The sequence below is a fragment of the Myotis daubentonii genome, chromosome X (assembly GCF_963259705.1).
Source record: "Myotis daubentonii chromosome X, mMyoDau2.1, whole genome shotgun sequence".
Lineage (NCBI taxonomy): Eukaryota > Metazoa > Chordata > Mammalia > Chiroptera > Vespertilionidae > Myotis > Myotis daubentonii.
In genome coordinates, this window is record NC_081861.1 from 10,508,344 (window position 1) to 10,637,736 (window position 129,393).

At 45.9% G+C, this 129,393-nt stretch overlaps 2 protein-coding genes, 1 long non-coding RNA gene and 2 pseudogenes across 7 annotated transcripts; 4 read left to right on the forward strand and 1 right to left on the reverse strand.

Annotated features, from left to right (window-relative positions):
- Window positions 1-21,854: 21,854 nt before the first annotated feature.
- LOC132224770 (reticulon-3-like) lies at window positions 21,855-22,626 on the reverse strand (annotated as a pseudogene).
- Window positions 22,627-23,146: 520 nt separating this feature from the next.
- Window positions 23,147-25,571, forward strand: LOC132224771 (ferritin heavy chain-like; annotated as a pseudogene).
- Window positions 25,572-27,862: 2,291 nt separating this feature from the next.
- Window positions 27,863-94,985, forward strand: MECP2 (methyl-CpG binding protein 2). Of its 2 annotated transcripts, none has more exons than XM_059678940.1 (3): window positions 27,863-28,033; window positions 83,105-83,449; window positions 85,067-94,985. In XM_059678940.1, exons 1-3 carry the CDS (start codon window positions 27,864-27,866, stop codon window positions 86,151-86,153), a joined length of 1,602 nt encoding a protein of 533 aa, XP_059534923.1. In that variant the 5' UTR covers window position 27,863; the 3' UTR covers window positions 86,154-94,985. The 2 variants fall into 2 exon arrangements, with proteins under 2 accessions (XP_059534923.1, XP_059534924.1); XM_059678941.1 differs by lacking the exon at window positions 27,863-28,033 and having other exon boundaries at window positions 83,368-83,449; window positions 85,067-85,121; window positions 85,231-94,985.
- LOC132223918 (uncharacterized) lies at window positions 28,088-62,693 on the forward strand. Its single transcript, XR_009450556.1, has 3 exons — window positions 28,088-28,657; window positions 32,755-32,878; window positions 56,847-62,693. It is a non-coding gene; the product is annotated as an uncharacterized LOC132223918 (long non-coding RNA).
- Window positions 94,986-98,758: 3,773 nt separating the features above from the next.
- On the forward strand, window positions 98,759-108,737 carry IRAK1 (interleukin 1 receptor associated kinase 1). Of its 4 annotated transcripts, none has more exons than XM_059680162.1 (14): window positions 98,760-99,047; window positions 99,149-99,316; window positions 99,423-99,554; window positions 99,670-99,773; window positions 99,944-100,132; window positions 100,338-100,402; window positions 100,571-100,685; window positions 101,582-101,667; window positions 102,137-102,344; window positions 103,210-103,275; window positions 104,895-105,131; window positions 106,221-106,632; window positions 107,126-107,269; window positions 107,663-108,737. In XM_059680162.1, exons 1-14 carry the CDS (start codon window positions 98,912-98,914, stop codon window positions 107,722-107,724), a joined length of 2,124 nt encoding a protein of 707 aa, XP_059536145.1. In that variant the 5' UTR covers window positions 98,760-98,911; the 3' UTR covers window positions 107,725-108,737. The 4 variants fall into 4 exon arrangements, with proteins under 4 accessions (XP_059536146.1, XP_059536145.1, XP_059536144.1 ...); XM_059680161.1 differs by having other exon boundaries at window positions 98,762-99,047; window positions 99,947-100,132; window positions 101,549-101,667; XM_059680160.1 differs by having other exon boundaries at window positions 98,764-99,047; window positions 101,549-101,667.
- Window positions 108,738-129,393: the final 20,656 nt, after the last annotated feature.

The window sequence follows — 129,393 nt, forward strand, 5'->3', positions numbered from 1 at the left end:
TTGTGCTGAGAGCGCATGTGTTAGCTCTCACATAAAAATATAAGCAATTTAAAATTCATCCTCAGAAGTTAGGCAATTATCAAACCATATTTTAATTTGTTTAATTGAAGTGAAATTCATGTAATGTAAAATTAACCATCTGAAAGTGTACAATTCAATTTAGCGGAGCTTAGTGCATTCACAATGTTGTACAATTATCACTACTATCTATTCCAGAACATTTTCATTATTCTAAACAGAAACCCTGTACCATTAGCAGTCGCTTGCCATTCCCTGCTCCCTCCAGTCCCCGGCAAGCCCTAATGTGCTGTCTGTCTATGGATTGGCCTGTTCTGGACATTTCATATAAATGGAATAATACACTATGTGACCTTTGGTGCCTGTGTTCTTTCACTTACTGGTAGCATCATGTTCCTGAGATTCATCCACAATGCAGCATGGATCAGTGTTTCATACCTTTTTACCCAAACACATTTAAATTAATGACACTTGGAAAAATTGATAGGGTAGCTTTTAAAATCTCATTGAGTTGTTTGAATAAAAGGCACATTCTGATCATGCCTCATTATTTTGGATTCGTACCCTCCCCCCCCCCTTATTCACATGCTCCCTGCAATGGATCATCCAAGCCAGGCAAAGGGGCAAACCGAGCAGCCATCTACCAAGGATGGTGGCGTGGAGAAGACCCTTGCCAGCATTGCTATTAATTTGAGGACTGATCTTAGGAGAAGGCCAGTATCAAAGAGAGTTGTGAGAGGAAAACGGTCAGTTGCTTGATAAGAGCACAGGTGTCCTGCACCCAGAAATGCCCATGGCCTTGACAGTGAAACCAGAGTCACAATATTTGATAGGAGAAAGTAACATGATAACCAGTAGGAATTTTAGCTCCTCCAGTAAGGAAGAACCTTGGCTGCTTGCTTTGTTTGCCTGCTTATCCTATATAATAAAAGCATACTATGCAAATTGTCCCCTCTACCGGGAGTTCGTCCTTCCAGGAGTTTGACCAGGGGTGGGGCCGGCTAGGGGAAGAGAGGGAGGCCCGGCCAGCATTGGCAGCAGCGGCAGGTGGCTAGGGGGAGGGAGGGAGTACCCGGCTGGCAGCCACTAGGGAACCTACCAGTGCACGAACTTCGTGCACTGGGCCTCTAGTTTTCTTATAATTGGCCTCATTTGTGAAATAATCATGCCTAGTGTGGGGCAGCAGAAAAGCAACTCTGTTGACATATTTTGAGCTGCCAGTTCCTACTAGGGTGAAAAAGAACTCCTGCCCTCTGGGTAGAATACCTGTGCTGAAAAGATATTGATTACTTAAAGACCCTTTTTCTTCTGAGTGCCCAGGCCTCTCTACTGTATTATACATAAGATTTTAAAACATTTATTGACTTAGTACGCCTTTATATGCGTTATGCAAATTTACATTTATATACAGTCACAGTAAAAGATGTTCAGATGGCAATATTATTTAAAGCTCTAAGACTTTTAGCTCCTAAGGTTTTAAAATATAATTAAAACAATCAGGCAGAGCACAAAACAATGTTATACTACAGTGATTTTCAGAATTCAATTAGAATGTTATGAGGGGCAATTGTGTTTATACACAGACAAGAATATATAAGTAAAAAGTAACTATGTGCTTCTACATTCTCTGTCTTTATGAATTGTAATTACTTTGGAAATTGTTCAGATAGAGCTTACTTGCTCATTACCTCAATTTATTAGTCATCCAAGGTCTCAAAATCAATGGATTAGGAAATCTTAGAAATCATAGTAGGTTGACATTTAAGAACAGTATGATTATAGCTGATGAATGAAAATGACTCACTTTACAAAATGGAGTAGCTTTGTAGGACTACATAATTATTGCTCTTGTTGGAAATTTAAAAGGATCCATTTTTAAAATAAAGACATTCGTTATTTTAACTCAATTTAATTTAACTCATGTGCTTACATTTGCATAGCCATAGACATTTAATGTAAGAAATAATGTTTCTGATCTATACACTAAGTATCACGAGTTGAAAATTTTCCATTTGATAAAGTTTTTTGTAAGAACTTAATAATAGCCCTAGCCGGTTTGGCTCAGTGGGTTCTGGTTTCGATTCCAGTCAAGGGCACATACCTTGGTTTCGGGCTTCTCCCTGGCCCGGGCCCTGGTCAGGGCTCATGCAGGAGGCAACCAATTGATGTGTTTCTCTCACATCAATGTTTCCCTCTTTCTTCCACCTTTTCTTAAAAAAAAAAATCAATGGGAAAATATCCTTGGGTGAGGATTAACAAGAAAAAGGAAGAAAGAAAGAAAGAAAGAAAGAAAGAAAGAAAGAAAGAAAGAAAGAAAGAAAGAAAGAGAAATCTCAAATCTTGCAAAAACCCAAATGTAGCATTTGCATGTTATTTTATACTGAGATAAAATTGGGAAGAAGAAAGAGCTATTTTTTTAAAGGAACAAAACAATGTAATTGTTCAAGGCTTTACCTTGCAATGAAATGTTGAAGGAACTTGGAGTTGTAGGTTATTTTCTTGGCTTTATTTTATTAAGGCCACAACTTGATAAGAGGGGTCCAAAAACTTTTATCACACACACAAAAAATGAGTTGTGTGCGTCATTGGGCGATGAATACAATGACCAGGGCGTTTGCAGCCCAAGGCCATGCAGTTCTCAGTTTAGAATCCTGTAACTGGCGGGCACTTGAGGACTCTCCCAACTGCTGGCGCTGGATCCTTGGTCCATGGAGGCTCATGGGGCAGAGTGAACCTCAGGGGTCAGGGACTTCCTCTCTGCTTTTCCATTCCCATTAGGCTCACAGGCCAGTTCCCTATGTCTCTCCTATATTGCTAAGGCCCTTGAAATATTGGTAAGAGTGTTTAATACAGAAGAGGTCCCTGATGCTTCTTTAAAACTGTTAATATTTGGCTTGATAGCAAAGTGTCTTTTTTGTTGTTGTTAATTCTCACCCAAGGATATTTTTTCCCATTGATTTTTAGAGACAATGAAAGGGAGGGGGAGAGATAGAGAGAAACATCGATGTGAGAGACACACATCGATTGGTTGCCTTCCTGCATGCGCCCTCATGGGCCAGGAATCAAGCTTGCAACTGAGGTACATGCCCCCAACCGGAATTGAACCTGGGACCCTTCAGTCAGAGGGCCAGCGCTCTATCCACTGAGCCAACCCAGCTAGGGCCAAAGTGCCTTTCTTTATTCCATATCCTATAACTTAGCAACCATAACATCACGGCAATTAAAGAAAAAAAATACAGTTTTTCATTTTCTCCTCATCCAAACACTTTTTTTTAGAGAGAAAGAGAGTATGAAGGAAATAGGACTACTGTTTAGGCTTTTACTAATAGCCTAACTGGTTTTATATGGTTACTTACATATATTTTATTTTTACTTATTAGAGCAGCAGTTTTCAACCAGTGTACTGCAAGAATTTTTAAAGCATGCAATACAGCCCTAGCCAGTTTGGCTCAGTGGATAGAGTGTCAGCCCACAAACTGAAAGGTCCCAGGTTTGATTCTGGTCAAGGGCACGTAACTTGGTTGCAGGCTCAATCCTTCCGACTGGTGGAGGCAACCAATCAATGTGTCCCTCTCACATCAATGTTTCTCTCTCTGCATCTCTCCCCCTCCCTTCCATTCTCTCTGGAAACAATGGAAAAGTATCCTCGGGTTAACAACAAAAACAAACCCAAACAATCCCCATGCAATACCTGTCTTTTATCAGGGGCACTGACCTCTTTCCCCTTAGATCAGCGGTTCTCAACCTGTGGGTCGCGACCCCTTTGGGGGTTGAACGACCCTTTCAGAGGGGTAGCCTAAGACCATCGGAAAACACATATATAATTCCATACTGTTTTTGTGGTTAATCACTATGCTTTAATTATGTTCAATTTGTAACAATGAAAATACATCCTCCATATCAGATATTTACATTGCAATTCATAACAGTAGCAAAATTACAGTTATGAAGTAGCAACGAAAATAATGTTATGGTTGGGGGTCACCACAACATGAGGAACTGTATTCAAGGGTCGCGGCATTAGGAAGGTTGAGAACCACTGCCTTAGATTGTCAAATAAAGAAATGACAACAGTCAACACAACAATAGCCATTTGGTGTGAATGAATCAAAATTATATCTATTTTTTGTCGGATCAGCAAAAAATATATTTTGGTGTGCCATAGAATTTTAGTGTGTGCCATTAGATGCAAATCACTGTATTAGAGTGTAATAACCAAAAATTTGATGACTTTGATGATTTTTTTCTTTTCCTTTTTGAGCATTTAGAAATTACCTGTGTGCACAGATGATATTGTCCCCATAAGATTATTTTTTAAATTTTATTTAATCTCAAAACAGCTATACCAAAAGGCAGATCCACATAGTATGGGACCTGAAGTTTACACAATTTGCATTGTTCTTTAAGAAAAAAAAAAAGATTAGTTCCAAAAGTGTATGTTGATGTAGAAGGAGAAAATAAATCACAACAAATCGCAAATTTTAAAAAGCTGACAAATACCACAAAAATAACAAAAGCCAACAAAGCACTATTGTTATTATCTTTTCCATTTGACATACTTGTATTATCTTTTTCTTCCAACATTTTGGCTGCGGGCTCTTTGATCACATCTTCATATGACAATGATTTTTAAACATAATTTGTATAGAGAGAAGAGAAGGATAAAGCAGTTTTTCTTTCAGCGTGCCTGGTTGAAATGTATTATTGTTGATGCTTTGAACCAGTATCTTTCTGTTTCACAAGTCCTTATCAGAAAAGCCACCTTGGGAACTTCCTCTACAGTTTCTTTCTTTAAAAAAAAAAAATTATTGATTTCAGAGAGGAAGGGAGAGGGAGAGAGAGATAGCGACATCAATGATGAGAGAGAATCGTTGATTAGCCGCCTCATTCACGCCCCACATTGGGGATCGAGCCCGCAACCCGGGCATGCGCCCTGACTGGGAACTGAACCGTGACATCCTGGTTCATAGGTGGATGCTCAACCACTGAGCTATGCTGGCGGGGGCCCTGTGCAGTTTCTTGCTCAGACCCTGCTCCTTGCTCTGGCACCAGCCCTTTGGGTGTGGCCTGGGGTGTGGGGGCCCAGAGGGCCCATTTCCCACCTTGTGGCCACTGGGTTGCTGTCATTCAGCCTGGCCAGGCTCTTGCTGTCCTGGCTCTCACCACCCCAGTTCTATCCAGATGACCTTGGAGCCTGGTTGCAGCCTCCCCTACCTACCTGCCCTTGACAGAGCAGGTACCCTGCACCTCCCTCTCCTCAAGGTCAAAGAGAAATCAGGCTACTTGAGGAGGCCCGCCAGCCCTGGGACCAGCCCGGACCAGGGGGAAAGCCCCTGAGATGGGAGGGGACTGTGGTGAGGGCTTCGCTGAGGAAACCTGCCTGGGCTCTGACCCAGCCTGTGGTTTCTTCTGTTTCAGAACCCTGAGGGATGAGCGGTGTGAGCTTAAACATTGTTTAGTGCAGTGGTTCTCAACCTGTGGGTCGCGACCCCTTTGGGGGTTGAACGACCCTTTCACAGGGTCTCCTAAGACCATCGGAAAACACATATATAATTACATATTGTTTTTGTGATTAATCACTATGTTTTAATTATGTTCAATTTGTAACAATGAAATTGGGGGTCGCCACAACATGAGGAACTGTATTAAAGGGTCGCGGCATCAGGAAGGTTGAGAACCACTGGTTTAGTGTCTTCCTCCTGGGAGTCTTTGGAACCAATGGAAGTAGGCATTCCATCAGCTCTGAGAGCCTCAGCATGTTGTTTGCTCATTTGTTCCGGAAATGCGCAAAGATGCTCTTCACAGGAAACTCCTCCCACTGATATGCATACAAAGGAAAGAGCCTTACCCTCACCCAGCAGATGATTCTTTTCTAAGTGGCCTGCAAGCTGGAAACTGTCAAGGAGACCTCCTGTGAGGACAGAAGTCCTCTCCACCACTGTGACAGTGCCCAAACTGAGGGTCTTCATTGGGTATGGAGTTTTAGGGTCTCCCTGGGCGTGAGTTTTTTTTTATACATTTTTAAAATTTCACATTTGTCACCGAAACGGTTTGGCTCAGTGGATAGAGCGTCGGCCTGCGGACTGAGGGGTCCCAGGTTCGATTCCGGTCAAGGGCACGTACCTGGGTTGCGGGCACATCCCCAGTGGGGGATGTGCAGGAGGCAGCTGATCGATGTTTGTCTCTCATCGATGTTTCTGACTCTCTATCCCTCTCCCTTCCTCTCTGTAAAAAATCAATAATATATATATATATAAAATTTCATATTTGTCATTTTCCTTTTTTAAAATATATGTTTATTGATTTCAGAGAGAAAGGGAAAGGGAGAGAGAGAGAGAAACATCAATGATGAGAGAGAATCATTGGTCAGCTGTCTCCTGCACGCCCCCCACTGGGCATCAAGCCCCTACCATGATCTTCTGGTTCATAGGTTGATGCTCAATCATTGAGCCACGCCAGCCCGGCTCCCTGGGCGTGTTTTTTTTTTTTTTAATATAGATTTTTTTACAGAGAGGAAGAGAGAGAGACAGAGAGTCAGAAACATCGATGAGAGAAACATCGATCAGCTGCCTACTGCACATCCCCCACTGGGGAAGTGCCCACAACCCAGGCACATGCCCTTGACCGGAATCGAACCCGGGACCTTTCAGTCCACAGGCCAACGCTCTCTCCACTGAGCCAAACAGGTTTCGGCCTGGGTGTGTTTTGATAAGCTTGGGAACTCCTGGGTGTGGATTGACAGGTGTGAGGGCTGCTCCTGTTTCCCGCAACACCACAGAATAGCAGTAATTCGTTGGAGTACACAGAGGGGGAGCTGGGGCCCCCAGATTCTCCTGCCTTTGCCCGCTTGTGTATTTTCCTGGGATTCCTCTGGCTCTTCAGAGGGGAAGAAAGAAAGAAAAAGCAGACAGACCAGCCTTGAGGAGCTCAGGTAGAGGTCGGCCTCATGAGCTGGCCAGACTCCACTTACTCAGACCCTCCACAGCTGTGCTGCAAATGTCACAGGTACCTTGGTGCCCCCAGGAACCAAACTCCTCCCCGGGAAGCTGGTCTCACGGGGTGGTTCTCTTGCAAACCTGTCCCATCTCTACAGCTACTTGCATGTACTTTCCTTAGTGGACACAGGCACCATGTCCTGGTCCCCTTAGGTGGTAACTGACTTCAAGGAGCAGAACTCACAGGCATAGACCACAGAAAACAGGCAGAACCAATTCTGCAACGAGAGCTAGAAGCTACGTGTAAACAGACCCCCTGGGCCCACAGGGAGGGCTACTGGGCTGGAGCTGGCCCTTGGACACAGTTACTCTGGCCTCAGGCTAGAAGCACAGAGAGGACCACCAGTGGTGTCACTTCAATCTGGGAGACAGGACACCTTACCCAGGCTCTGCTTTCTCACCCAGAAGACAAACGTGCCAAAGGATCTGGTCAGTGTCCTGGAACACAGTCCTGGTTCACGGAAACAAGACTTTCCGTCTCAAACCATGAAAGACAAGAGGAACTAACCAAGATGGACCGGGGAACCAGAAACTCAAGTGGCCATGAGACTTAAACAAGAGACCAGAAACCAGCTCATTTGCTGCAATCAACGTTCAGCCCTCCTGGGAAGCAAGGCCTGAGACTGAAGGGCCCTAACAATGCATGCTGGGACTTCCTGAGGGCCAAGGCTCTGCTCCCACGGCAGCCATCTATCCTGAAGTGAGGGACTCACGGAGGAAACTTCTAAACCAAGCATGTCAAACTCATGGCTCCCAGGCCTCACACGGCCCACAATGAATATTTGTGCGGCCCAGCCAATATAAAGGTATGTAAGAAACGTTTTAATAAAAATTTCATAGCTTAATTTTTACAATATCCTTTATACATAATTATTAATAACGAACTACAATGTTCACTAATGACTGATTACTATAATCCTGTTGCATTCATTTCCCTTACGCGCCTTATGCGCAGGCGCACCATTTCTCTCTACTGATACCGGCAGCGAATATTTTAGCATCTGATTGCCACGTCATTAGTCTTGGACTGACTTGCTTGGTGTGCACAACAGGAAATATTTTGCTTCCGGAGAACAAGAAAAATAGGTTTATTTGCCTGACGCTTATTAAATTGGGCAGTTATTCAGTGTCTGGTAAGTTAGTTCAAGAAAAAATGTTAATTTTTATTAAAATATTCTATTATTTTATGTCAACAATGACTCATTTATTTCAGTCCCCTGTACTCAGCGTGTCTCTACCGAAATAAACCCACGTTTCTATGAAAATGGAAGCTCTTGTTGTCTTGCGGCCCACATACACTTCAACCTTGTTTATTTGGCCCATGTTAGCCTTTGAGTTTGACATGCTTGCTCTAAACTGTGAAAGCAACCGTCTCAGCCAGAGAGATGAGGAACACATGTCCAACTGCAGCGAGGCAGCCAGCAGAAGGCTGGGGTCAAGTGCAGCTCTCGGGGAGAGCTGCAGAGAAACAGGTGCGAAGCAGGTTAGTGTGCCAAGGACTGAAAACCTGCCATGTCTTTAGGAATTGTGTGGGCTAAACCTGGGTCATGTTGACCCAGATATATTTCCAAGAAATGCCAGATACGGGAATCTTAATGAGAAATAATGAGAAATGTGATTATGAGCTTCAGTCAGAAACAGAGTGCACTGTCTTGTAGTACCGCCCCCGCCATGAAGTGGGTGTTTAAGGAGGACCACTCGCTGGAACACAGATGCGTGGAATCCCCGAAGATCTGAGCGAAATATCCCAACCGGGTTCCAGTGAGCATGGAAAAAGTCTCCGGCTCTCCGGCTGCTGACATTGACAAACGGAAGTATCTGGTTCCATCGGACATCACTGTGGAACATCAGGAAAAGGATCCAGCTTCCTTCTGAAAAGGCAATCTTCCTGTTTGTGGATCACAGTCCCACAGTCCAGCCTAACTATGGGACTCAGAGATAAAATAAAGAATTCCAATTTAATAAGAAAAAGGCCAACAACTCCATTAAAAAATAGGAAGAGGCTTGAATGGCAGTTCACAAAAGCAGAACTTTTTATAAACATGAATCCACAAGATACCACTGCACAGCCACTAGATTGGCAAGAATTAAAAGTCCCAGCTCTGATAATACCAAGTGTTGGCCAGGATGTGAAGTGACAGCAATGCTCAGAATGTCAGATCACAAGCTGGCAGGGAGGGAGCCGAGGGTGCAGAGGCTGGAGCTGGGAAAAATTGGGAGCTTTATTTTCTGGAGGGCAAAACAAGGGGTCAGTGAACTGTGAGACACCACTGAGGGCAGTGAAGTTCTACCTGGAACAGGGTGATCCTGTGAATGTCTGCAGCCTGTATGCTCAAATCCCTTCCTTAGCCCCCTGATCTAGGCCCCCAGCCTGAGTGTCAGAAGTGCCTCCTCTGGGAGACTGTGCCTCCAGTTGCTTTCCCAGAACTGAAGGGCAGGAGCTGCCAAACTGAAAAGGACCACCAAATGCCTAGGATATGGGTGCAACAAAACAGACCCTCTCCAGGGTACAGCCTGCTGATACTTTAGAGCAGTGATGGCGAACCTTTTGAGCTCGACGTGTCAGCATTTTGAAAAACCCTAACTTAACTCTGGTGCCGTGTCACATATAGAAATTTTTTGGTATTTGCAACCATAGTAAAACAAACACTTATATTTTTGATATTTATTTTATATATTTAAATGCCATTTAACAAAGAAAAATCAACCAAAAACATGAGTTTGCATGTCACCTCTGACACGCGTGTCATAGGTTCGCCATCACTGCTTTACAGCAAGCATGTCAAACTCAAAGGCTAACACAGGCCAAATAAATAAGGTTTAAGTTTAGGTGGACCACAAAAAACAAATGCTTCAACTTTCATTGTAATGTAGGTTTATTTCGATAGAGACACGTGGAATACAAAGGGCTGAAATAAATGAGTCATTGTTGACATAAAATAATAGAACATTTTAATAAAAATTAATATTTTCCTTGAACATTAACTTACCAGACACTGAATAACTGCACAAATTAATAAGCGTAATGCAAATAAACCTATTTTTCTTGTCCTCCAAAAATGAAATATTTCCTGTTGCACACACCAAGCAAGTCAGTCCAAGACTAATGGCCATCGGCTGCTAAAATATTCGCTGCTAGTATTAGTGGAGAGAAATGGTGTGCCTGTGCGAAAGGCACATAAGGGAAATGAATGCAACACATGATTATAGTACTCAGTCATTAGCGAACTTTGTAGTTCGTTATTAATAACTAGAGGCCCAGTGCATGAAATTCATGCACAGGTAGGGTTCCTAGCAGCTGCCAGCTGCCAGCCCGGGCCTCCCTTTATTTTGTGCCGTCCCCTGGTGTTCAGCACACATCATAGCGAGCCCGGTCAGTTGGACTCCTGCTTGAGGGGACACTTTGCATATTAGGCTTTTATATATATAGATTATGTATAACAGGATATTGTAAAAATTAAGTTATGAAATTTTTATTAAATGATTCTTACATACCGTTATATTGGCTGGCCTGCAAAAATATTCATTGTGGGCCGCATGCAGCCCACAGGCCACAAGTTTGGCATGCTTGCTTTAGAACACTGAGACAAAGGGAAGATTCAACAAGCTTCCAGATAGAGGAGCCAGAGTTCTGTGTAAAGAGTCAGGAGTCAGCCCACCCAGCACAGTAGTTGAGCATTGACCTATGAACCAGGAGGTGACAGTTCAAATCCTGGTCAGGGCACATGCCCAGGTTGTAGGCTTGATCCCCACTGTGGAGCGTGCAGGAAGTAGGCAATCAATGATTTTCTCTCATCATTGATATTTCTATTTCTCTCTCCCTTCTTCTCTGAAATAAATAAAAATTTTAAAAAAATTAAAAAGAGAATAGTCAAGAGTCAGAAAGGTCAACCCTGGAATAAGAAGTTAATGCAGCAATTCCTTCTAGTTGCTGGAGGGAAAAAATTTCCAACCTAGAATTCTATAAGTAGCCAAATTATCACTGATATCCAAAGGCAGAATGGAGAATTTCTCAGACATGCAAGTTCTCAAAAAATTTCTCTCCCTTATATACTTTCTCTGGAAGAGGCTGGAAAATATGTCCCCCTCCCCTGAACTGTGAGGTAAACATGATAGAGGGACACAAGGGCCACAGGGACACAAACTCCAACAGAGGACAGAGGGGAAGGACCCACCCAAAAGGTCCCAGGCTTGGGGGCAGCCAGTCTGGATTGGAAAAGTGTGACGCAAAAGACAGACACATGCGGTCCCTGGTCCCCATCCCAGCCCTGCCAGATATCCCACTGGGGAGCCCTGTTTCCCAGCAGTCTTGTGACCTTGTGACCTTGCCCACTGGCTTCCCCAGAATGGAACTTCCTGAGGCCAGACCATTACCCAGAAAGTCTGTCTAAGCTTCTCTTGTCTAGAGAGCCTGGACCCTACAGTCATGAGGTTGCTCTCTCCTTACCTACCACTCAGGTTTTATGTTTATCATTTTTCTCATGCATCTCTATGAATTGGGCCTTCCCTGTTACCCTGTTTAAACTTGCAACCCTCCTACTGACCATCATTCTAGACTTGATCTAGAACAGTGAAGAAATCTGACAGACACCATTTCCTTATTGACACTGTTAACAAAGGCAATAGAGGTGCAAGTGTCTTTGGGGAATTTATCCATTAGATCAACTGACATCTGAGTGCTGACAATAAGCCAAGCACCTTTTAAACACCGGATAGAGCAGAAAACAAGGTGCAGCCCTGCCCTCGTGGCGCTCACCTCTCAGCAGAGGAGGCAAAAGCTAACATGCACCTAGAATCTGCAACATGAGAGAGAGGTGCACTGAAGGGAGGCAGAGCCAAGTTGTAGAGTGGCACAGAGCAGCAGCGTCAGCTGCTATTTTAGGTGTGTGAATAGGAAGGGCTTCACTGAGCCTGGGACACTTTAGCAATTGATCAATTCCAATTCCCTTTGCAGTGTAATCTATGATCACTTTTTGTAAATATCTCATTGGAACTAAAAACAACAACAACACATGTAGCCCAGCCAAGTAGCTCAGTGGTTGAGCATCGACCTATTATGAACCAGGAGGTCACAGTTCAATTCACAGTCAGGGCACATGCCCAGGTTGCAGGCTCAATCCCCTGTGTGGGACATGCAGGAGGCAGCGGATCAATGATTCTCTCTCACCATTGATGTTTCAATCTCTGCCTCCCCCTCCCCCTCCCCCTCTCCCTCTCCCTCTCCCTCTCCCTCTCCCTCTCCCTCTCCCTCTCCCTCTCCCTCTCCCTCTCCCTCTCCCTCTCCCTCTCCCTCTCCCTCCCCCTCTCCCTCTCTCTCTCCCTCTCCCTCTTCCTCTCCCTCTCCCTCTTCCTCTCCCTTCCTCTCTGAAATCAATAAAAATATATTTAAATAAAACAAAACACATGTATTCTCTGTAGTACACACAGTTTGATACTTAGAAAACCAATGTCATGGATTACCATTTTAGCCAACTGTATTTTTACGTTTTTTCTATATTATGATGTTTAACATCCTAAAAATATCTTCCTGGCTGGAGTGTGAACTGTGTCCGGCACGGCCAGGGGTGAACCTGAGGAGGGGCGGTGAAGGATTAAAGAAGACAGTCAAGAAAATACAGTTGAGGCCAGGTGGGATCACTGTGACTGGATGAGGACACAGTGACCCAGCCTGTAAGCCAAAGCTTTATTTTATAGTCAGATCACACAAAGCAAAACAAGGGAAGTGGTCAACATGTTTACAATGTTCTTGGGAGTTTCAAATCTGTCAGTACTCAAGCCTTGTTTTGGCAGCACTTGCTGCACCTCCCACAGCCCATTAGCTACCTAGGAACAAGGGAGGACTATAAAATTTAGCTTAATTGTGCTAGGAGGGCTCTGCCCTCCAAGCTGGGACTTGTATGTGGCTCTGCCACAGGTCAGTCTGAGGCTTGACCCTATAGCCGCTCCCTACAGAGCGAGATTAGCTAATTCTCCAAGATAGCAAATAGCAAAGGGGAAGCTCAGGAGCATGCCTTTGATATGCAAACTGACCAATGCAGTGCATATCTCCTCTAAGGGCCTCAGTCCAGGAGGCAATATTCTTCCACTTTAATCATCCCACTGCCAGGTGCCATGCCACCAGAGACATGCTTATAGCCCAAAGCCTGTCGAGACCATTCAAACCAGCCAATCCTAAACTGTTCTGTCGTGCATGTCTTTCCCATGGAAACTCCAATAAAGGTTCTGGCCTGAACGTTCTCCTTGTTCCTCACCTCCTGACCCCCCGGAGCTACCCTGCGTGGCCCTGCATGATATGCCTCCGGTCTCTAGGAGCCGTGAGCGTAATAAACTTTCCTTTCCCAAGCCTGTGCTCTGTCTCCTCTTGCGCCTGCCCCTTCTCTTTGTTTTGTCCCAAGAAAAAGACTGCTGAATTTCTGCCCATTTCTTCTTCACATATTTCTAGCACATTGCACTTTCTCTGCTTCAGTGAAACACTGCTCAGTTCATAAAGATTCATTACAGCTGGCCATCGTGGCTCGGTGGTTGAGCATCGACCCATGAGCCAGGAGGTCACAGTTTGATTCCTGGTCAGGGCACATGCCTGGGTGGTGGGCTCGATCCCCAGTGGGAGGCCTGCAGGATGCAGCCAATCAGTGATTCTCTCATCACTGATGTTTCTCTCTCCCCTCCCTTTCCGTCCCTCTCTGAAATCAATTTTTAAAAAAAAGAGAAAAAAAGATTTATTACAGTGACTTTTATTGTCAAGTGCTCTCTTTATCGACATAAAATGATACTTTGGGGGTGCCATTTACTATTCTTCTTTGGCAGACACTACTATTGCTTTTTCCATGGACTCAGGAAGGAGACTGCTGGGAGCACATCTAAGGGACAAACCGGTGAGCCTCGGCTTCGGGTGGCGGGCCCACAGGGTATAAGTAGGCTGCGGGCTGTCTTCAGTGACAGGTTCAGGTGGAATCATCCCATTTTGGAAATGAGTAATTCTCTGAAAGGAAACATTCTGAAACCTGTGCCAAAATGCTTGATGACAAAGTGGAGTAAACCCAGACACACGGAGCAACAACGTTCTGAAGCGTGGACGGTCAGCGTTAAGTCTATGAACATAGAGAACTGTAAGGAAGCCAAGCATCCGTGGAGCGTTTCCAAAAGGGAATGGAAATTCCGGGACTGTGAGGATACGGAAACAATAATTCACACAATGAAATCAGGGATGGAGGGAGAAGAGGGGGGAGAGAGTTCAAGCGGGATGATTTCCGGATCTTTGAATAAAAATTGTTCTTATCAATAGGTATTGTCTAATGCTGATCCATCAGGTAATAAAGTTTTAAATATATTAGTTAAAGGTTTCAATTAAACCACTAGAAGATATAAAAATAATTCTATAAACAGCAGTTTGGAGGAGCAGAGGACAGGGAAGGAGGGGAGGGGGCAAGAAGAATAAGCCGGCTGATTTCCTAGTCTTTTCAAAAAAATATTTTTTTTATTGATTTCAGAGAGGAAGGGAAAGAGAGATAGAAACATCAACGATGAGAGAGAGTCATTGATCAGCTGCCTCCCTGCACACCCCACACTGGGGATCGAGCCTGCAACCTGAGCATGTGCCCTGACCAGAATCAAACCGTGATCTCCGGGTTCATAGGTGGACGCTCAACCACCAAGCCACGCCAACTGGGCTTTCCTAGTCCTTTAAAGTAGAGAGTTCACCAATGGGCCTGCCCCAGGCCTGTTTTCCCTCAGATCCATTGCTCACCTTTCCCTCACCCTGCAGCGTGAGGCCTTCTACCTGCCTTCCCAGGCTCCTGGCTCAGCTGGTTGCAGGCTGAGATTGACAGTGAGAGGCAGGTACAAGAGAGAGAGAATGAAGGAGAGGAACAGCCGGGGTATTGCCTCTCTCCCTCCCTGCCCCAGGGACAGCAGCTGCAGCTCCCACTGAGAGGCCTTCATGATTCTAGGTCTCCCCCCTGTGTCCCTCCAGCCTATGGGTGGCAGCAACTTCCTGCTTATGGTCCCCAAGCTGCCCCACCACCCCCCATCAACCTCCCAATAGTCCTAGGTGCCCCTTTCCTGGCATTCAATGCCCTAAATTGAAGTGTTTTCTGTTTTCCTGGGAGGACCCTAATGGATAAAAGAGCTAATCTGAGACCACAATAAGGAACATCCCATGCTGGGCATAATGGCAGAGGCGAGTGATGAATGAACCACTGACCATATATTAAGCCGGAAAGGGTCCTCAAGAAATTTCAAAAAATAGAAAAGAAAATATTACAGAATGCATTCTTGGATCAGAATGTTAATAACAAAAAATCGAAAAGAAAAGGAAAGCCTACCTTTAGAATTTAGAATGCCTTTTAAAAAATATTTGGTAAGAAAAAGTCAAAGATACCCTAGCCGGTTTGGCTCAGTGGATAGAGCATCAGCCTGCGGACCAAAGGGTCCCGGGTTCAATTCCGGTCAAGGGCATGTACCTTGGTTGCAGACTCCTCCCTGGCTCGCCCGGACCCTGGTCAGGGCTCCTGCAGGAGGCAACCAATCAATGTGTTTCTCTCACATCGATGTTTCTCTCTGTCTTTCCCTCTCTCTTCCACTCTCCCTAAAAATCAATGGAAAAATATCCTCGGGCGAGGATGAACAAAAACAAACAAAAAATAAATAAATAAAGGTGATTAACTTTTTTTTTTTTAAAAAAAAGAAAAAGTCAAAGTAAAATTCAGAACATCTGAAAAACAGGAAGGATGAGGACAGAAAGTAACTAGTTGGAACACCGAGAAACCAGAGAAGTAATAAATCAACCCTAAAACTAGTTATTTAAGAACCCCAAAACAAGATAAGAAGATAAAACGATAGCCAACCTAAGGAAGGGGGGAAATAACACAAAATTAAAATCCCAACCTGGGAAATAACAAATACAGATGAAGTCTGTAATCTCCAAGACCTCGTAGAAGTGGCCTTAAGCCTCCTCCCTCCACCGGGGTCACAAGCAACTTGTGATCAACAGAAAAAGTAGTTATGGCAGGGGAACCCTTAACCACTGAGAAAGTTCTCATAAAGAGACCCCTGATGCCTGATTAAGCTACTGCCACTGTTTCAAATGTCACCTTCAGACCCAACCCAGTCCAGGAGGAGCAGAAGGGCTGCAGCTTCCCAGAAGCCCCTGGAGGATTTGCCTGAACTTCTCATTGGCCAGAACTAGGTCACCAGTCACCACAGTTCACCACAGAAGGATTTCTTCCTAAATTGCACAAGAAAACAGCGGGAGCCAAAACATAACCAGGGCTCTACCACCAAGGCAGAAGGGGGATCTACCCGGACTGTATCTGGACCTCAAGACTCTACTCTGTTTCCTTGACCATTTGTCTCTTTCGGAACCAAAGCTGCACTATTTTCATCGATGTTATTTCAGAATGTCTTTGGATATCTGGTAAGGCAAGTCTTCCCTTGAGTCAACATATTCTTTTTTTTTATGTTTTGTGTTAATCCTCACCCGAGGATATTTTTCCATTAATTTTTAGAGAGAGGAGAAGGGAAGGAGAGAAACACAGAGAGAGAAACATCGATGTGAGAGAGACACATCAATTGGTTGCCTCCCGCATGCGCCCTGACCAGGGCCAGGATGGAGCGTGCAGTCGAGGTATTTGCCCTTGTCCAGAATCGAACCTGGGACCCTTCAGTCTGTGGGCATTTTCACTCTGATGAACCTTAGAATCATATTGTCAAATTCCATGACACTCAGGGAGAAAATGGATATCATTTATTAAACCCCTTCAAACTCCAATATGCCTTTGTTCCCCCTGTCTCCACTTTCCCACCTCTCCCTTGATGATTATCTTTTTATCTTTATCAGGACGGGATGTAAATGTTAATCCTGACAATGTAAAAGTAAAGTGTACCTGCCGAAACCGGTTTGGCTCAGTGGATAGAGCGTCAGCCTGCGGACTGGAAGGTCCCAGGTTCGATTCCGGTCAAGGGCATGTACCTGGGTTGCGGGCACATCCCCAGTAGGGGGTGTGCAGAAGGCAGCTGATCGGTGTTTCTCTCTCATCGATGTTTCTGACTCTCTGTCTCTCTCCCTTCCTCTCTGTAAAAAATCAATAAAATATATTAAAAAAAAAAAAAAGTAAAGTGTACCTGATACCAAGTTGTCAAAAATACGTTACTATTGAAAGCTAATGGAACAAGAGGTTTGAGTGTGTTATTCAAACTTACAAAGAACTAAAGATAGTATGAATATCCAATATGGTGTGTAAGGAGTTCCCAAGACCACCCTCAGGAACACCCAGGCCTGCTGAGTTAAGCCTTTACTTAACAGGGATCCTCAAACTTTTTAAACAGGGGGCCAGTTCACTGTCCCTCAGACCGTTGGAGGGCCGGACTATAGTTTAAAAAAAAACTATGAACAAATTCCTATGCACACTGCACATATCTTATTTTGAAGTAAAAAAACAAAACGGGAACAAATACAATTTTTGTATTTGCATGTGGCCCACGGGCCGTAGTTTGAGGACCCCTGCTTTACTACATATAAGGGCAAGAGGACTGTGTCCCATCTGTAACAAAACATGTCCCTCTATGTTTTGTGCATAGGTTGACTCTAAAAGTTGAAAACCAAAGACAAAAATTAACATTATGATGTTCATGTAAATATTTTGTAATGCCAGATCAAGAAGAGGTGTGTTGGGATTACATTTTCTTTTTATAAGTCTAATTTGAAAAGAGATTTTTCTTAGCATTAAGGTCCAATGGATTATCTTTTACACATCATCAGTTTGTAAAATTATGATATATTTTACTTTGCTTTTTACTTTGATTATAACTTTCTTGTCCAGTTCTTTTTCCTCTGCTGTTTCTAATTGTCCTCCTTATTTTCTTATACTGATTGCCATCATATTAAATTTTCTTCAAACTCACAATCACACCATTTAATATGTTTAATTCACATACACTCAGACTTTAAAAAAAAAATTCTTGGAGTCTTCTCTCCTAGAACCTGCCATTCTGGACTGATTGCCAATCAAGCCTGATTGCCAATCAGGCCTTCTGCCCAGTTGGCATTCCTGTTATTTCCTGTCACTGCTCTCCTGGATTAGATCCACTATGTTGTGGATCCCATATCTTTCTTTTTCTTGGCTTACACCCTTATTTTGCTGGAGAACATCCTCAAGTAGCTTCCTAAGAAAGTATATTTGAGAGGTAAATTTTCTTAGTTCTTGCATATCTAAAAATATTTTCATTCCATTATCACACTCGATGGGTATTTTGGCTGGTGTAAAATTCTAAATTGCAAGCCATTTTCTCTTAGAAGTTTGAAAGCATTGTTATATTATCTCTTTTTAATTGTTACTGCACTATCTTTTATCATCCAGTGTTGTTATGAAGTCTGATGCTATTTATTCTGATTCCTATTCCCTTTTCTGGGTTTAATCTCAAGAACTCTTGTTAGTTGCATTCTGGACTTCTTAGACCACTCTTCAAAGTCCTAATTTTTTTTCTGATACTAGTATTTTTTATCTATATTGTTTAGTTCTGTTTTCTAGGAGACTTCTTCAGTTTTATCTTTCAATATTTCTATTGAAATTTGAATTTCAATAGTCACATTTAATATCCAATAATTCCACTCCTTTTACATAATATTCTGTTCTTGTCTTGTGAATGCAATATTTTCTTAGTTCTCGGAATAAGCTAAGTAAATTAAAATGTGTTTTCCCATATGTTCCCTGCATTTTTTGGGATTTCTCCAAGTTCATTTCCCCCCTCTAGTTTATATTTGATTATTTTCAATGTTGAGGGCCTTATTCAAATTTCTGATCATCCTTAGTGGTTGGTTTATCTTATATAATAAAAGGCTAATATGAAAATTGTCCCCTCAACTGGGAGTTTGGCTGGGAGTTCAACTGGGAGTTTGACCAGGGGTGGGGGCGGCCAGCCAACCACCCGAGGCCCCTCCCCATGACAGGCCTGCTCAGTGGGCCCTGATCAGGGTCGGCCGGCTGGACCCTGCCTGTGCACGAATTCGTGCACTGGGCCTCTAGTATTTAATAAAGAAGGACTGGGTAACTATTGTGAATTTAATCTGCTTTAGGACAAATACACCTGTTTTCCTGCTTTGACTCTTCTTTGTAGGGTAGGGAGCTGAGGAACAGAGTGCACATCCCACAGATACTACAATGAGGAGAAAATTGTCCAGGGGTTGCCAACATCCATGCTGGAAGCCCTAGCTCTCTACGGACATGTCATTCAATTTCTTTAGAGAATTGTCAGGTATTTTCACTGCAGGCCTGCACCAGCTGCCAGCTCAGCTGTCTGTTGGAGGAGAGGAGGTTCCAACTGGTACAGTCATTCTGTATTGGAGTCTTCAATCAATCCCCAAATGTTCAGTCCCACTTAATTCTATTTCCTTCCACCATATGCACGCTGATTCTGAGCCTACTCTCTGGTTTATATCTGGCAAATAGGCTCCCACCTTCTCTGTAGTTCCCTTGTCAAATATTCTAGGCTGGATTTTTCCTGCCTATTTCATTCATCAACTAATTCCCATCTGTTTTCCAAAAACATTGTTGAAATGTATCCATTAAGGATAACCTCCCATCCTCATCATGTTCTCTTCACTTTGTTGGGTTTATTTCTTTCTATTCCTCAATACTTTCCTTGTAGTGAGCTTCTAAGGGTAAAGAAGGAAAACCCTTTGTGTATGTCTGTGTGCAAGCATGATATATCAGAATCAATTCATTTCTCATCTATCTTTTTATTTCTAATAAATGTATTTAAGGCTATTACTTTTCCTAGATTACCTCTTTGGCCACATAGCATAGATTTGAATATGTAGGGCTCTCACTGTCAGTCATTTCTGAAGAGTTTATAATTTAAGTTTTTGTTTCCTCTTTAACCAAAGGGTTATTTTGAAGCTTGTTTTATTTTTCAAATATATTTTTATTGATTTCAGAGAGGAAGGGGGGAGGGAGAGAGAGAAAAACATCAATGATGAGAGGGAATCATGGATTGGCTGCCTCCTGCAAGCCCCACACTGGGAATCAAGCCCACAATCCGGACATGTGCCCTGACCAGGAACCGAACCTTGACCTCCTGGTTCATAGGTCGATGCTCAACCGCTTAGCCACACAGGCTGGGCTTGAAGCCTGTTTTAAAACTTCCAGATAGAGAATGGGTTTTTTGCTTGTTTTGTTTTACTTTTGCCCATTCTTTTGTTCCTAAGTTTTAATTTTATTGTATTGTTGCCAGAGACTGAACTCCAGGATTTCTACATTTTGGAGAGTACCGAGATTGTTTTCATGTTTGTTTGTTTGTGCCCACATGCAGATTTTTTTCCTCTAACAAGTTTACATCAGTGTATAGCAGTTACAGACACTTATTTCATAATAAGAAACAACCATACGTGAGGCGAGGTGGATAGGGAAGAGGGAGGAAAGAACAATCAGGAATGAGTTTTCAAACTAAAGCCCAGAACTGGTCTCCAAAATGACACCGACACCACCTTCCCCAGACACGACTTTCCTTTCCTGAGGGTGAGTGGGAGAGGGAGCAATGGTTACAGCAATGCTTCTGATTACTCCTTCTCTAGTCCCACTTTCTGTTTCCATTCTTGGCTATCAGATGGCATTCTGGGGATCAGAAATTATTACTATCACCTATAAGTTATTCAGAGAATTGAGAGTTAATCAATAAGCAAAAAAGAGGAATATGAGGAGTAGCTGCGCACATTGTGGGGCAGGAAGATGGAATCAAGGACTGCTAAACAATACAAACCATGGGAAGGAATCCCACTGAGATAATTTCTTCATAAGTTAACCATTATTTCTTAACTTAAAAATAAGAGCAGCGTAGCCAGTGTGGCTCAGTTGGTTAGAGCATCATCCTGTGCACCAAAGGGTCACAGGTTTGATTCCGGGTCAGGGCACATACTCAGCTTTCAGTCAATCCCCAGTCTGGGTGTGTATGGGAGACAATAGATTGATATTTCTCTCTTTCTCCCTCTCCCTTCCTCTTTAAAATAAATTTTTTAAAAAATTTAAATGAGGACAAAGTTATGATGGGAAGGTATGTAAGACTTGTCCTTGAAAAAAATTTTAAAATTTATTTTTACTAGTGGCCCAATGCACGGATTCGTGCACATTGAAAGGAAATTAATTGGAAGAAATATTTAAATATCGCTATTTGCCCTTTGTAATAGAACTGTCAGAGATGAAAGAAAACTAGTAAAATGTACATGAAAATAATATATAACTTGATTAATAAACAAATAATAACAACATGATATAACAACAAATATTTTCCATGAAATTTTTACTGTCAGAATCTTTGTTTATCATTAATTTTTAAACATATGCTGGGTATTCTGGAAAATTTATATCATGTGAACAAACTTTGCCTTTGCTACAACATCGAGTAAATTTTCCATCAGATGGTTTTTCATTGGAGAAATTTAGGGATAGGCAAAATTGACATCTAACAGTCATTCTACCACAACTGTGTTTGGTAATTGCATCCTCATTTACTTCATTTTTGCTATGAAGGCAGTTCCTACCAGTATTGGTAGTACTTGTCAATGATTGTTCTTCAGACATACGCTGTCAACGATGATGTCACTTTCTTTCAGCTTCAGAGGTACGTTGTACCAATAGCTGGTCTTCAGATATATTCTGTCAATGATGCCGCTTTCTTTTGGCTTCAGAATGTCAACAAAAACAACCAAATTATGATCGACAGTGACAGATCAAAACACACACATGTGATTGGTGCCAGTGAGAGCTCTATATGTATCACACATGCCCAAGTCAACTTAGCCTTATATATATATAGACTAGACTTACTTTATTAGACCTGCTTTCTGATTTAAAGTACAGGTAACAACATTATGACTATTAAATGACGTTTTAGTAACTGTGGCATTTCTGGTTTCCATGTAACTTATTCTGCAAAACTAACAATTCCAGGTAGTTTTGCTTGGATTTTTTCAATAGTCGACTTGGTCTCACCATGAGCGATGCCAACATAGTGATCAGTCTGGGTCTTGTACTTCTCACAGACAATCGAAACATGAAAATGAGCAGTTCAGCAAGAATCAGAAGGGTGATTTCATTGAAAATGGCACCAACAAAGGTTATCAGTCACATTAAGATAGCCAGCTTTAAAGAGTCAACCAGATCTTCTACCAGAAAGAAAAAAGAATGAGTTTCAGGGCCCTGTTGATGTGCACCCACATAATTATGGAAACCTTTGAATGGATGGCCTTCTTCTGAATTCTGTACAGCTTGGATGGCAAACTTGTAGACCCTGAAGCTGATGGTGACAGAGAGAAGAGTCAGGATGCAGTAAGAAATCACACTGATGACACTGAAAGCTGTCAGGGAAGGCAGCATGACCAGCATGGTGCCAAAGGCAAACCTTCACATCTCGCCAGAAAATCAGATCGTGCACTCGATAATGCCATATTGAGACAGATGTAACATCAGTGTTTGCTGGTCACTTCCTGACAGGGTGGATTTCAGTGGATCTCTGTTGATAGTCCTATGGCCTTGGCCAGCATTAAACACCAAAACCAACTGAAGTGTGGCTGGTAAGGGTTTGAAGCTGGTGAAACCAAGGGTTCAGTCCCAGGGCACATCTCAAGGCTAGGCTTCAGGTAGGACCTGAGATTTAAAATATATATATATATATATTGATTGATTTTAGAGAGAGGAAGAGATAGGGATAGAGAGATAGAAACATCAATGTTGAGAGAGAATCATTGATCGGCTGCTTCCTGCATGCCCCACACTGGGACTGAGTCCACAACCCAGGCAAATGCCCTGATCGGAAATTGAACCCTGACTTGGTTCATAGGTCAATGCTCAACCACTGACTACACCAACTGGGCAAAAAAATGTATATTTTCTATCAGTTCAAGGAATTTTTAGACAGATGGAGTAGAAATTTGCACTCTATCTGCCATATCCATAAAACCCTTGTGGTTGTTGGTTTTCTGACAATTGCTATCTCTATGACATTTTCCTGGATTTTATCTTCTATAGTCCCATTTTTAAGGAGAGCCATTTTTTAAAATGTTATAGTCCCATTTTTTTAAATAACCCATTTTTTATTCTACTAGCAAATGCTTTAAACTCTATTTATTTTCCTACTTTTCGATGGAAAGGGTGAAATTGTATCATTTAACTCTTATTTATTCAAACTAAAGATTTTTTAGCAAGACTCTCTTCATTGGTTTTCTCTTTCAAAAATGTCTTGACTTCTAGTCTTGTATACTTACTCTTCTGGGTTTAGCATTAACTTGTTACAGTCTATAAAAACTCCTGAATTTTTACTCAGGCAAAGAATTTTCAGATTAATTTATGAAGAATTGACATCTTTATTATTGTAGACTCTTCCCTTAGTAGTTTCTTTTCTTTTTTCCAGGTTTTCTTTTGTGTTTTCAGTAAAGTTTTAGAGTTTTTTAATAGACAATTTAGCTTTTTTTATTAAGTTTATTCCCAACTGTTTTATAATTTTTGTAATTAGAGTGAGTTGAATCTTTCCTCCTCCATTTCTTTTTCCAGCTTTTAATTACTAGCTGAATTTCCATCTCTGCATTCTAAAAACCAGAAAATCAACTTGGGGTTAATGGGTCTTTCTCTTCATGGTGAAACTCCAAGGATGAAAGTTAAAAGAGAGTGGGAGGAAAAGCACATATGTTTTATTTTACATGAATGATGTTGTACTGTAGATCTTGTTCTGTTTCTTGCTTTCTTTCCACTTGATACCATTAAATATGATGTTTGCTCTAAGTCTTTTTATAGATACCTTTGATTAGATTAGGGAAGTTCCACTCTATTCATAGTTCTCTAAGTTGTTGTTGTTGGTTCTTTGTGTGTGTGTGTTTTTTTAAACCTCGCCCAAGAATATTTTTCCATTGATTTTTAGAGAGAGTGGAAGAAAGAGGGAGAGAGAAATATCGATGTGAGAGAAATACATTGATTGGTTACCTCCTGCATGCTCCCCAACTAGGGCCTGCCTGGGCCAGGGAGGAGCCTGCAACCGAGGTACATGCCCTTGACTGGAATCGAACCTGGGACCTTTCAGTTCCCAGGCTGATGTTCTATCCACTGAGCCACGCTGGCTAGCACTTGTTGGTTTTTTTAATCATAAGTAGGTGTTGAATTTTACCAGGTCCATTTTCTGCATTGATTGGAATAATCACGTAATTTGTTCCCCTTAAATCTCTTAACTTTGATTTTCTAATTTTAAACCATCCTTGCATTCTTAGGGTAAAACTCAACTTGGTTATGACATACCATTATATATTGCTGGATTTAATTTTCTAGGTTTTTTACCCCTATTTCCACATCTTGTGTCATACTTTCATTAGCTCATTATAATAGTTATATTGGTCTCATGAAAATTTCAAGAGACTTCTTTCTTTCCTATGATTGGAATTGCCCACTCATTAAAGATTTGTAGAACTCATCTGCAAAGCTCTCTGAGCTTGTTCTTTTTGGGAAGTAGATTTTAAAAATATATAGTCAATTTTTTTTTTGTGGTTATAGAGGGTCTATCCAGGTTTTCTGTTTCTAGAATCAGTTTTGGTAAGCTGTGCCTTTTCTAGAAATCTATACCTTGTGCTTATGTTTTCCAATTTACTGACATACAGTTGTGCATAATAGCCATTAAAAATGTATCTGGACAATCATTGCGGAGAGTCGCCGTGGTTTCCTGCTTCAACAGTGCTTGGGCAGAACCCAGAGCACCCAGAGCTTGATCCATCCCAGCCAGCTGCCAAAATCCAGCCTTCTGCCACCTCCTCAGAGTGCCTGCCCTCTGCCACCGCTCTAGCGCGGTGCAGCAGAGTCTCCATGAAGACTGGGTCCACCTCGCAGGTGCGCCAGAACTACCACCAGAACTCGGAGGCCACCGTCAACTGCCAGATCCACCAGGAGCTCTGTGCTTCCTATGTCTACCTGTCCATGTCTTACTACTTTGACCATGACGATGTGGCTTTGAAGAACTTTTGCTGAACATATTTTCTTCACCATCTCATGAGGAGAGGGAATGTGCTGAGAAATTGATGAAGCTGCAGAACCAATGAGGCCGGGATATCAAAAAACCAGACCATGATGACTGGGAGAATGGGCTGAATGCAATGGAGTGTGCATTGCACTTGGAAAAAAAGCATGAGTCAGTCACTACTGGACTTGTGCAAACTGGCCACTGACAAAAATGACGCTCATTTGGCATGAGTGGGGGGGGGGCATGGGGGGATAAGGACACATATGTAATACCTTAATCAATAAAGAAATTTTTAAAAAATGGCCCTCATTTGTGTGACTTCATTAAGACTCACTACCTGAATGAACAGGTGAAATCCGTCAAAGAATTGGGTGACCACATAACCAACTTGAGCAGGTTGAGGGCCCCTGAAACTGGCATGCCAGAGTTTCTCTTTGATAAGCACACCCTGGGAGACAGTGATGAGAGCTAAGCCGTAGGCTGGCTTCTCATAGCCACAGGGGTGACTTCCCTGGTCACCAAAGTAGTACATGCGTGTCATAGTTACCTTTATCTTTTCTATAACTTGTACCAAATCATCCATTCACGTCTTTCATTGGTACCATTCCTACAAATACTAGTAATTTGGTACCCCCCCAAAAAACATATCTGTGTTATCAATCATCTATTGTATAACCTATTGTATCTGTAGGCTATGTCTCTTTTTCATTTCTAATATACATAATTGACTTCTCTCTTCTCTCCTCATATCTAGGTTTTTAAAGGGTTGGCTTTTCTTTTTCAGCTTTTCAAAGATTCAACTTTTGATATTCTCAATTCTATCACTTGTTTCTGCTTCATCAATTTCTGCTCATCCTATTTTTCTCCTACTTTTTCTAGGTTTACTATGCTTTTTCTTTTATAGCTTCTCGAGTTGGGTGTTCAGTTTGTTGACTTGTTGACTGCTTGTTGACCCAACCACCTACTCAACATCTCCACTTGCACACTGTGGTGAAAGGCATACCTTTACTCAATTGCTCAGGCCAAAAACTCAGGAATCATCCTTGTTTTTTCTCTTTCTTTATACCCTACAGCCAATCTTTTCTGCTCGATTTTAAAAATATACCTTGACTCTCACAGCTTCTCAGAACCTCCACTGCTACCATCCTAATTAAAGCCACCATCACCTTTCCTAGTCTGTTGTCAGAACCCCTGACTGGGCTCTTGCTCCTACTGTTGTCCTAGCACAGGTAATTCTCCATGCTGCACTTATGACATAGATCTGATAATGTCAGCTCCAAGTTCAAAATTCCCCAGGGGTTTCTCATCTCAGAATAAGTTCCCAGTTCCCATTGTTGCTCCAGCTTCTTCTCCAATTGCACACCCCACCCCTCTCTAGCCACATAAGCTTCCTTGTTAGCCCCCAACATGCCAGACATAATCTTTCCTCGGGACATTTGAATTTGACTGAAATGTTGTCTCCCCAGATATCCATATGGGAGAATTAAATGAGGGCAAAAGCCTGTGGATATCTATAATATTTTTATATATATTTTTATTGATTTCAGAGAGGAAGGGAGAGGGAGCAAGAGATAGAAACATTAATGATGAGAGAAAATCATTGATCAGCTGCCTCATGCACACCCCCTACTGGGGATCGAGCCTGCAGTCCTTGACCGGAATAGAACCTGGGACCCTTAAGTCTGCAGGCCAACGCTCTATCCACTGAGCCAAACCAGCTATGGCTGGATATCTAAATAACATCCCCTGCACCCTTGTTTTATCTATCTCAAAGCCCTTATCACTATGTGACATTATAGTATACACTTATTTGTATGTTTAGTATGAATCTTCCATATAATGTTAGTTTCCTGTCTTGTTCAGTACTGTGCATCCAGAGCCTGGAACAGTGCCTGGCTGTTTAATAAATGAATGGGTTGAAGCCAACTCAGAATCAGAGGGTTCCTCATTAATCATAGAACTAGCACAAGGAGCATTGGATGAGTTGGGTGTTGGCTGGAATCAGAGTAAGGTCGCTTTGACAAGCAGTCTTATCCCGAACACCCCATTGGTTAAAACTTTTCTCATACTCCTAAATATTTTTACAAAACAGAATTGCTGGATCTTAGCTCCCAAATCACCTCTTCTGGGAAGTCTTCCCTTTCTGCTCCAGGCAGAGCTTAGTCTGTTCTCCTGCGATCCCACTGTCCCTTCTTCACACCTCCACCAAACCATCTGATCCAACAATGACAAGTGTCATGCAGCTTGGCATGTACCCTCTTCCCCCATGAGAGTGTTTCACCAAGGCCAAGGCTGTGATTTGTTGTCAGCTTATTCCCTGCCTCAATGAGAATGTGATTCATGGCAGGCTCAGATGAAAGAATGCAATGTGCCTATTAAATCAAGATCCCTTGGCTGGAACATCAGGGTCCAGGGCAGGCAACTTTGCTGCTTCTATTGAAGGTAATGGTATTTAGGAAAAGTGGATGCAATGGAACATTTATTGCAGCGTACTTGGTGCATTTGTGGACAGCATGTCAATAGCCAGGGAGGGCCGCGCAACCAGGAGTCTGGAGCCTAGGCCCTCAATTGCCCCAGCATCCGCAGGGGCCCATTAATCCTTAATATTCAAATTCCGCCCACTAAACCAGCCCCTTCGTGCCGAAGCCACCTCTTTTCACCAAATGATGGCCAATGGCAGCCAATAGGCAGCTGGACAGGGTACCCGCCCCCTTTTCCCTGGTCAGAATGGACACAAACTCCCGCCAATTGGTTGCGTCGCCGCTGAGGCTCCGCCCCACCCCGGCCATCGCACCCAATTGCGGGCGGGCTCGCTGTGGGGGCCGAGGGGCGGGACGCAGGCGCGCAGGTGCAGCTGCGCGCATGCCGGCCGGGAGGGCGGGGCGCGACGTCGGCCGTGCGGGGTCCCGGCGTCGGAGGCGCGCGCTCCCTCCTCTCGGAGAGAGGGCTGTGGTAAAAGCCGTCCGGAAAATGGCCGCCGCCGCCGCTGCCGCGCCAAGCGGAGGAGGAGGAGGAGGCGAGGAGGAGAGACTGTGAGTGGGACCGCCGCAGCCGCGGGCGTGGACCCTTGCCGAGGGGCGGGGGGTAGGGGCGGGACGTGGCGCGGGAGGGGCCCGCGGGGTCGGCGACACGGCTGGCGGATGGCGTCCCTCCTCTCTACCCTCCCCCTCCCGCCGCCGCCGGTGACGGCTCCCCCCCGGCCCGTCACCCACACTCGCGGGTGTCCGTCCTCGACGCGGCCTCCCAGGGCCGCCTTCGCTTGGCGTCCCGCTTCCTCCCGCCGTCGGTGCGCATCCCGGCCCCGAGCCCCTTGGGCGCCTCTTTCGCCAGAGCTTCACTTGTCCGGGCTGCGTGTGCGTCGTGCCCTTCTAGGGGCTTCGGGCCCGCGGCGCCGTCGCGCGCCCGCGGCCCCGGCCTCTCCCTTCCTCGCGCTCTCCCCTCTCCCTTCCTCGCGCGCCCCCTCTCCCGTTACTTGCCCCCCCCACCGGCGCGCGTGCGCAGTCCGTCTCCTGTCGAGAGAGTGCGCCACAAGGGCTCCTGCGCTCTCACCCCCATCTCCAGGCTTTGCCTCCCCCTCCTTCTCGCCCATTCCATGAATTTCTGCCCCCGTTGCGAGCGAGTCGTCCACCATCTCCTTTCCTATCTGGCAGGAACAAGTAGGTGCGAATTATTGTCAACCCACAAATGGAACTGGATATTGTGCTCCTGGTCCCACAACTCATCCTAAAGAGGCTGTTCTAGTTCCCATCAGGAGCCGTGGGTAGGGGATTGCGTGTCCGGCAGCACCTGAGGCTCTTCTGTGGAAGCGCGCCCCCGGGGTCTTTGGGGATGCTGTGGCCTCAGAATATGAGTGCCCTTCCATCCTCCCCCCTTCGCCGGCGATCTTCGAGTTACATAAGTGGAATGGGACATAGTCTGTAACGGGCTCCCATAGTCTTGGATCGCGAAGATCACCAATACCAGATGGGGCAAGTTCATCTCATCGCTGTGGTTCCTGTCACTTGTCCCTGAAAGTTTATTTTCTTTCTAGTGTGGTTATGACTGAATCACCCAAACTGAAACTCAGGTGACTTTTACGTGGCGTGGCAATGTGTCTGTGGCTTTGCACTGAAGACTTAAGAGGTCATTGTGAAGAGTCTTAAAAGAGTGCTCTTACAGAGGAGACCGTGTATGACATTGCTAAGTATGGACCCGAGAGGGGGAAGCTTGCTCTTGAATATCTCTGTGGCAGTCGCTTCTGTTGTGTGTTCGGTGTGGATTGGTCCCAGCAGAAATGGGCTCCACCACAACATTGATATTCCTGACTCATGGTCAGGCAGATGTGTGCTTCTGGTTATTTTTCCAGGAACAGGAATGGGCTTTGCAGAGCTATTCACATGTTGTGTCTGCTGTGTTCACACGTTGTGTCTGCTGTGTGGGATCACTATCCTAAATAATGAGATGATAGGATCAAATTAAGGGGGTGGTTGGTGATCGTGGATCCAAACCGTGTGTGTTGCTAAGTGGCTTAGACTTTTTAGAACTCTCACAAGTTGTAGGCGTAGTAGAAAAACGAAGCATAGTCGGACCTTGGTAGTAAAATTTGCTGTTAATAGGTGAATTTATTACTCTAGAGGGGAAATTTGGGTTTTGTGGCTGGACTTTTCAACTGGATCTCAGTGACTACAGTTAATAACAGGATTGAGCTGATCTCTTGGGTCTTTTGAAATATGCTGGATCCTTATGAAAAATGCAGGGTCTGGATTTTTAGGTCTTCGGGGAATTTCCCTCTGGGATTCAGGGAAATGGGATTTTTTAGGACTTCTACTTAAAATCCTAGTCAGGAAGCCTAGGAAACACTTCCTTTTAAAGGGCACGTCAATCTAGTACAAGTACAGTTGATTAAGTAAGTCGCCACAGAGCACCCATTTGTAGCATGTTAGCTAGGTGGCTGATCACTGAGGTGCATACTGTCCGTGCACACAGACAGACAAGCCTCACTTGACAAAGATTCCAAAGTATGCACTTCTAAACCTGAGATGTGATAGGACAAGGGCTCTGCTTTGTTTTGCCATCATTGGCAATGTGTTTGCCTCCTCAGATGCGCTCCAGCTAGTTGTTTGTTATGCCCCCAGCCCTTTAAACAGCACAGGCAGCATCCAGAATATAGTTTCTCTGCGAAGTTCCTGGTGGCATCTGAAGTCGGCATGTCCTAACAGCTTGACGGCTTACTTGCTAGTACTGGCTTATCACACTGTCCTATTTCTTGTTGTTACAAATTTGCCTGGAATGCTTTAAACCTAGAGTACTTTGATGCACCTGACAGAGCATGATGCAGTCAAACCCTACTGTTTTTGTGTTGGTGGGGTTAAAATACAATTTTTGCATTCTATTTGCAGTTTCTAACCAGAGTCATTGTTTCCCTGTCTGCCCTGCCTCTGAGTGGCTGAATCTAGTGGGGCGGGGAGGCAAGCTGTGGTGTTTGACAAAACTGGCTAGATGACTGCAGCATTAAGTTGCCCCCACCCAAGTATTCCTTCCCCCACATAGAGATGGAGTGAGAAGCTCGCCTCTTTAACTTAGAATAAAGAAGAGCAGAGGTAAAATTTTTAGTCCCGGTCTCAAGGCCGGTTTCCACCGCTAATGTACCTGCCTGGGACTATTTGCATGATAAATGTTGTGTCCTGAAACTAGTAATCTTTTATAAAAGTGAATATCAGTGGAAATGTTTAAATGGCTAAGAGCAGTTTGCTGGCAGGTTGCCTGAGTATCTGTAAGGAGGGGAGAATCACAGAAGATATTTGACGTTTGTAGTAACTAGTGTTTTAAACGAACGGGGGTAAAGAACAGTCCTAGAATGGAGGCAAGTTTCAGGGAGTTTGGCAGGACACTTCCTTGTATTCACTGCCCTCTGTTATGGTGACATGAGACCAGCCTCCTATGGCCGACAGGCACAATCTTTTTTCTTGGGTAGAGCATTATTGCCGCTCCAATGGAAGGACCTTGTCCTCGATGCTTCCGTACCAGCCCTGTTCAGGCAAACTGCCATTGTCACCACTGTGCTTCTACCTTGTTTTGGTTACGACAGACGTAAATGGGTTCCTCTTATTTGAGCTCACTCACACAAAGGTTGTGCTTCTCTGCCTTTACCTGCTCTCTTCTGCCTTTCTCTTGCAAGGAACCTTTACCTATTGAAAACTTGACTTTCATGCCAGTGCTTAAAAACTTGGTTCCACCACTTTGATGGTAGGTATGGTGTGTAGGGGACCTGACCGGAAATGGGAATTTGGGGGTGGGCAGGGCATCCCCACTCAAAGGGCGAAGTGACTATTCTGTTAGAGAATAAAGCCTTGGCCTTTATAGCTTTTTCAAGGCACACTTGTGTTGGGTCTGCTGGCATATGGATGTGTTCTCACTGTAGCTGTTTTGCTGTTACTGCAGAAGTCTGGACTCTCGGGAGCAAGCCTGAGGAAGCGGTCACTTGTCTTCCTTGCCTAAGAGCTGGGAGTGTTATATATATGGACCTGCAAATCACTGCTTTATTGGGTTTTCACCTAACTGCTCTCATCTGCTGGCTCTTTTATTTCCCCCATGAAATCTTCGGTTAATTAAAGATCTTAAACTTTCAAAGCTGGAAGGAACCTAGTCCAGCTCCCTCCGTGTATAAGTAGAAAAACAATTGTGGCTGTGAGAAATTGTGGCTTTTCCAGGGCCTCCAAGCCAGGATACCAGTTTGATTTTTATTATATAGCTAACTGAGTAATACTGTTACTTCGACTTTGGGGATTTCAGAGCATTCTATGACTCGACTGTTTAAGAGAATTGTAAGGCCTCACTGCACCTCAGTAGATAATTTTAGGAACCATCCTGGTAGTTACAGACCAGCCGTAAGTAAAAGACTTGGTTTGTGTTGCCCTTCCTCTGCGTTTGATTACACAGGTAATTGTGTGAATAGTCTCTCTAAGCTGTACACACTAGGCTTTTTTTTAGCGTAAAGATAAAAGTGCTACTTTTGGGCCAGCGAGATATCCAAGATTAGCTAATATGGGCCAGTTTAGGTTTTAACAAGGAAATGATGGTTATCTTAATGATAAAAATGTGATGACAAAAGTCCTTTTTTGAACATGTATTCAAGAGCAAAAGAGAAACTGTCAAACTAATAACTCAGCTTGTTGAACATTGCAATTTACTGATCCGAGAGGCTTTTAAAAAGTGATTGCTCTGAGTCAGACTTGTGTATTTTGGAGGTTGGCTTTGGATCCCCCAGGGCACTTGGTTTCCATTGATGCTGCTTTTTTCTCTTAGGGTGACAGCCCCATTTACATGATGTTACAGCAACTTGTTGCAGCTTCAGTTGCTTGAAAACGAAGGGAGACTTTGCCTCTGGGTTTCATGTGTTCTTTTGAGGATGAGATATTAATGTTGCGTGTTCTCTTGAACATGCATTCTATCCCTGAGTGTTTCTGTATGACATGGTATAAGAAATACTTACCAGAGATCATCACTAATGATATGCTTTATAGTGTCAAAGTGTCCTTCAGAAGTGACAAGACCTGTGGTAGTGTCGATTCTAACGCATGAATCTTTCCTTTATTTTAGCACCGTGTTTTATGTGCCAGTAATTTGCAGTTTATCCTTTGTTTCTAGCTAGGTAAGCTGGGAAATAGCATAGTACTTTGTCTATATGTTTATCTTCAAAATGTCACAAATAGCCCTGGGAAAAAGGTCGTGCAGCACAATGGGGGCTTTCAACTTACGATTTTCTTTGTTTTAGGCTCCATAAAAATACAGACTCACCAGTTCCTGCTTTGATGTGACATGTGACTCCCCAGAATACATCTTGCTTCTGTAGACCAGCTCCAACAGGATTCCATGGTAGCTGGAATGTTAGGGCTCAGGTAAGTAACCTTCCTTTTTTTTTTTTTAGTATATGTCCTGGTTTGGCCATCTGTTTTTAAAAAAATAATGAAAACAAGGAAAAAAATAAGATATACTACTCTTGGACAGTATAAAAGTACCCCAAAGACAAAAGACATAACTGTGCCAAACTGTGCCATATAATAAAAAAAAGTCACTTCCCTGAGCCCTGAAAGGTCAGTTTGGGTAGGGTTACTTGGTAGCCACAGCGTGATCTGGGGGCGGGCGTCAGATTAGAGCCGGAACTGGTGATCTGCAACTTCAGTTCACCTTGAGGCAGGTCAGCTGAGCTGAGAGCGCTTTGACTGAGCTTTTCACCTGCCGCTGCTGCTGTTGCCCAGTGGTCTTCAGCATGGTGCTTTGTTTGCTTTGGTTTTGGGTAAATGACTTCTGGTCAACATTAGTGAGCAGTGGTAATGTATTTTCAGATACAGGAACTGGTGTATGGTCCCCTGGAAGGATAGCCTCCTGAAAGCTGTCACAGAACAGTAGAGCCTATGGCTCATGGCATGTACTTGCCACATTCCTTCCATGGGAACTAAAGAGAACACTCAGACACATGTCTGGCTCTTGAGACTCTAGAGCAGAATGAATGCTTTTTGAAAAGCTGGGGATCCAAGCTGTTGGAGGTCTGACTCGGGTGCTCTGTCAGCCACACTTTTGGCTACTTTGGTGCCCTTGTGTGGACTTAAGTTTTGTAAAAATAAGTGGTTCCTTAATTTCTCAATTGTCAGGCTCAGTATCTCAAGCTTTTTAAAAATCCGTGGCCACTCCACATTTGATGTTTTGACACCTGTATTTTAAACATTCCAGGTGGTAAGGCAAAACATTCTAATTGATTTTTTCCATTTCTTTTCTTAAGAAAAAAATGTGAGTTTACACATATGCTACCACTGTGATTCCAGCTGAGACTCCCAAGTAGCACTTTGTTGTGTCTCTAGTGGTTTCTGACATCTCAGTCTAAAGCTGTGTGGACATCTTAGCCTGTTTAGAGACTATGTGAGGGGCACTGTTTGGGCAGAGGAGAATAGAAGGTGTGGAAGGGAAGGGAAGAGCATCACACTGCTGCCAAGTCCCAAATTTGGTTTTGACTCCTGATCCTATGACTCAAATTGTCATTCCCCTTTGCTGTGGGGTATGCCTTGGGCCATGCTGACAGGACATTCTTTGTACTCCATGTATTTACGCTGGTGGGAGTTGTGTGGCTGGCGCTTTGTGCATTGTCTCGGAAATTGTGTGGACTAAATGTAATATGGGCGGTAAATGGGTTTCTTCTGGATTTTATAAAACATGCAGTGATGACTCTACGATTTCTTCTAAAAAGTATAGAAAGGAAGAGATCTTTTAAAAAATATCTCTTATTACTTATGAATGGGAAAGACAGCGATTTGAGTGAGCATCAAGGAACTTTGAAGGGAATACTCAAAGGACAGAACCTGTCTTTAGTAGATGAGCGCTTGTATCTTACTAATTTTCTTCTTTTTAAAGAAGCTATAAAAAGAATACATACTTTTATGGATACATACATTTTAAAGTATATCAAGTAAAAAATGAAAGCTTTCTGTTACTCTTTGTGCCTGCTACCCAGAGTAACCATGTTAATAGCTTAACGTAGATCCTTCTGAATCTTCTTCTCAGGCTATACAAATATGCACCTTTTGTGTTTTAACAAAATGAGGTTAGTATTATACATATTTAGTATTGTACATATTTATCTCTCTGCCTCATTTTTGTTAAATAGCACTATAGTCTGATACTAACTTTCTGTCATGCATTGTCCCCCTATTGGCTTTCCCAGTGGTTCCCTATTAAAGATACTACTGGATTCAACTTACTCATATGTCAGTCTTTTTTTTAAAATATATTTTACTGATTTTTTTACAGAGAGGAAGAGAGAGGAATAGAGAGTTAGAAACATCGATAAGAGAGAAACATAGATCAGCTGCCTCCTGCACACCCCCTACTGGGGATGTGCCCGCAACCAAGGTACATGCCCTTGACCGGAATCAAACCTGGGACCTTGAGTCCGCAGGCCGATGCTCTATCCACTGAGCCAAACTGGTCAGGGCTGTCAATCTTTTTGAAGAACAACTGCTTAGACTTGAACTTGCTGGTCGGTACCACCACATTATCTTCCTAAATGGCTATTCCAGTTCCCATGACAGTCTGGGAAAGTGCCACTTCCCCATACCTTCCCAGGATTGGCTAGCCATCATTTAAATTTTTGCTCTTTGGGTTATTAACTGAGGCTGAACCTCAGTAATCATTGGTCATTTGTATTTGGTCTTTGTGAATTGCCTGTTCGTGTTCTGCACTCGTTCTTCCATTGAGATATTTTTAAGTCAATTTGTAGAAACTCTCAATGTATTAAGGATATTAATTCTCTTCCATCATGCAGATATTTTTTCCTGCTTTATCATATATCTTTTGATTCTGCTTGTCTTTTTGATATATAAGATTTCTGTTATGATTTCTCCTTTTACTTTATACTTAGAAATCCTTTCGTACTATTGAACACATCAATATTCATCTATATTATCTTTCTTCATAAAAAACTTGAGCCCTGGCCAGTGTAACTCTGTTGATTGTGTATCTACCCATGCACCAAAAGGTTGCCGGTTTGATTCTCAGTCAGGGGACATGTCTGGGTTGCAGGTTTGGTCCCCTGATACCCCCCCCCCCCCGCCATTTCCCTTCCTCTTTCTCTAGCATCAATAAAAACATTTTCTTGATTTTTAAAAAAGCTTGATATGCTGTATTCACACATGCATATTTGATCTGTACAAAAGGATCTTATAGGTAAGTTGTCCTATGTTTTTTGTATGGTTTTTAAAAATAACAATTTGTATTTAACTTTAGGATAGGATGAGGTATAGAGCCCACTTAGCCAGTTATGTCATAGTTATTTGGTGAACCAGTAATATAGTCTTCACCTTTATCATGTGCTGACTTCAAGTGAACAAAGTATCTCTTACTTTTTTCTTTCTGAATTTTTTCTTTGTGAGGCTTGGTGGCAAGCCTGTCAGCGGATAATCATTTATTCATTCACCCAACAAATATTTGAGCCCCTGCTTTGAGCCAGGGGTGGTACTGGATCCTGCAAGTGCTGCCTTCTTGACTGGCTGCAGCGCTCATTCTGGAAGATTCAAGAAAATAGTGGATCTTCACAAAAGTAGGTTTTAGATCATCTAGGAGGAAATTCAGAGGCTGTGCTTGTGTGTGTGTGTATGATTCTGACATGTAAGTTTTAGCCTTAAGGTAGACTGCAACATAAAGCATAGTTTGTTTTATAACTCATGTAATTGCAGGCTGATTTTTGTCTTGAATTATGATGAGGGCTTTTTGCTGTTGAAACAGTTCTATATTCAGCGAGCTTGATTGTTATGATAGAATAAAAGTTACGTACTGATAAAAATGGTAATTTTCTTCTATGATGATTTTGAAGCTTTCCTGTAGAGGCTGATAAATATAAAGACAGCCTTTTGGTGAATATAATCTTAGGAGAACAAGTGTAATTTTTTACAACTTGCATTATTTAAATCTAATAAATACCCACAAAACCGAAGTGAAATCCTGATTTGTATTGAAAATATTTTTTATTTAAAAAGGGTATAACCCTAACCGGTTTGGCTCAGTGGATAGAGCGTCGGGCTGCGGACTGAAGGGTCCCAGGTTCAATTCCAGTCAAGGGCATGTTACCTTGGCTGTGGGCACATCCCCAGTAGGGGGTGTGCAGGAGGCAGCTGATTGATGTTTCTCGCTCATCGATGTTTCTAACTCTCTATCCCTCTTCCTTACTCTCTGTAAAAAATCAGTGAAATATATTTTAATAAATAAATAAAAAGGGTATATAAATGATGAAGGAAAAGGCTTCTTATATAAGGCTGGGTTTTTTTAAAATGATTTTTGAATAGTTGAGTATATAGTACAGAATGAAAAACGTGGTATTAAAGGTTATATGATAAAAGATCTTGCTGCCCTAGCTGGTTTGGCTTAGTGGCTAGAGCGTCGGTCTATGGACTGAAAGGTCCCAGGTTCGATTCCGGTCAAGGGCACATGCCTGGGTCGCGGGCTTGATCCCCAGTAGGGGGCATGCAGGAGGCAGCCAATCAATGATTCTCTCTCATCATTGATGTTTCCATCTGTTTCTCCCTTCCTCTCTGAAATCAATAAAAAAATATTTTTTTAAAAAAGAGATAAACACCAACACCATTAAAAAAAAAAAAAAAAAAAAGATCTCCTTGCCATCCTGTTCCCGGATATCCATTTCTATCCCTGGAGGCAGCCATCATTACCAGTTCTATTTGTGTGTGTGTGTGTGTGTGTGTGTGTGTGTGTGTGTGTGTGTGTGATTTTTAAATTGTGGTATAATACATAATATCAAATTTACCATTTTATATATTTTAAGTGTACAATTTGGTGACCTTAAGTACATTCTCATTGTGCAGCCATCACCAATATGCATCTCCAGAACCCTTTTCATCTTGCAAAAGTGAAACTGTCCCCATTAAACCATTAGTCCCCATTCCTCCCTCCTCCCCCTGCTCCTGGCAATCACCCTTATACTTTCTGTCTCTATGAAATTGGATACCTCATATTATTATATATATTATACTAGAGGCCTGGTGCACGAAATTCATGCACGGGTAGGGTCCCTAGGCCTGACCAGCAGTCAGGGCCACTGGGGCCTAACGACTGCCAGCCGGGGCCTTCCTTCGTTCCGCACTGCCCCCTGGTGGTCAGCACATGTCATAGTAAGCGATAGAACTCCTGGTCAAACTCCTGTGGGGACACTTTGCATATTAGCCTTTTATATATATAGACAGGTATGCGTTTATGTATATATTTTGGGTGTGTGTGTTTACACTATAAATACTGGGCACATTTGCAATTGCTTTTTTTAGTTAAAGTATCTTGGAGATTGTTTGGTATCAGTTCCTATACACACATATCATTCTCTTCTTTTTTTTTTTTTTTAAATCCTCACCCAAGGATGTTTTTTCCATTGATTTTTAGAGAGAATGGAAGGGAGGGAGGGGAAGAGAGAGAAAGAGAGAGAAACCAGAAGAGAAAGAAACATTGACGTGAGAGAGAGATATTGATTGGTTACCTCTTGTACTCGGCCTCTAAATTTCCTCCTAGATTATCTAAAACCTACTTTTGTGAAGATCCACTATTTTCTTGAATCTTCCAGAATGAGCACTGCAGAATGAGAACCTGCAACCTGTGACCCTTCAGTGTGTGGTCTGATGCTCCAACCACTGAGCACACTGGCCAGGGCTCGTATCATTCTTTTTAAAAGGGTTGGTTTAGTAGTCCATTATATGGATGCACTGTAATTTAACTAGTTTTCTATTGGTGGATATTTTTGTTTCCAGTGTTTTTAACTTCATTGATGCTGTAGTGAATAGTCTTATACATATATCATATTGCTTATAGCAAGTATATGTATAGGAGAAATTCCTAGAGATGGGACTTGCTGGATCAAAGGTATATGCACTTTAAACTTTGATAGATATTGCTAAATCAAGGGTAGCCTTTTAATTCCTTAGTTTTAAAGAGAAGACTACATATGAGTAAATATACATGCAAATTTATGACTGCAAGGCCATTTGTAGAGATTAGAGAGTTGTTAATTAGTCTAGGACAGTGGTTCTCAACCTTCCTAATGCCGCGGCCCTTTAATATAGTTCCTCATGTTGTGGTGATCCCCAATTTCATTGTTACAAATTGAACGTAATTAAAGCATAGTGATTAATCACAAAAACAATATGTAATTATATATGTGTTTTCCAATGGTCTTAGGCGACCCCTGTGAAAGGGTCGTTCGACCCCCAAAGGGGTCGTGACCCACAGGTTGAGAACCGCTGGTCTAGGAAGACAGTTTATAACAGCACTAGAAAGTAAAGTCAGAAGCTTCCATTTCATCAGATGTGAGCAGAACCTGTGAGGCAGGACCCTTTAGTTGGCAAGAGGAACTTCAGCCAGTTCTCATTTGTGAATCTTGAAGAAAATGGAACATTTTAATTTTGGTACTGTTCTAAGTTGCAGTGGCTCCTTGGGACTCAAGGTTGAAAAGTCTTCATGGCTGCTGGACCAGATTGCTGTTGCTTCATTTCTCTTTCACTATTGTACTCTTTATATTGCAATACTTTATTCATTTTCCCTATACTAATTGAGCATATATTAGATGTCAGTTACTGTCCTAGATGCTACAGACTGCCTCTAACCCTTAGTAATCTTTTTAAAAAATAAACATATTTTTATTGATTTCAGAGAGGAAAGAGAGAGGAGGAGAGAGAGAGAAACATCAATGATGAGAGAGAATCATTGATTGGCTGCCTCCTGCATGCCCCACACTGGGGATTGAGCCCACAACCCAAACATGTTCCCTGACCAGGAATCGAACTGTGACCTCCTGGTTCATAGGTCAACGCTCAACCACTGAGCCACACGGTCAGGACAACCCTTAGTAATCTTAATGGTCTAAAGAAGCGGTTCTCAACCTGTGGGTCGCGACCCCTTTGGCGGTCAAACGACCCTTTCACAGGGGTCGCCTAAGACCATCCTGCATATCAGATATTTACATTACGATTCATAACAGTAGTAACATTACAGTTACGAAGTAGCAACGAAAATAATTTTATGGTTGGGTCACAACATAAGGAACTGTATTTAAAGGGCCAGAAGGTTGAGAACCACTGGGGAAGATCCAGACAGACAAACGGGCCACTGCTGTGCAAGGGGCTAAATGCTACAATGGAGAAGTACTGGCCACTGAGGAAGCATATAAATTTAAGAGGGGTCCCATCTAGACATGGGAGTGGGGTGAGGGAAGTTACTTCTTTGAAAAGTGACCCCGAAGACATTAGCTTAGTTCCGGGTGGAGAAGAGACCAGTATATATGGAGGCTTGGGCCAGAGAGAACTTTTTGGCTGGGTCTGAGGAGTTTGGAGTGTGGAGGTGAATGAGACAGGCAGAGCAAGTCAAGCTGTGGGTTGGGAGTGGTTCTGTTTGCAGTGTGCTGGTAGGAAATCAGACAGCCTTACAACTGTGCTGAATAGTCTCAGCTTTCCTTCCAAGCTGCATCATACTTGAAGATGTTCCCAAGCCTCAGAAGGTAATGTGAGGCCCTCTGGCCATCCATCATGTCCCCTTTCCACCCCTCAGTGCTCTGGAGGCCATCTGCCCTGAACTGACATCCCACCCACCCATCAGGCCCTGAGGGTTCCCTTCATGGAACTTTCCATCTCTCCACTTCTCCCCCCCGGAGACCCTGGAAGACTCTTGAAAAGAAGGCTTTCCCTTCTTCGACACACTTTATTTTCTGACCTTCAATACTGAGAGGGCAAGAGCTTGTATGATGTGTGAGTCAACTATGGTACCAAACTCACGCTTAGTTCTGCTGTTGTTGTTTTTTGAATTTATTTTTTTCCAAGACTTTCATTGTGAAGGAAGCAGTGTGTAAACAAGCTTGCCCCTGGCTTGTCAGGGACCAGGTCCACCCTGACAAGCCATTGTGGATGGCCCACTGTAGTCCCTGTGAGCAGGGACTAAGGAGATGTGATCGGAGCCCGTCCGTGTGCCTGCCTTTGAAGTCCTGCTATCCTGCTATCCTGCAGGACTTCAAAGTGGTAGCTACTCGGGTACTTTTCACTCGGATTTTAGATATATTAACAGTTTGTCCAATTTACATCAGCCTCCTTTTATGAAACTCAAATGTGACGACAACTGCAAAATCCCAGCCTGTGGTTACACTTGCTGCCCTGCCTCCCCAAGGTAGCCTGTTCCCCAAAGATGATGGGGATAGTCTCCACGCTCCGTGAAAGCTTTATGCTGTTACACATAACCAATATATAACATTCGGAAGTGTTTTTGCAAATTTACAGGGTGGCACTATAGATGTAACATTTTGCAAGTTATTCTTTTCACTAATACTTAGCTTTTGAGCCTGGTCCATGTTGCTCTATGCACACATTCATTTAGTGTGTCTCCTTGTGCTGTAGAAACATCTTTATAGCAGAAGTCCCACCGGAGCCCTGAATGGGATTGTAGAGAAATGAGGATTGACATCTGGTTTATGTTTACGTCCTTTGGTCCTGTTAACCGAGAAGATATTTTTATTTCTGTGTTTGTTAAAGCTTTCCTCAAAAAAGGCATCCATTTTCTAGACTTATTAATAGGACAGTATAAAGGTTTTATTTTTAGATTTGAAAGAAAGCAAAGCCCGCTTCTAAGATATGCACATTTCTCTTTGTTTTCATCTCCTTTGCAACACTGCACATTACTGCTAAAATATGAACTTGAGCATTTTTAAGCATGAACTGATTTTGTATGTGTGAGTTATTTTTGAAAATATTTAAAGCATTTTGGTTTTTCTGAGACTTCTAGTGGTAGTTAAGTTTTTGTTTTGTTTTTAAATACATTTTTATTGATTTTTAGAGAGAGAGGAGGGAGAGAAAGAAACATCAATGTGAGAGGGAAACATCAATTGGTTGCCTTCTGCATGCACCCTGACCAGGGATTGAGCCCGCAACCTGGCCACGTGCCCTAACCAGGAATTTAACCAGCAACCTGTCGGTGCATGGGACAATGCTCAACCAACTGAGTCACACCAGCCAGGTCAAGTTTTGACATTACTTTAACAGGTTGTATTTTAAATTTATGCGTATTTACTAACTTGTTTTTTAAATATAAATTTTTGTGTGTTTCTGGTTTTCGTGTTTTTTGTAAACAACAGAAGGTATTAGTCCATATTAAGTACTAATTTGCTCTAATATTTTCAGCTGTTTTGGGAATTGCACTTGGCAAAAAAAATAGACATACGTCTGCAGTTGTGACAGTTTGTCTTTTTGTTCCTTTTAACTCTAAATAATTCTAGTGAATTTTTTTCTAGATTTGTAAGAACATGAGAATGATTAAAGTCCTCAATACCTAAGTGGTTAGGGAAGGTTGAAAGTCTTTTTTCAGTGGTATCACCCTGTTAAAAAAAACGTTAATGTAGCTTGTAAGCAACTGTATAAAATTTCTTAGTCACTCTTCCGGGTTAAGACAAAGCAAGCAAGCAGAATATGGTATTTATTTTTTTAATTACACAAGTAAAACATTGTAAAAAAAAAAAAAAGAAGAAGAAGATGCATATGGACATTACTCTGGAAATTCCATGCAGAGAAAACTGCTGTTACTATTTGGTGTGTATCTTTCTAGACCAAGGGCTCTGAGAATTCAGGGGTTCTGTGACCTTGAATGGGAAAAACATTCCATCTTTATTTTCACCAACCTCTCATTGAAAATTCAGATTTCCTTCAGTGGTGACTGTAGGCAACAGATACGGTAGTGTTAGGAGTACCTGTGACTTTGTCACCAATAGAGATCAAAGATGCTATCGTATTATGGTTGCAGATGTTTTGAAATATCATTTGTGCTCATCACTCCTTCAAACTTTGGGTAGTTGTTTGATCCACCTCTAGATCTGGATATTTAATGGTTTACTAAAGAAGCCCATATTACTCTAGCTCCAATTCTCAAATATGTTGTTAACAAATTTTTCTGCATTTTATTTTATGCATTTCAAAACATTCTTGCCCTAGCCAGTTTGGCTCAGTGGATAGAGCATCGGCCTGCAGACTGAAGGATCCTGGATTCAGTTCCAGTCAAGGGCGCATACCCAGGTTGCGGGCTTGATCCCCAGTAGTGGGTGTGCAGGAGGCAGCCAATCAATGGTTCTCTCTCATCATGGATGTTTCTCTCTCCCTCTCCTTTCCTCTCTGAAATCAATAAAAATATATTTAAAAAAAATAATAGATTCTTCAGGAGGGGATTCCAGAGGGCCAACAGGATCATGGCAGAAAAAAGATTAAGAATGCCTATTGTGGCCGGCTGGTGTAGCTTAGTGGTTGAGTGTTGACCTATGAACCAGGATATCACAGTTTGATTCCCGGTCAGGGCACATGCCCACGTTGCGGGCTCGATCCACAGTGGGGGCATGCAGGAGGCAGCCGATTGATGTTTCTATCTCTATCCCTGTCCCTTCCTCTCTAAAATCAATAAAAAATACATTCTTAAAAAAAACACCTTTTGTGTACATTATACCATGCAACTACAAATAGAAGAACAGCCAGTACTGAGTAGTCAGTATGTGGGGGATAAAGAGACCAAGGAAATCCCTAAAGCACAGGTGTAATAAAGGGAGATAAGATGGCCTTTAAAGCTTAGTTCCAATTATTGTATCAAACATTTTTATGAACATGTTTTTTTTACAGATACTATGTAAAATGTAATGCAACTAAAACTGCTTAAGAATTCTTAGTATGCATATTGTTTTAGATAAATGGGATTATATAGTATGTGCAGTTGTAACTTGCCTTCTTTCCTCGATGATATGTTGTATCTGTCCATGTCAGTAAAAATAGGCTTGTATCATCACTTTTCCCTAAAAGGAAAATAACTTAGTTGTATTTTCTAATTACAAAAGTAATACCTGATGAAAAAAAAATTTTAGAAAATGTAGGAAGAGGAACATTAAGAATTGCTCATAAATCTGCTATCTACAGATAGATAATATCTGGATAATGTCTTTCTTTACACCATCATTTTTAATGACCACTTGACATTTCATTGATAGTTATGCCTTGACTTAATTAGAGGCATTTCCATTGTGTCTGTATTTTCATTGCTCTGAATGACAGGTACAGTTGTGTGCTGATGATTTCACTCTGCCTGCATCTCTAACCTCCCTCTTAAGCCCCCATTGGATGGCCTCTTCAGTATTTCCACTTGAGTTGCTCATAGACATCTCAAACTTAACAAGTCCCAAACAGAACTCTTGCTCCCCCCCCCCCATTTAAATCTACTTCACCTCCTGTCTTTTCTGTCTCAGTAAACAACATCAATATCCACCCAGTTACCAATAAAAAGTTCTAGTAGTTGTCCTTGATTCTGCTCTTTCCTTCACCTTCCTCTAATTCACCAGCAAGTCCTGTGGGGCTTTACATTCAAAAGGTACTCCAGAACCATCTCTACTTCTAAGACCTCCATCCAAGCCACAGGTCACCTCTCAGATGGATGCAGCAGGACTTTGGGTGATATATTGAACAGCTTCCTCACCTACACACGTTTCATAAGATTATTTGTTAAAATGAAACTCAATTCTAAATGATGGGATTATTCCACATTTAGTAACTTTTTCATCTGGCCAATTACAGCTCAGTTTGAGTACTGAGTTCCTTGCCGCTCCATGCCAAAGGATCTGCAGTTTATCAGGCTGTCATCAGCCATTCGTTCCATGACAGAGTCAGGTGTGTATGGTACCCCAGGCACTGAGATTAGTGGTACCTTTCCTCATGGAGCCTAAGTTTGGCAGGAGAGACAGACTTTAAATATTTCACAAGTAATTATGTCATTACAGTGGGTTAAGTACTTTGAAGGAAAAGTACACGGTGCTCACTGTGATCATGTGTAATGGAGGAACAGCCCAGCCTTGGGAGGGATAAGGAGGCAATGCCAAAGCTGGAAATCAAGGGGGGACAGAAGTGTTGGGCAGGGTGCAGAGTGGATGAGGGCTTTTTTCCAAAGGAGAAATGCATGTGTGAAACACCCTCTCCCCTCAAGCCTGGCAGGAGCTTGGCCATCAGAGGCTCTTAAGCCCAGTGTGGCTGGAGCAGAGCAGGATTTTAGGGGGGTGGAGGGGCGGTGACAGATGCAAGCAGAAAGGTTGACAGGCTTGGTGCAGGATTTTTTATGTTAATGTCAGAGTAGTAGGAAACTATTGAGGGTTAGGTTTGGATTTTGAGTTTCTATCAAAATATTACAGCCACTCAATAACAACATAACCTCTCTCAAAAAGAGGTTATGGTGAAAATAACAGTCTACCCCTTCCCATTCCTGTTCCATGACCCAGAGATGACAGCTTTTAACCATTTTCTACTTCTAGTTTCTTTGATGGTTATCTTTAAAACTAAATTATATGCTTATACATTTTTCTTCATTTGCCAACTTTGGGGGATTATATTAGCTCCCTGAAGTGAAAGAAGATGACCGCCCTGACCAGTTTTGTTCAGTGGTTAAAGCATCAGCCCGCAGACTGAAGGGTTGCGGATCCGATTCTGGTCAAGGGCACATTCCTTGGTTGCAGGCTAAATCCCCAACCCCAGTCGGAGTGAATTTGAGAGGCAGCCAATAGATGTGTCTCTCTCACATCGATGTTTCTCTCTTTCTCTTCCTCCCTTCCTCCCTTCCACTTTCTCTAAAAATCGGTGGGGGGAAAAATATCCTCTGGTGAGGATTAATGAAAGAGGATGACTTAGCTTACATCACCTCCCATGTTGAGATTCATAATCACATTTTCTCTTTAACTTTAAACAGTAGTTCCTGTTCCATCTATTTTAGTCCATATGGCACTTCCCTCTGTATAAGATGAGGATATTAATTACCCGATTTTCCTTCTACATGTCCCCCCACTTCTACCTCCTAAAAGCTATACTTGATCAGTTCCATTCTTACAATTGTTAAGTTTATGCCCTGCCCTGCAACCACATCCAGTGGTCATAGGTTAATTCTAAAATTGAAAGCAAGTCAACATCATTGACATTATTACACATATGTAACTACTGTTCACCATAAGGCTTAGTAATGAATGTGAAGATTACATTTCTTTATAGGTCTAGATAGAATTACAATCTCCCTTTCTTAGACTCTACCACCTGCTTAAAATTCTTGCTTTATATTTGGACCTTGGCTTTCTTGTACAGTTCTTTGTTTTTCCCACTGCTTCTGATTGTTTTTCACTTTCGTTTACTACTATTTCCTGATCTCGTAAAAATCCTCTCAGCCATGCTATTTCTTGCCTGCGGTTCTGCATTGCTCACCATTAAAGGCCTTCCTCTCAGAGCTCTCTATTGGCCTGCAGTCTGGACAAGTACTTGCTTTGTAAGGTTGTACACACTGCCACCTGGATCTTCCCTTCTCTGAGCTCTGGGGTTTGAACTACTGTTTTGCAAAATCCATCTCTTTTACTTGGTTTACGTCTTGTTTTCTGGAATACATCTTTAAATAACTTGCTAAGAGAGGGTGCATGGGTAGTAAACTGAAATGGACACTGTTGCTTACCCATATCCAGTTTCTATAAAACCCTGATATTACTCACCTTTCTACATTATTCCCAACTCCAGCAAGGATCCTGAAGTCATTCCACACATTGCATTCCCTTGGCAAGGAACTATTATTGATTAAGGCTGGACCTGAGATCTCAGTTGGTCCACTCAGACTGAAGGGAGGGGCTTCAGTGGCATGTTCAGAGGAGACTTATTTCCCTCACTGTATGTAAACAAGGAAGGTGCTGCTGGCAACTCTGTAACCTCAGACTGAGGGACCATGCCTGGGGACAGCACTTCCTCACCAAGGATGATGGAGTAGAGAGACAGGAGGGACCTGGGGCCTGCCCCAGCTCTGGGCTTCCAGTTATGTGAAAGAATACACTTTTGAATTTTGTAAGCTATTTTGAATTTGCTTTTCTCTTACTTGCGCCCAAAAGCATTATAACAGACATGTCTTCTGAGTAACTGCATGTCTAAAATGCCTTTCTTTTGCTCTTCTACTTGATTAGCTAAGAATAGGATTCCAAAGTTAAAAGTTATTTTCCATTCTGGACCTGGAAAGTATTATGCTAAGCGAAATAAGCCAGTCAGAGAAAGACAAGTATCACATGATCTCATTCATATGTGGAATCTAATGAACAAAATAGATCCAGAGACATCGAAGCATGGAACAAACAGGCTGTCGAATCTCAGAAGGAAGACCGGAATGGGTGGGCAGGAGGGAAGAAATCAACCAAAGAACTTGTATATGCATAACCCTTGGACACAGACAGTGGGGTGGTGAAGGCCTGGGGGTGGGGGGGAGATGGGTTAGAAGGGGTCAATGGGGGAAAAAGGGGGACATATATAATACTTTCAACCATAAAGATTTTTTAAATAAATAAAGACAATATTAGAAAATTTTAAAAAAGTTGTTTTCCCTCCTAATTTTGAAGACATTGCTACCATTGTCTTCTAGCATGCAGAGTCACTAATGAAACAAACTAGTTGTGGTTCTTTTGTAGGTGGTTTTCTTTACTCTCTTCCCTGTAGAATACTTTTGTCTATTGTCAAGTCTTTTTAAAAATATGTTAGCTTCCATTCTTTTATTTTCTTTCTTATGGAGACTCCTGTTCGCTTAATTTTGGACTTCTTACATTGGTCCTCTGTCTTGATCTTCCCTCATATTTTGCATTTATTAATTTTTGCTCTGGATTTTCTAATATCTCCTAGACTTTATTTTCTACCTTTCCTGTTAAATTCTTTATTTCAGCCCAATCTTTTTTTTTTCTAACTTATTGCGAAGCCTGTGTGTCCACTGCATAGAATCAATTGTTGACATTTTGACATATTTGCTTGGTTTGCATTGCTATGTGTATTTTTATATCCTTTTGCTGACCATTTGAAAGGAATTCGCAGACAGCATGGCATTTCATCCCTGAGTACTTCAGCAAACATCTGAAAATCAGGACATTTTCCAATATAAGCATAATGTCTCAAGCAGATCTCGGAAAATTAACAGTAATTCTCTAATGTTATCAGACAGCCATTCCAAATTGTAATTTACCCCAAGTGTCTTTTATAGCTGTGGTGTGTTTTTTGTGGGGGTTTTTTTGGGGGGGGGGTGCAGACAGGCAGTAACCAATTAAGATTTATACCTTGCATTTGCATATGCTTCTTTTGTCTCTTCTAACAAGAACAGCCTCCCTACCTCCAGTCCACCTGTGACATTGACTTTATGAAGTACCAGCCCAGTTGTCTTACAGAAGGCCCACATTTTAGATGTGTTTCTTTTCCTGATTATTCCTTACATTAATTGTAAATGAGAGGTTATATCTGCGGGTTTGTTTAGGTAAACATTTGGGGTAAGAATATTTTGTATTAGCATCAGACTGATTGGTTCTCCTGTGGTTCTTGATGCAACATTTTACCACTTGGTTGAAGAAGGAGGTTACTGCCAAATCTCTCCATTGCAGATATACAGTTTTCCTATTGTAATTGATAAGTAATCTGTGGTGTGATGCTTTGGCACCGTATGAAGATCCTGTTGCCCAACAGCCATTCACCTAATGATTTTAGCATTCATTGATGATCCTTGCCTGCAGCTGTTATTACATTGGTGTTACAAAATGATGGGTTTTCTAATTCTGTCATCTCTTCTACTTCTAATATTGGCATTCAGTAAAGAACTTTCCTTCATTAGGTAAGGAGGAACTATTTTTCCTTCTAAAAAGGCAGTATAAATGCTAAATCTTTGCCTTTAATTACTAAATTAATTACCAAATTCTAGACTAAGGAGTTGGTATAATGAGCACCTCAAATGGTAGCAAAATATTTGCTGTTGGCCCTAACCAGTTTGGCTCAGTGGGTAGAGCATCGGCCCACAGACTGAAGGGTCCTGGGTTCAATTCCGGTCAAGGGGAATCTTTTCTTGCCTCTTCCTAGTTTCTGGTGGTTTGCTAACAATCTTGTTGTTTCTTGACTTGCGGCTTCATCATTCTAGTATCTGCCTTCCTCATCATGTGGCATTCTCTGTGTGTGTCTGTTTTCACATAGCTGTCTTCTTTTAAGGATACCAGTCGTATTGGAATATGGGCCTGCCCTACTCCAGGATAAACTCATCTTAGTTAATTGCATCTGCAAGGACCTCATTTCCCAATAAGGTCACATTTATAGGTACTGGGATTAGGACGTATCTTTTTTGAGGAAGACAGAATTTAATACACAACACTATTTCATAACATACATAAAAATGAATTTAAGCCTTGGCGTGGCTCAGTTGTTTGGGTGTCGTTCCATGCATGGGAAGATTGCCAGTTTGATTCCCAGTCAGGGCACATGCCCAGATTGCTGGCTCAATCCCCGGTAGGGGTACATGCAGAAGGCAACTGAACGATGTTTTTTTCTCTCTCTCTCCCTTCCTCTCTCTCTAAAAATAAATAAAAACATATAAAAAAGAAAACGAAAAGTCACTGAGAAAATAGTTGAGACAAGCCATATCTGACAAAGGACTTGTATCAGAATATATAAAGAACTCCTACAACTCAATAGTAAAAAGACAACCTATTTTTAAAAGGTGAAAAGATTTTAATAGATACTTCACAAATTATGGCCTCTGAATTATGACCAATATACTCATGAGGAAGTGTTCAACATTAGTCATCAAAGAAATACAAATTAAAGCACAATGAAATAATAGTACACACCCACCACAATGGCCAAAACTGACAACATCAAATCACCAAATGTAGTTGGGGATGTGAGGTAGGGCTGACTAGGAAGTGGTACCAGGGAACTTAATGTGGCTATGGTGACATCTATCTTGATATTAGGGTTTAGCTTATACAGGTGCATGCAGTTGACAGAACTCATCAAATTATACACTTAAGATTTGTCATTTTAGTGGATGTAAATTTTACCTGAAAAAAGGACATGAATTTTCAACTCTAATTAATGATATGCATGCAGTAGTGTAAGTACTGGTGTATGAACTTTGAAATGCATCAAGAATAAGACGAATTGCCCTGACCGGTTTGGCTCAGTGGATAGAGTGTCGGCCTGCAGACTGAAGGGTCCCAGGTTCGATTCCGGTCAAGGGCATGTACCTTGGTTGCTGGCGCATCCCCAGTAGGGAGTGTGCAGGAAGCAGCTGAATGGATGTTTCTCTCTCATCGATGTTCCTAACTCTCTATCCCTCTCCTTCTCCCTTCCTCTATGTAAAAAAACCAATAAAATATACTTTAAAAAAAAAGAATAAGAAGAATTAATGGATGGATGAATGATGTCAACAACGGTAGAATCTAGGTGATGAGTATGTGGGTGTTCTTATACAGTTTGTTCAATTATTCTGTATGTTTGAATTTTTCTTTACAATATGTTGGGGGAAAGTCACTTGGAATAATCCTTTTCTGTGTGGTTATGTTATTGATTTGATATATAGTTAGATTTATTTGTTATTTTGTGGTTTGCTTTTTATCCCTATTTTGGGGCTACATAAAGTATTTAATGGTTCAGAAATCATGCCTAATGTAATACAAGGAATTGCTACTAATTGATCTTTGTTTGTGGAATAACAGAAAGTTATGATTATAGTAGTGATTCTTTATATTAGTGGAGTAACAAAAAGTTACGATTGTAGTAGTGTTTATTTATATTAATACCCTATACACACATTTTATGTACATGTAAACGTGTATGGTTTTTGTAATTATCTTTTGTTATACTTGTCCTGATTATATTTATTGAAATGTAATTTGATGTCTAGTATAATAGGCTTGAATTAAAAAAACACACACACAACACCAAGCCAAAATAGAAAGTCACATTTCCGTCTCTATCCCCTTGATCCTATTTCCCTCACTCCTTTATAGGTGACTATTTTTATTGGTTTCTTGCTCATCCTTCTATGGTTTCCTCTTGCAAAGATAAGCCAGTAATTCCATTTCTCCTTTCTTACACACAAAGTTAGCATGCTAGATATACTGTTTTGCATCTTGTGTTGTTGTTGATTGTTTTAATATATTATTGATTTCAACAAGGAAGGGAGAGAGAGGTAGAAATATCAATGATGAGAGATAATCATTGATTGGCTGCCTCCTGCACTCCCCCCTGTCCCCCCACTTCCCCACCGGGGATTGAGCCCGAAACCTAGGCATGTGCCCTGACCAGGAATCAAACCTTGACTTCCTGGTTCATAGGTCGATGGTCAACCATTGAGCCACGTGGTCAGGCTTACATCTTGTTTTCAGTTTATTCTCACTTCGTCTGTCCTGAAGGTCACTCCATATCAGCATAGATAAACTCCTTATTATGGCAGTGTAGAACTTTCCCTTCTTCATTTTTTTTTATTCCTGCTGCATAGACTCTATTGTATAGATCAACCATACTTTAGTCAAGCAGCTCCCTAAGGATGGACATTTCCGTCCCTTTCAGTCTTTTCCTATTGTAAACAGTGCCACACTGTTTCTTTGTATTTGTAACTAACCCGTTTTTAATCTCTGAATTCTTTTATCATCTGTCTGTTTCTTTCTTGTTCTGGACGTTTTTGTTCTGGTTTTATGGCTGTATTATCTTCTAGAATTTCTACTCTATGGACAGAGTTTTTCTTCCATGTTGCTGGGTCTCTTCCCCTGATTTTGAAGAGCCATTTGGGTTGGAGACAAGAGGCCTGGTTATCTGGCACACTGCTCCTGCTCTGATGGAGTTGCCCATTTTCTGCAGAGTCCCTCCCCAGAGCGGAGGTTTGGAGTAGGAGTTATGTGAGGAACAGGACAGAGCAGGTTGACCATCAGACTTGGCTTTGCGGGGAATAAGACAGGGGTCAGCCCTCAGAGATTAGAAAGAGGTGGACTTCACCTGGGCTGCTTGCTCCCAGCCACACCAGGAGTCTTGGGAGGAAGGGAAAGTTCCAGCCATTGATTGAGAAAAGACCCTTTGGTTTGTTGCCCGTGGGAGGAAGTGGCACCTTACCACTCAGAGTGTGCTCCATTGACTAGCCCCAGTACCATCAGCTTCACCTGGGAGCTTGCTGGAAGTGCCCATCCCAAACCTACTGTGTCAGAATATGATGGTCAGCAACGCTCACCAGGTGACTAGTATCACATGAGAGAGTTTGAGGGGCACTGCTTGCCCCTAGTCTGCTCTGATCTAAGAACCTCTTTGGTGTTCTCATCTCCTTTGTAGCTCCTGTGTAGTACATTCTGCTCTATTCTGTTAGTCAACATGTTCCTCTTACGTCCAGCATCTAGAAATTTGTGAAATACATCTCATCTGTTCACAAGTCCCCTCCTACTGTCATCTCTGTGGAATATTTCTTCCTCTTTATACATTTGTGTACTTTGTTTCTTTGAGGTTTGAAGAGTTAGGTCATAAATGGGTAAGTGGGAAGTGAAGAAATGGAGACTGGTTATAGACAACTCTTTTTGAAAAGTTTTGCTGTAATGAGGACCAGAAAAATGGGGGTGGGGTCAAAGGTGATGTGGGGTTGCAGAGGGTCTTTTTCAGATGAGTGGCTATGAGAGCGTGTTTGCACAAGGAGGAAAAAAGGAAGAGGAGACACAGGGCCCTATGAAGTTGCAGAGTAGAGTCCATGCATGAAGAGTGACCACCTGAGGGCGGGCTTGGGGTAGGCACTTCCTCTTTGGTAAAAGCAAGAGCACATGGATCCTTTGTTAAAGCTCAGGAGTCTAGTGAGAATCAGAGCTCAAGTAGAAGCTGGTGAGTTTATGTGACAGCTGCAAAAGGGACAGCAGCATATTCTTGCACAGTGCTGGATGCCAGATGTCCAAAATCCAGGTGTCACAGGGCCCACTCACTCCTGAGGCTCTAGCAAAGAATCCTTCCTTGCCACTTTAGCAGCTGGCAGCTGCCTGGCAATCCTAGACATTCCTGGCTTGTGGTTACATCACCCCAATCTCTGCTTACATCTTCAGTTGGCCTTCTCTTGTGTGTCTTCTCACCCTAAGTTTAAATGGTCTCATTTTGTAATTCTTCACTTAATTGCATCTGCAAAGACCCCTTTTTCAAATAAAGTTGCATTCATAGATCTGATGGTTAAGCAATATACGTACCTTGTTGGGGCTACCATTGAATCCACTATAGAAGCCCGTCCATCTCCAGGATAAAAGGGCCCAGGGAAGGCCAGGATCCCCACCGAATGGTTGTTTTCAGTGGAATCCGAGCTATAAGTTGATGAGCAGTGGCAATTCAGTCCTATTCTGTGTGGCATGACCACAGTAGTTCAGCTAAAGGAGTTCACAGTAGACTTAATGAGATGCTCATCTTGTCCTAAGTAGTCTGGTTGTCACAATCTGGCAGCGATAATAGGACAACTCTCATTATTCACTGGAAAATTTGTGTAGTTAAAATGAAGTGTTCCCTTACTTGGCTGTTAAAAAAAAAAAAAAAGGAAGAAGGAAATCTTACCTTTTGTGACAGACAGTCTGGATGGACCTGAGATTATTTTGCTAAGTGAAATAAGCCAGTCAGAGAAAAACAAGTATGGTATCATCTCACTTATATGTGGAATCTAATGAACAAAATAGAAATAAAGGCATGGATGCATGGAATAGACTGGCAGCTGTCGGGGTGGGGGGCAGGGGGTTGAGGCTGGATGAAAGAAGGTGAAGGGATTTAGCAAGAAAACATATATGTAAAACACAGACAGTGTGGTGATAGCCAGAGGGGAAAGGGGGGGTGGGCAAAGGGGATAAATGGGGACGGAAAGAGACTTTGCTTGGGGCGAAGGATGCAGTGTGCAGATGATGTTTTGTTGAGTTGTACACTTGAAATCTGTATGGTTTTGTCATCCCAATAAATTCAATTTAATTTTAAAAAGTAAATAGAATATAGCGCTAGCTGTTTGGCTCAGTGGATAGAGCGTCAGCCTATGGACTGAAGGGTCCCAGGTTCGATTCTGATCAAGGGCACATGCCCACATTGTGGGCTCGGTCCCCAGTAGGGGGCGTGCAGGAGGCAGCTGATCAGTGATTCTCTCTCATCATTGATGTTTCTATCTCTCTCTCCTTCTCCCTTCCTCCCTGAACTCAATAAAAATATATTTTAAGAAAATCAAAATAAAATATAAACAAAATAAAGGAAGAAAAACATTAAGTATTCCCTTAAATCCATTCTGTACTTCTGTACCTTGTTCTGTGACTCAACATGGAAATGAAATATTTTTATAAGTTAAAGTACTTACAACTGTGTATTCAGGACAACTTTTTAAAGATGCACATGGCCCTAGCTGGTTTGACTCAGTGGATAGAGCGTCGGCCTGCGGACTGAAGGGTCCCAGGTTCAGTTCCGGTCAAGGGCATGTACCTGGGTTGCGGGCACATCCCCAGTAGGAGATGTGCAGGAGGCAGCTGATTGATGTTTCTCTCTCATCGATGTTTCTAACTTCTATCTCTCTTCCTTCCTCTCTGTAAAAAATCAATAAAATATATTTTAAAAAAAAAAAAGATGCACATGTTCTGAAGAATAGCCACATCTTGCCTGGCCGATGTGGCTCATTGGTTGAGCCTCAATCTATGAACCAGAACGTCACGGTTCGATTCCCGATCAGGGCACATGACCAGGTTGTGGGCTCAATTACTGGTGTGGGGTGTGCAGGAGGCAGCCGATCGGTGATTCTCTCTCATCATTGATGTTTCTCTCTCTCACTGATGTTTCTTTCTCTCTCCCTCCCTCACCCCTTCCTCTCTGAGATCAATAAAAATATTGGTGTGTGTTTTTTTTCCCCCAAAGAATAGCCACATCTTATTCATTATTTCTCAAAGTCAAACAACTTTTACAGTGGCTGGTGCTGGTGCCAGAAAATTTAGCCCTAGTCATTGTTATCATCTGCAAAATAAGAGTTCTCCTATGTGTTCAGCTCACAGCCTCTATACCCAACTCCATAATCCTTTGCCTTCAGTGGCACTCAAACACCATTGATGGTTCTATCTTCTCTCTGGTCCTTGCTCCCCTCGTACCCTCATCTCTTTCCCAGGCAGTCCTAATGCTTCCTGGCATACCACCTCCAAGCCTCACCACTTTCTTGCTTTGTCATATTCAACCAGCGAAGCCCCACCCCTGCTGAAATTCAGTCATCCATCTGCCCCATACCTGTTCTGCTATACAGCTGAATGTGGTCCCCTGACTGTTCTCATTTCAAGTTCACATCTACTTCAGGAGAACTTCACACTGCCCAGCCATCATACTACAATTTCCCAATCTCTCCTTGCTTCTACCACCCTCCTCATCAGCTGTCACACCATCTTGCAGCTGATAATCTCATTTCTTAGTTCCCAAAGAGGCAGGGAAGCAATCTGAAGAGAACATCTGTAGGCCCTGTATCTCCTTACTAGCATCTGCCCCATTCCTTCTCCCCAGCGCTCTCCTGGGCCCTTACTCCTGCTCCTGTTCTGAGCCATCTCTCCAGCCCTCTCTTGCATTAGAGATTTCTCCCTCAAAGTTGGGTCCTTCCTATCCCCCTAAAAGCCTGCTGTTATCTCTCCCACCTTGACAGAAGCTTCTCTTGGCCCCACCACCCTTCCAGCTTCTCTGCCTCCCTCTTCCAGCAAGACTCCACTACGTCTCTCCATATGCTCTCTTGAGCCCTCTCTACTCAGTCCTTTGCTGATACGAATGATGACGTTTGTGTTGTTAAACCTGGAGGCCAGTTTTCACTTTTTCTCTTCCCCAACCTATCAGTATCAGTGATCCCAGTATCCATATGAGTCTGTCCCTTTGCACCAGTGTGCATCTTCTCAGTGGGGCCTACCCAGAATGCCCTATTTTCCCCCCCAAACCACAGTTTTGGTCCCTTTCTAACAAAATAGGTGACTAATCATGTTTATCTTAACTGTGTCGTCCCTGCTGGGGCAGAACTCTATAGGGCAGGATTGTTCACTGTATTCACAGAGGTACCTAGAATGGAGTCTGGATCTTCCTCAGTGCCCCACATGGTGTTGGAGGGCCTCAGGTTCAGACTTCTCCACCCTAACATCCAAGGTGATCATATCCAGCCCCATGTCTCTCTATTCCATCTGCAAACCACTGGCTACCAAATTTGTCTCCATGCTGACCAGGTCCACCTGTGCTCCCAGTGCTGACTTAACATCTCTGCTCAGCTTCTAACGGGCTCCTCCAACTGAGCAGAGATGTCAAACCTGAGCTCCCAAACCCCCACACCTTCTCCTTCCCTGGTCTTCCACTTCCCATTAAACAGCAACTCCATCTTCCTACTCCTTAGGCCAGAAACCTGCTGCTGGTTACCCAGAATGCTTTTCAGTCACACCACATCCATTTATCCAGAAACCTTGTTCATTCTCCCTAAAAGGTGTCCCCCCATCTCCATTGGTCGCATCCTGGTCCAAGCACCCAGTGTGCCTCTGCCCTTACTCCCTGTGTCTCTGTTCAGTCCTGCAATATTTGGGCTAGAACGTGATTCTCTTCTCTTCAGGACCCTCCAGTTGGCTCCCCTGTTGCTCAGAGTCAAAGCCAAAATCCTTAGAGTGGTCTACAAGGCTCATTGTAGTCACCCCTCCTCCTACTCTCCTGTCACCCACTGAGGTCTCCCTGGCCTTCTTGCTTTTCCCTGGAACCTCCAGGTACACCCTTGCCTCAAGGTCTTGGCCTCAGGGTCCTTCCCTCTGTTGGGGACATTCTTGCCCCAGGCAGGGCCCTTTTGGGTCTCCTTCAAGTCTGCTCAAGTGTGGCCCTCCCTGAAGATTGATGTCTGCTTCTACCCTACCACTTCCCCCTGCCTGGCCTAGCACTTCTCATCATCTGCTATATGCTGTTTTATTCATTGGTTTTATTTGTGTTCCCTTCCTCCCTCCCTTTCCTTCTCTCCCTTCCACGAGAATCTAAGCCCCTTGAAGGAAGAGATTTTTTTCACCTCTTGTCTGCTGTATCTCCAGCACCTAAAATTGGCATGGTGGATGAATGGATGGATGGATGAGTGAATTCTGAAGTGGGACCTTGTCCTAAGATTTTATCTTATGCTAAGAGGGGCAGAGTAGACTGCATCCTGCTCTGCTATTGACCCATTAGCTTCTGTGTGGCCAAAAGGAACAATATTGTTTGTGGGTTAATCAAACCTGCAGTCTGGAGTCAGAAGGTACACATAAGGGGCAGATATGTGGGGTTAGAGTTACTTTTGGGGGATTTGCGTTTATCAAAAAACATGGAATAAATTGATGAGAGTCTAAATAGCACCGACACAGTTTGCCCCACATTTTAAACATACATCCTTTATGAGTGTACAATTTAATAGCATGATTTCCCAATGAAGCTTTGAAAAACAGGAGAAATGAATTTAAAGGCTGTCAGGGGCCTTTCCAATCTGTGGCTTGGTATTTGTGTAACAACATTTGTGTTTTGCCAACAGATGTGTTGCTTGAAGTACCCATGAGAGTGGTCTTTGTAGTTTTCCGCCTGACTGGACGAAACCTCAGGAACTGATTCCTGAGAAGAGGCTGACACTGCCCACTCCAGCTCCCAGGCCTGACTCTGCCCTTGGGCCCTTAGTGACCCCTACAGACATCTGGTGCAACCCCTGTAGCCAGAAAGGACAATGGTTTTCTCACATGTTGCTCTTTCCCTAGTGGGTTATGAGCTTCTGGAACAGAGACCCCATGCAACTTCTGAGGGCCTTCCCCTGCCATAGTATGGCATCTGGCATGAGTGGCTGATGGAGTTTCTCCTGGGACCAGTAAGGGGCAGGGTTTCTGGCTCACGACATGACTTTCCCACACACCTCCACTATCTGGACCTGGTTCTTCCAGGTTCACTCAGCAGGCTTGAGCCACTTGTCTCCCTGCTTGGCAGATGTAGTTAGGAAGAGCAAAATGCTCTGGCCAGTTAAGTGAACTTTCTGAGTCTCAGCAGTTCAAACAGTGTTTTGTTTTGTTCTGGTCAGGTTATGACACCCATACTATGAAGGAAAGGAAAGCAATCTGGTATTGTAGGAGGTGGTGTGTTGTGTTGTTAATTGTTTTATTTTTAAGTTTTACATATTTTTGCAGTGAGGCAAGTTTTCTTTGAATAAATAATGCTGGGAGCTTATCACATAGAAGGCATTTGTGTTGTCCTCAGTACATTCTGAATTATATAGGTTTATTTTTGTCTCTTGTATTCACTTATAAACAACTCAAAGGCTGCATTTTTAGCCAACAGAAATAGGAAGAAAGAATTTCAGAATTTATTTTGTCATTTTTCAGTAGCTTGAGTTATAGTGATTGTGATAACTTAGTGAAAAAAACTGTGTAGTGAGTAAAGCTTACATATGGTTTATCATGAACATTTTGTTGTGCCTTTTTTTTTTTTTTTTTTTTGCTTCTAAGCACCTTGATACTTTTTGTGTGTTAAAGGACTCATGCAGGTTTATTCTGGGGATGCAAGGCTGGTACAATATTCACAAATCAATAAATGTGAGACATCACATAAAAAAATGAAGGATAGCCCTAACCGGTTTGGCACAGTGGATAGAGTGTCGGCCTACAGACTGAAGGGTCCCAGGTTTGATTCCGGTCAAGGGCCTGTACCTTGGCTTCGGGCACATCCCCAGTAGTGAGTGAGTGTACAGAAGGCAGCTGATCGATGTTTCTCGCTCATCAATGTTTCTACCTCTCCCTTCCTCTCTAAAAAATTCAATAAAATATTTTTTTAAAAAAAGATAAAATCACATGATCCTATCAATAGACACAGAAAAAGCATTTGATAAAAATCCAGCACCCATTTTTGATGAAAACTCTCAGCAGAGTTGAAATAGTGGGATATACCTCAACATAAAAAAGGCCATATTGCCCAGCCAGTGTGGCTCAGTGGTTGAGTGTCAACCTAAGAACCAAGATGTCACGGTTTGGTTCTCGGTCAGGGCACATGCCCAGGTTGTGGGCTCAATCCCCAGTGTGGGGTATGCAGGAGACAGCCAATATGGTTCTCTCTCATCATTGATGTTTCTATCTCTCCCTCTATCTCTGAAATCAATAAAAATATACTTTCTTAAAAAGGCCATTTAGAAAGATTAACAATCTTGTTGCCCAGACAATGGAGTCTCATCCCAGCCTCCTACTTCCCCATGCCTGTAGTCCCTGCTTCCCCATGTAATCCTTGTCCTACCCTATATAAGCAGCTGGCTTATGGGGGGCTGCAGAGCAGATTTTTGTGGATGACCTGCTGCTCTCCCATACTGCCAGCAGTATTGGAATAAACGTGCATATATGATTTTTTAAAAAGGCCATTTATGGCAAACCTATAGCCAACATCATAATCAGTGGGCAAAAACTAAAAATGTTTCCCTTAAGAACAGAAATAAGACAGGGATGTCCTCTTTCACCACTCTTATTCAGCATAGTTCTGGAAGTCCTAGACACAGCAATCAGACAAGAAGAAAAAATAAAAGGCATCCAATTGGAAAGGAGGAAGTAAAACTGTCATTATTCACAGATAACATGATATTGTACATAAAAACCCCTAAAGACTCCACCAAAAAACTACTAGACTTAATAAATGAATTCGGGAAAGTAGCAGGATACAAAATTAACATCTAGAAAGCGATGGCATGTTTATACAACAATAATAAACTCTCAGAAAGAGAAATTTAAAAAAAAAAAAACAGTTCCACTTACCATTACAACAAAAATAAGATACCTAGGAATAAACTTAGCCAAGGAGGTAAAAGACCTATAGAGTATTAGGCTAAGTGAAATAAGCCAGTCAGAGAAAGACAACTATCATGTGATCTCACTTATATGTGGAATCTAATGAACACAGTAAACTGATGAGCAAAATACGTCGAGATGCATGGATGCATGGAACAGACTGACAGATCTCAGAGGAGCAGGGAGCGGGGATGGAAAGAGATTAACCAAAGAGCTTATATGTATAATAGAGGCCCGGTGCACGAATTTGTGCACCAGTAGGGTCCCTCGGCCTGGCCTGCGGGATCAGGCCAAAACCGGCTCCCTGACATCCCCCAAGGGGTCCAAGATTGCAAGAGGGTGCAGGCCAGGCCGAGGGACCCCACCGGTGCACAATCAGGGCCGGGGAGGAATGCAGGAGATTGGCCAGCCAGGGAGGGACTGCGGTAGGGCTCCAGGGCGTGTCTGGCCCATCTCACTCAGTCCTGATCAGCGGGACCCCAGCACCAAACTAACCTACCAGTCGGAGTGTCTGCCCCCTGATGTTCAGTGCACGTCATAGCAACTGGTTGACTGCCCCCTAGCGGTCAGTGCACATCATAGCTAGTGGTTGAGTGGCCGTAGCATATCATTAGTATATTATGCTTTGATTGGTTGAACGGACAACTGACAACTGGATACTTAGCATATTAGGCTTTTATTATATAGGATATGCATAGTCTATGGACACAGACAATAATGTGGTGAAGGCCTGGGGTAAGGCGGGGACTGGGTGGGGGGGGGGAGGCAAAGGAAGGGGATATGGGGGACATCTGTAATTCTGTCAACAATTTTTTTACAATTTTGGAAAAGAAACCCACATTGTGTGGATCTTAGGTTAGAGACAGGTGGACCCTGGCTTCTACTTAAGAAAGCCTAAATATGGGACTGGAGACTTGTGGTGTCCTCTTCTCTCATGTGCCCTGAAGTCTGGAGGCAGGCTGTCCATGGCCACTGCAGTGGTTCTGTCAGTATCTGGGATCCAGAACCCTTCAGTCTTTCTCCATCACCCTGAGCAAGAGACTTCCATTTTCAAGGTTGCCTATAGTTACAAGATGGCACTTGCAGCTCTAGCCATTGCATCCTCCTCTCCAGCTAGAAAGAAGGAGAGCATGGGGAATGGGCAATAGGGACTTGCCAGCTTACCCTACAGACCATTCAATCATTTCCATTTCCATTTCCACATCTATCTTTTTTTAGCTGAGGAACAAATAGTGCCTATAACAAAGCAATCATTTATTTCTCTCTAATGGTTCTGGATGCAAGATGGGGTTCAGATCTGTTCGCTAGCCTATGGTTCTTGAACCCAGGAAGGGAAAGCAACTTCCAGGGACAGTTTCTTCTTACTGGTATGCATCAGAAAGCAAGCAGTGGTGGCTAATGTCCAGAGATGATCTGGTGATGCCCAGGATGGGTTTCCCAACCAGATAGTCCCTTTAGTGCACCTTGGCTGTGTTTTCAGTTGTGTGGCTGCTTTCTCAGCTTAGTTTTCAGTTATGAAAACACTTTTCTGGGCTTAGTCTTCTCTCCAGCTCCAAATCTGCACACACACACACAAAACAAACAAAACAAAACTCATTTGTAATTGCAGTTAGCTAGAGTTGGTTTCTGTTGCTTGCAACCCAGGTCCTTGATGTATGGGCAAGGAAAAAAACATGCTTTCAAATTTTTATCTCAGGATAGAAGAGGAGCATAGGCTTTTTGAGCCATGTTGCCCTCAGGATTAAATCTCAGCTTTTATACCTACTAGTTGTCAAGTGCTTTTTCTGTCCTTGAGCCTGTATTGCCTTTGGTTAACTACTTTAATGTTGTTGAGCATTCAGTGAGACTGTATGTAAAGCAGTGATTGTGAAAGTATTGGGAAAATGTCCTGGTCTGAGCTTTTGGATTGGCTCTATATCATTTGAATAATGGGCTAGTAATTTAGCAGTACTGATAACAGCTAAAATGGCCCTCTGGAAAGGGGGTAAAGAAGGGTGGGAAGTGCCGCTGGTGCCCATTGAATGAGGCTTTCCAACAGACCCTGATCTCCAATCAAAGCACAGTGCTTGGCAAACAGAGGCTGTTCTGTGAATGAATGAATGCATGCTTGGGTGTAATTCCATGGGATTTGGGCGAGTTTGAAGTGTTTGGATTGGGGAAAACAATTCAGCTGCATATCACCATTCAACGACTCATCTTAGTCTTAATTAAGTGCTTCTAACCCAGCAGTTGGGACAGTTATCTTAGGCTATTCAACAATCACTTATTGTGAGTATATTTGTGCAGATTTTTAAATTTCCTTTTTAGTCTAAACATGAATGCAACAGTGTTTATTACTGACTTACCATTAGTCACCACTAATGAACAAGAAATTCATAAAAGAAGAGATACAGGTGGCTAATGAAGATGTAGGAAAAGAGTTCTGCCTCAGTGATAATCAAAGAGACACAAATGAAAACAAAGATGATGCCATTATCACCTACCAAATTTGTAAAGATTAAAAAGACAGAAAGAAAAGACCTAGTGCCAGCTAATACTGGGATCTGCTCCTGCTGTACAGCTTGCTCCCCACCTACTGAGCCAGCCTGCACATGCAACCAGGTGAGGCCTTTCCTTGTCTACGGGCACATATGGATCCACTGTTGAGCAGGTGACTCACCACACAGTTCACAACTCGGGAAGTGCAAACTCTAGAGTAATGATTGGTCTGTGAGTGTCCCTGCTACCACCCAAGCCCCTCTTTAGGGTACAGCTGCTTCCAGGATCCTTTGTATGTTTTTGACATGTTCTGTGCACGTGCATGTACACACACTTGGAAACCTATTTTTATTTTCCCTGCACTGCTCGGGTCAGGTATATTTTTGTCCATTTTGTCTATGTTACTAAATTCATTAGCATGAAGTTGTATCTCTTTTTTGCAAACCTCTGTAATATCTGTATTTATGTCTCCTTTTTCATTCTAGAATTCTTTGCATGCACCTTCTCCCTTTTTTCCTTGTCTTAGTAGAACTTTGTCAGTTTTATTATCTTTTAAGAGTGAACTTTTGGGCATTATTGTCCTGTATTACTCTATATCTGCTTTCTAGTTTGTTAAATTCTACTTTTATCTGTATTATATCTTCTACTTTCTTGGGGTGTGTTCTCTGGTTTTTACTTCTTTCTTTAAAAATATTTTTTTATTGATTTCAGAGAGGAAGGGAGAGAGAGGGATAGAAACGTCAGCACTGACAGAGTCATTAATCGGCTGTCTCTTGCATTCCCCACACTTGGGACTGAGCCCCCACCCTGGAGCTGTGCCCTGACCGGGAATTGAAACATGACCTCCTGGTTCATAGGTCAATGCAACCACTGAGCCACACCGGCCGGGCCTTTTTCTTCTCAAATTGTAAACTTAGCTCATTAATTTCCAGCCTTCTTTTCAAATATAAGCATTTAAAGCTGACCCTCAAACCATTTCAGCTGCATCCAGCAAGTTTTCTTATGTGTAGTACTACCACTTTAAGTCAGCTTAAAGGGTTTTTATAATTTCCTTTATGATTCTCTCTTTGAACCACAAATTATTTAAAAATGTATTTTTTTAAAATATATTTTATTGATTTTTTACAGAGAGGAAGGGAGAGAGATAGAGTGTTAGAAACATCGATGAGAGAGAAACATCGATCAGCCGCCTCCTGCACATCTCCTACTGGGGATGTGGCCGCAACCCAGGTACATGCCCTTGACCGGAATCGAACCTGGGACCTTTCAGTCCGCAGGCCAACGCTCTATCCACTGAGCCAAACCCGTTTCGGCTAAAAATGTATTTTTTAAATTTCTAAGCACATGGCTTTGTGGTCTTTTCCTAGTTCCTGTTTTAAAAACTCAAGTTCTAGCTAAACTGCACTGTAGTCTGAGGACTTGGTATGTGTGACACCAGCCCTCGCAACTTGTTGACAAGTGCGTGACTGCTTGAATAGATCATACAGCTGCCAGGCAGGGATGTAGAAGCCTGCAGCTCATCACCTCGCCTTGTCCATCCTCTCTTCTGTTATTTTTGTCTGCTTGATTTGCCCATGGCTGGGGAACATTTGTCAGAGTCTCCTGGCATGTTGATGGTCACATCAGTTTCTCCGTGGGCTTTGTTAATTTTGCCTTTATTATTTATTTTAAGGCCTTTTAGGAGCTATATTATTTTCCTGGTAAATTGAACTTTTGGCATTATGAAGTAACCCTCTTTATAATTAACAGTGCTTTTGCTTTGAATTTTACTTTGTTGGATAATAATAGCACTGCACTACCTGTGTTTTTGGTCAGCACTGCCTCTTTTCATTTTCCTCCCTTTTGTATCTTTATGCGTTAGATGTAACTCTTGAAAAGTGATAAATAGCTAGATTTTTTTTAAAATCATTCTGTCTTTCATCCCCTGACATGTATTTAATTACTGATGCATTTATATTTGTTTATACCACTTCATTTTGTGCATTCCAGTTTTTCTACATTTTCTTTTCTTTCTTTCTTGCCTCCTCTTAGATGGGTTTTTTAAAATTGTGGTAAGATACACATAACATAAAATTTACCTTCTTAACCATTTAAGTATACAGTTTAGCATTAAATAAATTCAAATTGTTATACTATCATCTTTTGGATTAAATTTTTAATTGGTATCACATAGTATATGTAGTGCCATACCCTGCAGTTATATTTTTCATTTAATAATAGAACATTGTTAGGGACTAAAGTGTTTATGTTCCCCTCAAATTCACAAGTTGATACCCAAACTCCCAATGGGATAATATTTGGAGACGGGACCTTTGGAAGGTAATTAAAGCAATATGAGGTTATGAGGGTGGAACTAATCATGGAATTAGTGTCCTTATAAGAAGAGACAACACAGAGCTCGCTTGCTGTCTGTTAATGTGCCATGAGTACACAGTGAGAAGGCAGGTGTCTGCAAGCCAGTAAAGAGGGTCCACCAAACATCAAATCTGCCGGCACCTTTCTCTTGGACTTCCTGCCTTAGAACTGTGAGAAATAAATTTATAGTGTTTAATCCACTCAGTCTGTGACATTTAGTTACGGCAGCCCAAGCAGACTAATATATCCATGTTATGAAAAACAGTAAACATCCTTTTAAATGTACCTTAAATTCCATTGCAAATTTAGCGTATCTTCTATCTTGGCCTTCTGTTGGCTCCCTACCCCTTACCTCTGGATGCCCTGCATCTTCTCTGTGCCAAACTTTCCAGTTTATATTCATGATCTCCATCTCCCCGTTGGTCAGCCCCTAGGATCGCTTCTCTACTCTGTCCTTCCACGTGCAGTGTGGTTCTGGACGAGCTGCTGTTTGCCTGCCTGATCAGGATCCACTCATGGAATCCACACCAGCTCAAGAGGCAGACTCATCCTTACACAAACTCCGCAGGTGAGAACTTAACCAGACTCAAGCATTTACCTTAGTGCCTTTCCTTGGCATGTGAAAATGTTGATTTCCTTCTTGCAGCTCTTCACTGGCTAAAAGGGGAGTTAAACCAGGTCATACTCTTTGGCCCTCATCTCTTTGTCCCCTCCCCTGCACTGGGCTCTGTGTCCTGCATTGAGGCTCCTGTGGACTTCTCTCCAAGCAGTCCCAGATGACGGTGAAGTTACTATTGCTGTGTGTGCCCCCTGCTCGGCTGAAGCCACTGAGAGCAGTGACTGCCTCTGCTTGTCCACTACAGCTTCCCCTTGTTACCTCTAGTAACAGTAAAATGGCCTTTATTACACTTCTTATTCAAGTGAATAACATTTGTAGGTATGCGGTACTGTGGGAAGAAGGCAGCAGCAAGGAGTAAATCCATCTAGATCTAGAGGTGGCACGTTAAATACTAGAACCAAAAACTGAGCTCAACGAGGCTCAAGTGTCCTGGAATTTTTGTCCCACCGTATAACAGTTTCAGGCACATCTACACAGTGGTTCCCGGAGCATGGCTCAGTTTGATGGTTGATCCTGAGAGTACAGAGAAGTAAAGGTTGAAGCACATCTGTGGAAAATAACCTTATGTTGAACAAGGTATTAACAAGTGAATGTCTCTGTTGGCCCCAGGTACCTCTGATCTTACATAAGATAGTCCGTGGACCCTAGAGGTGTTGTCAGATGTCTAAAGTTAGCTCCACCCGGGCGCTGTCCCATGCGCCTCCCCTTCCTGGGCAGCTACTCTGTCAGGAGCCTTCTGTTGCCCACCTGACAGTCCCCAGGTGAATCTTGGGGTTTCAGCTGACATCCCATTAGGTGGCGACAGAGAGCACTAAAATGAAGTATGAAGGAAATAGAACTTGTTTTGCTTCATGTCAGAAAAAAGGCTTATGGGGTGTATGTACAGTTTAGTCAGATTTTACCGTGCAAGGTAAAATTTGAAGGTTTTTGTCCTTTTTTCTCCCTCCCGTTCTCAACTCACTGCTTGCCTTACCACATCCCTGCCTCTCCCTATATAAGGTGGTTAGATCAGAAGACCTATCAGCCAAACCCCATGTCCTTTGCTCTGTGTCACACTTGATAGCCGCACCAGTCATGCACGCTGAGAACCCCAGTCTCCTGACCTGCCCATCACTGCCCACATCCTAGGAGCCAGACAGCCCTGCCCTATGTTTCTTTATTTCTCCAACTTCTCTTTTCATCCCTCCTCCACTCACCTGGTTCAAGCCCTCATCTCTCTCTAGGACTCCTACAATAACTTGCTAACTCTCCTACACATTTCTGTCTTCCATGCAGTCCCTGGAGTCAAATATCACTCCCTTGCTTTAAACCTGAGAGTGGCATCCATGTCTTCAAATGGTGTTGAGGCCCCTAATGTGACCCATGCCTCTTTCTGGCTCCTGTTGCCTCCCCTTTTCTCATAGGTGTACCCCTCAGCCACACAGAACTGCTCTCTATCTGTGTTTTCCCAGCTGCATTTCCTCCTCCTATTTATTCTTGAAGACTCAGCTCAGGTATCTCTTCCTGCAGAAAGCCCTTCCCAAGCTCCCAGGCCCCATCCGGGTTAGATCCCTCCTCTCTTGCTCCCACTTCATACCAAGCGAGCAGCCTATTAACTGTCATGGCCCATGTACCCCAGGCAGGAGGAGAAGCTGTGTCTTCCACGTTCATGATACATGCTGTCAAGAAAGCATGCTGAGCCCTGGCTGGGTGGCTCAATTGGTTGGAGCATGGTCTGTGTATCCCACTGGTCATGGGTTTGATTCTCGGTCAGGGCACATACCTAGGTTGCGGGTTCAATTCCTGGTCTCAGAGGCAACTGCTCAATGTTTCTCACATCAATGTGTCTCTATCTCTCTCCCTCCTCTTCTCTCCTCCCCCTTCCTCCCTCTCTAAAATCAACCATATTTTTAAAAAAGCATGCTGAGCCTGGCTGGCATGGCTCAATGGTTGAGCATCGACCTATGAACTAGGAGGTCACGGTTCGATTCCTGGTCAGGGTACATGCCCGGGTTGCGGGGTCAGTCCCTAGTAGGGGACATGCAAGAGGCAACCTATAAATGATTCTCTCTCATCATTGATGTTTCTATCGCTTTCTCCCTCTCACTTTCTCTCTGAAATCAAATATATATATATATTTTTTTTTTTAAAGCATGCTGAGATGTTCATTCCACTCAGCTTTCCAAGCCCACACACTCTCTGTCATAGGCTTGCTCACCGCCCCAAACAGTCCCCTCCATTGAGGATTCAGTGCCAGACCCACAGTCTTTGTCTCTCTGACCCAGTCCTTTCCATCCCACAGGTGACTTAAGTGTGCGCATAGATGGCCCTCATAACACCTGGCTCCCCATCTCTTTGACCATCTCTGCTCCTGTGACCTCAGCCACCCACTGCACTGTCACAGCCTGGACTTTGTCATCACTGGAAACTGTTCCACCCACGGAGCTGTAATAGCTCTGCTAGTGACAAAGACTTCCTGTGCTCCTAGCTCTCAGGTTCTGTGTTCCTTGGGACTCTGTCAGTTTTCACTCCTCTCATGAATCATGCCCATCACCCTACAAACATGTTTTAGAATTTCATATCTTCACTGAGCGCTGCCTCCTCCGCTCCTGCCCTGTTCTCTGTTCCCCCATTGGCCATGCTCTTCAAGAGTTGGCTACTCACCATCCCATCGCCTCACCTCCCACTCTTGCTCAGCCCCACTCCACAGAGGCTTTCTTCCCCACATTCCACAGAACAGTCTTAGCCCCCAGTGGATGTCCACATTGCTGTGGCCATTGGCAAGTCCTCCTTTTGACATGGTTATTCCCTCCCAGAAACCTTGTGTCTCTTCCGGGACCTCACCTTGTACAGCATCAATGGCATAGTCGATTGTATTTTCCTTGGCCACCTTATCTCACATCTGAGCCCCATTCTGTGTTTGAAGGAATCATCTTACCTTATGAGTTGGATGGGAGGCCAAGTGACCTCTGACTGTAGTCTCTTCCTAGGTTTCCTTTCAGCTGGGGCAGCTATCAGCAAACTACAACCCAAAACCAAATCTGGCCCACTACCTGTTTTTATAAAACAAAATTTATTGCAGTCCCGCCCCACCCCTTACTTTAAGCATTGCCTGTGCTTTCTCCCCACTGCACCACAATTTGAGTGGTTGTGACAAGGACCGTGTGACCTGCAAGGCACCAGATAGCAAAACAGAAAATATTTGCTCTCTGGTCCTTTACCCAAAAAAACAGCCTCAGTCTGGCCAGTGTAGCCCAGTGGTTGAGCATCTACCCATGACCCAGGATGTCACGGTTTAATCCTCAGTCATGGCACATGCCCAGGTTGCAGGCTCCATCCCCAGTAGGGGGTGTGCAAGAGGGAGCCAGTCCATGATTCTCTCTCATCATTGATGTTTCTATCTCTCTATCACTCTCCCTTCCTCTCTGAAATCAGTAAAAACATTTAAAAGATTTTTTATAAAAAAGACCTGAGCCCTACAGGAGGGTATGGGCATGTGCCCAGGCTCTACCACTCAGACCTACCTGCCTGGGGAAAGAAGGGTGGGCAGCAAGAGAAGTCCTTGCTCAGTGTCAGGGCTGCAGGAAGGACCCCAGTGGCCTGTGGCCAGTGCTGCCCCTGCAGGATGGCAGAGGCAGTGCTGGCTGCCCTGTGCCAGCCTGGCAGCAGGATTTGGAATATTGTTCCCAGCCAACTTAGCTCAAAACTTGTTCCTCCAACACTAGGGATTCCCTGGCCACCCAGTAAGCCTTTTTCCCCAATTTGTTGTTATGGTAAAATACATATAACATAAAATTTACCATTTTTAAGTGTACAGTTTCGTAGTATTAAGTACATTCATATTGTGCAAACATCACCACCTTCTATCTTCCAATAGCCTTTTAATCAAGTCCTTGTCTTTAAATCAGCTAGAGTTGATCTCCATTGCTTGCCGCCAATAATCTGGACAGATATGATTTTTTACAGAGAGGAAGGGAGAAGAATAGAGAGTTCGAAACATCGATGAGAGAGAAACATCAATGAACTGCCTCTTGCACACCCCCTATTGGGGATGTGCCCGCAACCAAGGTACATGCCTTTGACGGAATCGAACCTGGGACCTTTCAGTCCGCAGGCCGACGCTCTATCCACTGAGCCAAACCGGTTAGGGCTCATTTTTTTAAAAATTTTTTTTATATATTTCAGAGAGGAAAGGAGAGGGAGAAAGAGATAGAAACATCAATGATGAAAGAAAATCATTGATCGGCTGCCTCCTGCATGCCCCCTACTGGGGATCGAGCCCACAACCCAAGCATATGCCCTGACCATGAATTGAACTGTGACCTCCTGGTTCATAGATCGACACTGAACCACTGAGCCACGCCAGCTGGGCTCATTTTGAGTGCATTTTCTCTGCCTTGATCAGGTTGCTCCATCCCCTCGCTCTTGCTTTTCTTGGAAAATGCCAGATTGTACCTGGGGTTAGGGCCTTGGCTCTTGCTGCTCCTTATGCCTAGGCCCCTCTTTATATGACCTTCTCCCTCATCCCTCACTTCCTTCAGATCTGGTTTCAGATTCACTTCAGGGAGGCCTCACTCAGGCATTAGGCCCCTGCCCATCTCTCAGACCTCACCTCTGACCGTGTGTGTGTGTGTGTGTGTGTGTGTGTGTGTGTGTGTGTGTGTGTGTTCCTTACCACTGCACTGAACTATCTTGGAACTTCGTAGATGTTACATACTTCTGGTCTTCTGATGTCCCCCCCCCCCCCCCGGGAAGTCATTTGCTTTTTCCCTCAGGGTGCCTGAAGAATTCTTTTTTTATCCTTCAAGTTGAGGAAGTTGACCAGAGTGTCACTGTTGAGTGTTCTTTATCACATTTTCATGGGAACACGATGTGTTCTTTCGAGCTGCATATGCAGCTGGTCTTCGTTTCAGGTCAGTTCTCTTATAAAATATCTTTGATGGTATCTTTTCTGTTTTGGAGGTCTCCTACCACGGGGATACAAGTTATCCTTCTGTTAGATTGGCTTTGCCTTTTTTCCAAGCTATTAGCTTGGCTCTAATTGCTTTTTATTTTTTCATCTGCATTCACTATTTGTTTGATTTGATTTTCAGTTATGTATATTCCATTTTATGCTCTTTTAAAATGTATTTATGAGTTCCATAATGAAGGGATTTGGTCTGCAGTTTGTTTCTCTAGGTTGGGAATTTGCCCTTTCACCTTACTGTTTTATCATCTCATCTTTGAACTTCTATTGAGAACATGTTCTTATAAAGTGGTGGGGGCTTTCCTTCTCTTCCCTGTGGAGGACTTTGCCTTTCCTGAGCCATCTCCTTCCCTGTCTCCTTTTTTTCCCTTCTGGCCATAATATGTTTGCAGAGTTACCATGTCATGTCCTGTCATCTGGGCTCAGGCTTGGATGGCTCCATGCAGTCATTCTGTTTGCTTTGGTACAGAGGGGAAATTCTTGGCCCTCTCTTCCCAGACTCTTGGCATCGGCTCTCAGTGCTTCTCCCCCCTGGGCTATGATGAGCTCTTTATCCTGTGGTGAGAGAGAAGCTGCACACTGCGGGTGCTATAGTGAGGGATAGTCTTTGGCAGTATCTAGCTTCTTCTCTCTGTCCTAAGAATTGTGCTAAATGTCTTACACAAAGGCTCACTCCAGCTGCCTAAAGGACATGTATGCCATTCCTGTAGGGGTGCGGAATGGGGACACCTCAGGCTCCAGGTGGTTCCCTGAGTCCATGTGTACCCAAGAGCAGTTGCTTCCCCCAGAGCCAGCCTGGCTCACAGGCACTTGACCCATTTGTCCCGCACCTCCCAGTTAGGAGCTGCAGTAGTTCCTAGGCCAAAAAGGAAAAAGTTACTGATTCCCACCCAGTTGCTTCTTTCCAGCTTTTGTTGGCTTAGAGGTCTCGGGGTGTTGTTGACTCCCTAGCATGGCTTCTGGGGATGAGGCAAGGACAGGAGCTCAGGCTTGTTGCTGCTTTGTCCTCTGGAATCCTTTTCTAGGCTGCTGGGTTTTGAAATGTACTGAGTTCGATTTTATACCCCTTCCTATGTGTGATGAATTCTTCCCTTCACAGTCCTCCTCCCCACCTTTGTTTTATTTCTTATTTTATTAGGGACTAGAGGCCCAGTGCATGAAATTTGTGCACGGGAAGGGGGGTTCCCCTCAGCCCAGCCTGCACCCTCTCCAATCCGGGACCCCTCGGGGGATGTCTGACTGCCGGGATTGGGCCTAACCCGGCAGTCAGACATCCCTTTCACAATCTGAGACCACTGGCTCCTAATCGCTCACCTGCCTGCCTGCCTGCCTGATCACCCCTAACTGCCCCCACTGCTGGCCTGGTCACCCCCAACTGCCCCCCTGCTGCCCTGGTCGCTCCTAACTGCCCCCCCCCCCCGCGCCAGCCTGGTCGCCCCATGCAGCCTGCTGTTCGGTCGTTTGGTCGGCCCTCACTGCCCCCCCTGCCAGCCTGGTCACCCCACGCAGCCTGCTGCTCAGTCATTTGGTCGGCCCTCACTAACCCCCCTGCTGGCCTGATTGCCCCACACAGCCTGTTTAGTCCATTTGGTTGTTTCGGTTGTGGTAGTCGCTTAGGCTTTTATATAGAGAGAGATTAGGAGAGCAATTCTGTGGGAAGTTGTAACCTGTCATTTGATTCTAAGTCTCTGATCATGTGAAATCAGGTTTGTTGTGTGGTGTTGGATGCACTGACCATAAGAAGCAATTCACAGCCCCATACCCCCATATTTTCTTTGGCCGTTCATAGATACTTATTCTAGGTAAATGTCATGTTCCAAAGGGAATTCCATTGGGATCTTGACTGGAAGGACAATCTTCCTGTTGTATTTTCTATCCAATTAGTGTTTGTACACAGACAAGTAACTGATATGTTTATATTTGTCTTGTCACAAGCGTGTTACTACTTTTTTAGCCAGTCCCCAGAGTTGTTTATGGGACAGAGACCTAGTCCCTGCTATTTGCCTGCTGCTTCCTAGTGGCTTAGAACCCCTGTTGTCAGAAGCTGGGTTGGGGGTAGAATGGATCCCCAGGATGCTACTGTGGAGGTTGCTGAGACAAGTGGAATCCATATCTGTGTATCTCTTTCTGGGTGTTCCAGCAGTGCAGAGTCACTGGAGCGCCACAACCCTTCTCTGCCCCTCCCCTGCTCTCAGCAGTGCCCAGGGGAACCCCTCAGCCTGTCACCATCCTTTCCATGTATGGCACTATCGGGCTCCAGGCCCTTCATTTGCCACCAGCAAATTGCGCTTCAGCCAGCCTGGCTCCAAGGTCCTGTTGTTCTGACCTTGAAGATTTCCTAGGGCTCTGTTAGGAGTCTTATTCCTAGACCTCCCTAGCGGGTCCTCCTGCCCCCCAATGTTTTAGTGTGGTAGAACTGTGAGAGCAGAACTTCTCTAACATTGACTCCTACCGCATCACATCTTACAGCAGTTTCTCAAAAAGTGCCTCAGTCATTGGTGGCACCCTTCCTGTTTGCCAACACTGATAGAGAGATTTTCCCTGTTTTCTATTTTGTTGATCATTTCAATGGGCTCAGATATCATCATCAGAAAACAAAAGCTTGCCAAGCATGCAGATGTGGGGTGACCTATGCTAGTAAAAGGCACAATAATGAAAACAAGGCCATTCACTTCAAATTAGTTATGAGATATTCAGACCAAGTAAGCTGACTCTTATGCAGAGTTCTCTCTTCTGTTACTGGAGATCTCCTTTCTGCCCCTTCCTCCACCCACCCCCCAAATATGTTGCCTCTATATTAAAATTTTATTTTGGCAAATATTCTGTTCTTTAGTAAAAGCAGCTGACACTTGATAAAAGTCTGTAAAATTTGTTTACATAAAAGAATACAAAAGTAAGAAGAAAACGGTGTCAACAGAAAATGGTGAGAGGGAGGATCAGTGGTGGGTATGCATTGCTGGGGACCAAAAGGGCAGGCACATGTAAGTGCCTATGGAGACCAGCTGTTGGGACCTTGAAGACTAGATATTTGTCATGGGGACAGAGAATCTCCATGAGCATGCTGAAGGGTGTGCTCACGGCACTGGGGAACATGATGGAAGAGAAGTTGCTATGAGGGGAGGCTAGAAAATGGAAAGCAAAGTCTAACAATACAAGCCTTTGTGGGGCAGCTGGGAAGCCACCCTGCTTGGGTTTCAGTTGTGATCCACGACTTTTACCAACTTTGGGCCTGATCCTTCCTCCACCCACAGTGGTCCCACATCCTCAGGTCACAGTGTCACCATCACATCCATATTCTGGGGCTTTTGCCTGGCTCCTTATTGGGTTCTCCTAGTTTTTAGTATCTCCCCTTTCACAACATTAATCAAAATAGTTATGATTTCATTATTGACTATCTGCCGTAGAAGAGTGACCACACCAGGAGAAAGAAGAAATGGATGCAGGTAGAAAGCGTGTCTTGCTGTAATACCCCTGGCTCTAGCACATCTCCTACATGGTACCTAGAAGGTGCTCTAGTAATGTTAGCTATTAAATGAGTGAGTAGGTGAAATGAAACACCCCCGCACTGTTCCCAGCATTCTTGCTGTAATGACTTCTGTTTAAAGCTTGCCCCTGTCTGCTAAGCATTCCAGAGTGAAAGCAGTTTCTGCTGCCCCATTTTACTCCTATCTAGTTCCAGAACATTTTCATCACCCCCAAAGGAAACCTCATGGGAAACAATCTGGCAGTTCCTCAAAAAAGTAAACATGGAGTTCCCCTATGACCCAGCAATTCCACTCTAGGTATAGACCCAAGAGAATTGAAAACATACATCTGTGCAAAATCTTGTACACGAATGTTCATAGGAAACAACCCAGTTGTTCATCAGCAGAAGACTGGATAAAAAAGTGGTATTTCCATATAATGGAATGTTATTCAACCATAAGAAGGGATGATGTTCTCATGCATACTACAACATGGATGAACCTTGAAAACATGCTGAGTGAAAGGAGCCCATCACAAAAAGCCACATAGTGTATGATTCCATTTATATGAAATGTCCAGAAGTGGCAAATCCATAGAGATGGAAAAGAGATTAGTAGTTGCCAGGGGCTGGGAGTAAGGGGAACTGGGGGAATGACTGCTTAATGGAATTGGGGTTTCCTCCATGGGTGATGAACTGTTCTGAAACTAGGTAGTGGTGATGGTTGCACGACATTGTGAAGTATTAAGTGCTGCTAATGGTAAATTTTATGTTATGTTTTACCACAATAAAAAAAAATTGATCAAATGCCCTCAGAAAATTTAGCCAACAACCTTCAACTTGGCTAAATGCCTTGTCATTAAACTTCTTAAGCTAAATTCCTTTCTGACTGGCATTGTTACCATGTCCTGGGCTTGGTCCAGTCTAGCACGTGTCACCCTAGGTCCCCATGCTGGGCTTGGCTCTTTCTCTGGGATAAATGACAGGGCTGCTTGCCTGGTCTCTGTGCCTGCAACCAGACAGGCTCCCTTGGAGCCAGCTGTGGGTTCTGAGTACTGCATGGGAATCATAAAACCTACCTTTATGATTTAGGGTAATTGGTGAAGTCAACTGTCATTTTAGTGGAGTATTACAAAAATTTAGGTATAATTCACATACCATGATCCCTGGCCTATATGACTCAGTTGGTTGAGCATCATCTCATGTAACCAGAGGTTGCAGGTTCAATCCCCAGTGGGGGACATGCAGGAGGCAGCTGATCAATGTTTCTCTCTCTCATCAATGTTTCTCTCTCTCCATGTCCGTTCCTCTCTATATATATAATAAATGAAGACATATTTTTAAAAAATAATTCACACACCATGAAATTCATCCATTTAAAATGTACAGTTGAGTGGCATTTAATACATTCACAATGCTGTGCAAGTATCACCTCTATCTAGTTCCAGAACATTTTCTTTTTTTTAAATATATTTTATTGATTTTTTACAGAGAGAAAGGGAGAGAGATAGAGAGTTAGAAACATCGATGAGAGAGAAACATCGATCAGCTGTCTCCTGCACATCTCCTACCGGGGATGTGCCCGCAACCGAGGTACATGCCCCTGACCGGAATCGAACCCGGGACCCCTCAGCCCGCAGGCCGACGCTCTATCCACTGAGCCAAACCGGCTTCGGCAAATTCCAGAACATTTTCATCACCCCTACAAAACCCTGTACCCTGCTAGCAGTCATTCCATGTTATATACTACCCCTAGTCCCTGGCAATGACTAATATACTTTCTGTCTGTGTGGATTTTCCTATTCTGGACATTTCATATAAATGGAATTATTCCATATGTCTTTTTGTGAAGGGCTTATTTCACTGAGCATAAAGTCTCCCAATAATTATCCATGTTGTAGCATGTGTCAGAATTTCCTTTTTTATGATTGAATTATATTCCATTGCATAGATAGACCACATTTGTTTCTCCATTTATCTGTCCATGTACATACACTTGGGTCATTTCTACCTTTTGGCTACTGTATATCATTCCTTTCTGAATATTGACCTGCAAGTATCCATCTGTTCCAGTCCCTGTTTTCAGTTCTCTTGAGTCTATATCTAGGAATGAAATTGTTTGTTCATATGGAAACTCTGTGTGTAACCTTTTGAGGAACTGCCTGACTATTCTCCACATCAGCACTGTTTGTTTAAACCTGCTTGTCTTTACCCGTGTGTGGTTGACTCATAGTATAAAGATGAGACTTACCGTATGGCGCTGGTTGCCTTCATTTGGGGAGGGATCTACCTTTGGGTGGCAAAAACTGTGTTTTATTTAGCTTTTAAAATGTAGACAGTTTCTTGGGTCTTCTAAAATTGGGGTATTAAAAAGTACACTGAATTCAGAGCAGGGCCACTGAATTTCAGGTTCTACCACTGTAGCCTGCAGGCTGAAGCACCATCCCCTCTTTTGTTCCTGAAGACCACTGAGGAAAAAAAAAAGACCACTGAGACTCTGTCAGTGCAGTTTGATTTCTCGCAAATCTTTAAAGGGACTGAAGCTGGCTTCTCAAAGTGCTGCTGCCTTTATTGATTTGTGCAGAGCAGCTTCCTTGATTCTGAGATTGTGCAGCTCATACAGGAAGTAGAAAGAATTGGAAGCACCAAGTGAATGACACTTCAGGATGGAAGCAGCCACTGTAAGGAGTTCATTTCTCTCCTCTGGTGCCTGACCATTGTCTTGGGGAAGTGGCTACTGACCTGCCCTTGTAGTTCATGACCTTGTTGTGGTACTTGGGCTCTTGATGCAGCTCCATGAGATAGATGACTGGAAATGAAAGGTGCTGAGAAATAACATCTGGAATTGGCATGATGCAAACATGACTAGAATTGGGAAAGGTCAGGATATTGCTGGGGCTCTGGAAATTTCTATAAAGCTCACTCGGGGAGGGGCTAGATTCCAATTCAAGTGAAAAACTTTCAGCTGCTGTTTTCACCTGGCTTTTAAGCCCCCCCCCCTTTTTTTTTAATCTGAATGCCTTGGGGATTGAGTAGTCCATCCTCCCATCGTTGTCTGGCCAGCTGTACCTGCCAGCTGTTGGTTGCTTGCTCCCCTGTAATGTACAGTAGGCTTGGGTCAAATGAGCACCAGGTACAGCCTCCCAAGGCTACCTTCTGCAGGATTACTGTAGGTTACTTTCATTATTAAAATACAGGCAGTTCTCACCATCAGACCCCTTGAGATAAAATGATTTGGCCCCCAAACAAGATTTCTGCAACTCTAAGGAAGAATTTGGTCTAATGTAGCAGCAGAATCACTGAGTAGTGTTTTATTACCAAGAGCCTTCTCTCATGCTTCATAGATACTTAAGATTTGTGAAAACCTTTCTGCTTAAATGCGATATATGCATTCCTGGGGGAGAAAAATCTTGTGTTCTACAAATCACACAATAAAATATAGTTGTTAAGGGAAAAATAGGTAGGGTAGACCATGCCTACCTTAGGAGATTTGGTACCCAGAGTTCACTAACAAAACCAGTGACAATTCTGTATAAAAAAACAGACCACCACGCCATTGAAGTCTCTGTTGGCATTTGCACCCAACATCTCCATCAGCCAAACATTTTTTACCATAACCCTGACTTGTGCTTCCTCCCACACAATGCACAGATGAGTTGTTTCATTGACATTAAAAGTCAGGTCCTGCCCTGCCTGCCTGGCTCAGTGGTTGAGTGTTGACCTATGAACCAGGAGGTCACGGTTCGATTCCTGGTCAGGGCACATGCCCAGGTTGCAGGCTCGATCCCCAGTGTGGAGCGTGCAGGAGGCAGCCGATCAATGATTCTCTCTCATCATTGATGTTTCTCTCTCTCCCTTCCTCTCTGAAATCAACAAAAATATATTTTTTAAAAAGTCAGGTCCTAAGCAAGGCTTCCTTCAGCAGTGATTTTATTTTAAACACAGGGAAATACCTTGATATGTTCATTCATACAGCTTCACCATATAAAACTAACGCTGTGGAAGATGTTCTTTGAGCCACTAAAAGAAGGCACTTCTGCAATGTTTCCAGCTTTTTCTCTTAATGTACTTGTGTAACGTGAAGGCTTTCTCTTTAATTGTTAGAAAGCTTTCCTGAAACTGCTTCAAAATATTACTGTCAACCAGCACAGCTTCCAGTTATATTGATGTCATCTCCCTTTTAAACATATGTTTTCCCTGAACCCTTCACCATTGGAGGGTTAGTCACAGTCATCATAACATTGCCCTCCTAAGTACTTAAGCATGGCTTTCCTAAGAGCACAGGATGCAGTTATGACATCGAGGGAATTTCACTTTGAGCTAACATGGAACCATATTTACATTCCCCAAATGCCTCATTACTGCCTCTTTTAGCACCTTCAAACCCAGGAGCCAGTCCAGGATTGCATGTTGCATGTTCTGTCTCTTCGGTCTCCTTTAAACAGAACCAGTCCCCACCCCCCCCTTTTTTTTCATGCCACAGACCATTTTGAAGAGTCCAGGCCCATTGTTGTGTGGAACGGACCCTTTCTTTGGACTCTTCCGGCTGTTTCTTCATGGCCTCAGTTCCCCCTTCCTCCAAGATGGGATGGTGCCCATGCTCCTACTCTTCACAGCACTTCTACAGGCTGGCCACAGTCAGTAGTGCTCAGTTTGATCTCTTGTCAAGGGGCACTTGCCAGATTTCTTCAACAAATAGGACACCTTCCCTTCCTTTCCTTATTCTTTAGCCTATGTATTCCTTCATTTCTTGCCAGCTTGTGAGTGTAGGTAAGAGTTTTTAAACACTGTCTTCTATAGCATCTTCTAGATGTTCAGTCCAGCCTTTTTGGTAATTTTCGAAGGAGTGTCTGTGGATCTGACCACCTCATTGCTGGAATCCAATCTGTAGAAGCCTGGGACCCATCCTCCCAGTGCAACCATCTCCCATGCTGCTGCCCTCGTGAGCCCTCCCTCCCCATCACTGTAGATATCACTGTGCTCTTGGGCAAGCGTGACACCAAGGCCCTCGGTGACTGCCCCAGCCTCGTCTCCTGCTAACCCCAAACCACCAGTGATCACCAGGCTACTGCTAGTGCCGAAATTCATTATTTGGTCATTGAGAGCCTGCTTGCTTTGGGTGCTAAGCTAGCCCCTGCTCCTCAAAGCTAATGGCCCCAGGGATACAGCCATCAAAAAAAGGAAAGGGCCCTCGCTGGTTTGGCTCAGTGGATAGAGCCTCAGCCTGCAGACAGAAGGGTCCTGGGTTTAATTCCAGTCAAGGGCACATGCTCCCGTTACGGGCTCAATCCCCAGTAGGGGGCGTGCAGGAGGCAGCCAATCAATGATTCTCTCTCATCATTGATGTTTCTATCTCTCTCTCCCCCTCTCCCTTCCTCTCTGAAATCAATAAAAATATATTTTTTAAAAAGAAGAAGGAAAGGTACCACAGTATCTGAGTTGTGATTGCCACTTGGCATGTGACTATTAAATGCTATTCCTGTCCCTGGCACTTACTGTGTGTTGAGCAGGGAAATGACAGTAAAGAAGGCACACATTTAGGGGGAGTTGCCCATCACCAGGGGATATTTTAAGTACACAGGGGCGGGGAGGGGGGCATAGGGTACTCCTATTCATGGGAGGTGGGAGGAAAGACCAGGGAAGGCTGGTCAGAAGCACCATCTTAACCCAAATGAAGATGGGAGAGAGGGCCGGCCCAGCGGCTCTGGTCTCCCTCCCAGGAAGGGCATCATAGTGAGGACAGAAGGGACTATTGATTTGCTGCCTCTGCTCATCTGACCTGGCTTGCCTTGAGCCCTCCTGACCAGCCTGTGAAACTCCTCATGGGTCTTAAAAACCAAGCTCAGAACTTCCTCTTCCAGGAATCCCCATCTCTGGGTTTCCCCTCTGCCTGGAACAGGGGAGGATGTCATTATTTCTTTGTTACCTCTTTGTCTGTCTCCCCACCTCCCCCCCCCCCCACACACACTAAACTTGGAGCTCTAGAAGACCAAAGAATTATGCTAATCCTGCTCTGGCATCTCAGCTCTTAGCAGTCTTTCAGGTCAAGGGTATCAATGAAAACACATTGGCTCAACTGTGACCTCAGACAAGTTCTCTTGTCTGGTTGTACTTCCTTTTTTTTTTCCATCTGTGACACTGAAGAATTAAATAGGTGATTTTTCTAAAATATATGAACTTGTGAACTAGGTGCTCAGTTCTCCTCATACTCAGGATTATGTGTGTGCATGTGCATGCGTACGTCCACACACACACACACATGCACATATATATGCTGTGATTAGAGGGAGGATGAAGAGGGCTATTTGGTTTCTTTGAAAAAGTGTATGCTTCAGCAAACCCCATAACGTCCTGGTGCATGTGTGGGAGGGGTGCTTAGGGAGTTGCCAGGCCTCCTTCAAGGTCACCCTGGGACTGAGCAGGCATCTGAGCCAGGGGTAAACTCATTTGGATTACCTGTTTTGCATCATTTTTACCTCCACACCCAGCATAATGGCTTTCAGGCTTTAGGGCTTTTGTTACTTGTTTTTAAGTATCAAACACCTATGTATCCCTTAATGCTCAGAATTGAAAATCACCATATTGTCATAGTAGTTTTGAGTAATTTCAATTAGAATTAGAATATTATAGATAGAGCTAAAGGTCCTTTTATTCCCCTTCATCTTCAGTGCTATGAAAGTTCATTTATTGCCCTGGCTGGTGTGGCTCAGTTGGTTAGGCATCGTCCTGTGCACCAAAAGGTTGCCGGTTTGGTTCCCAGTCAAGGCACATGCCCAGGTTGCTAGCTCCATCCCTGGTATAGAGTGTGCAGGAGGCAGCCGATTGATGTTCCTCTCTCTCTCCCCACTCCCTTCCTCTCTCTATCTAAAAATCAATTAAAAATATTTAACAGTGCCTGGCCGTCATGGCTCAGTGGTTGAGTGCTGACCTCTGGACCAGGAAGTCACGGTTCGATTCCCAGTCAGGGCACATGCCTGTGTTGCAGGCTCGATCCCCAGTGTGGGGCCAATCAGTGATTCTCTCACATCATTAATGTTTCTATCTCTCTCCCTCTCCCTTCCTCTCTGAAATCAATAAAAATATATTTTAAAGAAATATTTAATAACAAAACAGTTCATTAATGTTATGTACATTTTATCACAATAAAAACTTAAAAACAAACAAATAGTTCATTTAATCAGAGTTTGGGCACAGCTGGATATCCCACCTTTGTAGCCAAAGATGTATGTTCTCCTCTTCTTGAACTCCACCCTCAAGGCTTTGCCGAGGCCCTTAACTCATCCCTCACCCCCACACCAGTCCATCAGCCAGCAGTGTTGCTTCACTTCCTGATCTTGTCCCCAATCCTCTGCTGTCCCCATCCTGGGCCACACCAAGACAACTGCAAAAGGCTTCTCAGGGCCCCTCCCTGCTTTCCTCTTAGGTCTCCAGTAGTCCGTTTAGAGTGATCCTTTCAAGAGCCCTTGTCCCTGCCCCCTGCTCAAAGCTTTCCATCACACTTGGAATAAAACCCAACAGAGCCCGCCATGTCCCTCCATGTCTCCACTGTCTGGAGCCTTTTCCCCACATGGCCGCATGACTATCCGTTACACTTCATTTAGGTCTTTCTCTCTTTTCTCCCCTAATATCATCACATGGATTATTTTCTTCATTGTGCTCTAATCAGTTCATTCTTTTGAACACTCACCTGGTCACAGCATTGCACAGGACAAGGAACCCTTCCACTCAGTGCCTGTGTCCTTTTCATTCTCCTAGGGGCCAGCCTGGTCCCCTTCCATGGGCACTAGGCTTGTTCCCTGCCCCTGGGGTGCCATTGTTGGCCTTAGACTATGTCCCACCAAGGACATAAGAGCACTGGGCACAAAAGTATTTGAAATAAATCATTTTTTTTCTGTGGTATGTCATCAATTTGATATAATTATTAGTTTCTGTTTATATACAGTGTCATGACGTTTTGTTACCTTTTGTTTTCATTTTATTTGGCGTTATGTAAACTTTTACCTGATTCAGAAGTTGAAATTATGCTCTGGCATACCCAGAGAGGCCTCGGCTGTTCTATTAGTTTCTGCTGTGTGCTTCCTAAAGTCCCCTTCTATCTCACACAAAAGGCAGCCTGCGGTATACATTTTTTACTTTACAGGAGATTCTAGGGATCACTCCTCAGTGGTTTGGGGCACTCTCCATGGTGCGGGCCTGCTGTCATCTAGTCAGCAGGTCCCTGGTGACGGCTGTCTGAGTTGTCCACAGTCCCGGGCTAGTAAAAACAATGCTGTTGTAAATAACATCATCCTCTGTTGTTTTGACTTTCTGAAGGTGTCTCTTCAGGGTAGATTTCTAGAAGGGATTGCGTCAACACCTCTGATTGTATCTAAGAGGCATTCCTGGGTGATATGGCTTGTACTTGACCTCATGGTGGTGAAAGTATTGAGGGAATACAAATGAGAGTTCTGAGGAAACCAGACCTTTTCCATCAGTGCAGTGTTTCTCTCCGACTCCGGGAGCAGCCCTAGACTTCAGCAGTGCACTGTGAACTATTTGGAAGTGGTGGTTCCAGTCTATTCACCACTTTGCTGCTGGCAGAGTGTTCCTTCTCCCTAAGACTGGGAGCACTGAAAAATAAGCTCTGCTGGAACAGGTTAGGGACCCCACTTTTACAGCAAGAAAAGGTCTCCTGTGAGCCAAGGGCTGAATCTGGGTGACACTGACAGCCATGCTTGGGGCCCTAAACTTCTGAAGAAGATCCAGGGAACTCAGTAAGCCTGAGGAGGGCTGGGACACACCCTCACCATGATCCGTCCCCACACCTGACCTGAGCTGTTCAGGGAGGCCATGTCTTCATGGCACCCAGTGAGTCCTGCTGCTAACCTGCTTTCAGTGACTTACCCACATCATTCGAGTCGTTTCGAGTGCACGCCACAGTGCCTTCATTGACGTCTCCACAGTGTGGACAGGAAGGGACATCAATAGGGATAGACGAGCCACGGGACAGTGATCAGTGCCACATGAGCTATATAAGACAGGGCAGAGGACAGGAATAGTCTTGCCCTTTTCCATAATGAGCTGCCAACTGAGGGACTAGCAGATGGCTAATTCTGAGCCCACAATTCTTCCTAAGCCTTCCCTGGCCCCAGTTGTGTTCTTGTCCTCTTAGCCCAGCCATGAGAGCATCATGGTCAGACTCTGATCCTAGGGTCCAGGGCCTCAAGTAAGCATTTCTGAAGTATACAAAGAAGGGGTCCTACCCGATGGAACTGAAGTGTAGGGAAGGCGCTGCTCTTTCAGTGTGGAAAACGGGGAATGCTCCTCTGTGCCTTTCTCCTTGCTCTTTCCTTTCACCAGCAAGGCTGTGCTATTGCCTTGCGTTGTAAGGGAGGGTCTGGTGATCAAGGCTTACCTGACCTGGGGCCACTTTTCTTATGCCAGGACCCTGTGCAGCGGTTTCTGGTTGCCCAGGTTAGCCAAGATTTATATAATGCCTTTGTGACTTTTCTTCCTCTGGGGTGTTGGTACCCATCGTTGAGATGAGGAAACAGGCCTGCTCAGGTCTGTGTTTGGAAATAGCAAAGTCAGGATTTGAGCTCAGGTTAGCTGGCTCCAAACCTGTATGCTCTTTGTGCAGTGCTGCGCTGTGTGCCTGTCAGCAAGTTGTACTGTGCCCCACAGCAGTTCTTTGTTGAGTACACATTTGAGAAAACCCAAAATACAGAAGCTATAGTAGCACCCAAGCCCGGCCTTTGTGAAAAGGAGCTCCACCCCCTTTTGGGCTGACAGCTCCCTATCCCAGTGGTCAAGTCAGCCCTCAGGTGCCGCTCATAAAATGGCCTCTGCCAAGGCAGCATGCAGAGAAGCCACATAGTGTTTCTCTCAGAAAAATGCCACCTGTGCAGGCCACTTACTCTCCTGCACACCAGGAATGGGACTCATGGTGGCCACAGTGCAGGTAGAGTGCAGTTGGCCACCACCACTAGCAGCCCAAAGCCCCTAAAGAAATCTGTGAAGGGAAGAATATCAAGACCTGAGTGAGCCACCAGCAGGGCAGCCCCGGCTTGAGCCTTCCGATGCTCACTTTTTCTGCAAACTGGTGTGTCCTCTGTGATACTTACGTACTTGTTTAACACTTCAGGGAAGAAAAGTCAGAAGACCAGGACCTCCAGGGCCTCAAGGACAAACCCCTGAAGTTTAAAAAGGTGAAGAAGGATAAGAAAGAAGAAAGCAAGCATGAACCCCTGCAGCCGCCAGCCCACCACTCTGCTGAACCAGCAGAGGCAGGCAAAGCGGAGACCTCGGAAGGGTCAGGCTCAGCCCCAGCCGTCCCGGAAGCTTCTGCCTCCCCCAAACAGCGGCGCTCTATCATTCGCGACCGGGGACCCATGTATGATGACCCCACTCTGCCTGAAGGTTGGACCCGGAAGCTTAAGCAAAGGAAATCTGGCCGCTCCGCTGGGAAGTATGATGTGTATTTGATCAAGTAAGTAAGGGCAACTCCTGCCTCTACAGAGCTGGGAGCCCTGGGTAGGTGGGAAGCTGGGGACAGGTGCTAAAAACTAATGGGGGTCCCTTAAAGTAGGAGCTAGTTGCTGCTAGTTGATCAAGAAAATGTGTGTGCATAACCCCGTCTGGGTTAAGTAAGGTGGCTTCAGTAATGAGCACTGCTTGCAGGCACCACTAGGTATGCTTGGAACGACTGTATGGAAGTCACTGCCCTGAGTGAAACGTGCACAGGGTAACAGTGTGATTTACCCTGCCAGCCCTTGAGGCCTTGTGTGAAGATGGAATAGCAGTAGGACCTACCCAGGGTCGGGATGAGAATGCCAGGAGAGGTCACCTGGGAAGTGCTGAGGCCACAGGATCTGCCATATGTAGTAGCCCTGGGTTCAGGAGGCCAGCAGAGTTCCCTGGGGTTCCTGCCATTTCTCAGCTGGAGAGCATCCAGCTGAGAGGCTCTTCTCAGAACCCGTTACCCTCATCTTTCTGGGAGAGTTGTTCTGTAACATTGCTTCATGAACCAGAAAAAATAAAATAGAGGAGTCATAGAGCTCAGTACACTCTGAATTGTGCTGGGAAAGGTGGGCTCTCGGACAAGGCCTCTGAGGAAAGACACAGATAGGCCCCATGTACCTTTTCAACTGTCCCTTTTGCATTTGTCCAGCCTTAGGGGAGGGTCACTGGATGTTTTTGTTTGTTTGTTTGTTTTGATCTTAGAGAGAGGAAGGGAGGGAGGCAAGAGATGGGGGAAAAGAGAGAAAGACATTGATGTGAGAGAGGAACATTGATCAGTTGCTTCCCACACACGTCCTGACCATAGGATCAAACCCGCAACCTGGGAATGTGCCCTGTCCAGGAATCAAACCCACTACCTTTCAATGTATAGGATGATGCTCCAGCCAACTGAGCCACACTGGCCAGGTCCTGAGTGGTTATTTTTCTGGGTATTTTCTATTAAAACAGTAACTTCCAAGCCTGAGCTTCAGAGGAGTGAATAAGTACATTTCAGTTCAGCCCCTTAGACAGTCCCAAAATGGTTAGCAGTTTTCAAAGGACATTTACGGACATTTGCAACCTTGTTTGGCCCCAGAAAGTCTGAGAAGACTGAGCAAAGCATTATCCTATTGACATATGAGGAAACCAATTCCCAGAAGTGCTAAACAGCATGCCCAGATTCAGACAGGGTGCTGTACTGGCAGGTCATGCCCGGGCACCAGCCAGCAAGAATGGGCCCTGGCCTAATGGCTAGGCAGGGTCCCCAGGTCAGACCACTTCGGGGTTCAGAAGGGGCCTCAGTGGCATGCCGGTGGCAGCTGTGGAGCAGCTAGCACCAAGCTATTCTGGTATAGGAGCAGGCCGTATAGATGCCCACCACTGCCCGGCAACCTGATTGCTTCATGTATAACTGCGGCTGTGCCCCTCAAGTTTTAGCTCATCTTGGCTTTTCTTAAATGTGACTCTGGCTCAATAGTATCATCAGGTACATCAGCTGCAGAACCTCTTCTGTTAAAGTTCGTCACTACCTTCTGCTCTGCCCTATCTCCAGCATTGCTGTGGAAGCTTCTAATCACTTTTTGTGTCTCTCCACTTGTTCCCACAGTCCCCAGGGAAAAGCCTTTCGATCTAAAGTGGAGTTGATTGCATACTTCGAAAAGGTAGGCGACACCTCCCTGGACCCTAATGATTTTGACTTCACGGTAACTGGGAGAGGGAGCCCCTCCCGGCGAGAGCAGAAACCACCTAAGAAGCCCAAATCTCCCAAAGCTCCAGGAACTGGCAGAGGTCGGGGACGCCCCAAAGGGAGTGGCACCGCGAGACCCAAGGCAACAGCATCAGAGGGCGTGCAGGTGAAAAGGGTCCTGGAGAAAAGTCCCGGGAAGCTGCTCGTCAAGATGCCTTTTCAAACTTCGCCAGGAAGCAAGGCCGAAGGGGCTGGGGCTACCACATCAGCCCAGGTCATGGTGATCAAACGCCCTGGCAGGAAGCGAAAAGCCGAAGCTGACCCCCAGGCCATTCCCAAAAAACGGGGCCGAAAGCCAGGCAGTGGGGTGGCAGCTGCTGCCCCTGAGGCCAAGAAGAAAGCCGTGAAGGAGTCATCCATCCGGTCTGTGCAAGAGACCGTGCTCCCCATCAAGAAGCGTAAGACCCGAGAGACAGTCAGCATTGAGGTGAAGGAGGTGGTGAAGCCCCTGCTGGTGTCCACCCTCGGTGAGAAGAGTGGGAAGGGACTGAAGACCTGCAAGAGCCCAGGGCGGAAAAGCAAGGAGAGCAGCCCTAAAGGGCGCAGCAGCAGCGCCTCCTCACCCCCCAAGAAGGAGCACCACCACCACCACCACCACTCAGAGCCCCAGAAGGCACCCACACCGCTGCTCCCACCCCCGCCCCCGCCCCCGCCCGAGCCCCAGAGCTCCGAGGACCCCGCCAGCCCCCCTGAGCCCCAGGACTTGAGCAGCAGCGTCTGCAAAGAGGAGAAGATGCCGAGAGGAGGCTCGCTGGAGAGCGACGGCTGCCCCAAGGAGCCAGCTAAGACTCAGCCCACGGTCGCAACCACCACCACCATGGCCGCAGAAAAGTACAAACACCGAGGGGAGGGAGAGCGCAAAGACATTGTTTCATCCTCCATGCCAAGGCCAAACAGAGAGGAGCCTGTGGACAGCCGGACGCCCGTGACCGAGAGAGTTAGCTGACTTTACACAGAGTGGATTGCAAAGCAAACCAACAAGAATAAAGGCAGCTGTTGTCTCTTCTCCTTATGGGTAGGGCTCTGACAAAGCTTCCCGATTAACTGAAATAAAAAATATTTTTTTTTCTTTCAGTAAACTTAGAGTTTCGTGGCTTCAGGGTGGGAGTAGTTGGAGCATTGGGGATGTTTTTCTTACCGACAAGCACAGTCAGGTTGAAGACCTAACCAGGGCCAGAAGTAGCTTTGCACTTTTCTAATCTAGGCTCCTTCAACAAGGCTTGCTGCAGATACTACTGACCAGACAAGCTGTTGACCAGGCTTCTTAGGGTATGCCTGCACCTCCCCTCCCACCCAGACCTCCCCTCGTGTGGTCGCTAAGGACAGAGAGCACTTAAGAGGACACTCCATTTTCGGTGCCATTGGTGCCCCAGTCTCAGCTCTCCTCTCCCCCCACCCTGCCCCAGCTTCGCCACCTCCCCCACTCTCACCCAAGTTGGGCCAAGGAGGTGTGAGGCAGGAGAGACAGTTGTATTCTTTAGAGAAGAAGTTGGAGATGGCCAGTGGCTACAGCCCGTGTGATCCCACTCATGGTGGCACAAATCTGGCCCCACTCCAGCCCCAATCCAAAACTGACAAGGACATTTCACAGGACAGGAAAGTAGCACCTGTTCACTCCAGTCTGGCATGGCTCAGAGGGAGTCATCCTTCGAGCTGCTAGGTATAGACTTGCCTGAGCCAGAGGAGAGGCTGGCCCAGGGCCGGCCTCCAGTGGATGGCACTAGAGAGAGGCCATGGAGGCAGCAGGACAAGGTGTAGGCAGGTTGGCCCAGCTCCGGGCCAGCAGAGCACAGCGGGGCAGGAGGGACCCCTTAGTCGCTCAGAGCAATCTGTGACTGGCAGTTAGAGGCTCAGTGGGGTGGGGGCCAAGGGGAAGGAGGGGAGAATGTTCTTCCAAAACTTTCCAATTCTACTCCTTAGGGACAGCTTAGAACTATTTGCACTATTGAGTCTTCATGTTCCCACTTCAAAACAAACACGCTCTAAGAGCAAACTGGCTTGAATTGGTGGCACTTTGTCCCTCAAGTCACCAGACGCGATGGTGTTTAGAACTGCCTGGATCTGTAGATACCTGCGCTTGTTTTAAAGTGGGCTCAGCACATAGGGTTCCCACGAAGCTCCGAAACTCTAAGTGTTTGCTGCAATTTTATAAGGACTTCCTGACTGCTTTCTCTTCTCTCCCATTTCTGCCTTCTGTCATTTCATTCTTTCATTTCTTCCCCTCCTTCCTCCTCATTCATCCCTTCTGTTCCAAGCAGCCCCAGTGCACAGCTGTACCCCGAATTGATTCTGCTTAGTTCATGTCCCCAGAACTCACCCCACCCTTGGCCTTCCCGCCACCAACCCCAGCCCAGCCTCACTCCATCCTGAGCCCTGAGGAAGCCCCGGGCTCTGCTGAGCCTACCTGACCCTAGCACCTCAGTCTCTCTGAAGGGCAAGAGAACAGCAAGGTCTTGCTCTCCTAAGTCAGAATCAAGACACTGAGCCTCCTCAACCTTCCACTTGAGAGAAGTAGGTGGGAGGAATCAGACCAGATTTGAATTTGGGAGCTGAGGGCAGAACAGAGGCCCCCCGTGGTCTGCCACAGTCATCACGCGGCCCAGCCATGACCTTGGCCTCTGCCAGGCCTGGCTAGCGCAGTGCAATGTGGCAGGGCAGCAGGCAGAACAAATGCAGATGCCCCCAGACCTGAGCTGGGACCAGTGCCTAGGGCGGCCCCTCCCCTCCCCCTGCCCACCCAGGCTCCTCTGTTAACCACAAGTTCTTTTGAAATGGAAAACATTTGGCTCTCGCTTACTGGAGACTGGGTGGGGCCAGTGTAGCACACATTTTCACGTCTACGCCAGGGTTCTGGTGTAGGGGCTTAGAGGCTTGGGTTTGCTGTGGGATCCCATCCTTTCAATCTCTCTGTTCAGGAAGTCCTTATCTAGCTGCATATCTTCATCATATTGGTATATCCTTTTCTGTGTTTACAGAGATGTCTCTTATATCTAAATCTGTCCAACTGAGAAGTACCTTATCAAAGTAGCAAATGAGACAGCAGTCTTATGCTTCCAGAAATACCCACAAGCACGTCCCATGTGAGCTGCTGCCATGAACTGTCAAGTGCGTGTTGTCTCGTGTATTTCAGTTATTGTCCCCTGGCTTCCTTACTTTGGTGTAACCATGAAGGAGTGAAACATCCTAGAAACTGTCTAGCACTTCCTTGCCAGTCCTTAGTGATCAGGAACCATAGTTGACAGTTCCGATCAGTAGCTTAAGAAAAAACCATGTCTGTCTCTTCCGGAATGGTTAGAAGCAAGGGAGTTTGCCCATTCTGTTCGTAGAGTCATAGTTGGCCTTTCTAGCATTTTTGTATCCATTTCCTTATGCTGCAAAAGCAAGTCCCACAAGCAACCCCACTCTGCTGTCGACTACCCGGGCTTCACTTCTGACTCCTCCCCAGGAGGGAAGAGGGGTCGGAGGAGGGAGTGAGTCCTTCGGGACCCCTCTTCCTCCAAGGACAAAAGGCTCCTGACCCCACAGTGGCCTTGCACTCCTGGCATCCCCAAAAGACACCTATCCGTGCGAGCGCGGCATTCAGCCAGTTTGTCATGGAGACGCTGTCCATTCTGGTCGGTCAGGTTTTTATGTGTTATATACCTAGTCCAGTGAAATGTGACTCCTGGGACCACTGTCAGGAGCTGGCTGGCCTCCCCATCAGCTCATTTATCTGGTCCTGGGAAGAGGAGTGCGGGGCTCACCAGGCCCCCCTTTCACCCATGACAGTTATTCGGGGGCTGACTGGGCATTGATGGTCAAGAACACAGCATTTCAAGGGTCGTTTTCTTTCTGTCCGGCCGGACCTGCAGCCCCCTCACTCCCCAGCTCCTTCCCCTAGAGTTCCAGAGCTTCAGGCAGTGCCTGAGGCTCCTTATGGTTTTCTCTCCCCCCTTCCATATTCCCTTTTCTTCCCCAAATAAGGGCATCATGAGTGAGTGACCTTTAAACAGGCCACCTTGGTGGTTTGCCACCCTGACAGGCAGAGGCCCGTGCCGTGCCGCCCCTGTTCCTAGAGTCAGGTGGGTGGAAGTTTGGAGGGAAAACCTAAACCCTGGAATTCTCACCAGCGGTGTCCAGCCCAGTTCGGGGTGTGACCTTGATTTTGTGTGTACTTGAACACCACAAAGATTGGGGGGGGGTGCATCTTTTAGGGACTGTGAAGAATACAGGAATTGACCGACAACTTTCAGATCCCCATGGGTCTAGGTCACAGAGAATCATGTTCCGTCTCCCCAACCGTCATTCTAGTTGTTAGTTACTACCTCCTTTCTTGACAGAATTCTGTGTGTCCTTGAGCTCCTCCCACAATGCCCGGCCCAGCCCTGCCCTACTTGTCTGCCCATTGGTGAGCTTGTCCTTACCAGTGGAATTGCTGGCTTTGACACTTAAGTGAACTGGGGAACTGGGCCGCAACCAGGCTCTAGTGCAGTGCCCTTCTGTTGGCATAGAAGACACCTAAAAATGTCATGTCCCCAGTCCATCAGTGCCAAAGTAGCCAAGGACCCCAGCCCCTCAGCTCCCTGGAAGGTGAAAGTCATGGTGGTGGCCTGGGGACACTGGCCACAGCCAGCACCTGGCTTCTACTGAGACCCCATGCAAGTGTGGGCAACAGTCTTCAGTGGCATCATTTCAGGCTAGAGCCAAAAACAGTGGCAGCAAGACCTGCAACAGCCCCAAGTTGTTGTCTGCTCCTCTGCCCAGCTTGTCATTGTCATGACAGCCATCATGAAAGGGTACTAGCCAGAAACAAGTTTCCATGTTTGGTGGGAAAGGAGTTTCTTAGCTGACAGCCCTCTGGATTTTAAGTAACTCTTAATAAGCAGATTGAACCCAGGAGGGAGCAAAAGTTATAAACTAAACCCACCAGGGGGCTGCCTGGATCTTGGGGAGCATTCCCACCGGCTCTCTGGACTGACGTGATCAGGGGAGGTCACAGGTACTGGTTCTTGGAGACCTTTGTACATCCATTCCTAGCTGGTGTCATTGCCCCGAATTGCTTCCTGATGCGAGTTTCACGCAGAAAGTCTAGGACCAGTGGCCCAGACCTCAGGAAGCAAGCTGTGTGGAAAGCCAAATGGGTGTCAGTCCCCCAAGTGCCAGCTGCTGGTGTGTGAACAAGCACAGCATTACCAGGCCTGTGGCCATGCCCCTGCTGTGTTGGATTCCTGCTCTTGCTCTGCTTTCTGCAAGGGTCCATCTTTGCTCTTGGTCAGTGAGCCCGTCCACTCTGGAGGGCTTTGTTGAGTCTCCATTTTTGTGTCTTTCTCTTTTAGATCAATCTTTAGAAAAGGCCTAATTGTTATAAATAGCTAGGATACTGCCTCTCCCAGGGTCTGAAGTTACATATTTTAGAGGGGGAAAGTGAACACTGAAACCCACTCTCAACAATTCAGAAGGAAAACCTAGAAAATATTTGGCAAAAAGAATACATTTTAATGTTTCTGAACAAAGAAGAGCAAGCTTTTGTGAAAATTCTGATCTAAAAATACTTGGAGCTTGGCCTGATGTGTGATGAGCACTGCAGGCAAAGGGGATTCCAGCCCCAAGCCACTGGATCTGAGACTCGGGGCCATTCTGTCATTGGAGAACCCACATCTCCTTGGGTAGCATCCCTGAGGACTTGGCTTCAGCTCTGTCCTCTGGGGTGGCCTGGAGGTTAGTGGCCCGCCTGGGCCCAAAGCTGCAGGAGCCCAGCTCTCGGTGTGGGAAGCGGAGTGGTCACAGGGACTCGTGAAGGCCTACACCAGTCTCATTCCCAGCACCACCTGTTTCTTGCTTCGTTCTTATCTCCACAGAGCCTACCCAAAGCTCTGATTTGTCAAGAAAATAATGAGTTCTAACTAGGGCCCAGGTAACTAGAAAGGAAAGGGTGATGTCTCCCCCTTGGCCTCTGCCTGTGGCACAGCCTGTCCCCTGAGGACATTCCCTGCTCTGCTCTCAGGGTCTAGGGCCCGATGAAATGGCATCCCTTCTGAACTCGGAGGTGAGGACAGAGGCCTGAGCACTCACTGTGGTGTGTGCCCCACTCGCCCCTCACCCTTGACAGCCCCTGGGGTAGAAGGGGAGGCTGTGTGTGAGGATGGGTGTCCGCACCCCTGGCAGAGCTGAGACCCTCACAGGGGAAATCTGGCCTTTGAGTTTCAGAGCATTTTAGAAACTTGCAAATTGTCTTTGCTCCTCTAGCTCCCCCTTCTATCTTACCTTTTCTCAGGTCCTGCTCAGCAGTGAGAGAAAATAAGATGAAAAGGCCAAGAGGTTTGGCTCCTATCACTGGTAGTCCCTCCCTGCAGTGTTTGTGTGTCAAGTGACAAAGCTGTTTTTCCTGGTGACCCTGATTATATCCAGTATCTTATAGACTATAAGCATAGGCCTGCTTGGTCCTCTCTGTTCTGGGCTTTTGTTTTGCTTTTTTAGTTTTGCTTTTAGTTTTTCTGTCCCTTTTATTTAATGCACCGATTAGACACACAAAGCAGTTGAATTTTTATATATATATCTGTATATTGCACAATTATAAACTCATTTTGCTTGTGGCTACACACACACACACACACACACACACTGTTAAAATAATACCTGTTGCTTAATTACAATATTTCTGATAACCGTAGCATAGGACAAGGGAAAATAAAAACAAAAACAAACAAAAAAAACAACCTGACAAATCCGTCTGCTGGTCACTTCTTCTGTCCAAGCAGATCCATGGTCTTTCCTCGCTTCTTTCAAGGGCTTCCCTGTGCCAAGCTAAGGAGGCTCCAGGCAGCGCCCAGGTTTTGCACTGTTTCTCCAGTGCTTGTGAGAGAGGTCCGGGGATACTGGTGCAGGACAGTTCACCTCAGTGGGTGGGTGCGAGAGTGCTCCCTTGCCCTGGCGAAGTCCGGAATGTAGTTGGCACCACCTGGTCCTCTTCCACCTCTGGGTAGGGCAGCTGGAGTCCATGGGGGTGGCCTGATCCCCCCACCCCTTCCAGTGACCGGTCAGAGTGATCATGTGTGGAGAGTCAGCTCAGCAGGCCTCCCCACCAGTAGGGCTCCCACTTTGCCGAGTCCAGGGTCTGGAGGGAAGACAGAAGGCCTGTCGTGTCCTTGAACGTGTGAGCTGCACCAGGTAGAATGCCAGGGACCCAGAACCACATAGAGAGTCCAGTCTCCCTCTAGGAGGTAGCGAAGACTCCAGAAATGTCCCTTTCTCTTCTCCCACATCCTGCGAGTAATTGCATTTGCTTTTGTAATTCTTAATGAGCAATATCTGCTAGAGTTTAGCTGTAACAATTCTTTTTGATTGGTTTTTTTTTTTTACGTAATTAAAAACACCAAAAAAATCCAGAAACTTGTTCTTCCAAAGCAGAGAGCATTATAATCACCAGGGCCAAAAGCTTCCCTTCCTGCGTCAATACTTCTGAGGCCTGAATCCAAGAGAGAAACACTCATAGGCTCTTTGTGTGGCTGGGCTACCCTCGGGCCCCTCGGAGGACCTGGTCTTGGGCCCACTCCAGCCCACATTCAGTATTAGCGGTGGGTCATGACGTCCTTGCCCACGCAGCCTGGAATGGGGCCGAGGAGGTGAGGAGGCCGTTGCCACCGATGCTTGGCCACTAACAGGTGGGTGTCCGCATGTGTCCACGTGCATGCTTTCTGACTGAAATGTGAAATCAGCACCCGAGTTAGCCTCACCCAGTGACCTCGCCCCGCCGGGCTGGAGCGGGGCCCGCCCAGTTCAGTGTTTCTGGGGAGCTGGACAGTGGAGTGCACAAGGCTTGCAGAACTTGAAGCCTGCTCCTTCCTTTGCTACCAAGGCCTCCTTTTCCGTTTGATTTGTCACTGCTTCAATCAATAACAGCCGCTCCAGAGTCAGTAGTTGATGAATATATGACCAAATATCACCAGGACTGTTACTCAATGTGTGCCGAGCCCTTTTATCGCGCTGGGCTCCTGTGTACCCGGACACTGTAATGTGTGCTGTGTTAGCTCTCCTCACCCTCCCCTCGTTTTTCTGGGGGTTTTCTGTTTGGGTTTGGTTTGGTTTTTATTTCCCCTTTTGTGTTCCAAACATGAGGTTCTCTACTGGTCCTCTTAACTGTGGTGTTGAGGCTTATATTTGTGTAATTGGTGGGTGAAAGGAACTTTGCTAAGTAAATCTCTTCTGTGTTTGAACTGAAGTTTGTATTGTAACCATGTTTAAAGTAATTGTTCCAGAGACAAATGCTTCTAGACACCTTTTCTTTACAAACAAAAGAATTCAGAGGGAGGGGATGGTGACTGAGATGAGAGGGGCTGTCCTATTTCCCCAGGAGGGGAGACCCAAAGAGATGACCCCTGCTCAGATCAGCCAGAAGCCACCCAAGAAATTTAGCCTAAGCCAACAGACCGAATAGCTGATTTGTTGCCATTTTCCAATTCCGAGCAAAACCAGATCTTGTTCCACCCAGTGGACATTTTTGCCTTCCCCTCCCCTCCCCAAGATTATTAGCATCATTGATATTTTTAAGGACAGTCAAGGTTTATGTTCCTGTGAGGGGAGCCAGGTGGGGTGTGAGCAGGGCCAACCTGAAGCGGGCCTGAACCAAGTGGCTCAGACAAAAGGTGGGCATCTCCCTGGAGATCTCCACTGTAACCACAGGTCAGGTATATGTTGACAGGTCGGACTGGCCACTCTTTACCTGATGCAGCTCTTTCTAGACAGGCCAGGCAGAGGGCATTATCGTTTAGGACACCTCCATCACATCCCACCCCTTACCTGGAGTGCACCACACTACTGTGACCGCTCAATCCCCAGCCACCCCGGGCGATATGATGGTGGGATGGGAGGGTGCACTCTCTTTGCTGTCATCAGATTCCCAGAAAAAAAATTTGGATGTGAGAAACCCCCTTCCCTTTCCATGGCAAAACCAGATCCTCCTCAGAGAAGCCGTTACCCCCACCAGACATTGTTTTGGGTTCACAGAACAGGGACAGATGTGTGCTCCCTTAGTGCCTGGCAGCCCTTCATCTGCAAGGCAATGACAGTGCCGATTGTAGTGACCACTACACATGGGGTTTAGTAGCAGGAAGAACCAGGCAGGGTGGCTGCCCCCTCCTGAGTTGCAGTGACACAAGCCAGCCACCCTGTGCACAGGGAAGCCCTGCTGAGGGCAGGAGAGGTAGGCAAGGGGCGCGGGGAGCTGCCCAGGACAGACTTGGCTGGAGATGTCTCTACAAGCCCTCTATTGCATTCACCTTCAGTTTTTGTGTTTTGGGACAATTACTTTAGGAAATAAGTAGGTTGTTTTAAAACAAAAAAAAATATTGATTGCTTTTTTGTAGTGTTCAAAAAAAGGTTCTTTGTGTATAGCCAAATGACTGAAAGCACTGATATATTTAAAAACAAAAGGCAATTTATTAAGGAAATTTGTACCATTTCAGTAAACCTGTCTGAATGTACCTGTATACGTTTCAAAACACCCCCCCCCACTGAATCCCTGTAACCTATTTATTATATAAAGAGTTTGCCTTATAAATTTACATAAAAATGTCCGTTTGTGTCTTTTGTTGTAAAATCAAGTGATTTTTTTCATAAGGTTCTTTTACTATTTGAAAAGATGGGCAGCACGCAGTTTTATTTTATTTTTGTAAGTTTTTTAATACGTGTGAAAGCAAAGACTACTCAGCATGCCTTTCTAAGTGACGCGTTTGCACCTTTTGTTGGGAAGTACTGTATCCTTTGCTGTTAGCATTCTCGATAAATCTCTCTGTGAAAGTGACTCAAGGTCTGGGCTTTCATTATCTGACAGCTCACAGGACAGCATGGTGGTGTGTCTCCTGATTCGGTCTGGTTGTCCCTGAACACAGAGGAGAGCCACCGCTTTCAGGACTGCAGTTCCATACACTGCCGCCCCTTGGGTCCCCCGAGGCCACACTTTCCAGGCACACTGCTCCTGCGTGCAAATCTGCCCACTGTGCCCTAGGCCCAGAGGCAGGTGGGCTGCAGGCCTTCTGCACAGTAGCACATGGTAGGGGCACCTCTTAGGTCTACATGTGCCAAGGTGCTTCTGCAAATACAACCTCGCTTCCCCCCTCCCCCCAGCTCAGGCTCCTTCTGTGCTTACTGTTATCAGGAAGACAAGACCTCGGTTCTTGTCTCCTTTTTTTTTCATATATATTTGTATTGATTTCAGAGAGGAAAGGGGAGGGAGAGAGAGAGATCGAAACAGCAATGATGAGAGAGAATCATTGATTGGCTGCCTCCTGCACACCCCTACTGGGGATCAAGCCCACAACCAGGCATGTGCCCTGACCAGGAATCGAACTGTGACTTCCTGGTTCATAGGTTGACACTCAACCACTGAGCCACACCATCTGGGCTGTTCTTGTCTTCTTGAGGGAAAGATTTCAATCAAGAGACTAAGTGTAAAAAAGCAAGCAAGAATGTATTGACCATAGCAAAATATCCTGGGGTCCCTTAGACTTTAGTGGATACATGCTTGAGGGGGGAGGGAATAGCATGGGCTTGCTTCTTGCGGGGAGAGCTCTGGGACCTTAATTTTCAGGGGTTTTAAAGGTTGGGTGTTTAGGGGAGGCCTTAAGGGCAGATCAATAGACTATTCATCAGCTTAATGTTGATGTACCAAGCAGATTTATTCTCTAGTCTGTCCTTGGGTGTGGTTGGCAAATGGCACTAATTGGATTTCTATCTTCTCCCTGAGTAGGGTGATTTAAGCTATATACCCTCTGGTTGGGGAGGAGAAGTACAAACTATTTACTCTTTTTTTGTTGTTGTTAATCCTTACCTGAGGATATTTTGCCATTGATTTTTAGAGAAAGTGAAAGGAAGGAGGAGAGAGAGAGAGAGAGAGAAACATCAATGTGAGAGAGACACATCCATTGGTTGCCTCCTGCACATACCCGACCAGTGGGTCTGCAACCAAGGTATATGCCCTTGACTGGAATCGAACCCGGGACCCTTCAGTCTGCAGGTTGACGCTCTATCCACTGAGCCAAACTGGCTAGGGCCATTTACTCTTTTTTAAAAACATTTAGCAAGAGGAAGAGAGATAGAAACACCAATGATGAGAGAGAATCATCGATCGTCTGCCTCCCACATGTACCCCACTGGGGATCAAGCCCGCAGCCAAGGCACATGGCCTGACTGAAATCGAACCATTACCTCCTGGTTTATAGGTTGATGCTCAACCGCTGAGCCACACCAGCCAGGCCAAACCATTTACTCTTAAGTATCTTTGGTTTAGAGAAGATAGGATTTACTAGGTGGCTGCAAACTGTTGATTAACTGTCTTAATTTCTCTATTCCACTTGTTCTGGAATTTTCCCAGCTTCTTACTATTCTATACAGTTTAACACTATCACCTGAGACCCTCCCACGGCCTCTGCTGAACTGCCTCCCTGCCCAAAGGGGGCGCTGTCATTGCGTTGGCAGGTATCACACCCTGCCTGTGCTTCTTGGCTTTCGAATAAGACTGGGCTCTCAGGAGCTACCTGCCCCACCACAGTCATCCTCACCAGGAAGTGCAGGGCTGGAGGGGACAACTGCTCAGTGTCCAGCTTCACATGCAAATGTGGATATATCCATGAGAAGGTGCATTGGAAAGTCCTGGACTTGAATGTTAAAGGGTTAAAATTCAGCATGTGTGTATTGAGTGTTTCTTGTGTGCCAGGCCTGTCGGGTGCTGCAGTCCAGCAGTGAGCAAGTAGGACCAAGTGCCTGTTCCCTTAGAGCTTGGTGTGTGTGTGCATGATAATTTCCCATACTCAGGGTGTGGCTGGCTGCCTTTTGGGGAGTGGCTGTGGCTTCTGGGAAGGGGTTCCAATGGAGGCCCATATTTGGGTGGCCCTGGTTTCTGTTTTGTTTTTTTAATATATTTTTTATTGATTTTTTAGAGAGAGAGGAAAGGAGAGGGATAGAAACATCCATGAGAGAAAAACATCATTCATCAGCTGCCTCCTGCACGCTCCCCACACGGGATCAAGCCCACAACCGAGGCATGTGCCCTGTTCGAGAATGGAACCATGACCTCCTGGGAATCAAATCAGTGACCTCTGGGTTCCTGGCTCAACACTCAACCGCTGAGCTGCACACTGGACCTAGTTTCTGGAAACAGCCCTAAGTCTCTGGGAAGGCAAAAGCCCTCTGGGGAAGCAAAAGAAGACTTAGACACCTGGTGCTGCTTGTGGGGGTTTCCCCCCCTCTAGTGGGGGAGGCCCAAGAAAGATGCATCCTAGATGCCAGGCACAGCAGAGGCTGCAGGCAGCTATGTCAGGTCTAGGGAGCTTTCACCTTAACTTCCACCCTGGGAGCTGTTTGAGCTCAACCTTGGCGCATGAGGGCCAGGAAACTGCAAGTGCAAATTCTGCAGGAGCCCTGGCACATGCTCCGAACCCTAAGGAGTTCTGGATGGCTTAAGGCTGTTGACATGTGCAGAGAGCTAGACATGAGGTGGGAGGGTAGGGGCCACATTGTGACAATGGTGGAGGTTGCACTGAAGAGCTGGGACCCATCAAAGCGCTTCGGAAAGCACAGAAAGGTCTTAAGCAGGAAAGCTCTGTGGTTTGATTTGTGCCTGAGGAAGAACACCAGGGTAGAGAGACAGGCAGGGAAGCCAGGAAGCCAGCATGTTTGTCCAGATAGTAGTGAGGGCAGTGGGCAGGTGGGGAGGAGATGGACTCCAGAGATGCTCAGGAAGACAGCAGGAAACAGTGGCTGATGATGCAGGGTGGAGGGTTGGAGGCTGCAGAGCATTGTGGCAACGGGCAAGAGAGACCAATGTGCCAAGTCGTCAGTCAGGATGGGGACTGAGCTTGGTGCCTATCCACTGCTTCAGAAAAGAGGGTGGGAGAAGCCATCCTCACAGGAGTGAGTGCAAACCGAGCCAAAAACGTGACAACAAGAGGGCAAAGGGACAGCAGGAACTAAAATCCTTTTTTTTAAAGAGAGAAACACAGTTCATGTGGTGGTAGGAAGGAGCCAGCAAGGAAGGAAAAGTGGAAGATATTGCTAAGAGGTAACACGTGCTGGTGCAGGTTCCTGAAGGAGAGGGAAATATGGGATCCACGGCACAGGAGGTGAGCGAAAATGCTCCGAGTTGGGGCGGGCTGCTGTACAAGTTTCCAGAACGTTCTCCCTGCACCCAGCCACTCGGCCAGCTGACAGGAGTCAGCCCGGGGGCCTTTGTATATGTAACCCTCATCTGACCCTGTTCTGCCGGCATCTCTGAGGACTCTCCAGGCCTCCCAAATAAAGCCAAAACATTTCAATGGGACCTCCCTGTGACTGTCAACAAGGCCCGGCTCCAGCCCTTTCTGGAACGCCCCATGCCTTCGCCACAGCCTCCGTCCTCCGTGCTGGGAACCGCTCTCCATCCCCCAGAGCTCCACTCAATGGCCCCTCCTCCTGGAAGCCCATCTTGCCCATCTGAACCCGCACAGTGGCGCTGCCTTCACAGGAAGGAATCGCGTGCGGCGCCCCCGTGTGGCCGAGGGCGGCAGCAGCAGCGGCGGCAGCGGCCGCGATCGCGGCGGCGGGCAAGATGGTGGCGCCCGGGGCACCGCCCCTTCCGCCAGGACGGGCGTCGCACGAGGCTGGCTTAAAGGGGAAGTGAGTCAGTGTCCGCGGACCCGGCCGGCCGAGGCCCCAAGAGGCCCCGGCCTGGCGGCGGCGGCGGCGGCAGCGGCCATGGCTGGGGGCCCGGGTCCGGGGGACCCCGCGGCCCCCGGCGCCCAACACTTCTTGTATGAGGTGCCATCCTGGGTCATGTGCCGCTTCTACAAAGTGATGGACGCCCTGGAGCCCAGCGACTGGTGCCAGTTTGGTACGTGGCAGCGGGCCGGGAGGGGAGGGGAGGGGGGGCGGGGCAGGGGGCGCGCCGGCCCCGGCCCCCGGCGCCCAGGCCTGATGCCCCCTGTCCCGCAGCCGCCCTGATTGTGCGTGACCAGACCGAACTCCGGCTGTGTGAACGCTCCGAGCAGCGCACTGCCAGCGTCCTGTGGCCCTGGATCAACCGAAACGCCCGCGTGGCCGACCTCGTGCACATCCTCACGCACTTGCAGCTGCTCCGTGCGAGGGACATCATCACGGCCTGTGAGCGCGCGCAGCCCTGGGACCTGGGACCCCGGAGCTGGAGGCCTCTCACGGGGCTCCTCCCCCTGCCAAGGCCTAACCAGCCTTTCCTTCCTTAACATCGCAGGGCACCCTCCCGCCCCCCTCCCACCCTCCAGCGCCAAGGCCCCGAGGACCAGCTCCATCCCTGCACCCTCTGAGGCCAAGGCCCCCAGCCCCCTGAAGTTGCCGTCCTCGGTTTCAACTGTACTCTCCCCAGGTAAGATAGTTCTGGCGGGCTTGATAGACCTGAGGGAAAGGCCACCATGACCATGGCCATGGCTCTAGACCTTGTTGCTGGTCTCTACCTGCCTCTCACTGGTATCTTTATGAAGCTTTTCCAGGCTTCCAGACCCATTCTGGGCCTGAGTGCGGGCCTGTCCCAAGCCCTGCTGCCCTCCAGCCACCGCCACGGTCTCTAGATTCTTCTTCTACCAAGGTAGGTGGGTCCCCCGGAAGGGTTCCAGACAAGGAACAAGAAACCCAGGCTTTGGTACACCAGGGAGCCCCAGCCAGTCCAGCTGGGAGGCAGCTGTGATGCGGGGGAGCTTGTGGCCAGGGCTGAGGGGAAGAGACAGGACGTCACCTGATCGGGGTCTCTTTCCACAGCAGAGGCCAGAGAACCCTGTGTCCTTCCTGCAAGGGAACCACCCCTCTCCATTCTGCTGGCCCCTCCATGAGATTTCCCAGGGCACCCACAACTTCTCAGAGGATCTGAAGATCGGGGAGGGCGGCTTCGGATGTGTGTACCGGGCTGTACTGAGGAACACGGTGTACGCTGTGAAGAAGCTGAAGGAGGTGGGTGTAGCATCCTGGCGAGGGGCCCTGGAAGGCTGACAGCAAACCCTCGCCTTTCTGATCTTCCCCCTGCTTCCCACACAGCCCTCTAATTCCCCAGCCCCTTGGTTGTTCTGGGCCCAGGACAGATGGCACTGGGAGTGGCCACAATCCTTGGCTATAAGAGATTCATGCTGCCCCCCCCCATTTTCCCTGGGGGCTACAGGAGGCAGACCTGGAGTGGACCACTGTGAAGCAGAGCTTCCTGACCGAAGTGGAGCAGCTGTCACGGTGAGCCTGGGGCGGCCCTCCAGGACCACACACCACGGGACCAGCTCCCTTGGATGCAGAAACCTGCCCGGCCCAGCCTGGCTGGGGGACCAGTAGGGACTGCTCACCCCCGCTACAGCGAGACGGAGGCTGGGGGCCCGAGCACTCAGGCCCCACTTTTCCAAGCAGGTTTCGTCACCCAAACATCGTGGACTTTGCTGGCTATTGTGCTCAGAGTGGCTACTACTGCCTTGTCTACGGCTTCCTGCCCAACGGCTCCCTGGAAGACCGCCTCCACTTCCAGGTAGTCTCACCTGGCCTGGCACGCTTTCCCAGAGCTGCAGCACCTGGGCAGAGTGGGCAGGAGGCCCAGGCTCTCGGCCTCCATGAGTGAGTCCCACCAGCAGGCAGGGCCTGGGCTCAGTCTTTGGCCCAAGGTGGGTCACCATTTTCCGTGGCCTCTCCCTGACTGTTCCTGTATGCCCGGGAGCTGGGCCTTGGTGCCTCTATAAAAAGGGAGTTACTGACTCACAGGAACCTGGCTCAACCTTCTCCTCTTTTTTAAAAAATAGATTTTTATTGATTTCAGAGAGAGAGAAACATCGATGATGAGAGAGAATCATTGACCGGCTGCCTCCTGCACGCCCCACATGGGATTGAGCTCGAAACCCAGGCATGTGACCTCCAGGTTCAAAGGTCGACGCTCAACCACTACGCCACGCCTCTTTGCAAACAGGGTAGCCGAAGAGTGTTGTCAGCATTGCCCTTGAGGAAAGAGGGCAGTGGGCAGCAGGCTGCACTCTCTGGACCCACATTTGGGCCCCTGTCCAGTGAGGTGCCCACAAGACACAGGGGTGAACTGCACACTGTGTTGGGGGAAGTGGAGCGAAAGCCTCCAACAATGTCCCGATCATCCTGAGACACATGAATGAACTTCAGGAACTGAGAACCGCCGAATTGTATGCTGACAGAGAGCGTGTTCCTAGCCACTTTCCCAGCGTGCTTTAATAAAGCAGTGAAATAGCTTAGTCTCAGTTCTCTTGTAAAGTAGCTCATGGAGTGAAGTGTTTGTCCAGATCCCACAGTGACAGGTGGAGGGAGGGTTGGGGTTAAAGAACGGTGGCCCCCAGCCTCCCCCGTGCCCCTTTGCTCCCTCTGCTGCTCCAGACCCAGGCCTGCTCCCCTCTCTCCTGGCCTCAGCGCTTGGACATCCTTCTGGGCACGGCACGGGCTATTCAGTTTTTACATCAGGACAGCCCCAGCCTCATCCACGGAGATGTCAAGAGGTAAGGAGGGGACACAGTCAGGCCCCTGGGTCCCCCGAGAGCTGCAGGAGTGGAGTCTATGGCAAGGCAATGATGCTCCCAAACCTTCCACCAGCGGGGAATGTGGTCCAGGGGAGCCCCGCCCCGAGTGCCCCTCATGAAAATGGGCCTGCCCTCTCCTGCTCAAGGTGGAAATGGGGGACAAGGTGCAGCCCTGAGGCCTGGGACATCACAGCTGGGGGCCAGGGTCACTGAGCAAAAGCCAAGGACCGGCCCCCCACTGGTGTGCAGGGGCTGAACTGTGCAAGGGCGCCCCGGGCGCCGCTTGCAACCCCCAGGTAGCGGATTGTTCTGACAGTACCAACCAATTTGTGTGGGCACGGTGCGGTTTGGCGGCTTTGAGTCCAATGACATCAGGGCCAGGCAGGTGTGGGAGGGTAGAGCGAGCTGGGGCCAGGGCCAAGCTCACAACTTTCCCTTCTCCCCTAAGTTCCAACGTCCTTCTGGATGATAGACTGATGCCCAAACTGGGAGACTTTGGCCTGGCCCGTCTCAGCCGTTTTGCAGCAGCCAACCCTGGTCAGAGCAGCACTGTGGCCCGGACGCAGACTGTGCGTGGCACCCTGGCCTACCTGCCCGAGGAATACATCAAGACTGGGAGGCTGGCTGTGGACACCGATACCTTCAGCTTTGGCGTGGTGAGCCATGGCCCCTTCTGCTGGCTGGAGGGGGGCAGCTGAGGCCAGCCAAGGCAGAAGGGCCTGGAGAATTCCATGTGGAGACAAGGCCAACCTGCAGGAAGCTAACGGAGCTTCACCTGCAGGCCCCTCCCTCCCTGGCGTGGGCCCCTTCTTTGGCCCTGTTACCTCATTTCATATTTGTCATTTTGCTTTTTTAAAATAAATTTTTATTGATTTCAGAGAGGAAGGGAGAGGGAGAGAGAGAAGCATCAATGATGAGAATCATTGATCGGCTGCCTCCTGCATGCCCCCTACTGGGGACTGAGCCCAAAACTCGGGCACGTGCCCTGATCAGGAATAGAACCGTGACCTCCTGGTTCATAAGTCCACGCTCAACCACTGAGCCACTCCTGCTGAGCTGTCATTTTGCATTCTTTTTTTTAAAAATATATTTTATTGATTTTTTACAGAGAGGAAGGGAAAGGGATAGAGAGTTAGAAACATTGATGAGAGAGAAACATCGATCAGCTGCCTCCTGCACACCCCGTACTGGGGATGTGCCCACAACCAAGGTACATGCCCTTGACCAGAATCGAACCTGGGACCCTTGAGTCTGCAGGCCGACGCTCTATCCACTGAGCCAAACCGGTCAGGGCCATTTTGCATTCTTTTTCTTCAAGTTGGTGCTCCATACTGTCAAAGCTTCAGTCCCATGACATCTAGCTCTGTCCCTGTAGTGTGCTGGTCCTGATTGGCCCATCCAAGGGCCTGGCCAGTATGTCTACCCCACAAGCCACCTCTCCTTGTAGCCCTCCCCACCAAGGCCTGGGACAGCACCATCCCAGAAGCCACTGCTGTGCCCTTCATCCTGCTCTCTCTCCAGGTAGTTCTGGAAACCCTGGCTGGCCAGAGGGCTGTGAAGATGCATGGTGCCAAGACCAAGTACTTGGTGAGCCTCCTCAGGCAGGGGAGGGAGGGAGGCAGACAGGAAGCATGAGGGGCAGACAGGGTAGGAGGCGGGGGCGGGGGGGGGGGCAGAGAGGCGCTGCTCCTGACAACCAACAGGTGCAGCCCTGGAGGGTGGAATGTTCTGGAATGCAACCACAGAAGCCAACCTTTGCTGCTGCTGACTCACCTTTGAAAGTAGGCAGGGCACAGGCAGCTTCCTTTACCTTGCTGAAGAGAAACCTGTCTTTCTTCTGTAGATGCTCTGGGCTTTTCCAGACCCCACCCGGGCTGGGGGGAGGGGAGGGGAGGGGGCGTCCCAGCAAATGCCTGCTCTTTCTGAACCCCTTTCTGGACCGATGCGGAAACAGACTTAATTCCCGAGCAGCACTTTACCAACTGGCGTACCTCTGGCCGCTTCTGCTCCTGGCTCAGGGCTGTTTCTGTCCATTGCCGAGTCTGGGCCAGGAACCAGAGAGCCAGACGGGAGCCCTCCTTCCCTCACCTTCCACACCCGTGGGCACATCCCCCTGGGGCTGCTCTCTATTGTCATCACCACCCCCAACTCCTCAGGGGGTCTTTCTTCTTCTTTGGATCCTTTCTATTTGTTCTCTGTGCTGCGGCCAAATTAATCCACGGCCAAATTAATCGTTTAAAAACATAAAGAGCCCTGGCCCTATAGCTCAGTCGGTTGGAGGTTGTGGGTTTGATCCCAGTCTGGGCTCATACATGAGTCAACTAATGAATGCATTAATAATTGGAACAACGGGTCAATGTTTCTCTCTCTCTCCCTCCCCTGCTCCCCTCCCTTCTCTTCTCCCTCCCTCTCTTCTCTCTCTAAAACAGGGGTGGGGAATGTCCAGCCTGCAGGCCTTATAAGGCCCTTGAAATCATGTGGTCTGGCCCTGCCAAGGCATTAGGGGTGAGTTAATGAAATGTTTGACAGCCGGCTAATTGTTAAGCTGATGATTTTGTATGGCCTGAGAAAGATGTTAAAAATATCCAAGTGGCCCTTGCCAGAAAAAAGGTTCCCCACCCCTGCTCTAAAATCAGTAGGAAGAGGGAAAATGTAAAGAGAACATGGAAGCCCCTTTGCTCTCCCACTGTACTGGGGGTGAAGGCCCGATGCCTGAACGCAGCCTCAACTCCCCGGGTCCCGCCGCCCCCAGCCTTCTCTCTGTCCTCTAGTCTCCCTGCTGCCTGTCCTAGGGCCTCAAAAGCCACCCCCAACTCAGGTGCTTCCTCCTGGTCCTTCCTCTCTCAGAACTCAAAGTGGCCTCCAGTCCTGGGGTGTCTCTCCATGGTATGTCCCCCTTCTTGATTCTGCCCTCTCTGGTTAGCCCATGCCTTCAGAGCCCAGCTCAGGTGCCACTTCCTCATGAGCTGCCATTGCTTTTCTAGGCTTGTTGTTGGCATCTCTCCCCTCTAGGAAGTCCGCTCTGTGAAGGTGGCCCAGGCTGTTCTGTTTGTCGCTGTATCCCTATGGCCTGGGGCAGTGGTGGGCATACAGTGGGTATTTAACCAACCGAAGCAAGACCACAGGAGTCAGTGACCGCGGGCCTGGGGAATTCAGCCAAAGGCACTGCCTCCCTAGTGGCCATGCTCACAGTGTCTGTCCCACAGAAAGACCTGGTTAAAGAGGAAGCTGAGGATGCCGGGGTGGCCCTGAAAAGCACCCAGACCACACTCCAAGCGGGTCTGGCCTCAGATGCCTGGGCTGCCCCAATCGCCTCCCAGATCTACAAGAAGCACCTGGACCCTAGGCCTGGGCCCTGCCCACCCGAGCTAGGCCTGGCCCTGGGCCAGCTGGCCTGCTGCTGCCTGCACCGCCGGGCTAAGAAGAGACCCCCCATGACCCAGGTATCCTAGGGGAGGGGTCAGAAAGCATTTGAGGCACCTCCTGCCCATGGGGGCAGTGGCCTCCTGGGAACCCCACATGCCTGGCACTGCCCAGAGCGAGCCAAACAGCACCTGCCACACATCTTTCTGGAGACCGAGTCTCCGTATATTTCTCACTTAGCCGTTGGTTCTGCCTGGGGTGGCAGGAGCTCCACTGAGCCCTGCCTCGTGTATGGAGGCTAAGGGCTTTTGTTGCGCCCCCTTCTGGATGTACCGCACCACTGCACCTGCCTTTTTCTGTCCCTTCCCTGGCCTCCACCTCTTTCCCTCTGACAGTTGAGAATAGAGAAGCCCCATTTGAGGGCACCAGGGCAGTGAGATTTACGTTCATTTTTTGAAATATATTTTTATTGATTTCAGAGAGGAAGGGAGGGGGAGAGAGAGAGAAACATCAATGATGAGCCCTAGCTGGTTTGGCTCAGTGGATAGAGCATCGGCCTGTGAACTGAAGGGTCCCAAGTTCAGTTCCGGTCAAGGGCACACGCCTGGCTTGCACGCTCGATCCCCAGCATGGGGTGTGCAAGAGGCAGCCAATCAGTGATTCTCACCGTTGGTGTTTCTGTCTCTCCCTCTCCCTTCCTCTCTGAAATCAATTTTTTTTTAAAAAAATTTTTTTTAAAGAAACATCAATGATGAGAATTGATCAGCTGCTTCCTGCACGCCCCCCACAAGCATGTGCCCTGACCAGAAGTGGACCCGTGACCTCCTGGTTCATAGGTCGACGCTCAACCCCTGAGCCACGCTGGCCAAACGAGATTCACTTTCTAGAAGAGAGAAGTCATTCTCAGTCCTTAGTTTTGGTGGCTGTGACTCAGCGCTCCTTGGGGCAGGGACAAGGGGACAAGGGACAGAGCTTTCCCAGCTGCAGGATATACCATCTTAGTGGGCCCCGCAGCCCAAGCCCCAAGGCAGGTCGCAGATGCCCTGGAGCAGCCTTGCGGTTTGAGCGTCTCCTGTGAGGGCTGTGACTGATCATGGCCTAACTGGCCTGCCCAAGAGCAAGGGAGAGCCCACCCACCACGTACCCTGAACCCCTCTTTCTCCTCACAGGTATACGAGAGGTTGGAGAAGCTTCAGGCCTCAGTGGCAGGGCCGCCCCTGGAGGCAGAGGCTGCCGGCCGCAACCCCCATTCCCCACAGGAAAACTCCTACATGTCCACCACCAGCAATGCCAGTCCCTGGCAGCCCCTGGCAGTGCCCTCAGGAACCCCGGCCCCGGCGACAGAGCGGCTCCAGAAAGGCCCCAACCAGCCTGTGGAGAGTGACGAGAGTGTGTCTGGCGTGTCTGCCACCCTGCATTCCTGGCACCTGACCGCAGGCTGCCCCCCGGGCCCAGCCCTGCCAGACAGCCCTGCACAGGGGGCCGCCACGTGGACCCCTGCACCCCTCAGGCAGGCCAGCTCGAGTGCCACCCGAGAGTCATGGGGGAGCGGCCCAGAGCCCCGGCCCACGGCTGTGGAAGGTAAATGGGGACAAGTGCCCAGAATAGGGACCAGGGGCCTCCTTTGGCAGCAATCCCCATACCTTGCACCCCCAGCCTCTGGGATGAGGCCACTGTGGCCTGCTATAAGCTCACTCTCTCCCTGACCAGCTCCAGGCCTCTGTCTTAGGGCAGGTGGCCTGCCCAGCCTTGGAAAGGGGCGCACATGACAGCTCGGTGCTGTCATCTCCCCAGGCCATACCCCCCAGGTGGTGAGAGGAGGCCAGGAGCTCACTTCCTGAAAGCTGGGGACAAGGAAGGCTCTGTTCATGGCCACCAGCCTCCTGGCCTCTCTGGGAGCTGAGCTGTGGGGCAGCGCCTCCTAGCCCCTGCCCTCGGGGCACCCAGGACTTCTGCCCTGAATGGGGCCAGAAGCTAGGCTGGGGACTGGGAAATCTTGAGACACTGAAGTATCTGTGAGGAGCGCCTCGGGACAACAGCCCCTGAAGCTAAGACATTGCTCTCTGTACCCCAGGATCACTCCTGGGCAGTTCCGCATCGTCGCAGCCACCACAGATTGTCATCAACCCAGCCCGACAGAAGATGGTGCAGAAGTTGGCCTTGTATGAGGACGGGGTCCTAGACAGCCTGCAGCTGCTGTCGTCCAGCTCCCTCCCAGGTACCCTGTGTGCACTCTGCAGCTGGACGCTCGGCCTCGTGCCAGCCCCAAACAGCAGTGTTCTTTCTGATGGCGCGCCGATGAGGCCCCCGCTCCCCCAGGGTGTGGGCCAGCGCGGAGGCAGGCCACCCACCCTGTCTCACAATGGCTGGAAGCCCAGCCTGGCCCTGTGCCTCCCTCATTTTCTTCTGGAACAGCACCTTCCCTTAGCCCTGGGGTGCCAGTGCCCCCGTTTGCTTCCAGCAAGCATTTTCCACGCAGGTGCGATTTGAACAAGGAATAGAAACCCCTCATTCCAGAGAGCATCCTGGGAGCTGAGGGGAGCCATGGCCCAGCCCTGTGGCAGTCAAGGAGGCTCCCCCATTGATTAACTGGCATTTCCTCCCCCTGCAGGCTTGGGCCTGGACCACCGAAACAGGCGGGGCCCGGAAGAGAGTGATGACTTTCAGAGCTGATCTCTTCACCCAGACAGATCCCCCAAACCCGGAAGTCAAAGTTCTCATGGTTGGAAGTTCTCATAGCACACACAAACCCTCAGCAGCCTGTGGGCAGTAGGGATGGGGCCCCTGTGCTGTAGGGGTGTGGGCACAGGCCAGACTCAGCGCCACCCGGGCCGGCTGCCGGAAGCCGTCCGTAGGGCAGGACATCTCAAAGGCCTGCCTTCAGCCCAGCACTTGCGGGAGACGAAAGCCACCGTCATGGGAGGGGTGTGTGTGGGAGGAATGCATGTCTGAAGGCTGCTGGCTGCCCAGGCCAGAGGAGAGTGGGTGGGACCACTGGTACAATGGGATGCAGCAGGGAGCCGGCTCCCCTGAGGGCTGGGCAAGGCATATGCAGCCCAGGCCAACAGCAGCAGGCTGTAGCCCTTCCCTTTGTCCCTGGCACTCCGTGCAAGAGTCAGGTGAGGCCCGGGGCCCTCCCAGCAGCTTGCGACGTGGAAAAGTGAGGTGTGGTTGCCCGATGGTTCAATCCACTAGAAGTGAGCGTTCTGAGATACCCCAGAGAGTCCAGCAGCGCCCCACATCAGGCCAGTGTCTGTAGGCTTCTCCAAGGAGCTGGGAGCCAGCCTAACGTGACTGCCTGCCAGCCAGGCCACCCCTCGATGCTACAGACAGGCTCCAAACCAAGTCCCCTCCAGAGGCTGCAGGCTCGGCATCAGGCCCAGGCTGATTGTAACAAAGGGGCCACTTCTCAAGGTTCGCTTAGGCCCGAGTCCTGTGTTACCCAGACAAAAGCCCCAAGGCGAGAAGTTGGGATCAAGACAGAGAAAGAGGAAAAAGAAAACGGGACTCGCAGTTTTAGAAGCAAGTGAAGTTTCATGAAAAGGAGTGTCGTCGAAAGTAGCCCAGGGCTGTAGCACAGGCTTACAATGATTTTGTGTCCACAGTCATGACACACTACATGCCCCACAAAGCTAGGCATCGGTGAAGTCCAAGTTGTACTACAACAATAAAATCTTACGTTTCAATCTCTGGTTGTACTGGTGGAGTTTGTTGCACTGAAAGCTGAAAGCTTTCCCAATGCTTTTCAACTCAGGGTTCCTGACTGCCCAGCACAAAACACCAGACCCCCTCTCCCCCCAAATCCTCTGGAGGCTCTTATTTCTGTTCCCAGTAAGTCACCATACTGGTGGCAGGTCCACAACACCACTACCCATCAGTACTCTCATGGGTTGTTAAATTTTCCCTATATATTCGATAGGGTTTTTAAAAAATATGTTTTTATTGATTTCAGAGAGGGAGAAATAAAAACACCAATGATGAGAGAGAATCATTGATCGGCTACCTCCTGCATGGCCCCCTCCTGGGGATTCAGCCTGCAACCCGGGCATGTGCCCTTGACTGGAATTGAACCTGGGACCCTTCGTTCCGCAGGCCAATGCTCTATCCACTGAGCCAAACCAACTAGGGCTAGTTTATGGGTTTTGATACTATTGTAAATGGTACCTTCATAGCATTTTCTTTTTTTTTTAAATATATTTTATTGATTTTTTACAGAGAGGAAGGGAGAGGGATAGAGAGCTAGAAACATCGATGAGAGAGAAACATCGACCAGCTGCCTCCTGCACACTCCCCACTGGGGATGTGCCCGCAACCAAGGTACATGCCCTTGACCAGAATCGAACCTGGGACCCTTGAGTCTGCAGGCTGATGCTCTATCCACTGAGCCAAACCGGTTAGGGCAGCATTTTCTAATTGGTCATTGGTAATGTATAGGAAAACAATTGAGTTTTATCTATTAGCTCGGTATTCTGTGACCTTGCTTAAATTCACTTAATTAGCTTTAGCAGTTTGTTTTTTTTTTTTTTTAAATATATTTTATTGATTTTTTACAGAGAGAAAGGGAGAGAGATAGTCAGAAACATCGATGAGAGAGAAACATCGATCAGCCGCCTCCCGCACATCTCCCACCGGGGATGTGCCCGCAACCCAGGTACATGCCCTTGACCGGAATCAAACCCGGGACCTTCCAGTCCGCAGGCCGACGCTCCATCCACTGAGCCAAACCGGTTTTGGCAGCTTTAGCAGTTTTTTTGTAAAATACCTTGGGATAGTCTGTACACAATCACTTCATCTGCAAATAAAGGCAGTTTTAACACTTCCTTTCCAATCTGCCTTTTAGTTCTTTTTCTTGCCTTACAGCACTAGCTAGAGCCTCTAATCAAATGTTAAATACAAGTGGTGAAAGTACAATTGTTCTCAATTGTTCTCAATTGTAGGTGCAAAATGTTCTCTTTCCCCATTAAGCATGATGCTAGCTGTAGGATTGTCAAACACTTATTTTGTCAACGTGAAACACATCCATTGATTTTAAATATTAAACCAACTTTGCATTCCCTAGATAAAAAGAGCACTTGCTAAATTTCATTTGCTAATATCTCTCGAGAATTTTTGCATTTATGTTCATGAAGGATATTGATTTTCTGGTAATATCTTCATCTGGTTTTGGTATCAAGGCTTCATAAAATAAATTTGAAAGTGCTCCCTTCTCTTATTTTCTTAAAGGGCTTGTATATGCTTGGTGTTAATTTCTTTAAATGGTTGATGGATTCACCAGTGAAAGCTTCTGGACCTGGAGTTTTCTTTGTGGGAGATTTTTATTTACAAATTCAATTTCTTTAATTATCTATCAGCCCATTCAGTCAGGTTTTCTGCTTCATGTGTCAGTTTTAGTAATTTGTGTCTTTCCAAGAATTTGTCTATTTCATCTAAATTATAAAGTTAGTAATCCCCCCCCTTATCATCTTTTATACCTGTAGATACTATAGTGACATCCCCTTTCATTCCTGATATTGGTAATTTCTGTCTTTCCTTTTTTTCATCGTCCTATATCAGCAATTTTCAACCTTTTTCATCTCATGGCACACATAAACTAATTACTAAAATTCTGCAGCACACCAAAAATATTTTTTGCCAAACTGACAAAAAATAGGTATAATTTTGATTCATTCACACTAAATAGCTATTGTGTTGGCTGTTGTCATGTGTTCATTTGACAATATAAGGGAAAAGAGGTCAGTGCCCTGACTAGTCAGGTACTGCATGTTTTGAAAATTCTTGGCAGCACACTGGTTGAAAACCGCTGTCCTAGATAGCTTATCGATTTTATCAAATATTTTCAAAGTACCCAATTTTGGTTTCATTGATTTTTCTCCATTGTTTACCCATTTTTTATTTTGTTAATAACCACTCTTTACCCTTTCTTTTACTTACTTTGGAGTAATAAAACTTATTTTGGTTTTCATTTGCTCACCTTTTTCCAACTTCTTAAAATGTAACCTTAAAATAATTGGTTTTAAACCTTTTTTTTCTAACATAAACATTTAAAGCTACAAATTCCCTTTGAGAACAGCTTTAGTTGAATTCTACTTATTTGGATATGTTCTATTTTAATTATCATTCAGTTCATAATGTTCTCTTCCCCTGCGATTACTTCTTTAACTAATGTCTTACATAGAAGTACATTGAGTTCCCAAATATTTGGAGATTCTGCAGATACCTTTTTGTTATGTGTTTTTAATTCCATCGTGGTCAGAGAATTTACTCTGTATGATTTTATTCCTTTTAAAATTATTGAGACTTAGCTTGGTGAATGTTCCATATATATTTTGTTGTTGTTGTTGTTGTTGTTGTTAATCCTCACCCGAGGATATTTTCCCATTAATCTTTTTAGAGACAGTGGAAGAGAGAGGAAAACATCAATGTGAGAGAAACACATCGATTCGTTGCCTCCTGCACGCACCCTGACCAGGGCCCGGGAGGAGCCTGCAACCAAGGTATGTGCCCTTGACGGGAATTGAACCTGGGACCCTTCAGTCTGCAGGCCAACGCTCTATCCACTGAGCCAAACCAGCTAGGGCTGTTCCATGTATATTTTAAGAGTATATATTTTGCAGTTGGGTGGAGTATCAATTAGGTCAAGGTGGTGGATAGCGTTGTTCAAGTCTTCAGTATCCTTGCTGATTTTCTGTCTATCAGTTCTCTCTGGCAGACTGAGAGGAAATATCACAGTCTCCAATTGTAATGGTGGATGCGTCTTTCTCCTCTCATTCTGTCAGATTTTGCAGCATCTATTTTGCATTGGGTGCATACACATTGAGGATTGCTAAGTTTTCTTCAGAAATTGACCTTTTTATATTCTGGATATGCCCCTCTTTATCTCTGGTAATATTCCTTCTTTTGATGTCTGCTTTGTCTGGTATGAATATAGTCACTCCAGCTTCTTTTTTTTTAAATATATATTTTCTTAAAATGTTTTTTCTTTATTGATTAAAGTATTACATATGTGACCTTACCGCTCCATTGCCCCCCCACCCCCCCACTCATGCCCTCACCCCCCTGGTGTCTGTGTCCATTGGTTAGGCTTATGTGCATGCATACAAGTCCTTTGGTTGATCTCTCCCCCTTACCCCCACCCCCCCCCACCTTCCCTCTGAGGTTGACGGTCTGATCAATGCTTCTCTGTCTCTAGATCTGTTTTTGTTCATCAGTTTATGTTATAATTTTTATTGATTTTTAAAGAGAGAGGAAGGGAGAGAGAGGGGGAAACATCAATGCAAGAGAGAAACATCGATCAGCTACCTCCCTGCCTCCTGCATGTACCCTGACCACAAACCAGGTATGTGCCCTGACCCAGAATTGAACCAGTGACCTTTTGGTGCACAAGACGACACTCAACCAACTGAGCCACACCAGCCAGGGCCAGCCCTACTTCTTTATACTTAATTTGTTTTGCCATATAATTTTTTTCTCTTCTTTTAACCTATCTGTGTCTTTATATTTAAAGTGCACTTTATAAGATAACGTATGGTTTCAGCTTACTTTTGGAACCAGTCTGATAATATCTGCCTTTAATTGGTTTGTTTAATCCATTTACATGTAATGGTTGAGCTCAAGTCTACCATCATGCTATTTGTTTTCCATTTGTTCCATCTGTTCTTTGTGCCTTGTTCCCTTTGTTCCCTGACTACTTTTGTATTAATCAAGTGTTTATGATGTTCTACCTTTTCTCCACTATTGGCTTATTCACTCTAATAACTGGTTCTGCTCAAGAGCCCCCTTTCTGCCCAGCTGGCGTGGCTCAATGGTTGAGTGTCATCCTATGAACCAAAAGGTCACAGTTCGATTCCTGGTTGGGGCACATGCCCAGGTTGCGGGCTTGATCCCCAGTGGGGGACATGCAGGAGGCAGCCAATCCATGTTTCTATCCTATCATTGATATTTCTATCTCTCTCTCTTCTCCCTCTCCCTTCCTCTCTCTGAAATCAATAAAAACCAATTTTTTTAAAAAGGAAAGAAGTGTTTGTTGATAGATTAAACACTACATTACACATGAACTGTATATAAGAAAGGTCAATGCCGAAACCGGTTTGGCTCAGTGGATAGAGCGTCGGCCTGCGGACTGAAAGGTTGCAGGTTCGATTCCGGTCGGGGGCATGTGCCTGGGTTGCGGGCACATCCCCAGTGGGAGATGTGCAGGAGGCAGCTGATCGATGTTTCTCTCTCATCAATGTTTCTAGCTCTCTATATCTCTCCCTTCCTCTCTGTAAAAAATCAATAAAAATATATTTTAAAAAAATTAAAAAAAAAGAAAGGTCAAAATGGAGTCATTTGGGGGTCTGGAAGGAATTAATTCAATTTACATTATTTCTAATGGGAAAAGATGATTTGGTTTTCAAACAAATCGTTTCTCGAAAAGCCTTCCGGAACAAATCAAGTCTGAGAGCCAAGGTTCCATTGTAATTCTTCACTCTTCAGGTCACTCCATCTTGTTCCTGCATGATCAATTCCCCCCTTGCTCCTAGATCTATTTTCATCAAATATGTTCCATTCTTTTTTTCTTTTTAAAATATATTTTATTGATTTTTTACAGAGAAAAAAGGAGAGGGATAGAAAGGTAGAAACATCGATGAGAGAGAAACATCGATCAGCTGCCTCCTGCACACCTCCCACTGGGGATGTGCCCTCAACCAAGGTACATGCCCTTGACTGGAATCGAACCTGGGACCCTTGAGTCTGCAAGCCGACGCTCTATCTACTGAGCCAAACAGGTTAGGGCCAAATATGTTCCATTCTTGAAGAGGTCATTTGACCCAACACCTCTCTCCAATCACAACCCTAATTCTATGTTACTCTTTATAGCCAAACTTCTCAAAATAATTACCTATTTCCTCACTTCTTCTCTTTTCAACCCCTTCTAATCTGGCTCTGACCCTACCATTCCACCAAAGTGGTTTCAAAGACACCAATGATCATGTTGCCAGTTCCAGTGACCCTTGTCTGACGTCATCCTATGGGCCTCTTGGCGCCCACACCCCCTCTGACTGCGCTCCTCTGGCAACCTTCCCATCATGCCCTCTCAACCTCTACAAGGTAGGAGTCCCTCAGGGCTCACCCCGGACCCTCTTTGCTACCTCCACTCACGCTTGTAGTGAACTCACTCATTCTCATGGCTCTAAAGACCATCTATCTATTGATCATTCCCAAATAACATCTCCAACAATGAACTCCCCTCTGAGCTTTTCATACTTCCACATGCCTGTGCAGGCATGGCTGCTGATGTCTCTCAGGTGCCATAGCTTAACTGACAAAACAGAACTTGGGATTTCCAGTTGCCACAGTTTGCAGTCTCTGTGTGGCACTGCCACCACCTTCCCACCCAGCTGCCCGAGCCAGACCTCAAAAGGTAGGCTTTTTTTAATAGAATTCATTAAGGAGGTTTAACTTAAAGGCAGAAAAGTACACAAACTGTACATGTATAGCTCAGTGACTTTTTTGGTGTTAATTCTCATCTGAGGATATTTCTTCTGTTGTTTTTTTGTTTGTTTTGTTTTGAGAGAGAGAGAGAGAGGAAGAGAAGGAGGGAGGGGGAGAGAGAGAGAGAGAGAGAGAGAGAGAGAGAGAGAGAGAGAGAGAGAGAGAGAGAGAGAGACACGCAAATGTGAAAGAGACACATTGATGGAACCTGGGCTGGGATCAGGCTTGCAACTCAGGTGCATGCCCTTGACCAGAATCGAACCTGGACCCTTTGGTCCGAGGGCCGACACTCTACCAAGCCAAACCAGTCGGGGCTACAGTCCAGCTTTTGATGGTAGGAGTACAAGGGCATTTCTGTCACCCTGGAAAGGTTCCTCACGCAAGAGAACCAGGGACACATAGATTAGTTTTGCATGTTCTTGAACTTCACAAGGTCATGAAGATACTCTCCTTTGACTTCTAGAGGCTTAGTTGCTTTACTGTTCATATTTAGGTCTAGCCCAGCTGGCTGACATGGCTCAGTGGTTGAACATTGACCTGTGAACCAGAAGATCACTGTTCAATTCCCGGTCAGGGCACATGCCGAGGTTGCAGGCTTGATCCCCAGTGGGAGGCTTGCAGGAGGCAGCTGATCAGTGATTCATCATTGATGTTTCTATCTCTCCCTCTCCCTTCCTCTCTGAAATCAATAAAAACATATTTTTTTAAAAGCTGTAATATTTTTTAAAAAAACATATTTAGGTCTATGCTACATCTCAAATTGATTTTTGTTTCTGGTGGTAGGTAGGCATCAAAATGTCCTGTTTTCCCACGTGAACATCCAATTTATCCCACATGGGCACCCAATTTATCCCACAGTAGTTACTAAAAAGACAATCTTTCCCCACTGAATCAACGTGGGGACTTTCTCATCTATCTCTTGACTGTATTTGCACAGGCCTGTTTGTAGCCTGTGTCCTGTTACATCAGTCTTTATGTCCCTGGAAAATACAACACTAGCTTAATTACTGTAGTCTTACAATAAGTCTTGGTTTTTTGTTGTTTTGTTTTAAATATATTTTTACTGATTTCAGAGAGGAAGGGAGAGGAAAGAGAGAGAAATAGAAACATCAGTGACGACAGAAAATCTATTGGCTGCCTCCTGCACACCCCATACTGGGGATCAAGCCCAACACCCAGTCATGTGCCCTGACTGGGAATAGAACCTTGACCTCCTGGTTCATAGGTTGGCACTCAACCACTGAGACACACCAGCTGGGCTAGAGTAAGGCTTAATTTCTGTTAGCAGTAATTCCAACAGTTTGTTCTTCTTCAAGATTGTCTTAGTTATTATAGGCCCTTTGCATTTCCATATAAATGATGGAGCAATTGGAATTCTCATCCACTGCTGGTGGGAATGGAAAATGGTTCCTCCACTTTGGAATATGGTTTGGCAGTGTCTTAAAATATCATCCACTTACACCAGGGGTGGGGAACCTTTTTTCTGCCAAGGGCCATTTGGATATTTATAACATCATTCTCGGACCATGCAAAATTATTCACTTAAAAATTTGCCAGGAGCTGATCCACCCTTGCTGCTTGACACAGTCGCTGCAGGGAAGAAACATCTGCCCAGCTTATGTTTCAAGGGACCTGGCGTACATGGCATATGTTTGCGCCCCCTTTTAGCCCTATGTGTTTTAACCAGGACCACCTCCCTGAGAAAGGTTGTTTCCCCAGGTTAGGGGTTAACAGGACTAAGGAAGAGAATAAATCAGTAAATCCCCCTAGTGTTACAGAAATACCATGTACTACTTGTGAAGAACTTGGACTAAGACTGTTGGCAATAATTTTGGGACTTGTTGGGCCCGCATCCCCAGGGGTCTGCCCACCAGGGAAAGCACCAAAGCCTATACCCCTGGAGACCCACTGACACAGGGCAGTCCCAGGGAAGGCAAGCAGCGAGGCTGGGAGGACATCACCTTTACTGGGTAGGATAATCTCCTTCAGTCACTTCCTTGTAGCCTATCAGTAGAGCAGTGACCTTGGAATAGCCCTTATAATGGAACACAGAGATTAACCTAGACAAGATTAAAATCAACAGAACTAGATAGAGACAGGATTTTTGGCAAAGGTCAGATAAGAAACAAGGAACTGTAGAACATGACCTAAAACATACTATGATGTGATTATAGAGGCATGCTTATAGGATCAAAAAGTATAAATATAGATGTAATAGGACAATAAAGAGAGAACCTCGCTATGATGATCACCTGAACGCTGTCTCAGTGTCATTCCTTCTTCGCCGACTCCGTCCACACCTTTGGGAACCCCTGGACCTGCTGGGGCTGGACCCCAACAAAAATTACCCTGGTATGCCCAGCCTACATGGCTCAGTGGTTGAGTGTCGGCCTATGAACCAGGTCACAGTTCCATTCCTGGTCAGGGCACATGCCTGGGTTGTGGGCTCAATCCCCAGTGTGGGGCGTGCAGGAGGCAGCGGATCCATGATTCTCTCTCATCATTGATGTTTCTATCTGTCTCTACCTCTCCCTTCCTCTCTGAAATCAATAAAAATATATTTTTTAAAATTACCCTGCTATATTTGGTCAAACATTTAATTAACTCACCCCTAATGGCTTGGCAGGGCCAGCCCAAATGATTTCTTGGGCCTTAACGGCCCTCAGGCCATACATTCCCCACCCCTGACATACTCTATGATACACACGCTCCACTCCGATGCAAGAGGAATGGATTTATAGTTCCACACAAAGCCTTGTACACAAATGTTCACAGCAGCTCTATTCACAATAGCCAGACAGTGCAAACAACCCAAATGGCCATCAGGTGGCTGGATAAACAAATTGTGTGTTCACACATCGAAAGACTAATTAATAACAACAACAACACAATAACAAAAGTCTATTGGAGTCAGAATAACTACACTGGCCAAAAGGAGCCAGACCAAAAAAAAAAAAAAATGAAAAAGGCATAAGGGCAGGATAACTTCATTTACATACAATTCTAGAAAATGCAGGCTTAGCTCTCCTTAGAGAAAGCTGATCAGTGACTGCCTAAGGGTAGCTGGGGAAGGGTGGGACAGAGGTTCAAGGAAACTCTTGGGAGTGATGGATGTGTTCATTCAATTGTGGTGCCAGTTTCACAGATAAAACTTTCAAAATGTAGGCTTTAAATACGTGCAGTTTATTTTATGCGAACTCTACCTCAATAAAGCTGTTTTAAAAATATATATTGTGTCTCAGCCATGGCCAGTAGCTCAGTTTGTTAGAACATCATCCCGACAGGCCAAGGTTTCTGGTTCCATGTCCGATCAGGGCACATACAAGAGTCAACCAATGAATGCATAAATAAGTGGAACAACAAATCAATGTTTCTTTCTCCCTCCCTCTCTAAAATCAATCTATAAATAAATTTACGATATCTATTGTGTCTCTTTTAAGCAGCATCTTTTGGGGGGGTTTCCCTTTAATCCAGCCTGGCAATGATTATTTATCCATTTACATTTTATTTTATTTTTTAATATATTTTTATTGATTTCAGAGAGGAAGGAAGGGGGAGAGAGAGAGATAGAAACATCAATGATGAGAGAGAATCATTGATTGGCTGCCTCCTGCACACCCTCCACCAGGGATCAAGCCCACAACCCGGGCATGTGCCCTGACCGGGAATCGAACTGTGACCTCCTGGTTCATAGGTCGACGCTCAACCACTGACACACACTGGCTGGGAGGTGGGTTATCCATTTACATTTAAAAGTGTTTGCTGACATGGTTTTGTGTGTGTGTGTGTGTGTGTGTGTGTGTGTGTACTATAGTAAAATATACATGACATACTATTATTTGAACTATTTGTGCATAGTTCAGTGGCAGTAGATACAGTCACGGTGTCATCCAATCACCACTGCCTGTACCCCAAACCTCTTTCATCATCCGGCCCTTTAAGCAGTAACTCCCCTTCCCCGTCCTGGTGTGTAGAAGAGCCCATTTGTTGTCTGATGGCCCATCTGCTCTTCGTCCTTCCTTTCTCACCTTCTTCCAGTGTGTCACTTGTGTTATTGCTCTGGAGTCACCCTAACATTTGGGTTTGCATCCTGGCATTGACCCCTCCCCCTTGACTTTGACACTGTTCTTTTCATACATTTTAAACCCCAAAGGCTTTTTAAAAAGATATACATTTTTATTGATTTCAGAGAGGAAAGGAGAGGGAGAGAGAGATAGAAGCATCAATAATGAGAGCGAATCATGGATCGGCTGCCTCCTGCACACCCCACACTGGGGATCGAGCCCACAACCTGGGCATGTGCCCTGACAGGGAATCGAACTGTAACCTCCTGGTTCATAGGTCAATGCACAACCACTGAACCACACCAGCCAGGCCCAAAAGATATTATTGGTGTTGCTTTAAATATCTATTTTTGGTTACATTTACCCACATATACGCCTTTTCTAGTGCTCTCCATGTTCTCCCATCTTGGATCCCTCCCTCCCTTTTCTTTCTCAAATTACTTCATTTCTTGGCAGAAAATAGGGTCAAGGAAATAACCAGAGGATAACATCACTACAAGAAACATTACCAAATATGAGCCATCTTCAGCTGTTTCCTGGTCTTGACTACAGTACCCTTACCCTCCATGGGTTCGACACCAAAGAAGTCCATATATTTTGAGTAACACCTTAAATGTATGTTCCCTTCCTGTGTTTATTAAGAGGGCTGGCGCAAATGTGCTAGAGTTTTTCACAGCTTTATTAAGACATAATTCACATCCCCTAAGGTCCATCTGTTTAAAACATGCAATTCGACGGTTTTCATATAGTTGCAGAGTTGTGCAACCACCATCCTGACCTATTTCAGGGCATTTCTATCACTGCTAGGAAACACGGTGCCCATTAGCAGTCACTCCCCATCCTCCCTTCCTCTTCCCAGCCTGAGGCAATTACTAACTTACTTTCTGTCTCTATGGTTTTACTGATTCTGAATATTTCATACAAATGGGATCATTCAAATGTGATCTTTGGTGTTTGATTTCTTTCCCTTAACATAATGATTTCAAGGTTCAAGCAGGTTGTAGCATCTGTCAGTACTCCATTCCTTTTTAAAAAAATTTATATATATATAGGTTTCAGAGAGGAAGAGAGAGGGAGAGATAGAAACATCAAATATGTCAGCAAGGCAGAATCATTGATCAGCTGCCTCCTACAGGCCCCACGCTTGGGATTGAGCCAGCAACCTGGGCATAAGCCCTGACGGAACCGTGACCACCCGGTTCATACGTCCATGCTCAATCACTAAGCCACACCAGCTGGGGCAGTACTCTATTCCGTTTTATGGCAGAACAATATCCCATTGTATGGACAGACCACGTTTTGTTTAAATGCCTTCATCAGTTCATGGACAGTTGGGCTGTTTCCATTTGGAGCTACAATGAATAGTGCCACTGTGAATTTTTGTGTAACAGTGTTTGTGTGGCCTTGTTTTAATCTCTCTAGGAGTGGAATTGCTAGGTCATATGGGAACTTACGGGATTGACTTTACATCTATGTTGCTTAATATTTGTAACCTTCTTGAATCTGGGCTTTCATGACTTTTTGTCAGCTTTGCAAAATTCTCAGCCACTATCTCTTTAAACGTTGCTTCTGTCCTTTCTCCTCTGCTGCTTGGTGACAAGCCAGGGTGACTCTGTACTCGCCTCCGCCTCTTACGTGGGCCCTTATCTCAAGGATTGTAGCACTTGGAGTCATGCCTTTGCTGCTTGTTCTCCAATTCCTTCAGAGGGTTTATTACAGAATCCATTTTGTCCGTCTTTTTTTTTAAATCCTCACCCGAGGATATTTTTTCCATTGATTTGTAGAGAGAGTGAAAGAGAGAGGGAAAGACAGAGAGAAATATCGATGTGAGAGAAACACATCGATTGCTTGCCTCCTGCATGCACCTTGACCAGGGCTTGGGCTGGAGAAGAGCCTGCAACCGAGGTACGTGCCCTTGACTGGAATCGAATCCGGGACCCTTCAATCCACAGGCCGACACTCTATCCACTGAGCCAAACCAGCTAGGACTTTGTCCATCTTTTTTAAAAAAATATTTTTAATTGATATAAGAGAGGACAGGAGAGGGAGATAGAAACATCAACGATGAAAAAGAATCTGTGCATAGTTCAGTGACAGTAGATGCAGTCACAGTGTCATCCAATCACCACTACCTGTACCCCAAACCTCTTTCAACATCTGGCTCTTTAAGCAGTAACTCCCCTTCCCCGTCCTGGTGTGTAGAAGAGCCCATTTGTTGTCTGATGGCCCACCTGCTCTCCGTCCTTCCTTTCTCACCTTCTTCCAGTGTGTCACTTGTGTTATTGCTCTGGAGCAGCGGTTCTCAACCCCTTTCACAGGGGTCGCCTAAGACCATCGGAAAACACATATATCATTACATATTGCTTTTGTGATTAATCTCTATGCTTTAATTATGTTCAATTTGTAACAATGAAATTGGGGGTCACCACAACATGAGGAACTGTATTAAAGGGTCGCGGCATCAGGAAGGTTGAGAACCACTGCTCTAGAGTCACCCTAACATTTGGGTCTGCATCCTGGCATTGACCTCTCCCCCTTGCCTTTGACACTGTTCTTTTCATATATTTTAAATCTCAAAGAATATATATATATTTTTAAATATATACTTTTTATTTTTTAATATATTGTATTGATTTTTTACAGAGAGGAAGGGAGAGGGACAGAGAGTTAGAAACATCGATGAGAGAGAAACATCGATCAGCTGCCTCCTGCACATCTGCTACTGGGGATGTGCCCGCATCCAAGGTACATGCCCTTGACTGGAATTGAACCTGGGACCTTTCAGTCCGCAGGCCGACGCTCTATCCACTGAGCCAAACCGGTTAGGGCTAAAATATATATTTTTATTGATTTCAGAGAGGAAGGCAGAAGGAGAGAGAGAGAGAGAAAGAGAGAGAGAGAGAGAGAGAGAGAGAGAGAGAGAGAATCATTGATTGACTTCCTCCTGCAACCCTACACTGGGGATCAAGCCCACAACCCAGGGATGTGCTCTGACCAGGAATGGAACTGTGACCTCCTGGTTCATAGGTCAACACTCAACCACTGAGCCATACCAACCGGGCCGTTTTGTCCTTCTTGAATAGTCATTTTCAGTGAGAGTCTGATATACCCTCATGGCCAGAATCAGAAGTCTCCAGAAGTTATTCTTGACTCCTCCCATCCCCTCACATCCGCAACACCAAATAACCAACACATTTTATCGTCTTCCAGGTTGTATATATCTCCCATTTGCCTGGTACCGTCTCCACGGACCCCACCCTAGCCACCACCATCTCTGTGAAGGCTGTGGGTACCCCACCCTGCCTCGCCCTCCAGCCTCCTCTCCTGCCTGAGTTCTGTCAACACAGCAGGGTCACTCCGCAGAACCCAGATGGGGAGCTCTGCTGTGGTTCACCCTCATTCAGACAGATCTGTGCCCGGGCAAGCCAGAAGGAAGCCAAACCGAACCTGTGTCCCTTAGTTCTTGTCTCAGTCCATTTTTTGAACCCCAGTCGTGGGGTGTGTGTGTGTGTGTGTGTGTGTGTGTGTGTGTGTGTGTGTGTTTTCCTAAAAATCTCCAAGAACCATGCCTGTGGTCTCTAGGCCACCAGTTGCTGTAGCAACCTGAGTAAGCACTGGTGAAAGGAAGCTTGCTTCACAGGGGCAGGCAGGCGGCAGAAGGGTCGAGAAGGGAGCACAGGAGATGCAGAGAAATGATGCCGAGCCAGTGAGAAACTGGAAGCGGGGGGCCCACTTGTCCTACGCCTTCGTTTTTTATCATCTCAGCAGATTGCAGATGTGACATCAGAAACCCTCCCGCCCGTTGTTTTCTCTGGATGAGAATGAAAGCAGGTGAAGCGGGACTGGAGACCGCCCTCTGGGGTTGGCTTTTCTGCTGAGTCACTGCCTTAATGGCCACCCCAGATACCCGACTCCCCCTCTCTTAGCCTGTTTCTAAGGCAACCAGTGAGCGGGCTGGAGTGAGGCCAACCTGGGATCACAAGGACTCCCATTCCTGGCCACCATGTGGCCATATTTGTTTTTCTAGCCAGAACGTTGCTTTACAGTCTGATTTTGGGAAAAAAAAAACAACCGTTTTCTTTTCCAACTACCTGATCGTTACAGAGAAATCCAAACAGTGCTGCAGGGTAGTGTACAGAGGAAGAAAAACCTTGGTCCACCCTCCCAGCCTGAACGCGCCTCCCCACAGCGGCTTCCAGTTCACTTCCCGTGACTCAGACCCCTGTTCGCCTGCCTGCACCTTGCGCCCGGCCTACCACCCAACCCGGAGGCTGCTCCTAGCATAGATGAGCCTCACTTTCCATCTGCAAAGCTGCAGAGCAGACACTGTATGACACTATATTCTCAAGTTCCTTAACTGGTCCTCTGTGCAGGGTCAGTTAGATTATTTCCAGTTTTCCTGTTTGTGCTTTTGCCATCATAAACAATCCTGCAGCCCGGCCTGCGTGGCTCAGTGGTTGAGCATCAATCTATGAACCAGGAGGTCACGGTTCGATTCCCAGTCAGGACATATGCCTGGGTTGTGGGCTCGATCCCCCAGTGTGGGGCGTGCAGGAGGCAGCCGATCCATGATTCTCTCTCATCATGGATGTTTCTGTCTCTCCCTCCCTCTTCCTTCCTCTCTGACATCAATAAAAATATATTTAAAAATAAATAAAAATAAACAATCCCGCATCCGTGCACGTGCATTTTTGCACATGGAAGCAAGGTTATCTTTAAGCGAAACCCCCATTGGAACTGGATGGCTAGGACATTTTGATAAATGAAAACTAAAGTAGCCTCCAGGACACTGAGCAGCGGCAAAAGTTTCACTTTTGCAAATGTAATCAGCGAAAAAGCACATCTTGCTTTTTATTGCCATTTTTTTCCATCTGAGTGAGATTAGATATTCCTTTATTGTCTTCATGGGCCTTTTGAGTTTCTTTTCGTGTGAGCTCTCAAGTCATATTTGTGGTCAGATTTCCACTGGGTTGTGGATTTTTTTTTTTTTTTTTTTTTTTAAATATATTTTATTGATTTTTTACAGAGAGGAAGGGAGAGAGATAGAGAGCTAGAAACATTGATCAGCTGCCTCCTGCACATCTCCTACTGGGGACGCGCCCACAACCCAGGTACATGCCCTTGACCGGAATCGAACCTGGGACCTTTCAGTCCACAGGCTGACGCTCTATCCACTGAGCCAAACCGGTTTCGGCTGGATTTCTTTCTTATTGGTGAGGAGAGTTCTTCCCAAATTCAGGAGGGAGGGTAACCCTTGGTCTCTCTGTATGTGTTATAGATATTCTCTGCTGGTTTTTGACGTATCTTTGACATCGTTCATGCAAAAATGTACTCATCTTTTACTCTATGGCGTCTGGCTTGCAATATCAGGCTTAAAAAGGGTTTCCCCATTTCGAGATCATTTTTAAGAGCTAGTCCTATTTTCTTCGGTTATGAGTTTTATCTTTTTAAAAAAATATACATCTTTCTATTGGTTTCAGAGAGGAAGGGAGAGGGAGAGAGAGAAACATCAATGATGAGAGAGAATCATTGATCGGCTGCCTCCTGCAAGCCCCCCACCAGGGATTAAGCCCACAACCCAGGCATGTGCCCCCAACTGGAATCGGACCTGGGACCCTTCAGTTCACAGGCCAACACTCTGTCCACTGAGCCAAACTGGCCAGGGCATAGTTTATTTTTTAATGTTTAAATATTTTACGCAAAAGACCAACATTGATCTGATAGGTATACACAGAGAACTGTGCCCGACAAACAGAGGTTACTCATGCTTTCCAAACACACATGAGACTTTCAGGAAAATGTTGTGCTGTGGGCCACAGAGGAAATGTCAAGCACTTCCAATAAGTGGAAATCAGACTGCCATGCAAGGAAAAGATAGCACCTCCTCCCTGCCTGCAAAATGACCAAGTGGACATTTAAAACCACCCTTTTAAATAAAGTGTGGGTTAAGGAGGAAATTAAAAAGAGAAAGAAAGAAAGAAAAAGACTAGCCTAGCCTGTATAGCTCAGCGTGGTTGAGCATCGAGCCAGGAACCAAGAGGCCACCGGTTCGATTCCCAGTCAGGGCACAAGCTGGGGTTGCAGGCTCAATCCCCGGTAGGGGGCGTGCAGGAGGCAGCCGATTGATGGGGTTTCTCTCTCATCGATGTTTCTATCTCTCTCTCCCTCTCTCTTCCCCTCTCTCTCTAAAAAATCAATAAAAAATATATTTAAATAAATAAAATAGAATGAAAAAGACTAAATGCTACATATAACTTTATGCCAATACGTTTGACATTCTAGATTAAACGAACAACTTTCTTTGAGAATTAGAAATCTCCAAATGTGTCTCAAAAAGAAAACTGAATAGAACAAAAATCACATATGAGGTGGAAGTGCCAGCCATAGCACTGAGCCTCTATAGGGCCAGACGCCCTGCAATGGCACAGGCTCAACCCATGGCTTGGGTTGAACACATCGTTCTGTTAGGGGCAAAAATAGAATATTGGGGACCAGCTACCGTATGGTTATGGGAAATGTTAATCCTGCTCTGTTAACCATAATTGCCTTGTGTTGGCTAAAATAAGGACATTCTGACCTGGCTGGGAATTGTATGCCCCCAGGACCTGGGAGTCAACCTTGCACCTGGGAGTCAAACTTGCACCTGGGCTTCAACCTTGGAACCATTCTCATTCCGGAACTGCCTATTATCATGGAAAGATTAATAGCCTTGTGGTCTAGACAGTGGAGTCCCACCCCAGCCTCCTACTTCCCCATGCCTGTAGTCCCTGCTTCCCCATGTAATCCTTGTCCTACCCTATATAAGCAGCTGGCTTATGGTGGGGGGCAGAGCAGATTTTTGTGGGTGACCTGCTGCTCGCCAATACTGCTGCTGGCAGTATTGGAATAAACGCTCATTTGTGATTCAACCCTGTCTCTGCTGAATTGGCTCAAGTAGTGACAGGCAGCCTGGACCCATTGATTGTCGGGTTATAATTCTAGCCTTTCATAGAGGCATTCATGAAAGGTGGGAACTCAGATGAGCTCTTCCCAGACTCGGGGACCTTGCCTGCCTGGGGCATGTTCGGGGGTGGGGGTTGTATCTTCCCCTGCCCCGTGTGGTCATCTGGCTTTGGACACTCTTCTGCATCTTTGGCAAATTACCTTGGAAACCGAACACAGCCTACATTGAGGATGTGTGTGTGGGCAGCCACCAGAGCCACTAGAGGTAATAAAGGGGGACTTTCCCCCTGTTTTCCCAATTGCAGCTGTTGGCTGGAGACTCCCCAAAATGACCACCAGAAAAACCTGTTGATCAGACAAAGCTGAGTTTACTGGAATGCAGCACCACCACAAAGGAAGCGAGAAGTAGCGCACAGCTCTTCAGAGCTGGTGGCAATTTCAAGGTGGGACCTCAAAGTCAGGCGGAAGTGATGGCATCACTTGGGTTTGGTGGACGCAGCCTGGGCCAGGCTCGGACAGAACCACATGATGATCCACAAAGTGTTGGAGCACAGTCTTACCTTCCAGGAGCAAGTCTGTCCTGACATCAGAAGTGACTTTGTTTTGCTCTGTTCCCAGTTTGACAATAGGATGAGAAAGGATTCTCAGTCCCAGGCTGTTTATCATGGGGACAGAAAGGCATGTTGGCTTGCCGTGAGTTTAATATAGGAAAGGATGTTGGTTTAGATTTCACAACTAAGACACCTAGGCCACTGTTGGCTCTCACTCCCCTGTAAGACCCAGTAATTTCCTCCTTAACCCACACTTTTAGAAGGACGGTTTTAATTTAAACATTAAAACCGCCAAGATGACTTGTTGCCCAGCCGGCGTGGCTCAGTGGTTGAGCGTCCACCTATGAACCAGGAGGTCACGGTTCGATTCCCAGTCAGGGCACATACCTGGGTTGCAGGCTCGATCCCCAGTGTGGGACTTGCAGGAGGCAGCTGATCAATGACTCTCATTGATGTTTTTTTCTCTCTCTCTCCTCCTTTTCCTTCCTCTCTCTGAAATCAATAATGATAAATTTCTTTTAAAAAAAGACAACTTAAAAAAAAAAAAAAAGACGACTTGTTGGTTAAGCAAAGCCAAGGTCATTGTTGAAAGGGAGGCCACAAGCAGAGCCTTAGAAGCTTCTGGGAAGGGTGGGGTATTTCTAATAAGGGTGGGTACTTCAAGGGAGGGCTTTGAAGGTGACCTGGAGCAATAAAGAGCCCTCTTAAAAGCCCAGCTGAGTGAGCTATTGATCTCACCAGGGGGCTGTTACCCGGAGGAGGGCTAGTTGAATAATCTAATGTTTGGATAAATGGATTTTCAGAGTTCCTGAAATTAACAATTAAGTTATTGCAACTTCCTCTTCCTAAACAAGAATTTCCTGACAACACAAAACTTGTTACTACTACCACAGGGAGACCAGAGAGGCGGGTAAGAAGCTATGGTTTCAGTTCTTGTCCAAGTAGCTCACAGTCTGAGCTGCTGTCTGGAGGAAGCGGCCTCGCTGGGGGGCTCGCTGAGAGGCGCAGAACTGGCCCTTCTAACCCACCAGCTGCCACAGTACTGCCCAGACATGACATGTAACATTCGAGGGGAGTTCTTGGGAGGAGGGACTTGCCCTCTGCAAAGCCAAGGGAGGGAGGGGTGCCCCCAGAGGATCACTCCTGGAGGCCAGGGGTGCTTGACTCGTTAGTCCCTGTCTAACTTGAAAGTGGCAGAGCTGGGGGTTGGAGGCGGCTGGAGGCAGCAGCTGAGCGACCAGCTGCGCACAGCCTGTTTGGCCAGCTTTTGGCTGAGCAAGGAAATGATGGTTTGTGTGTTTTTAATATATATATTTTATTGATTTCAGAGAGGAAGGAAGAGGGAGAGAGATACAAACATCAATGATGAGAGAGAATCATTGATCGGCTGCCTCCTGCACGCCCCACACTGGGGATGGTTGGTGGTATTACTACAGGAGATGGACACAGAACATGTCCCCCCAACCGATATATTTTCTAACTTGTTTTCACATCGAAACCCACTATTATCTGGTGCCCTGTTAATTTGTAACCAGCCAACGGACTGCATTTGTTTCTTTTTTAGAAGACCTTCAGTTGTTTTTCTTGGACTTTTCAGTTGTACAATCAACTCATTTACAAATAATGAGAGCTTTATTTTGTCTTTTCCAACACATATTCCTTGGATTTCTCTTTAATTTTTTTTTATTGATTTCAGAGAGGAAGGGAGAGGGAGAGAGCGATAGAAACGTCCAATGATGAGAGAGGATCATGGATCAGCTGCCTCCTGCACGCCCCACACTGGGGATTGAGCCCGCAACCCGGGCATGTGCCCTGACCAGGAATCGAACTGTTGGGTTCATGGGTCAACACTCAACCACTGAACCACGCCGGCCAGGCAGGCAACATTTCTCTTTTTCAATGTTAAACAATAATGATGACGATTATAGGACTATGGTCTTGTTCTCAGCTAATGAAAATGCTCCTGTGGCTTCACCCTTAAGCATAACACTGCCTTTTGGCTTGATATATATATATATATATATATATATATATATACACACACACATACATACACACTAGGGGCCCGGTGCACGAAATTCGTGCACTGGGTGTGGGGGGGGGGGAGTGTCCCTCAGCCCAGCCTGCCCCCTCTCACATACTGGGAGCCCTCAGGCGTTGACCCCCATCACCCTCCAATCGCAGGATCAGCCCCTTGCCCAGGCCTGACGCCTCTGACCCAGGCTTCAGGCCTGGGCAAGGGGACCATCATATCCCCCCAATCCCCGGCTCTGCCCCCCACCCAGGCCTGATGCCTCTGGCCCAGGCATCAGGCCTGGGCAGGGGACCCCCAGCCCCCTGCCCAGGCTTGATGCCTCAGCCAGAGGAGTTGATCCTCATCACCCTCCGATCACCAATCACCGGATCGGCCCCTTGACCAGGCCTGAGGCCTCCGGCAGAGGTGTCAGGCCTGGGCAGGGGACCCCCAGCTCCCTGCGGTTGCAGGCTCCGCCCCTGCCCAGGCCTAACGCCTCTGGCCTAGGGGTACGGCCCGGGCAGCGGGGACCCACAGCTGCAGCGGCCCCGCGATCGTGGGCTCCGCTTTAGGCCCAGGCAAGGGACCCCTCGCTCCCAGGACTGCCAGCTTCGACCGTGCCCAGCTCCCATTGCTGGCTCCACCCCTACTTCCTGCTATCACTGGCCAGGGCGGCAAAGGCGCCTGATTCTCCGATCATGGCTGGGGGGCAGGGCAAAGGCGGCCCTAGGGCCGCCTTTGCCCTGCCCCCCAGCTCTTAGCTCTCCCCTGGGTTTTCGATCACTGTCAGTGGCAGGGGGCTTCTTCCTGCTTTCCCTTTCGCCTCCCTGCATTGTGCCTACATATGCAAATTAACTGCCATCTTGTTGGCAGTTAACTGCCAATCTTTGTTGGCAGTTAACTGCCAATCTTTGTTGGCAGTTAACTGCCAATCTTAGTTGGCAGTTAATTTGCATATAGCCCTGATTAGCCAATGAAAAGGGTATCGTCGTACGCCAATTACCATTTTTCTCTTTTATTAGTGTAGATATATGAAATAAATATATATATATATTCAGTATCAGCTCATGAAACTATCATCTGTTGTAGATTTCACTTTCTAAAAATGGCTGGGATAATATTTCCCATCCCCCTTGCTCTTCCAAGACATCTCTACTCCCTCATCAAGAGGTGGGGTCCCGCCTGGCCAGCGTGGCTCAGTGGTTAAGCATCAACCTATGAACCAGGAGGTCATGGTTCCATTCCCCGTCAGGACACATGCCTGGGTTGTGGGCTTAATCCCTAGTGGGGGACGTGC

Bases quoted from the DNA above. Each gene is read 5' to 3' on its own strand.
- MECP2 (XM_059678940.1), top strand. From the start codon at position 27,864: ATGCCGGCCGGGAGGGCGGGGCGCGACGTCGGCCGTGCGGGGTCCCGG. The intron at 28,034-83,104 runs GTGAGTGGGACC...TTAACACTTCAG, and splicing joins GGAGGCGAGGAGGAGAGACT to GGAAGAAAAGTCAGAAGACC. The intron at 83,450-85,066 runs GTAAGTAAGGGC...TTGTTCCCACAG, and splicing joins TATGATGTGTATTTGATCAA to TCCCCAGGGAAAAGCCTTTC.
- IRAK1 (XM_059680160.1), top strand. From the start codon at position 98,912: ATGGCTGGGGGCCCGGGTCCGGGGGACCCCGCGGCCCCCGGCGCCCAA. The intron at 99,317-99,422 runs GTGAGCGCGCGC...TTAACATCGCAG, and splicing joins GAGGGACATCATCACGGCCT to GGCACCCTCCCGCCCCCCTC. The intron at 106,633-107,125 runs GTAAATGGGGAC...TCTGTACCCCAG, and splicing joins CCGGCCCACGGCTGTGGAAG to GATCACTCCTGGGCAGTTCC.